At 44.1% G+C, this 144179-nt stretch overlaps 1 protein-coding gene and 1 long non-coding RNA gene across 2 annotated transcripts in view; one reads left to right on the top strand and one right to left on the bottom strand.

Moving 5' to 3' along the window:
• The window catches only part of LOC144300772 (uncharacterized), a 5069-nt gene extending 4841 nt beyond the window's left edge, over positions 1 to 228 (bottom strand). The window contains exon 1 of the long non-coding RNA XR_013367551.1: positions 1 to 228. This exon is cut by the window's left edge and continues 30 nt beyond it. This is a non-coding gene — a long non-coding RNA (uncharacterized LOC144300772).
• A 25067-nt stretch (positions 229 to 25295) lies between these two features.
• On the top strand, positions 25296 to 84323 carry WDR11 (WD repeat domain 11). The gene is made up of 29 exons (XM_077877411.1): positions 25296 to 25453; positions 27194 to 27305; positions 32470 to 32623; positions 33496 to 33669; positions 35698 to 35884; positions 38041 to 38206; positions 38865 to 38979; positions 39833 to 40028; positions 40317 to 40420; positions 43798 to 43974; positions 47140 to 47224; positions 53000 to 53106; positions 55096 to 55171; positions 58939 to 59047; positions 60730 to 60854; positions 61559 to 61706; positions 65919 to 66025; positions 66639 to 66753; positions 67058 to 67229; positions 75039 to 75147; positions 76442 to 76504; positions 77720 to 77785; positions 78579 to 78756; positions 79745 to 79840; positions 80374 to 80539; positions 81053 to 81150; positions 81617 to 81762; positions 82539 to 82619; positions 83378 to 84323. The coding sequence occupies exons 1-29, from the start codon at positions 25368 to 25370 to the stop codon at positions 83532 to 83534; spliced, it is 3675 nt and encodes a 1224-aa protein (XP_077733537.1). The 5' UTR covers positions 25296 to 25367; the 3' UTR covers positions 83535 to 84323.
• The last annotated feature ends 59856 nt before the right edge of the window (positions 84324 to 144179 follow it).

The raw sequence follows: 144179 nt of genomic DNA, 5'->3' as shown, positions 1-144179 counted from the left end.
CAGACTCAGCATCCAGCGGTTGGTACTAAGACCATACTTTGCATCCTTGGCAGATGACATACTGTTTCGGAAGGGAGCAGATTGTATGATTTTTCTATTTTGACTTAGAATTCAATGGTAGCTTATGTAACACAGGGGTTCTCAGCCTCAGCCCTACTGATATCGGGCTGGATAATTCTGTTGTAGGGCCATTCTGTGTGTTGTAAGATGTTTAGCAGCATCCCTGGCCTCTACGAATAGATGCTGGTAGCAACCTCCCCTCTTCCCCGCCCCCATTTGTGACACCCAAAAGCATCTCTGGATGTTGTCAGATGTCTTTTGGGAGGTGAAACCGTCCCTCTTTGAGAAGCACCCGTGTAGTACGTCTTACAGTAAAATTTAGTGTACAAATCTGAGTAGATTCGGCCTGGGACAGTCATGGTAATTTCCTGAATCAGGAAATGAGAAACACTTACCTTTAGGGTTTGGTAGAAGATAATGGTGGTTTTGAGCTCCAGACTTAGAGCCAGACTGATGGGAAGGGGGCTTTGTCACATCCTAACTATGTAGCCTTGTAAGGTGCTCAACCTACTTGAGCCTGTTTTCTCACCTGTAAATGGGTAAAATATATCCCTATCTTCCAAGGCAGTTATGAAAATTAAATGAGACATGATATCCAAAGCATTTAATGCACCTGAGGCACATGATACACACCACTAATAGTGTAACAATGATGGTGCTTGATGTTACTGTTATTAGGCCTAGAGCAGAGTCCCATGATGGTTGAATAGGCTGCTGTAGGGGCACCTGGGTGGCTCAGTGGCTGAGTGTCTACCTCTGGCCCAGGGCGTGATCCTGGGGTCCTGGGATCGAGTCCCTCATCAGGCTCCCTGCAGGGAGCCTGCTTCTCCCTCTGCCTGTGTCTCTGCCTCTCTCTCCCCGTATCTCATGAATAAATAAATACAATCCTAAAAAATAAAGAAAGAATAGGTTGCTATGCTTGGAAGGTACTTTGGGCAAGTCAAGTGTCCTAGGAATGGGCCCTTTAAAAGGATAATAAATACACATTGCCTGCAAATATTTGGGGCTGTCATCTAGTTCTACTGGAAACCTGCTTCCTTGGTACCTGACCTGGCAATCGAGTGGGTACACACTTATCATATTAAAAGACTGTTGAGACCCATGGCATATGGGGTTTCCAAAATATGATATGGCTTGACCTCTGTGGCATAACCCCATCTCTCCCAAAATCTAACCTAAGCCCCAAATGGGGGGCATAGTTGCTGAATAGCCCATGAACCCAGGACTAAAATGCATCAGTCCTTTGCCAGACATGATGCCCATGATTCAGTTGATGCTCCCTTTGTGTCAAAGTCTCCTCCAGACTCTGACTCACCATGAGCCATTCCTGGTCCCGGGATATTCCCTAAAACTCAGTCCTGAGCTTTGCCTCTACCCTGACTGCCCTTAGAAGTCTTAACTCTTGGGGATCACTGGGTGGCTCAGCGGTTTAGCGCCTGCCTTTGGCCCAGGGCATGATTCTGGAGTCCTGGGATCGAGTTCCGCATCGGGCTCCCTGCATGGAGCCTGCTTCTCCCTCTGCCTGTGTCTCTGCCTCTCTCTCTCTCTCTCTCTCTGTGTGCGTGTGTCTCATGAATGAATAAATAAAATCTTAAAAAAAAAAAGTATTAACTCTCTCTGAATGTCAACATCCTCTCCTGTAAGATAGAAACAAAAATTATACCTACTTCTCAGATGACTACAAATATCAAATAAACTATTTAGAGTATTCAGCAGAGTGCCGGGACACCCTGCACATATTTACGTTTGGCCACCTCTCAGATGCTCATAGAATATTAAGGGAAGCAATGCTCAGCAGAGTGCCCACCAAGTCCCAGTAAGCTTCCATGTCCCCTTCCACCCCTTCCCTTTTCTGCCATAATTTAGTTGTTCTTCCTCCAATCACCTCAGTGAAGAGTCTGCTGGGGAGCCCAGGGTTCCTGGGCTGAACTTTCTAGGTGTCCTCCCCCATGGTTGCAAGGGGAACCAGTCCCTGAACTGTTTCCTTGCATCAAACTAAAAACAGGTGGCAAATGGAGACCCATCGTGGCCCAAGCCTGGATGTATTCCAGCACCAGAAGTCAGTTTGTGAGGGACATCTCAGTATTGGGATCCTTGCTTCAGTGATTGGAGAGCCCACCTCACTCAGATATACAGCAGGATGAAAAATATATTGTTTTAGCAGGGCCAGCTTAGGCGGTAAGAACCACAGCACTGGCACCCAGGGGCCATGATACTTTTAGAGACCCATGAACAAGTTTTAATTTCTCTTAAAATCAGAATTTTAAAAAAATGAATATAACCCAGATGGAATTATATTTTTCTTCTACTAATGCAATCACAAATATAACTTTTAATACTTTTTATGGAGGACCCATGAAGGTAAAGCATTTAGGACTGAAGTCATCACGTGACCCTACAGTTAAGTGTTGCATTGGTCTTTGGAAGGGAGCTGTGTTTGTTAGGAGCAAACAGGAACATGTTACCCAGGGAAGAACGGGGGACCCTGAGGTCAGGTGCCTGAGCAACAAAATGGCAGTTAAGCTTTTCTTCATGAGCAGCTGAATTAGTCACTTTGGACTCTGTGGGGGAGGAGCAGGGGATGCTGAGGAACAGAAGGAGGAGAGAGAGAGACAGGGAGAGGAGTGGAGTGTACCTAGGGAGAGGAGTCAGTGGGTGGCATGGGGCTACCCATGTGAAGGGACAACCAGGGTCTGAGGTGGTGGCCATGGTGAGGGCAGAGAAGCTTGCTTTCACTTTGCAGCTGTGTGCGGGGTTGCAACATTCCTTCCCTTATCTACCTCCCTCCCAGCTTATCAGTAAAATTGACTCTGCTAGTAAATTTTGTGCAAATGGAGTTTAAGTGGAAACACAAGTCAACCTGGAGCTGTGTTCTACGTTGACACAGGTGGCACAGACATAGCACAGCCTGAAGCAGGAGCCTCATTATAGGGCCAGTGGCCTGGGGTCCCTGAGGGAAGCATTGATTTCCCTCTTCGTGGTAAATGTTTTGGATTTGGGGATTCAATGACAATCTTATCTAGGCCACAGAGGGCGGCAATGTCCCAGTCGCCATCAGAATCGCATGTCACAGCCACCCCTGTCACCCTACATCTCCTGATGTCACTTTCACAGTTAAGTCTCTGATTCCTAACTTGTTTATATATAACAGAGTGGCCCCCCTAGCATGAGTGATATCCTCAGTGGATGTCCTCAATGATCTTCCTGAGGACCACACTCTCCCAGAGCAGGGACGGAAACAGGGAGATGAAGCCCTGAACCATGAATGAGTGTGATTATGTTTTATTTTGTTTATTTTTTATTTTTTAAAAGATTTTAGTTATTTATTCATGAGATACAGAGAGAGAGCGAGAGGCAGAGACACAGGCAGAGGGAGAAGCAGGCTCCATGCAGGGAGCCCAACATGGGACTCAATCCTGGGTCTCCAGGATCAGGCCCTGGGCTGAAGGTGGCGCTAAACCACTGAGCCACCTGGGCTGCCCCTGATTCTGTTTTAAACCCTGGGGTGACGTGACAAGTATGCAGGCTGCAGAGGGCTGTGGGAGCAGGGATGTGGAATGACTGCCAATGAGTGTCTTTGGGGTTGATGAAAATTTTCTAGCAGTGGTGGTGATGGTTGTACAACCTTTGCAAAGATTTTTAAAACAAAACAAAACACTGAATTAAAAAAAAAAAATTGGGACAAGTCTCACTCCGAAGTAGACCTTGCAAAGGCTGGATGCGGGCCTCACAGACCATCAGGCCAACCTCTCCCCCCCTGCAACTCGGCTTTGCTTGGGGTGGCCCCACCCTCCACACCCTTCTCCACTTGGTGGCTCCTGCAGCTCCATGTCTAATTCCTCCCAGTTTTGAGGAGCTCAAAGGGAAGTTCTCTTTTCTTAATATTGCACAGCAGTTTTCAGCCTGACTCTCCATGGTCAATCTGGAACTGGACATGGTGGCCAGGGTGTGGGGTATGCTGATGGGCCTAGACCTGAATCACTCTGGGGGAAATGGGGGCAGAGGAAGTTGGCAAACCCCAAGCAAACGTAGGCTTGAGAATGGGGGACGGATGGGGGTCTCCCCGAGAATCAATGGAGAACCAGTAGCAGGAATGGGTATTAACCAGGCAAAAACAACAGACGTTGAGTAACTACTGTGACCTTGAGGCAGTCCCTGTCCTTAGTCTCCTCGTCTGCAAAATGAGAATAATGGGGATACCTGCTTTCCCAGGTGGTTGTAAGAACTAAATGAGTTAAATGATAGGAACCACTGAGACAGATCTTGGTGCACACAGTGTTGTGTTAACTACCATTACGATTGTGTGCAATGTCATGTGTTCTTAGACTTCTATAATTAGTCTCAGTTATTTACTTCCTCAATACACTGAGTCTTTCTCTAGTTATCAGCAATTTTTGCGTGCGCTTTAGCAATAGTCAGCTCTTGTTTTTCTGCATAAAATAACTATAAAGCCATTTGCAAATTTCTACAGAAAATTGAGTAATAACAATAACGGCCCCAGTAATTGTGATGAGATTAGCAGGATAGAGCTCTATCTACCTTTCTCCTCAGTTTCAAATCCAGACATTCTTGGTTTTAAAGCGTCCGTACAATCAGAATCTGGAAGCACGTGGAAGAGAATGCTCTAGATCAGGAATCTAAGTGCCTTGACAAAGAGACTGTACAGGCTGGCCATTCCTGCGGTTCCGGGGAGGGAACACAATCTCTATCAGAAAAGTGGCCATTTGTGATTCTCATTGATACCAGAGCCTCTTCCCTCCCACCCACCCCCCACCCCGGGGTGCTCATGCAAGAGAAAAAAGGCAGAACTTCAGGTCTGTACATGTCACATTGTATTAGTGCTTATTTCTGGAGACAAACGGCTCCATTAAACACTGGGAAAGCCTTCTTATACCTGGACAACCAGCTGAAAACATACAAATTGAATTCCACACTCATAGCACAAATCCATCTTTATAACACAATCCCCAAAAGGACTTCAAGTGACTTTGTGTGACTAGTTTCTGAGATACGATTAGAAGATATGATTGCTTTGGGGGAGGGGAAAGCAGGGAGGATTATTTCATTAGCTTTGTCGGCTTTGGCATGAGGTGACCTTAAGAAAGGAATTAGCAAGCCTGGGGACTCTTAAGGGCATAAATATTTTAATATAATTTGTAAGACATCGCAATAAGGCTCAGCAGAGATAATCCACTACTGTCGTTTAGGATATGCTTATGGTTTGAAAGTCAAATATCTGAAAAAAAAAAAAAAGTCCTGGTTATTATTAAAAGAGCAAAAATACGTAGAATTTTCCAAACTATGGTTTTTATGGTGCTGTTGCTCTCAAGTCCCAGGCAGTGTGGTGGGGCTTGGTAGGGTCTTCTTAGGCTGATTTCAGGGCCTGGGGTGGTGGGGTGGGGGGGAGGTGGCTTCCAGGTACCTGGGCAGGGAAAGAGGAAACCTGAGTATCTATCCTCTGACCAGGCCTGCTGTCTTCCCTGGTGGGGCAGGTAGGAAGGACAGGTGGCAACAACTCCTAATCTGTACATATCCCCCAGAGGTGAGTAGGAATCTATCCCAGGGAAGGGAGTATGTCTTCACCACATCAGAGCCAGAATCAATCAGCTCCCTAAGGTCCCATACTTCACGCACAGGGGGCCACGGATAGGATCTCTAACCAATAGCTGGTTATCTGGACAACTCCATCCCTTACTCACTAGAAGGTCTCAGGCAAGTTGCCTTGTTTTACTGATCCTCAGGTTCCTCATCTGTAAAATGGGGATGCCTAGGGATAGTGCACTCTGAGGATTCAATGCCATGACCCACACGAAGCACAGAGCATAGTGTTTATGCAAAAAATCATGCTGTGATACTTCTAGCTTTGTTCTTCTTTCTCAAGGTAGATTGGGCTATCCAGGGTCAGCTCAGAGAGTTGTGCCCCATTCTCTCCACCTTTCTAACATGGACAAAGGAGGGAATTCTCAATTCTTCTTCTCCTTTTTTCTAAGATTTTTTAAGATTTTTCTCCTTAAGATTTCATTTATTGGTTCATGAGAGACACACAGAGAGAGAGAGAAGCAGAGACATAGGCAGAGGGAGAAGCAGGCTCCCTGTGGGGAGCCCGATGTGGAGCTTGATCCCAGGACCCCAGGATCATGACCTGAGCCCAAGACAGAAGCTCCACCACTGAGCCATGCAGGCGTCCCTTAATTCTTCTTTAGACAGCGTTATCTACCATATGCTACAAATCCCTGTTTGTTGTGGGTTTATGAGAAGCTGAGAAGTATCATTCTTTTAAAGAGAATCACGCTCAGTATTTTTTTTTTTTCCACACTCAGTTTTTCTTTCCTCTAATTTTCCCTGGGACTTGGAGAGGACTCCTGGTCATTCTGACCCCTGGTTATCTGGACAACTTAGTCCTCACAGTGGCTTCTCCCCTGTGGTTTGCTGACTCTGATTTCTTAGGTGGCTGAGGCCCTGTAGAGTGGTAAACTTTTCAGGGATTTTTGACTGAATGCCTTCTTTTTTCCATCCACACAGCTCTATGCGTGTTTTTTTTTTTTTTTTTTTTTTTTTTAACACAGTCTGGTTTCCCTGGGCCTTAGACCAAAGTGGGTGAATCAGTGTTCTTCCCCAAGAGTTGTTTTAGAATTGGGGAAGCGATGAGAAACAATGAAATATAGCTCAAAATCTGCTGACAGACATCTTGCCAGCTATTTGGTGGAAAACAGGCTGCAATAAGAGAGAAAAAAGCCAAAACACACAGAGAAGCAGAGAGCAAAGACACAGGGAGAGTCCGATATAGCCAGTACTTGACTTCTAATTCCAATGTCCTAGATGCCCACTGTACCCCTCTCTTCCCTACAGTTTTGGATATTTCCTTCCTTGGATTCTTTCAGTCGGAGAATGTTCTTTTTGTCACTTGCAACCAAAGATCCTGACTTGGAGCATCTTTTTATTTAATCTAAACATTTCACATGTTATTTGGGATGGCACAGTTTTCTTTATTTTGTTTTATTTTATTATGATAAGAACATTTGACATGAGGCCTACCTTTTTTAAAAAAAAAATATCTAAGGGAAAGGCACCTGGGTGGCTCTGTAGGTGAAGGATCTGCCTTCGGCTCAGGTCATGATCTCAGGGTCCTGGGATTGAGTCCCACATCAGGCTTCCTGCTCAGTGGGGAGCCTGCTTCTCCCATTCCTTCTGCTCCTCTCCCCCACCCCCACTCATTTTTTCTCTCTTTCTCCAATAAATAAATAAAATATAAAAAAAAATCTCTAAGCATATAGTATTGTTCACTACAGGCACAGTATTGTTCAGCAGATCTTTGGAACTATTGGTCTTGTACAACCAAAGTTTATGCCCATTGATTGGCAACTCCCTCATTTCCCCCTACCCCCAATCCCTCACAACCATCATTTTATTCTTTGATTCTATGAGTTTGATTATTTTAGCTACCTCATTTAAGTGAAATTGTGCTGTATTTGTTCTTCTGTAAATTCCATGAAGCTGCAGGATACAAAGGCAATATATAAAAATCAGTTCTGGGCAGCCCAGGTGGCTTTAGCGCTGCCTTCGGCCCAGGGCGTGATCCTGGAGTCCCGGGATCGAGTCCCACGTTGGGCTCTCTGCATGGAGCCTGCTTCTCCCTCTGCCTGTGTCTCTGCCTCTCTCTTTCTCTCCTCTCTGTGTTTCTCATGAATAAATAAATAAAACATTTTAAAAAATCGGTTCTGTTTCTAAACAATAGCAAGGAACCACCTAAAAAAGAATTTTAGGAGAACATTTCCTTTAAAATAGCACCAAAAAGAATACAACACTCAGGAATAAATTTAACTGAGGAGATGACAAATGTGTCCACTGCAAACTATGAGACATTGCTGAAAGAAATTAAAGGCACAAACAAATGGAAAGATCTCTTCTGTTTATGGGCTGGAAGAATAATATTGTTAAAATATCCATACCACTCAAAATGATATACAGATTCAGTGCAATCTCTATTAAAATCCCTATGGCATTTTTTTTTCAGAAATAGAAATTCTAAAATTCATATGGAACCACAAAAGACCCTGGATAGCCAAATCTACCTTGAGAAAGAAGAACAAAGCAGGAAATATCACAATTCCTGATTTCAAAGTATATTACACATCCATAGTGAATAAAATAGTATGATTTTGGCATAAACACAGACATATATGCCGGTGGCGCAGAATAGAGAGCCCAGATATAAATCCAAGCATCTATGATCAACAGATCTCTGACAGGGGTGCTAAGAATACACAATGGGAAAAGGAGTCTCTTTAATAGACAGTTCCGGGAAAGCTGGGTATTCTCTTGCAAAGAATGAAATTAGACACTTGTCTTACACCATACATAAAAACCAATTCAAAATTGATTAAAGATTAAATGTAAGGCCTGAAACTTTAAAATTCCTAGAAGAAAGCAGGGTAAAATCTTCATGACTTTGGTCTTGGCAATGATTTCATGGATATGACACCCAAATCATGGGCAGCAAAAGCAAAAATAGTCTCACTTGGGACTACATCAGACCAAAAATGTGCACGGCAAAGAAAGCAACCAACAGAGTAGAAAGGCCACCTATGGGGTGGGAGGAAATATTTGTAAACCATATATCTGATAAAAGGTTAGTTCCCAAAATATGTGAGGAACTCCTCCAAGTCAATAACAGAAAACCTAATAACCCAACCTAACGGTTTGAATAGATATTTCTCCAAACGGGACTTATAAATGGCCAAGTACATGAAAAAACGCTCATCATCAGGGACTTGCAGCTCAAAACCACAACGAGCTATCATTCTCACACCTATTAGGATGGCTGTTACCCAAAAAAACAAAGGACAGCGAATGTTGGTAAGGATGCAGAGAAATTAGAACCCTTGTACACTCTTGGTGGGGTGGCATGGTTTTCCATATTTTATTTAATCTACTGTTATGCTACCCTTGGATTTTGGCTTCTGTTGCAATATGCTCTTACCCCAGGGGAAAACTGGGTGTCCCTCATGGGTACATAAATCCTAACATCTCTGGGCCCAAATCCTCTCTGTGAAGGTCTGAAGAAAAAAAAAAATCAAAGAGCAAGTCACCACCAGCCCAGCAGGTGGAGAGATTGGACTGTCTGGAATTCCTCAGAATTTGCAGCTTTCAGGTACCGTCTGTAAGTGTGGAATTTGTTGCAGAGCAGACCTAACTTTCTGAGAAGAGAGTATGAATTCCTCCTTTAGCCAGTTTGAAAACAGACCAGAGTTAAAAGTCAACAATGACTCTTTGCTCTAGAGTTCTGCATTCTAGCATGGCTGGGCAGGGTTACTCTGGGTGCTCAATTCTTAGATTGAGTGTTTTGTGAAGCATCAAAGACCCAACATTTCTCAAAAAATGCCAGGAAGGCTCTTGTTGCCCAGGCAACAGCTTCTCTATTGCTGTCCTTCAGCTGGCTCTCCACAAATTAATCATGAATATAAATGAAAGTGCTTCTCAAGGTAAGTGACTGCTGCCCTGCTCTGCCTGTTGTGACAGCAGTGGAAAAAGAAAAAGACAACAACAGAATGAAGTTTAAAAAAAATCAACGGTGCAACTCAAAGCTAAGTGTCCAGAGTAGAGCTGAGTGGCTGTAACATTGGTCAAAATAGGGTCTGCTAAACTCAGAAACACATAGTTCAGTGGAGTGCCTTCGCAGGAGTTGTGCTTTCTGATAAGAGGCGGTGTGCTTTCTGCATTGGACGCCATCTAGCACCGAGGGTGGACTGCTCATTTGCTCTTTTCAAAGCATACCTTCAGACACTGCCCGCACCAGTATTTCATGCTATGGTTTCACTTTTGAAGTGTATATTCTTTCCAATGTCAAAATATGTCAATTTGAATGCTTTAGATTGCAGTAACAGAAAATCAACTCAAACTGGATGAAACTAGAAATCCATTGTTTGTGGAAGAGGATGTCCAAAGACAACATGGGCTATGGGTGAGTTGATATCACCAGGCTCATGATATAATTGAGACCCAGGCTGTCTCTGTGATTCTGCTTTGTGGTTCAATGTCAACGGCATCCTAAGGATGGTTTTCCTCATCATCATAGGGTGGCTTCTGGCAGCAACCAGGCTATGTTCTCCCTTGTTCATATCCAGCAGGATAAAGGGAGAGATGCTTCTGGAAGCCTTTCAGAGGAGCAGAGAAGAATGTTATTAAAAATTTCCAGCAAAAACTTAGCATAGTTCATTAACCAGAAGCATATCACATGGCTCTTCCAAACTACCTCCTGGTAAAAAGGAGAAGACTTCACTTAGACCAATCAGGCATGTGCCTAGAGCCACAGGTGGTAAAGTCAGCTTCTCCTGCATCAAATCTGAGCCCTATTAGAAAACATACAGGACAAATACGTGGCTAGGCCATCACATATTTAGCTACTGTTAACCAGCTGAAAGTTGGAAGAGCATACTTTCCTCTCTAGGTTGCAGTTTCAATACAAATGCCCCTTCTTGTTCAATTCTTCAAGTCCTACCTCTGTACTCATTATGGATAGAATGTTTCCATCACCCCAAAATTCACACATTGAAATCCTAACCCCTCGGTGTGGTGGTGTTAGGAGGGGGGGCCTTCGGGAGGTGATTAGGTAATGATGAATGGAATAGCGCCTGTGGAAGACACATGGGAGCCTCTCCCTTCACTAGTTATTTCTAAAGATTTTTTTTAAGATTTTTAAATTTATTATTCCTGAGAGATACACAGAGAGAGCAGGGATATAGGCAGAGGGAGAAGCAGGCTCCCTGAAGGGAGCCCGATGCAGGACTCAATCTCAGGACCTCAGGATCACGCCCTGAGCTGAAGGCAGATGCTCATCCACTGAGTCACCAGGAGTCCCTCTAAAGATATTTTTATACAGGTATCAGAAAGTACAGAGAATAATGCAACAATTGTTTACAAACTAGTGCCTAGAACTTTCTAAATATTAGTTCAAATCTTTTTCTTTAATCAAAAAAGTAAGTGATGATGGATAACACTGAGGCTTCCTTTCCCATTTCTTCTTCCCAGACCAAGGACTACTATGAATTTGGTGTGGGTAATTCCAGTCCATTGCTTGGGATTCATATACAGAGCTGTTTGTTTTTTTAAAAATCACCCTTTGAAGCCCACTGAAGTTCATGTCTTATTTCCTCAGCCAGGCACTGAGGTCTTTAGGCAGTGGGAAAATAATACTTAAAAGCTTAGAATATGCCGGTTACCATCCTAAACCCTTTACATACACTATCCCCTCTACTCCTCATAAGAACCCTATTATTTGGGCACTACCATGATTTCGGTTTTACAGATGAGGAAACAGGCACAGACAAGGTCAAGTAGCTGGTCAGTGACCGAGGAAGCCTATGCTCATGCTCACTATGTTGAATGCCACCCCTCCCTTTGTCCTTCCTGCCTGTTCACACAGCTATAACAAAGACTAGAGACCAAGTGGCTTATAAACAACAGAATGTATTCTCCAGTTCTGGAGGTGGGAACTCTAAGGTCAGGGTGCCAGCTTGGTGAGATGAGGGCCTTCTTTGTAGACCTCTTGCTGTGTGTTCAACGTGGTGGAAGGGGAGGGGCTAGCTTTCTGAGGTCTTTTTTATAAAAGTCTTGATGAAGACTCCACCCTCATGACCAAATCACCTCCCAAAGGATCCACCTACTAATACCACCATATTGGGGGTTAGGTTCTCAACATGTGCATGAGGGGACACACATACAAACAGGCCATAACACTGCCCATCACCCTGAACCAGTAGCCTGTCATGCTAACTTCGGGTCATGATGTTACCTTTGCTCATTCTCTGGGCCTCCGAGGTCTTGATACACTAGCTTGACTCTTTTATCCCCAGAAGGGATGAACTAGAAAAGAAAATCTGAAGAGGATGCTGGTTACTTGAAAGCATCCTTTGTAGATCTTCCTCATTGACAAGGACCACACAGGGGAGATGAGATCCCATGCTAGGCTTTCAGGGTGAGGGGAACTGGGAACAATACAGGTCCTCCAGATTCCTTGCTCCACACCAGGCTGTCTGTAGCTGAGTGCTTGTACCTATGTGTCAAAAAGCATAAGGCAGAAAATAAATCAATTTTGGATACTTCCCATGAGAGTAATATAAATTAACATGTCATTTTAATAATATCAAAACAATGTGATATTATCATTAATATGTACAATACATATGGCTATAGTAATTATATAACAGCTAACATTTTTATAGAGCTTACTATGTGCCAGATGTTCTAAGTATGTATTAACTCATCCAGTTTTCACAATAATCTTATGAGGAAACTGACCTCCATTTTACAGATGAGAAAACTGAAGCACAGACAATTAAGAAATATGTATTGATATTGGGGCATGTGGATGGCTCAGTCGGTTGAGCATCCAACTCTTGGTTTTGGCTCAGGTCATGATCTATGGGTCGTGAGATCAAGCCCCAGATTAGGGGTTCAATAAACACTGCATACTTCCTCTTCTTTCTAAGCCCCAGGCTCTGCAGTTTGCTTTCATGTTTTGTTATAAGGAACCTCCAAACCTGGAGACAGCCCAGCTCTCATCCCTCCAGGAAGAAACCATCCTTTCTTGGAGTCCGGCTACTTCTTGAACATCTGTGTCCAGTCCTGGGAGGGGTCTGAGATATCAGGAAACCTTTTAGGGCCTAGAGCTGAGGTCACTGTTGGGTCTCTGGCACAATTCAACTTCTCTGTCTGCCTCATCCTGCTTCTGCTCACCACCTGACATGGCTGTTGATTTCTGGTGAATCTCTGGTAGGCCAAACCCCATCTTAGCATCTGCTTTAGGAAAACCCAACTTGCAACAAAGATCAGCAGAGGCTTCCTAAAGAAATGTCTCTTCAGGTAAGGGTGGGAAGGCTGATAGAGAGAAATGGGCAGACAAGTGAGGGAAGGAGGCCACAGCATGTGATGGTTAATATAAGTTCAATTCTGGGGTCACCTGGGGCTCCTCTTGCTCTGAGTCGAAGGCTATCTTGCTAGAGTTTGGGAGAAAATGTGGTTCCTTCATGCAGTTAATGAATACTGAGATGATGTCACAGGAGGACTGGGGAGAGATATATGGGTAGACCTCTATGGCTAGACCCAGAATATGAGAGTATTTGTGCCTTGTGAGAGTTGTCATCAGAAATTATCCTCTGTGATAGAGGCTCTCATTGGCAGAAGGAGGCAGTGGGGTAAGGGCCCTAAGGATGTCAGCTGACTTCCTTCCTCAGCCAGCCTGGAGCCTGCTCATGAAGCAAAGGCTCTGTATGGGCTCAACAATGTGAACTTCCTCTCTCTGGAGGTGATTGTGACGCTGCTGTTGCTGCCTGCACAATCTGAGAGCAGCAGCAACCAAACCTAAAAACCCAATGGGGTAAAATAAGCTGGCAGTAGTTTAACTACACCAGACTCATTCCACTATGGAAGAGTAGAGCTTTTTCCTCACTGCAATAGGCCTCTTTCTGAGTTTGGATTTGTGTTTCCTGCCCACGAGTCTTCTGCTGGTACCAACCTCCATGACTTACTGGATGTATCATGGTAGCCTACACAGCATCACTCCTATTCAAGGAACTTTCTTCTTGATGAGAGAAGTGTCCTTGGAAGATACCAGTCTCAGGAATCAGTATCCCATCTAACAACCAAGAGTTCCACTAGTTTGGAGAAATGGGAGCTAAGCATAATGTCAGTCTGAACCATATGAAAATGATCATAGTCAACCATTTTTTTGATTAAGAAGAATGGCAATTTCATATGATTCAGTCCAGAAACGGGAGATTTGGGTGAATCCTTCCTCTGAGTGTACACTGTCATTTTGAGTTAAAAGGAGTGGACCTGCTTGCCAGGAGCCATTATTTATAAGTAGAGGAAGAAGTGCTCACATGTACCTAGAGGAACAGACCATGGTAGATACTTGCTGTTTTTCAGTCTCTAGCACCCAAGCAGACTTTCTGTGTTGTGGGACTACCAAATTCATGACTACGCATGTCCAAGTAGAGGACTGAGAGAATTTTTTCATAGTGGTAGCTGTAAACCAGAGTCTACCATGTGGAGGTGAGTCTTGTAGCAGAGACAGAAATGTCTGGAAGTGGCGGCACCGGTGGCAGTGAGGGGCCAGCTGGGGAGCAGTGCAGTTCTGGGCAGCTTGCTGGAATGGTTTTGGTTATGCTTCTCCTCCTCTACATTCTTAGTCAAACCTCATCTCCCTATCATCTCCTCAGTGTGCTAGTCTTCTAATGCTCTGGGAACAACCCCTTTTCTGGTGAACCACAGAAGGTTCTGTTCTTTGCAACTCGAATGTTAGTAAATATACTATCTTTGGCCATAGGTTTTATAATGGCTGCTGGATAGTGGATTTTATCAATTTCTTAAAAGAATTCAACTGGCAGCTACTCCCAGGTGGAGGAGAGCAGGCTCATTTCTTTGATTCACTTTTTTCTTCTTATTTACCTTTTCTGATTTAAAAAAAGAAATTTACTGTGATGTCAATTTGTATTTTTCAGAAATACCATCGATTTAATTTAGCCTTTCAAGTTGATAATATACACATATGTATGGTACTTAAAGAATTTTAAATGTTTCTATACCTACAGTTCATTCATGTTTCTATTATTATTTGTATTTTTTCCTCATTTTTTTAAAGATTTGCCAAAGGTAATGCATATATTTTTTGGTGTTTTCAAAAGAAGATTGTTTTGATTTATTAATGACACTCTCTTTTTTACTTTCTCTTTTGCCTTTATTATATCCCTCTATTTGGTGGAAGGAATTTTTGTTTCTTTCCTAATGCCCTAAACAAAATGCTTAATTTCTCTCTCTCTCTCTCTCTCTTTCTCTCTCTCTTTCTCTTTCTCTCTCTCTCTCTGCCTCTCCCTTTTGTAGCCATAAGATCATTTAAGTGAATTAATCTGGATCCATTCAATAAACACGTTTTGAGGGCCTATGTGACAGGCTGAGAGCTAGGTAGAGAAAAGCATCAGATGAATAAGACATGAACATATGTCCCCAAAAGGTCTGGGGAAGGGAACAAGCAGTTTAAAAGTTTAAAGAAACTTTTAAAATAACATAAATATAATAGTTATCGTTAGATGGGATTAATACAATTTTTTTCTTTCATGCATTTTTATATTTATCAATATTTCAAGGATACATTTTTAAAAATATACCAACATTTCATTCATGAACACATGACATTTAATATCATCAGAAGAACACAGGAAATACACTTAATATATATATAAACAGTATAAAAATAGTGGCATTAGGCCTTGAATCTGGAGATTTTAGAAAGACCTCCCAGAGAAGAAGATACCCGGTCTGATTCTTAAGAGAGAAGGAAGTGCTAGTCAAAGAAATACAACAGTGTCCCAGACAGAAGAAACATCATGAGCAAAGTTCTGGCAGTGGGGAAAAAAAGAGCATTATCCTGGTTGACAGCGAGGTCCATGCAGCCTGCCACACTGCTGTATCCCCAGCTATCATGGATGGGTAGATGGCCTCCAGCTGGACCCATAGCGCCAGCCCTAATAGGTGCTCTGTGAGCATGTGTGACATTGAATGAGGATGGATGAGGTAGAGTGGGAGAAGAAGGGCAGTAATCAGGGGAGAGCACCATTGCTCCGGGGATAGATTTGATCCAGGAGGGCATTGGGAATGCAGTGTTCAGAACATAAAGGAAATTTTTACTGTACCTGTAATGCTGTTTTAGAAGAATAGGTACTGTTGAGGGATGGAGAATTTTCCCAGTTTAAAAATTGATGTTGTGTTATTATCACTTCCTCGAATCATTAAAGTACATATGAAAGCACCTACTATCTCCTGTTGTAGATTAATGAGCCCTAATGCAAATTCTATAATACCAATATAACGCCGACATGAACATATTACCATGTAAAGACTGTTCTTATGGGCTAAATAAAGCAGAGAAGCGGTGGATTCCTCAATCACAGACACCATAAATGTCTTCCATAATGGCCACTCTCTTCACCCTTTCTGTTTGGGCTCTCAGCAGTAACTCACAGCCCCCACTTCTAGGGCCCCCAGAGAGCACTCAGAGAGGAAAGGCAAGACTTAAAACAAGAACATTTTAATATCACTGCCATTTTCCATATGGCAAATTATGGTAGGAGTTAAAACATTTTATATACATTTTTTATATTTGTGATTTTATACCTATACATATATATAACATATATATAATCAGAAGCACGAATTTCCATTTGCTATACTGCTCCTCAGTAAATACCAGTATTTAGCTCATCAAGTTTTATAGAACACTCCTTTCTACCACTGTGCAAGAATCCTAGTGGCTCTGAAATTTAAGCCTGATCCTACAGAGAATTAACTTTTATAACCACTACATTCTACTACGAGAAGATTAATGACCATATTCCTTCTCCACTTTCTGTTGAAACCGTCATGCAAATGAGACAGATGTGAGGAACTTGACACAGCAGAGTCAGGTCTGACTTTCCTAGTTGATTTGGCTGGAAACCCCTGGGCATTAACTTCACCCTCCAGAGAGCATCCTTCAGAGGTAGAAGCCAGCTTGTCATTAATCAGCTTGTTTGGCAACCACCCAGCTAGATGTGTATCAAGGCAGATGCGTGGGTCTGGTGGCAGTCTCTGGCCACCTGAACCAGCCTCACAGGCGAGGGAGAGGCTGTGAAGCTCAGGATCCCTGCAAGGGTCCATGTGGACAGTGACTACGGATTCTGAGTTACAACTCCTGTTACACTAATGCCCCCAGGGGAGCTTGAATAGGCCAGTGAGAGGGGCAAGGTGAGAGGGGAGGAGGGATAGCACCTCCTACACCTGCCACCTGGCTCGTCACCTGAAAATTTCAAAAATGGCTCTTGTTCATTAGTTTCTGTGACTGACACCTGGCCTAGAGTCAGAAGCACTCTGAACACCGTGTTGTCAAATGGCAGTGGGGCAGTCGAGCATAGAAAGATTTGCTTCATCTGAAAAGGGCATATAATGGGCAGTGTATTTTATTCCATTAAAAAACATTAAACTTCTATATTTCAAAAAATTTCACAAAATAAAAGGCAGATTAAATTAGGCAAATACTTGTAAATTATGGTAGCTGGTTACCTAGTGGAATATGTTTACAAATGATTACATCTGATTGTTGATTGGGAAAGAGGAGAGTAAAAATATTGCTTGTAGTATGATTGCAATTTTATATATATATAAAATGTATGCAATTTAAAAGGAAGACATAATCACTCAAAAGAAGCCAATCTGGGGATCCCTGGGTGGCACAGCGGTTTGGCGCCTGCCTTTGGCCCAGGGCGCTATCCTGGAGACCCGGGATCAAATCCCACGTCGGGCTCCTGGTGCATGGAGCCTGCTTCTCCCTCTGCCTGTGTCTCTGCCTCTCTCTCTCTCTCTCTCTGTGACTATCATAAATAAATAAAAAAATTTAAAAAAAAAGAAGCCAATCTGACCAGTGATTATATAATCAACTTTTGTTGCATTCATGCTTTTCTGAAACTCCCATATTTTCTACAATAAGCACCTATTTGTTTTGTGATTTAGAAATTTTTAGTAAAACAATGATAGTTATGCTCGCTCCTGCAAGTTATTTTAGGGAAACAATAGAATGAAAACCAACTATAGGTATAAAGATATTTACTGCAGCTTTAGCTTTATTACTTAAAAAATTGGAAATAGCTTAAATATTGGGCAATAATGGAGCCTCGGTGTCCATCGAAATATGAACGGATAAAGAAGATGTGGTATTTGTATACAATGGAATATTCCTCAGCCATTAGAAATGACAAATACCCACCATTTGCTTCAATGTGGATGGAACTGGAAGGTATTATGCTGAGTGAAGTAAGTCAATCGGAGAAGGACAAACATTATATGGTCTCACTCATTTGGGGAATATAAAAAATAGTGAAAGGGAATAAAGGGGAAAGGAGAAAAAATGAGTGGGAAATATCAGAAAGGGAGACAGAATATGAGAGACTCCTAACTCTGGGAAACAAACTAGGGGTGGTAGAAAGGGAGGTGGGCGGGGGGTGGGGGTGACTGGGTGACGGGCACTGAGGGGGGCACTTGATGGGATGAGCACTGGGTGTTATTCTATATGTTGGCAAATTGAACACCAATAAAAAATAAATTTATTTAAAAAATAATAAAAAATAAACCATTGACTTGTAATACAAAAAAAAATATTGGGCAATAATGGACTAGTAAAATAAGTCCATTCTACCAAATATTGTGGAATTGTTCAAATGATAATTATGATGACTAACAAATATTATAGGTATGATTTTGCTAGAATGTTCAAAGAAAAAGATCGACAAGATGTATGTGTATTATGCAACTATGTAAAATACATCTTCATTGAACAACTGGGAGGAAATGTGTAAAATATGATAACACATTAGCAAGTATCATTTTAGATATATACATTTCTAAAAATCATATTGTTCTTCACATTTCAAAAGAGTGAAACAAGATGGTTTTGAATAAACACTTTCCATATAGGTCAGGGTGCTAGGAACTCCCTTGGTTTTATGCTGGCATCTGAGCCTCCTAATTCAGTCCATCCATACTCAAGCCCCATTTACAGAGCAGATCTGAATTATAAGTCAATCAGTCATCTACCCTGGGCAGAAATGAAAGTGTAACACTCAGAGATTCTAAGTTAACAGAGGCAAACCGGCATTTATTTTTAATTGCAACAATTAGTGGATCCTGTGAAAGACAATATTATAGAGTCCCTTCAACCTGTTAGAGCGGCTCACAATCTATTTCCACCAAAGTCCAAGCTTGTTAAGAGTAAGAAATCAATAGAATCATTTTTCCCCCCAGAAATCATGGTCATATACCAGACACAATCTTGTTAGGTTAATCTAATTTGTGAAATGATATTCTGTGAGCACATTGTTAAAGCACTGTTTTCTTGGACTAATAAAATTCTGATGAAGACACCAAATGAGAAAGTCCTCTAGTTTATTCTTCCTTTAAAAACAGCCAATAAATGGATAAACATGCAATGACAGGACCTACATGGCCCCAGGATGCTGGCAGGTCAATTTTGTAGACCAGCCAGAAAGACATAAAGGGCCAGAATGAGCTACTGAGAGGCAAAGGATGACCTGGGTCTTTATCCTCACTAGCCAGGACAGCCACTGCATTGGAGAATTTTACATGCAGTATTTTTATCCTCTAACATCACCAAAAGTCACAGAGCTCAGGGTGGCATCTGTCTAACTGCAAAGCCCTCCCCATTCCAAGCAACAACTAACTGCCCCTTTTGTGCTAAGGGTGTAAGAGAAGCACATCCCTCACACTACTTGCTTGGGAGAAGTGCGTTTCACCAGGACTGCTTTTCTCAGAAACGACCTTTCATCTAATAAATTTCTATTACCATGTCACAAAGTACATCAACTAATCCATTGTACTGTCATAAGGACCTGTGGTATGTAGACATGAAAGGCGATCAGTAATGACAGGAGCCAAATGATAAATCAGGCTGACGATCATTCGCAAGGAAGGAAGGGATAGGCAGAAGGTGTTTAAGGAAAAATCCAGGGAGAGACACAGAGATGCCAAGTCTAGGCTGTCATTCCAGTACTCCCCACCATGTGGCCAGTCACCCACTCCCCTTCTAACTTTACCCACATAACTGGGTATGTTTCCTTTGAAATGTTTTCACTGTGTTCAAGTGTGTACTCCCAGTCCCAATTTCATCCCCTATGAGAATTTCACGAATATGCCTATATGTCACGTGGAGCAGCTCTGTAGCCTGGACAGAGCCCTGGCTTCAGAGTGAGAAAACCTGGTGGAGTTTCACCTATGCCACCGGCTAGAAATGGGATCTTAGGTAAGTCAGGTTAAGTTCCTCCATAGAGAACTTGGAGTTGGTGATACCTGCCACTAACGAAACAGGTTGGGTTTGGGATTCAAGAGCTTTTGTTCAAATAATAGAGGATTGATCAATTTAAAAATACAAATATATTAACAAAATAACAAATGTCTTGGCACATATTGATGCCATAGCTGAGTGACCAACGTCCAGAGAAGGTTTTGAGCCTTCACAGCCTGTGTAGGGAGGCTCAAAGGACCCAGGCCTGGAAGCGATATAAGGTAACGTCAGCCTGAAAGGTACTCAGGCTGCAGCCTCCACCCCTTTAAAAGCCAATCCCTGTGACCATGGGAGGCGAGCCCCAAGCAGCATCTGCTGTGAAGCAGGATGTCCCTGTGCATGGCTGCTTGCTAGTGGAGCACAGGTTGGGGCTTGCCTAACAGCTCTAACAGCCCATGTCTTTGCCTGGGTGAGGACAGCTTCACCTTTTAGAAAGTGCTGATCTGGCTCCTCCAGGCCCACTTCATGCAGTGTGCTCTGTCCAGAACTGTAATTTCCAAAAACTGCCTGTTGTGGTTCACTGCTATGACCCCTTCAGCCTTGGTTTTAAAGCTGGTCCCTGTGGTTTTGGCATCCTGATGACTGACAGCACATTCAACTCAACTTTTACCCAAATCCTTATTACGACTTCGCTAGCAGGCTGCCTCACAGAGAGGGAAGGTGTTATAGCTTAGACAGGCCAATGCTGTCAATGAATCAGGAGATCTAGATTTCTTCTCCAACTCTGTCAGCAAATAAGAAGGTGCTTAAGAATCTAAGTGCTATGCTAGGCTCTTAAAATCTACTGTCTAATGTAATGCTTTTAATCATCCAGGGATACTTGCTTCCTCCCTCTAAATAAGAGAAGAAAAAAAAAAGGAGGTTTTAGGTAGTCAAGTAATCTGTCCATCCAAGATCACAAAAAAATACCTTTCTTTTCCTGATGATAACCCTTCATGACTTCCCCCAGAAGAGGGGGGCTAAAAGAAGAAAATCCAGAGCAAGGGTTAAAAGTTTAGCTAACATAGAAAGTCCTTAGCTCCCTGCCTAACACATGGTTAAACCCTCAACAAATGAGACCTAATATTAGTAATAGAAGGCCATCAAAAAGGCCTGTAAAAAAACTGCACACAGTGCATGGTTTCCATGGACTCGTGCACACAGAAGTGCTAGAAGACGTGGTCAAGTGTGAAGATCAGGAATTGAGAAGGACTGCCAACAGCGTGCCTGAAGTCGATCATGATCCTGCCATTTCAAGTCAAATAAATTAAAACAAAAACACAAAGTACAGCTGCATAAATAGTAAAATATAGAAATAAAACATGATCCGCAGATTTTTCTCTTTGCTTAATTTCATTATTCCTGAGAGGGTACCCTGTTCTTATACACAATGTCTTAGCACCAGAATGATGTTCCCTTCCCTTTCCATAATTAGGACAGAACCAGGCCACCGCTATCTTTCTTAGTTTTGGAAATAAGATTTTGACTGCAGTCCTTAAACTTATTGGCAATATTTGCTCAGCCAAGTGGCTCAAAGTCTATGTTGTCACCTACAGAAAGGGAGAAAGTTTCTCAAGTCTAATAAGAGACTATGTATCTAGAGTATAAAAGAACTTTTACAACTCGGTAGTAAAAGGACAACCAAATCTGAAAATGAGCAAAGGATTTGAATAGACATTTCTCTAAAGAAGATATATAAACGGCCAACGAGCACATAAAAAGATGCTCAACATCATTAGCCATCAGGGAAATACAAATCAAAAACATTTCACATCCACTAAAATTGCTATAATAAAAAAAAAAGACAGAGATAAGTAATGTTGGGATATGGAGAAACTGGAATTGATGAGAATATTTCCTCTTTGGAAAAACAGTCGTGCAGTTCCTCAAGAAGTTAAACATAGAGTAACCCTATGAGTCAGTAATTCCATTCCTCAGTATATACCCAAGAGAAATGAAAAGGCACGTTCACACAAAAAAGTTTACAAGAATGTCCATAGCAGCATTGTTTGTAATAACTGGAAAGTAGAAGCAATACAAATGTTCATCAATGGATGAATGGATAAATAAAAGGTTGTATATCCAAACTATGAAATATTATTCAGCAATGAAAAGGAATAAATTACTCATGCATACTTCAACATGAACACAGCTTGAAAATGTTATGCCAAGAGGAAGAAACCAGGTGAAAATGGCCACATGAGGTATGATTCCACTTATATGAAATGTCCAGAAAAGACTTGTGTATGGAGACAGGAGGTCAGTGATTGCCTGAGGATGGGAAGGGGGGCAGGGAAGTTGGGGAGAAATGGGGAGTGACTGTTGAAAGGGATAAAGTTTCTTTATGAAGTGGAGAGAAGATTCTAAAACTGATTAAGGTGATGATTGGAAAACTCTGTGAACTTCACCAAATTGTGCATGTTTAGCAGATGAATTGTAGGGTATATAAATCCTATCTCTATAAATCTGTGTCATTGTTGCATAATCCCATGCTTTCAGGCAGTTGGAATTCACTGCCACTGGGCTGTGAAGTAGGTTGTGGCATGGAGGGTCGCGTGGTGTTGCCAGTAGTTAACAGAATGAATTTTGGAATCAGACTCACCTGGGTTCCAATGCTGGCTCTGCCTTCTGCTGGCTGAATCACTTCAGAAAACTCTGTGAGTCTTAATTTTTGTTGTCTATAGAACACTTGTGATCATGGTCTTGTGACTTTTAGTCAATTTAGTGAGATAATACGGGTAGAGGTAGATCATAGTACCCGACACTTCATGAGTGCTCAGTGATAAGGTATTGACTTCATCATCTTCATCCTCAACCTCTCCATCCATGCTCAAATTTATTTACCTGTGCTCTTTCTGATGTGACCTTGGAAGGTTTATGAAATAAGCGGTTTGTTCAGTTACCTATTATTTCCATCTTCATCCCTGAGCAGAACAGCAATCAGAAATATCACCATTGAGGTGCCTGGGAGGCTCAGTCAGCTAAGCATCTGCCTTCAGCTCAGGTCATAATCCCAGGGTCCTGGGATCGAGCTCTGCCTCAGGCTCCCTGCTCAGCAAGAAGCAAAAGGACAGTCTGCTGTCCTTTTGCAAAAAAGGATAAGTCTGCTTATCTTTCTCTCTCAGCTCCTGCCCCCCTGCCCCTGCTCATGCTCTCTCTTGCTCTCTCTCTCTCTCACACCTTTAAAAAACAAAAGAAATATCATCATTATTCACTTGATCCTTGAACAATGAGGGGCTTGGAGTGCCAACCTCCCCCATGCAGTTGAAAGTCTGCATATAAATTTTGAATCCCCAAAAACTTCACTACGAAATAGCCCACTGTTGACCAGAAACCTTACCAATAACATGAGCAGTTGATTAACACAGATTTGTATGTTATATTGTATTATATATAATATTCTTACAATTAAGTAATCTAGAGAAAAGAAAATATTACTAAAAAAATTATGAGGAAGAGAAAACACATTTACAGTACCATATTTACTGGTAAACATCTGCATATAAGTGGACTTGCCCAGTTCAAACTCATATTGTTCAAGGGTCATCAGTACTCTTATCGCCACCAACTTTACTTTTTTTAAAATTTTTATTTATTTATGATAGTCACAGAGAGAGAGAGAGAGAGAGGGGGCAGAGACACAGGCAGAGGGAGAAGCAGGCTCCATGCAGGGAGCCCGACGTGGGACTTGATCCCGGGCCTCCAGGATCGCGCCCTGGGCCAAAGGCAGGTGCCAAACTGCTGCACCACCCAGGGATCCCCTCGCCACCAACTTTAAAACAAAGAGGGGGAAAAAAAAGTTGTTCTAGTTTAGGGATGCAAATGATATAGCAGTGGATGGATGTGCTGGGCCCCCATTGCCACACTTCAGAGTTGATGTTTTCTGGCATTGGCATGAGGCGAAATAGATTTTCGGGCATGGAAGAGGAGCATAGGTTCTGTCCTATTAAAGAGATCAATAGTCTAGCATATCCAATATTCTGTCTCCACACTGGCCAAGACAGATGCTCCAGAGAAGGCCATAAAAATCCATTAACATATTTAATTCACACTCTTGTACCATGGGAGACATATTCCTGTCCCAGCCCCAGCTGGTCATCCATCCTTGCCCTGAATATTCAACATTCATGTCCTCAAGGTAGCTTACAGACTTAAACTAATTAATCCTCTTCTTCCAAGAGGGTTACTTGCTGCTGTTCTCCATCTGTGAGCACCATCACTGACTCCTCGTTGTCACCCCAAGCCCGATTGACCTTATGCTCGTGGCCATTTAAAACTCCTGCTCCATTAAGAACTGAGGACCGACCGCATGCCGGAGGGAGTGGTTGGCATTGAGGAGACACAAAGATTGGGATTTGGTTCCTTTCCGAAAGGGGTTCTAAGCCTGGTAGAGTGCTATTTTTTTCCTCCTGGATTACAGTTGCCTAAAAATATGTTGGTCTCCCCTGCTAGCCAGGCATATACACACAAATGACACTCACATGGGGGTGTATATACTGAAATAACGCAGTAGGGCACAGAAGAGTGATTTCTCAGAGCCCACTATACAATGGCTCCACTTGCATCACATTGGCCAGAATTTAGTCTTACGGTTTGATCTCGTTGTGAGGCAAGCAGGGACATGTATTCATTTAACGGAGTGACAATGTGCTCAGATGCAAATTGTGCTTCTGTTTCTATGAAAGAAGGGGACCAATTGGCAATTTTTGTCATGGGAAGCATCAAAGATTTTTTTTTTTTTTTTTTTTAGCAAGGGAGTGACCAATTCAAACCGTTGGTTATTGGCATTTCTGGTTGCCCCCAAAAGGCAGCAGTAGGGCAGGACGTAGGGCTGGAAGAAGACCAGCAGCTGCAACAGCTGCCAGAGAACAACCAAGAGACAGATGCATTCGTTGGTTCAACAACTAAGATGGTGTTGGGGGGGGGTGATCTTTGAGAAAGCTGTTTCCCAAGAGTGACAAGGTGCACACCAAACCCCTAAAGGATGGAAAACCACCAATTGCTTCGTTTCTTTTGTTGAACGTGTCGGAGAAGAAATGGACCCGACGCAGGATTCGATCTCAGGACCCCGGGATCACGCACAGGCAGATGCTCAACCCTGAGCCCCCGCCTCGCCCCGGGCGTCCCCGTTCTAGGAACTTCCGGCTCGCTCCCGCCCTGATGCCTACGACAGCGCCCGGCCTTCGGTCCTCGTCCTCAGCGGGCGGGTCAAAGGCGGAAAGGTGACTGGGACTCTCCGCTCCTGCTTCTCAGGATTTCCACGCCCGGGCAGCCCCGGAACCTGCAGAAGGCGGAACCCTGGGACGGGTGGCAGCGCGCCTCCCGCGGAACCAAAAGGCGGCGCTCTCGGAGCCGCCCGGCCCCTGTGGGGTGGGGAGCGGAAGCGCGGCGGCCGCCGCTTCCTGTTGCGGGCGGGCGCCGGGGGCCGGCCGTGGCCGAGGCGATGTTACCCTTCACCGTGAACTTCAAGGTGTCGGCGCGCACCCTCACCGGGGCCCTCAACGCTCACAACAAGGCGGCGGTGGACTGGTGAGGGCGCCGGGCTCGGCCAGGAGCGGGTCGGGGAAGGGGAACCGGCGGTCTCGCCCCCTCGGGACCTTGGCCTCGCCGAGCCTGGGTGCTGCGCTCTCGCTACCGTGACAGGGGTCAGAGCGCGCCTGTGCGAACCCTCCCTGTGCACAGCTGCCAGAGGACAGCTGCTGACGCGCTTCTGTGCGCCCTTTCCCCGACCTCCGTCCCCGTCCCGGCCGCCTGTCTTCACCTCGGCTCCAGGCTCCAGGCTCCGGGCTCCGGGCTGCAACCTCTAGGCTCCGGGCTCTAGGCTCCAGGCTCCAGGTTCCAGGTTCCAGGCTGCAGCCTCCAGGCTGTGGGCTCCCGGCTCTAGGCTCCAGGCTGCAGGCTCCGGGCTCCAGGCTGCAGCCTCTAGGCTCCAGGCTCTGGCCTCCGGGCTCCAGGCTCCAGGCTGCAGCCTCTAGGCTCCGGGCTCTAGGCTCTAGGCTCTAGGTTCCAGGCTGTAGGCTCCCGGCTCTAGGCTCCAGGCTGCAGGCTCCGGGCTCCAGGCTGCAGCCTCTAGGCTCCAGGCTCTGGCCTCCGGGCTCCAGGCTCCAGGCTGCAGCCTCTAGGCTCCGGGCTCTAGGCTCTAGGCTCTAGGTTCCAGGCTGTAGGCTCCCGGCTCTAGGCTCCAGGCTCCAGGTTCCAGGCTGCAGCCTCCAGGCTGTAGGCTCCCAGCTCCAGGCTCCCGGCTGTAGGCTCTAGGCTCCAGGCTGCAGGCTCCGGGCTCTAGGCTCTAGGCTCCAGGCTCGGGGCTCTAGGCTGCAGGCTCCGGGCTCTAGGCTCTGGGCTGCAGGCTACAGGCTCCGGGCTCTAGAGTCTAGGCTGCGGGCTCTAGGCTGCAGCCTCCCGGCTCCAGGCTGCAGGCTCCTGGCTCCAGGCTCCTGGCTGCAGGCTGCAGCTTCCAGGCTCCAGGCTGCAGGCTGCAGCTTCCAGGCTCCAGGCTCCAAGCTGCAGGCTCCAGGCTGCAGCCTCCAGGCTCCAGGCTGCGGCTTCCAGGCTCCAGGCTCCAGACTGCAGGTTCCAGGCTCCAGGCTCTAGGCTGCAGGCTCCAGGCTTGCGTCTCGCTCCTGCCCACTGGCTACCCACTCTGTCTTTTCCTCCTCTCCCTCTCGTATCCCTGTTTCTTACCTTTAGTCTTTGGACGGCTGGCCAGACTGTGCTAGGCACCTGTTCCTCACCTGTCCTCCCACCTTGACCGTTTTCACTGGAAACCCTGCGACTCGGAACTTTCATGCTTAGCTGTAAAGCTGGGGCCGCTCGCTGCGAATAGCTGGCAGGATGGACGAAACCTCTTGTCCTAGTGTTTTGTCTTTTGATCTGGTTGGAAGGACCAGAGTCTCGCGGAAACAATTTGGGCGCTTTGTGGGTGCTCAGGGTTCAAGGTTGAATAAGACAAGGGGGACATGCCCTTAAGGGCAAAGAGATGAAGAGTCCTAATGGCTGTGCATGTGTGTCTCTTAGAAGCCGTTCTCCTTTATATGCACATAATAAACGAATGTCAACTTTTTTTTTTTTTTTAGTTAGGTAGACATTTTATTTAAATGGGATAAGGTAAAACAAAAAAAACCAAAACCCTGGCCTTTATGCTTAAATAATCATTGTATTAGTGGTAGTATGCATTAGTTAGATTTATGATTTATCTTAGCATGGCTCTTGGCAAGAGAGAAGTTACGTCTTTGTTTTGTACTTGACTTCTTAACATCACTGTTTTGTTAGGGGCTGGCAAGGTTTAATTGCTTACGGATGCCACTCGCTTGTGGTAGTGATCGATTCCAATACAGCCCAGACCCTTCAAGTCTTAGAAAAACACAAAGCTGACGTAGTCAAGGTAAGTCAAATCCGGTTTCCACCCTCTAACAGATGGCCTGTTCTGAAATTTCAGGTATCGCTAGATTCTCGTTAGGTCGTACGTGTAAATGTTGAGTAGCTTCTAGAGATGATGATTCATTTGGGGGTAGCCTCACATTTCCATATATATGTGATTTCACAGGCAACCCAGGTTGAGCTATGAAATACTGGCCCTTAGGTGATTTTTTTTTTTTTTTAATTTATTTACGAGAGAGAGACACACACACACACAGAGGGGCAGAGACACAGAGGGAGAAGCAGGCTCCATGCAGGGAGCCCAACATGGGACTCCATCCCCGGTCTCCAGGACCACACCCTGGGCCGAAGGCGGCGCTAAACCGCTGAGCCACCCGGGCTGCCCCCCTTAGGTGATTTTTAAAGCTGATGGATGGCACCAATTCTACTGTTTACCAGATCACTCATTCATTTGTTAGTTTTGAGCACTTAGTATGTGCTAAGGATATAGAGATGAAAGCCCTCAAGCAATTCATTGTCTTATGAGAAACAAAACACACAAATACGCTATGATAAGTGAACGCTGTGGGAAGGCAAAGGAGCTACCTAACACCTAGTTGTGTGTGGGGTGTTACAGAAGTCTTTCCAGTTTAGGGACCACTAAACAGTAGTTAGCCAAGTGAAGAATTGGGGGAAGGAGCACCAAAGGTAAAGAAGACAACCAGACACAAAGGTAAGTAGTTGTGTCTAAAGATGGCTAAAAGGTGGGATGTGCCTAAAGGGTGATTGAGAGGAGGCAGCCAGAGAAACTCCTCCGTCCTGAAAGTGTTAGAAGATTCTGAAGGAATTTGGATTTTTAAGCAGGCAATTGATGAGGTTGTATTTGTATTCGAGAAAAACCTACTCTGGCAGCTGTGGAGGATTTCTTGGAGAAAGGTAAGATGAGGCTGTGAGATCATTTAGGAGACTTTTGAAGAAATTTTGGCAGGGAATTGTAAGGACCTAAAATAAAGCTGAAGAAGGAAGGAGTCCTATTCAGGAGCTGCTGAAGAAGTAAACTTTTAGTAATCAGTTTAAGGACAGTCAGGGACTAGGATGATTCCAACTTCTGTTTGAATAACTGAATGATAGTGTTGCTATGACAAGGGGAGTAGGTGTGAAATCAGTGAGTCTTCAGTTTTCAACATGTAACGTCTGAGACGCCTGGTGTAATTAAATTACAGTGATCTGGTGCTCGCTTTGGCAGCACAGATACTAAGATTACAGTGATCTGAAATTTTAGAGAGGATTAGAGCTTGAGATTTGGGGGTTTGGGTTTGTCTGTTTTAGATAATATCTTTATTGAGATATTCATACCATAAAAACCACCTGTTTATAGTATACAAGTCCATGGTTTTAAATACATTCATAGAATTGTGTAGCCAGCACTGGAATTTCATCACTCTGAGAAGAACCCCTGTACCTGTTAGTAGCTGCTCCCCTAACCCACTATTCCCTTCACCCTTAGGCATCCAGTAAAATACTTGCTATCTCTGGAGAGTCACCTGTTCTCGATATTTCATATAAACAAAATCACATAATACGTGGCCTTTTGTGCCTAGCTGCTTTTCCGCTTCTTTCACTCAAGGTTCATCCATGTTTTAGCAATGTCAGTACTGTTCTTTTTTATTGCTAAATAATATTCCACCCTACAAGTATACCACATTCATGTAGTGATCGACCACTTTTTAGACATTATGAATAATGCTGCTATGAATGTTTATGTACAAGTTTTCATGCAAACATGTTTTCATTTCTCTTGGGTATATACTGAGGAGTGGAATTGCTGAGTCATATGGTGACTGTTTAACTTTTTGAGAAACTTCCAGACTATGTCCAAAGAGGCTACACCATTTTACATTCCTGTTAGCCATATCTGAGGATTCCAGTTTCTCCACATCCTCACCAACGTTTGTTATTGTCTGTCATTTTGATGCCAGCCTTCCTACTGTGTGTAAAGTGGTTTTTATTGTGATTTTGGTTTGCATTTCCCTGGTGGCAAATGATGTTGGGCATCTTTTCATGTGTTAATTGGCCATTGTATATCTTCTTTGAGAAGTGTCTATTCAGTCCTGGCCCATTTTAAAATTGTCTTTTTATTATAGAGTTTTTAGAATTCTTTATGTATTCTTCATAGGCGTCCCTTACCATAAATATGGTTGGGTAAATATTTTCTCTCCTTTTTTTTTTTTTTTTTTTAATTTTTATTTATTTATGATAGGCACACAGTGAGAGAGAGAGAGGCAGAGACACAGGCAGAGGGAGAAGCAGGCTCCATGCACCGGGAGCCTGACGTGGGATTTGATCCTGGGTCTCCAGGATCGCGCCCTGGGCCAAAGGCAGGTGCTAAACCGCTGCGCCACCCAGGGATCCCATTTTCTCTCCTTTTATAAGTTGTCTTATACTTTCTTGATGATATCCAATAAAACATTAAAGTTTTTAATTTTGATATCCAATTTATCTAGTTTTTCTTCTGGTTTCTTTGTTGTTAAGATTTACACCTTTGTTTTCTTCTAAGAATTTTATAGTTTTAGCTTTTACATTTAGGTTCCTGATGCATTTTGAATTAATGTTATATATAATGTAAAGTAGGGAAAATTGCAGTTGATTTTTGTATATTGACCTATATCCTGTGATCTTGCAAAACTCATTAGACCTAGTAACTTTGGAGGGATTTTTTTTTTTTTAAGATTTTATTTATGTATTCAGAGAGGAAAGAGAGAGAGGCAGAGACACAGGCAGAGTGGAGAAGCAGGCTCCATGCAGGGAGCCCGAGACTTGATCCTGGGTCTCCAGGATCATGCCCTGGGCTGAAGGCGGCGCTAAACCGCTGAGCTACCCAGGCTGCCCTTGGAGGGATTTTTTTACATAGGCAGTCATGTTATCTGCAGATAGTGACTGTTTGTTCATTGATAATCTTTATGTCTTCTGGTTTTTTTCTTGTCACATTGCATTGACTGGGACTGCTGCTGTAATGAGTAGGAGCAGTGGGACGATACTCTTGTCTTGTACTTGAGCCTGTGGGGAGGCATTCAGTCTTTCACCATTAAGTGGTGTTAGGTATAAGGTTTTATTTTGAAAAAATATATTCTCTCTCCTACCCATTTCCCTGATCTTTTTGGCATTTCTGGAGTTTTCATTTCTTTGTGTGGATCCAAGTTTCATTCTGGTATTATTATAGTCACTTTCCCTGAAGAATTTTCTTAAAGTTCTTGAGGTGTATATCTAATATAGATTAATTCTCTTGGTTTTTATTTGTCTAGGAAGGTATTCATCAGTTTTTTCTCATAATACTTTAAAGATATTCCACTATCTTCCAACTTGCATAATTTCTGAGAGAAATTATGTCTTTGTTTCTTTACATACAGTGTATGTTTTCTTGTCTAGTTGCCTACAGGATTTTCTCCTTATCCTTAGTTTTCAGCAGTTTGATTATGATGTTATCTAGGTGATTAAAAATATATATATACACATACACACACTGCTTTGGGTTTTAAATGGAATTCAAGCACTTATATACATACAATCAGTTCTTATCCATGGTAGTTTTATTCTGTAAAGTTGCTGCAAACATTAAAATTAGTAAAAACTAAACTGTTGATTGCTCATAGGGGAAATACAAGTTAGGCTCCTGTGAGCCTCTTGTCACAACGTTTTCATCAACTGATTGGTATATAGCCTTGATTTGTATGTGTTTTTGTTGATTCATTAACATTAACCAACAGCACTAAAACTCATGCCTGAACAGAGCTTATCTCATGTTTTTTCCATAAGGAACATCACAACTTCTTGTGCTTAGAACCATTAGACAGCATGTATTAGATATATTAGAACAGAATAAGGCTTATCGACACTGAATTTCAGAAAACTTTTTGTTTCCTTCTTTTTCGTGAATAGTGTAGGAATTGGTTAGCATACCTCCCTGCCTTAGCATTAGAAATTAATGTTGTTGTTGTTTTTTTTTTTAGAAATAAATGTTTTACGTATATATACACACACGTCTATATATATGTATATATTTGAAGATTCTATACTGTTGAGTCCATTTATTAAACACATACTTGTTGAGCACTAGCTTTGGCACTACGTTAAGGTCTGGGAATAGAAATGTGAAGAAAGCCGGGACACCTGGGTGGCTCAGTGATTGAGTGTCTGCCTTTGCCTTCGGTCATGATCCTGGGATTCTGGGATTGAGTCCTGCATTGGGGTCCCTGCAGGAAGCCTGCTTCTCCCTCTGCCTATGTCTGCCTCTCTGTGTCTCCCATGAATAAATAGATTTTAAGAAAGAAAGAAAAAAAGAAACAAAAAAAGAAAAGAGAGAAAAGAGAAAAGAAAAAGAAAAGAAAGAAAAGAAAAGAAAAGAAAGACAGAAAAGGTGAATAAGGCCTGTGTGATCCTGCCCAGTGGAACTTACAGTTCATGGGTTAGTGATAGGTCAAGATGGGGTAAATACAATTACAAATTGTTATTTGGTAAATGCTTTGAAGAAGACAAGCTGGATGCTGAGCTAGAATGGAGGAGAGGTTCTGTGTAGCCACAGAAGGCCATGGCCTAGGGTGAAATGAAGATCTTGTGTTTTATTCAGGACTCTGTCAGTATTTAATGCTCAGGATTAACCTGATTTGTGCTGGAATTCTTACAGTTTTTATTGTAAATATTCCGTCCTTATGTTGTTGCTAGAGGTATGAAGCCTTTTTTTTTTTTTCCAGAAAAAATTAACATTTTTTTCCAGTTTTATGAAAAGGATAGCTAGAGTTATTTTTATTTATTTATTTATTTATTTATTTATTTATTTATTTATTTATTTATTTTTTGCTTGCATTTGTTTTTTTCCCTATTTTTCCCTCTGCAAAGCTTCGGTAGTTCTAAGTTATCTCCTTTTAATTGGGAGAGTGGAGTACAGAAAACCGTTCTGCTTAGCAATTTAGGATTTTAGATGTTTTGTCATGATAGTATTGCAACTTTTAAAAAGTATCACAAATAATAAAAGTCTGACTTTTGAGATAGAAACCAGTTTCCTGTTTATTCTTTCTAAATATTTTTGTAACGTAAGTATAGAATGTAGTTTGGGTTCTGTATGTTTTATGAAAATTGTGTTTAGTTTCATCCAGTGCAAGTATTTACTTGATTTGATTTCTTCTTGATACTAGGTTAAATGGGCCAGGGAAAATTATCACCATAACATTGGCTCACCATATTCCTTGCGCTTAGCTTCTGCTGATGTCAATGGAAAGATCATCGTTTGGGATGTAGCAGCGGGAGTAGCTCAGTGTGAGATCCAAGAGCACGCCAAACCTATTCAGGGTGAGGAAAGTCTGTGCTCTGCTAAGTGTTTATATTAATACACTTACTCTTAGAGTGTTTTTCCCCCTTTTAATATCATCACTTTCCAGTTAGGTCTTGTGTTTAGTATGTTTTATTGATCTGAATCTAGCTTTCTTTTCCTTATCAGTATATTTCTGTGCATATTTCCTCAAATCTCAGCTGATTTGTGCTTTAATAAATTCCATTAATTTTAGCATCAGCCTCAATCAAGCATGAGAAAAATTAAGCTGCTATAAAAATCTTTTAATCTAAGCTACAATAAAGTAAACTTGGCTGAACTGCTATTTTGAATTAGCCCTCAATGCTTACTTTCCATTAATAGAGATGATCCAAATTTTATTTTCATTTTCATATAGAACATTTGTTTATATTACTGACTTAAAACCAATGTATTATTCTTTAGACTCAAGGCTTTGATTGAGTGGCTGTCTTCACTGAGTGAGAGATATTTATTCTGTTTATTATTGTGTAAAAAACATGAAACTGCAAAGTACCGTTAAATAATACCATAAAAATGTTAGGAAAGCCTGACATTGATCATCGCCAGGATAGTCTTTGACACAAAGTTTTAAGTAATGATTAGTGAAAATTGTCTTGTATTTTCTTTGAAGTAATTTGAAAATGTTAATCTTGAGATTCTTATGTCCAGGCAGCTCATTTTAATCTAAAATTGCACTTTTCCTATGCAGTCTTGTCATATATACACACATACATGCAACATAGAAGGAGGGGAAGTTAGGACTTTAAGGATTATGAAAAAAAAAAAAAAAAACCACAACTAAATGTCAGGGACGTATTAACCAAGTGTTCTGAAGTGACTTCTGAATTTTGCCTTTATCTGATCCTTACAGATGTTCAATGGTTGTGGAATCAAGATGCTTCCCGAGATTTACTTCTTGCTATCCATCCACCAAATTATATTGTGCTCTGGAATGCAGATACTGGCACCAAACTGTGGAAGAAGAGCTATGCAGATAACATTCTTTCTTTCTCTTTTGACCCTTTTGATCCCTCACATTTAACTTGTGAGTAATAGTTTCTTGTGGAAAATGAGTTATTTATAATATAGTTAATGTTCCATATATAAGGTACACATAACCCACATCATACATCTATAATGTTAAAACAGCTGAGCCAAGTGGAGAAGTCCATATATCTGCAACATCTAATACAGATACTAAATCATAAGCCCATATCATTTGCAAGTCTTTTGATGGTTAGTAATTTAAATCAACAAACTATACCTTCACTGTGTTGAATTTGTAAATAGATTAGCTGGAGAGAGAGTTGCTGTGCTATTCTAATTCAGGCTTAATTAAATTTGTTTTTCTAGGAACATTTAAAGAACCTGAATCAAGGGTTTCATTTAGTATGTGGCCAAATTCAGTTCTTCCTTTTAAAAAATCATTTAAATTCATGTGTGTGTTTTGAGTGCCATAAACAAACGAATATGAGGAGCAGAATAAGCCCAAGGGAATTTTTTCTTGCAGAGGTTGTTTTTGCCAGTGTGCTTTTGATGTCTCACTGAGCTGCTTGTTCTAAAAATTCGATTTGTTTTTAGACACAATTTTGTGACTGAATGATTTGGGCAATATTCTTTATTCATCTAACAGGTATTTCTTGACTATTACTATATGCCAGGTATAAAGGGAATGAAGGGAAATGATGGATGTATTGGATAAAGTGGTCAGAGTAGGCTTCATTTTGATTTGATCAAAAACTGAAAAGAGGTAGGGGAATTAGCTGTGGGAAAGAATGTTTCCCCTGAATTTGAATGACTCAGAATTCTAACTTTTATCTACCAGCATTTGTTATTACTAGTATATATCTTTGTGCTGAACATGGAAGAGAAGGGTGTACAAGCAGAAACTAAAATGGGAAACGCGGCTGTGCAGCTACAATAGCATGTGGTTAGGCTTTGTATGTATATACATGTATATGGTCTGTGTATATGAACATGTCCGTACGTGCACTCCCTAGTTTGCTATGAAACACAGTGCTGTGGGAACACAGAGGAGGGCCGCTTTAGCTGATCCAGTGATGGAGGGAGGGCCTCACAAAAGAAGAGGAATGAATGAGACCTTGGAAGGTGACTTCTGTCATCTGAAAATCTGAAAAGGAGACAAGGCCTCAGGCTAACTTACTGCATCTCTGTAATTTAGTTGATGAAAGCGCAATATATTTTAAAGCGTCCATTTACCTAACATCTTTGATTTACTCATATTGAATGTGCTAGGGCTGTCATAACTCATGAATACTTCTTTGCTCCCTGTGTTTAAAGCAGCCTCACTAACTGCAGGGAGCCAGGATAGATGAGATTTCTTTGTTTAGATACCCTTATATTATCCCCAGTTTTGAGGAAGATTATTTTTCAGTCATAAAAGGGCGTAATTTGTATTACTAAATGTGGTGCTGCCTTCTTGAATACTTCTGTTTCCTGTACACTTAGTAAGCCAGTGTTGGCACTCTATTTTTACTCTAGTTATAAAGAGAAAAAGAACACTCTTATACTTCCTAAGGTTCAAGCTGATGCTCTAAAAGAAAAATATATATATATTTAGGCTGAGTAACTCATGATCATCATAAAAAAATTAGTATCACATCAAATATTTGAACTTGAAGTGTGATATGCGAAGCCTCTTATATATAAGCCTCTTATATATATTTTTTTTCCTTCTTTGAATTTTATATTCTGAAAAGTCTTTGGGATTTTGAAGTTACGGGGTATAATGAGGAAATGTTTTTAATGAAAGTCTGTGCACTGAATTTATTTGGAAGAACAAACATTTGTTCTTTCTACCAGTAACCTTCTGATATCTTTTTAATATAAAACATTAATTTAGAATGCTGAGCTTGGAGGCCTCTGGTGAATCGTAATGGACCACCTGTTTCACTTCAACTTGGAGAACATTCCAGTTATGTTATGACTACGTTACACTGCCAGTTCTATATTATTAAAATTATCATTACCTTGCTTTCAAAATTGTATTGGAATAAAACTCTGTGCTAAACTTGATTAAACTTTAATCAGAGTTTTGCTTCTCTTAATATAGTACTCACCAGCGAGGGTATTGTGTTCATCTCAGACTTTTCTCCATCCAAGCCTCCCTCGGGCCCTGGGAAAAAAGTTTATATATCTAGCCCACACTCCAGCCCAGCTCATAACAAGCTGGCTGCAGCCACGGGAGCCAAGAAAGCTCTCAATAAAGTAAAAATCTTAATCACTCAGGAGAAACCTAGGTAAGTTATAAGTGTAAAACTAACCACGGTTCATCCATTTATTTATCATCCATTCATGAAATGTCATTTTTGAAGATGTATTGATACTGATTTTCTTCTTTGCCTTACCCTTTCTCATTTCTAGTTTTGAATTTGTGTAAAGGAGAAGAATGTTTTGTCTCTTATCCCAAAGAGGAGATTCCACTTTTGACGTGGTTCCTTTGTTGCCACTCATTGTGCTAACCTCTCCCCCACTGATTTTTGCAGACTTCTGATTTTTCTCTCAGAAAATATAAGATGATTCCACAGTTGGCAGTTGAATACATTCAAAAATTGGGGACAAAAGCTGGATTTTCATTTTTAAATACATTTTCCTGACTTAAGAAGTGCTGTGCAGTCTCCTTAGCTAATAAAATATGGGTGTTTTTCTTTTGCATGTAAACATGTTTCTCATACTGGTTAAAGGCCAGGATTCTAGGGGAAATTACAGTTATGTGACTCAGAAAATTGTTTAATCATGCTCAAATTTCACTCTCCCAATCTCTAAAACAGTGTTTTACAGGATTTTATATGGTTGTTACAAGAATTAATAGATACGGTAGTTTAAGTACTTAATGTGGTTGATGACTTAGTAAACATTTATTTGGTAAATGCTACCTATTGTATATTTCAGAAATCGCAATTAAATAGAATTTTAAGTAACTAATTTTATGCATTAGAAATAGATTTCAGTATTTTTTTTTCTGGAGAGCTATGATTCTTCTATTTTATTGCTTTGGCAGTTTTTTGGCATTCATTTTAAAAAGGCTCTTAATATGCTGAAATTATTCTGTCTAGGTTTTGTGGGTAGTTACCTGAAAAATACATGGTAAAATACAGATTGCTCCACAAATATATTCTGAATTTATATATAAATAATCATATTTATGTATTAAACCATTGACAGGTTAAGTTCACTAATTTATCCCCCACCCTGTGCCCAAATAATTTAAGATTGCTCCTTATGTATCTTGAGAATTTTCTATTTATTTTTCATTGATTCTGTTACAAATTTTTTAAAATCTAAATTGTTTTATATTATGATTTATATATGTTACATCTTCTCATAGGAGTCATACATTCATTTTAAGTTTGGGGGAAACGAGTTATTTAATCCCTTCAAATAGCACTGCTCCAGGTGCCTTTACATGTGTTATCCTACTACAGTTCTGGGCAGTAATACTGTGCCTATCTTGTAAGTGAGGAAATTGAGCTCTAAATAATCCTCAAGCTTACCCAACTAGGAAATGGCAGAGCCAAGATTTTAATGTAATCCATGCCCCCTTTTTTAGTCCTCTAATCTAACTTTTATTTTCAGTAAAAGGGTGTTTTTATTAAAGCATGAGGATAGGACCCATGGGCAGAAAGAGGTGCCTAACTTTTTTTTAATCATTAGGTAAAAAGAAAGTAGCACATAGTTATATATTTATCCCTATTGAAATATGTTTAATATAAAAGGTTATGATTGAATATAAGTGAGTCACAAATTGCTAAAATGATTCTTGAGATTCTTGAACAATCTACAATCTTTGTAGAGTTTTATTAATTGTATTTACATAGAAGAAAATGCTGTGATAAGTGAATAAAATACCCTACTTTGTTTCAAAAAAGATTTAAGACAGCTTAAAAGTGAATGAAGGCAGAGGGGAGGAAGTGACTTATCCAAGGCTATACAGAAGTTCCATTGACTCCTTATCCAAGGGCCCTAATTGCCCACATTTTTACTAAGTCTTGATTTCAGCATCTGCTTGGTACTTCTAATTGCAAAATAAAAATAAAACTATAAAATAAAAGCACTAAAAATATAACTATATAACTAAAAATAAAAAATAAAGGCACTATCTTGTGAATGCTGGTGTAGTTCTGTCACTTACTACGTTATAGACTTACTATTTAAATTTTTCAAAAATGTAGAAAAGTATCTCTATCCAACATATGCAATACTGTTGACATAATTTGGGTTTTGGCACATAGTAGGGATCTGACTTTTAGATGCTATTGGTCTGTTCAGGAAACAATTGTACCTTCTCATCGACCATTATGTGGAAAGGACAGAATTCAGTCCTTTATTAGCTTTTTCTGTTATGAATACAGCCTAATTCATTTCTTGATGCCTAAAATATCTTTACTTTTTTCAGCGCTGAATTTATAACGCTCAATGATTGCCTTCAGTTGGCATATCTGCCTTCCAAAAGAAATCACATGTTGTTACTCTATCCTCGGGAGATTTTAATCCTTGACCTTGAGGTGAATCAAACTGTGGGAGTGATTGCAATAGAACGAACAGGAGTTCCATTTCTGCAGGTATCTGTGATTTATAAATTAAATATCACCCCAGGTTGATTGTGAATGTTATATAGAGAAAAAAACATTATCTTCTAAAAGTCCTTAGTTCTGCTTTTCTCTTTTCATTTAAAAATTAACAATGTTACTGTATATTTCTATTTTTCTGCACTTTGATTAGTTTGATTTACCCTAGAAATTCTTCTGACTGATCTGGAAATATTTATTGAACTATTTAAGTTACCTAGATAAAGACAAATTTTTTTATGATTACAAATGGACAGTTTTTGTTTGTATTTTAGAGATTTGAGAGAGTGTGCCAGTGCATGTGCCAGCAAGCAGGTGGTGGGAGGATGGTAGGGAGGTGCAGAGTGTTTGCTTAGAATCCTGAAGCAAACTCCCTGCTAAGCGCAGAGCCTCATATTAGAGCTGGATCCCAGGACCCTGAGATCATGACCTGAGCAGAAACCAAGAGTCGGCCGCTCAACCAACTGAGCCACCCAGGGGCCCCATAAATGGGAGTTTTTGAATATTCATTTAGTTTTAAAGCTTGCAGACTATGTGTGTGTTTTTGTTTTTGTTTTTTGCCCATATTCTCTAAATACGAGTTTATGAGCTTCCCAGCATATGCTTTTTAATCTTTTGTGTTTTTTAAGATGAATATATTATCTGTTTAAAGGTAATACCCTGCTTTCAGCGTGATGGTTTATTTTGCCTACATGAAAATGGTTGTATAACCTTACGTGTTCGAAGATCTTATAATAGTATTTTTACTACTTCAAATGAGGAACCAGGTGAGTTTATATCTCAGAACAATGTTAATATAATTTTCTTCAGAATTTCATAAACTTTTATGTGGCAAATACCAGCCAAAGCATAGAGTTAATGGTAATCCTGGCCTTGAGAAAGTAGAATATAGTTGTAATATGGGGCATAAAAAAAGCAAAAGCCCAAGGTTAATTTCTTGGTGTTTTAATAGTGCACCTCCTATATGCAGCAAAGAATGTAATATTTTGTAATTCCTTAATTGTATCCATGGGCCAAGTAGATATCTTTGTGAATTTTTCCTCAGCACAAGTAGAACCTTGTAAAATACCTGTATTATTATTCCCCTGACTTCTCTGCTTTAGGAACTTCCATTGTAAAATGACATAGGTTAATAAGTCTTCAGGGTATTCAGTTGTCTGTTTCAGTCTTATCCTGGAGAATAAAAGCTCTGTGTTGTAAAATGATGTACTACATAAAAGCGAAAGTGACTTTCACATCTTTTGTAGAGTACCATTATTTTCAGGCTTATTATAGAGCACTATAAATTACGATGACCTATAGCGTACTGTACATTATTCAGTCATATCACTATTGGTCCTTTTTCAAAGTTATTTTCATTTTTTTAAAAATATTAAAAAACAAGCTGTATTGATTGTAGTTTTTATTTTGGAGCCTAAACTTTGTATAGACAGCCATTAAATTAGTTATATTCTGAAGAAATTAGTAATAATTATAGAAGGAGAAGGCATTTTGGACAAACTTCGCACTAGTGAAGGAATGATGTTCTTTTTAATTGAGGTTTTATTTAAATTAAAGCAAGTAGTAGTGATTTTGCTGTGTTGCTTTCTAATATTTAAAAGAAAACAATGCTATGTTAAGATCCAGATCCTGTGCAGGAGCTTACCTATGATTTGCGAAGCCAGTGTGATGCAATCAGGGTGACAAAAACTGTCCGTCCCTTCAGTATGGTGTGTTGTCCTGTCAATGAAAATGCAGCTGCCCTCATTGTGAGTGATGGCAGAGTCATGATATGGGAACTGAAGTCTGCCATTTGTAATCGAAATTCACGGAACAAGTAAGTGAATCAATAGGATTGTTTTCTGGGTTGCTTTGATTCCTCTTTTTAAAAAATTGCCAGAATCATATGAAAATAGCAGGGACTTTAAAAAAAAATTTAAGTGAGAATTCAAACTTTAGATTATTAGGAAATTATGTAAACCTGCTAGCATAGTATCTATGGGTAAGATTAATAAATAATGTAAAAATGGATAGAATGCCAAGATCTGAAGTTAGTAATTTGGGTTACTAAAATGTGACATAGGTTTTAAATATGTAAAATTATGTAATTATTATGTCTTTGCAGTAGTTCTGGTGTATCACCTTTATATTCACCAGTGTCTTTCTGTGGAATTCCTGTAGGAGTGCTACAGAATAAACTCCCAGACCTCTCCTTAGATAACATGATTGGTAAGCTATTTTTTTCTTCTAACATTTGTTAGGTATTCTTCTTGAAGGGCAAAATTAATAGAAGTAACTGATTTGCAGTTATTATAAAGTCAAAGTTAATACTTGAGAAAACTAAAATATGGGAACATCTTTTCTCAATAAATCAGAGGGTATGAAATATTTAAGCATAAAAGCATAGATTGGCATTAAAGCTATTGGAGTTAGAAAATGTTCATTCATGAGAGACTGATTTAAATGAAGGTGGTGACACTAGGTCTAGCCTACAATGAGCTGTACCCTGCCCCCTCAGGGCCGCCCATGCAGACTGGTCCCTAGGCTAGGAACTGAATACAAACTTCCTCTCTCTCCCTTTCTGCTACTCTAATTTAAAATTCAGCTCAAGTATTGCTTTCTTTAGTGTCCCAAGCCTGACTTAAGTGTTCTTCATTTGCAGTTCCTAATAGTTATCAGTTGATTGAGATTGAGATTTTGTCTGTCTCCTCCAGTAAATTATAAACTCCATGTGGGACATTTGATTCCACTTTGTATCCCTAGGCTCTCAGCAAAGAGCCTTGTACTTTGAAGATGTGCAATAAACATTTATTGAAGGAATAAAGAAACTGAACAGTATTAGAAAAAGTTATTTTAACATTTTGACATACATTTTAAAACTTTCATTTTGGTGATTCTTTCAACAAATATTTATGGATAAAATATTGCTTCAGAGTTATTGAATAATTACAGGGTCAGCATATATTAAAGGAAGAATGGGGATTTGTGACTTAAAATATTGTACAGCTAGGGCACCTGGGTGGCTCAGTGGTTAAGCATCTGCCTTTGGCTTAGGTCGTGATCCTGGGGTCCTGGGATTGAGTCCCACATCAGGTTCCCCAGGGGGAGCCTGCTTCTTCTTCTGCCTATGTCTCTGCCTCTCTCTGTGTCTCTCATGAATAAATAAATAAAATCTTGGAAAAAAATATTTTACAACTGTAAATATGCCAAGCAATTTTGATGTCTTAATTCTTTTAAAATTATGGCTATGGCTTATAAAGGATTTTCTTTGTCATTATTTGTTCTTTCGTAATGTAATTGAAAATATTATTTAGTAAGTTTTTTATTTAAATGCTAAATAGATAATTCTAGGAAAAGCATTACCTTATTAATCTTACTCAGAAGTGACATTTATTGGGTGCTTAGTACAATTAAAATGATTACTTTAATAACCCTACAAGGTAGGTAATACTATTTCTATTTTATAAAAGTGGGAACTGAAATCCAGAGAGATTTTAAAAATTTGCCTCATACCACACAGCCAATAAATGGAAGAGCTAAAATGGGTTCCCAATCACCCCAAGGGTGAACCTCCTTGGCCATGGTCTTTTGTCCTGGCTGCTCCACTGTGATCTTAGGCAAGATCTGACCTTTTCAGGCCTTGGTTTCCTCATGATTTCTTGCCAGTTGTAAAATCCTTCTGCTCAGTGATACTAACTTGTATATTTAAAGTTCTTTCTCTTCACTTTCCAGACATAAGTCTATACTTATAAGTCCAACACATACTTGTTTTGCAAAATTCATTTTATCAGTGACACAGTTTTCTGAGTTAATTGACCTTGTCTCTACTTAATATAAAATATTAAAGTGAAAAAAAAATGAGAAACACTCATGCACAGAACTAATCAGTAATGAAGCCCACAGGAGGTTGAAATTTCATGCTGTTTAGGTGTCTAAGTGAAATGAATTACATTTTCTTAAAAGACAAAAGGATACAGATTGTATACAGTTCCTGACAATGTAGTTGATTTAAAATCATTAAATAAATAATGCTTTGTTATTTGAAAACATTTTAATTAAAACTTTCAATTAAACTTTTAATTTGAAATTCACTGTGGCCTTAATGATAATTGAAAGCAATTCAGTTAAATATAGAGGCCTGATTTATATTCACTGGGTAAAGCCTGCTGCTTTTTAAGGCCTAATCTGCCCTCCCTTGTGAATTGCCTCTTTTTTTTTTTTTTTTAATTTTTTATTCATTTATGATAGTCACAGAGAGAGAGAGAGAGAGAGAGAGGCAGAGACATAGGCAGAGGGAGAAGCAGGCTCCATGCACCGGGAGCCTGATGTGGGATTCGATCCCGGGTCTCCAGGATCGCGCCCTGGGCCAAAGGCAGGCGCCAAACCACGGCGCCACCCAGGGATCCCATAAGAAAAATATGGCCATTCCCAGGCGTCAACTCCAAGCTATGGAGAGTCTGTAAACATGGTACCTCTCAGTTGAAATTCACATTCTTTAGACCTCATCTTTTGTTACCAAAGATTGATATCAATCATATGGTGGATCCTAAGGGATTATCTTATTTGGATTAAATTGATGGTCATATTTTCTGTACATCTTATGAATTTTAAAATAACATTGTTATTAAAACAACTATATAACCTGAGGAGGTTAAGGTATTCATAGTCCCATCACCCATTTATAGTAATTATTTACATTTTTTCCCTTTCATGGGTGTGTGTGTGTGTGCGCGTGCATACACACTTTCATGTATGTTTTATTATATGTTTTGACAACTTTATTCCAGTATTCAAGTGGTTTATAGGTAGGAAATTTGTATACCCTTTTTAGTGAATGGTCTTGATTTTGTTTGTTCACATTTCGTTAGAATGGTTTTACTGAATCCTTTTAGTTTGAGACTTAATAACCTAAGTACAAATACTGTATCTGAAAATAATGCCCATTTAAGATTTAACTATCAACAGTGACAGTTGATATATTCTTATATTATGTATTTGTATATTCTTATATTATTTATATATATACAGTTTATTATATATGATGTATTTATATATTTATATATGAAGTATTTAATTATGAAGCTTAGATTTTGTAATTACATTGACACATTGAGAAGATTTCTGATTAGAAATCTAAATAAGTTCTTTGAACCTGCAGTTCGTGATTACCAACATTATGTATATTTTGTAAAGTACATCACATTGAAAAGCAACCCTTTAGAAAGATAGGCAGTGAGGTGGGAATGTGCGGCAGCACCCTGCTCCACAGAAGCTGGTCTCTGACTCAGGTCCCGTGATTTGCCTTGTTTAGTACATAATACCGGGAAACTTTGGCTAAAACAGTACTCTCTAGATGACAAAAGTTCCTGAATTCTGGACAGCAATAGTCTGGAGTAATCTGTCCTTTGAGATGGCAGACAGTGTGGTTTATGACCCAGAGCCAAGAACAGCGTCATTGCTTAGCTGCAGCCCCTGGAGTGCTTCCTGGTACCTTGTAGGTCTGAAGAGTATTTCTTCTAGACCTGAAGAGTATTTCCACTGAAAAGTTTCTGTAAATTTCAGCATACATTATAAGTAATGTGTTTGTACTTTGGATCATCAATCAGGACAAAGTGCCATTGCTGGGGAGGAGCATCCTAAAGGCCCCATTCTGCAGGAAGTGCACCTCCGATTCCTGCTGACGGGACTGCTTTCAGGGCTACCCTCCCCACAGTTTGCCATCCGTATGTGCCCACCCTTGACCACAAAAAACATCAAGATGTATCAGCCACTGCTTGCTGTTGGTGAGTATTGGAGCTGTCCTTTTTTTAATCCTTCATGCGTACTTTACGTTTTATAAGACATTTAAGTTTGCTAGTTACTAGAAAACCCTTTCTTTGAGGATAAAGAGGAAGAGGCTCAGTGAAATCAAGTATATACTCATCTTAAAATATTTTTCTTCCTTTTTGTTTTTCTGTCCTTTAAATCCACCCATCTTTTTATTCATTTATTTTTAATCCCAGTGTTAACTCATTCACCTGACACTGGATGAGAGAGATCCTGACATAGTGGGTACCTTTCTGAAATGTTAGGAAGGTAATCCTAAATCCAGATTCCTTGTGCCTTTTTTTTTTGGACCACCCCAGGCTTATTCTGTGCCTATCATTTTATATTGGGTTTTTGTTAACTAATGATATGATCATAGTTAGTAGTTTAATAATAACAATGGTTCTTCATTTGCCAAGAATTATGTGAAACATTGTTTAAAGTGGCTATGGTCTCAGTAAACCAAGATTTGCCTTTTGGGTTGAAATTGCATAGTTTTATGTTGTAAATAGAAAATTGGTCTGAGTTTCACCTTGCTGTCACATCAATTTCATAGTAATATGAGTAATCTAATTTCCTTCATAGAAAAAAGAACAGATTTTAATTTGCTATTGTGTATATGAGGTTAAAAGTATTTTTCAATTTCAAAAAGTATATTCGTTTAAAATTGTCAACATTTTTTCTTAAGATGCTATTTGTTGGCTTCTGACTTCCACTCTGGGTCTATAACATGATTTGTGAATTTTTTTTTCCTAATATGAAAACCTGACCCATGTTTATTTTGTTGCTAGTATGTCTCAGTTAGCTAACTGCCTATTCATGAGTACTAAAGGCTCACTTGAGTAATATTTGGCACTATTCTGATTTTCCCATTTTTTCCATTACTGTCTTCTGAAAGTGGTTTGCATTTTAACATTTGGTAGTTTATGTTTACATTTATATAAATGTAAATATTTAGTTTTTGCTTTAGAAACTATTGACTTATATTAAACCTCTTACAGAGATTTTAATTGGAATTTGTCAATGTAAATTATATGTACATGTATATACAGTATCAGTATACCTAGATTGTCAATTTTTTGGAGAAAATTACTTCTTGCCACAGCTAAATAATAGGAGCTAAGTCAGGGTCTGAAATTTTTATTGAGCGTAAGCTGTATTGTACTGGTATGTTGTGATGATCAAGTCATTTATTGAATTTAATATAATCACAAAGTTAAAGGAAAAAATATAAAATAAGTGCTTAAACTTTTACAGTGTCACTAGGGAAAAGAGGCATAGTGGAATTACTTCTTGTGGTGCCTCTAGAGTATTAGATCATAGGTTCAGCATTATTAAAACTTGCAAAATATAGGGACACCAGGGTGGCTCAGTCAGTTAAGCATCCAACTCTTGAGTTTGGCTCAGGTCATGATCTCACTATCATGGAATCAAGCCCTGTGTATGGATGGCTCCAAGCTGGGTGTAAAGCCTGCTTAAGATTCGCTCTCTCCTTCTCCCTCTGCCTATCCCCTCACCCCCGCTCAAGCACACACATGCATGCTCTCTCTCTAAAAACAACAACAAAAGGCTTGCAGAATGTTAAAATATTTTATTATTATGAAGATCTATTAATTGAAAGGTTTTGGTAATTCTTTAGATATTGTCTCAGTACTAGAAGGTACTATTGTGGAATAAATGATAAATGTAAACAAGTAAAATACTGTATTTTTCTAGAATGGTTTTGTAAAATATTTAATGAAGCTTTATTCAGCACTAAGCTAAATTGGAACTTGCCTAGCATTATTTCTATTATTCTATTATTTCTGTTACTTTGCATGAATCCATTCATTTTTTTTAAGTCATGTGCAGTGAGAAAGTGGTTGTCCAACCAATACTGTTCATTTTTCTTGCTTAACTTACAAAAACATTTTAAGGACTGAAACATTACTTTTTTGAGTATAGCCGTGTTTCTTCAAATTAAATTATAGACACACAAGTTACCTAAGACCGTGAAAATTTAGGCATAATAATAACCACAAATCAAAACAACAGCAATAATAGAAATATAGTAATAATCATGTACTTAGTTTGTGTCAGGTACTGTACTAAGTATTTAAAAATGTGTTTTCTGGGCAGCCCAGGTGGCTCAGCAGTTTAGCGCCACCTTCGGCCCAGGGTGTGATCCTGGAGACCCGGGATCAAGTCCGGCGTCGGCCTCCCTGCATGGAGCCTGCTTCTCCCTCTACCTGTGTGTGTCTCTCTCTCTCTCTCTCTCTCTCTCTCTCTCTCTCTGTGTGTGTGTGTCTCTCATGAATAGATAAATAAAATCTTTTTTAAAAAAAATAAAATAAAAATATGTCTTCTCATTTACTCTCCAGCAAGTAGATTTTCTGTTATTCCCATGTTAAAGAAATTAAAAACACAGATTTAATGTGGGCAAGTAATTTTTAAGAGTGTAAGATGGAACCAGAACTTGAACTCAGGCTTGTTTCACTGCAGAGTCCACAGTTAACCATCATACCTGACCATCTCTATGATTGATATAATAGAAAAGACAAAACCAAACCAAAAATCTTTATAAAGAAAAATAGAAAAGATCTGGTTAATGAGTTCTCCTAGGTTGCCTTTTTGAGGACTGGCTAAAGTAAACATTCCAAATCTCAAGAAGTATGAGTTCCCATGTGTAAAAAAGCCTAGCAAAGTGCTTCTTCAAATTTTATGTGTTTATTAAGTTAGATTTTGAAGTCTTTCTGTGAAAACATGTCCCTGGATTTAGAGAAGTTCTCAGAACATATGAGATTAGGCCCATTTTTGCGAAGAGAGAAGACAGAGAAATTCACTCATTCTTAACACATAGCTTGGTTCTCTTTTACAAAAGATAAGTGTTATCAAATGATTAAAATCTTCAGAAAAGACTTGAAAAGGGATCCCTGGGTGGCGCAGCAGTTTGGCGCCTGCCTTTGGCCCAGGGCGCGATCCTGGAGACCGGGATCGAATCCCACATCGGGCTCCTGGTGCATGGAGCCCGCTTCTCCCTCTTCCCCTCTCTCTCTCTCTGTGACTATCATAAATAAATAAAAATTTAAAAAAATTATTTAAAAAAAAAGACTTGGAAAGATCTAGAACTCCAGCTAATTAAGACTATTACATTGTTTTGATAGGTACAAGTAACGGTTCTGTCCTGGTGTACCATCTCACCAGTGGGCTGCTACACAAAGAGTTAAGTGTCCACTCCTGTGAAGTCAGGTGAGTATGTATTGTGACACTGAGATCACAAACAGAAAGCATACTGGGAAGAAGTTTTGGGAGACTTTTCTATATTAAATACTCTGAAGTGATTATTTGCCTGAAAGTTTTGAATAATAAATATTTATGTTTAAGTAATGGTTATGTTAATCAGGTCTGAGCACTAATTGTTCGCTTTGTAAAAGAGTATTATGCAGTGGAAAATTTTTTCTAACTTTTATTGCTGCATCTGATTTCTCCTAAGGTCTAGGATATTTTCTCACTGAATATCACTGTGTTCCCTTGTTCAGATTTGTAGAGTTTGTTTTTCATTTCTTTTTTTCTTTTTAAAGATTTTTATTAATTTATTCATGAGAGACAGAAAGAGAGAGAGAGACAGGCAGAGGGAGAAGCAGGCATTCCGTGCAGGGAACCTGACATGGAACTTGATCCCGGATCTCCAGGATCACACCCTGGGCTGAAGGTGGCGCTAAACCGCTGAGCCACCCGGACTGCCCTGTTTTTCATTTCTATAAAGATACATCAGTAGGATGGATCCTGAAAAGTTTGAATGAAATCATTTTAATTATTAACTAATCTCATTTGTTTTTTTTGCTTAAGCACCATAAGAAAGGGACTAAACTATATAGCATTTCGTCTTTCATTTTGAGATGTGATGTGTTTTATGAGTGCCGTGCTTTCAGAGATACTGAGGGAAGAAGGTTGCTTTGTCTTGAAGACATACATATTTGCTCTATAGCATTATTTTGTTGATGGCATGGCTGCTCTCCTCTTTGCCCAGCAATGATGGGTTATGAAGTTATGCATTTGTAATATAAATTTACATTTCCAGTATTATTTGATCTTTTAACAAACATAAAAGAAAGGCAATTTTCTGTCCTCTGTACATTATATAAATATAGATCTCGTGCATACATTAAAATTCATAGTTAATCCTTCGTGAACACATTATTCTGAGTTACTGCATTTTCTGAATGGGAGAAAGGCTAATCCTTTAAGTATCACAACTCCTGATTGTGATGAAAGTTCCAGAAGTTTACATTGCCTTATTCTTTCAAGTACGTTGCTTGTGGTGCAGCCCTGGTGACTATTGGTCACCAACACCTCATGCTGTGCCCTCCAGTAGCTACCCAAATACCTTTACATGGCATCCTAATATCTTTAGAATCACTAACACCAGAGGTGCATGGGTGGCTCAGTCAGTTGAGCGGCTGCCTTCGATTCAGGTCATGATCCCAGGGTCCTGGGATCAAACCCCATACCAGGCCTCCTGCTCAGCAGGGAGTCAGTCTGCTTCCCCCTCTCCCTCTGCTGCTCCCCCTGCTTGTGCTTGCACATGCTCTCTCCCTTTGTCAAATAAATAAATCTTTAAAAAAAAGAAAGAATCACTTTCTTTCAGTGCACTGTGGGTGCAGTGACACGTCTGTTTACACCATTTCAGACTGTTGTTCATCTTCTCTCTCTTCTTCCAGAAGCCCTTCTGCCACTAGTGTTTCCTTTTATGAATAACACCCACCAGTCAAACTGCATTTAATCAATACTTGTTCTGAAGATGTGTTAAATATTAAAACTTTGCAAGACCATTTCTTTGACGCCCCACCACCACTTTATGTGGTAGGCACTATTTTTATTCCCAATTTATGGAAGAAACTCAGTTTTATAATCTGTGAAATTTAAACTGGGCCTTTCAGGCTTCCAACTTGACCTTTATACTTAGAGTACATGTGCTGTATCTCCAGCTAAAAAAATGCCTGTAGGGCACATTTGGCAAAAAGATGAAAATGTTGACTGAGCCAGGAGTCATGCTAAGAATTTATACTTGCTTCTGGAAAATGAAGTACATCTTCACTTTTTCTGAACACAGATCTTTTAATAAAAACACAATAGCCAGTTTATCAGCAAGCTATTAGATTTAAATAAGATGTTTTCCTAGATCATTCAGATGATAGATGTCACTAAATACATGACTTACACATGCTGTAATAATATTTGTTATTGAGTAATACTTGAAATTACAGTTTTACTTGGGATACCAAATAATGGATATGCTACTCAGGCTGATGTTGTGAGTGATTCACACAAATGTGTTCCATTATTTTATATGAATTTTCCCTCTTAATTGCCATTTTGAAGATAATTCACATTTTATATTCAGTGATGATGCCCAGGAGGATGGTAAAATCCTGATATCTTTGTGTTTCAATTAATGCAATTATAGTATTACAATTAAAAGCCATTATGAAAATTTCACAGATGTGTTGTAAAAATTGCTGAACTTATTAGCAATACACCCAACACATTCTAGATATTCATTGTCAAATGTAAGGCCAACTTTTTAAAGTTATTTTTACTAGATACTAAATGTGTTTTTAAAAAACACTTACTCTAACATACTTGAATTTTATGCATACGCATGGGCAGGAACTGCCTAACTCCAGATAGTTTTGTCTGTGGGTTGTTTTTAAAATCATGATGTTTGAGCCAGTTATGCATTACAGATTCGTATTGAGCATCTTTTGTATTCATGTAAACAAATCCTCTGATGCTTATAATCCAGTGGAAGATACCTAGGAGTAAATGTATATGTAGGTGTTCTTAGATTATTAGATTTTTTTCTAGATAATTAGTTTGTATCTTTGTTCAGTAGGCTAAATTTACAATAATATAGCATGATACTATTTTCAGTGTCAAAACTTAACTATAACAGCAGTTTATGTGGATGTCAGAACATTGGCTCAGTATTGCTTTGAGGAAGTGGAGTGATTTGTGCAAAGTAAAATAATTTCCATTTTGTCTATAAATTGCCAAAAGTTAGTTTCATAGAATTGTAGAACTGCAAAGCCTTCCAAGAGGTGAGCGCTCCTCGTAGCACCCAGGGTTGGAAAGTAGCCTGTGCAGCAGCCCCAGTTGAAGTCAACAGGCCTGACTTGGAAACCTATGGGAGTCAGAACCTCAGACACCTGTTGACAGAGTCTACGGTTACAGTTGTTCATTCATTCAGAACCCAACAGAACAATCCTAGACCAAGTCAGAAAATGAGCTACTGTTCTTAGGAGTTTTTATAAAGAGCTCAGTATGTGGTTGAACCCAGACAATAGCTTTCTAATCCTGAGAGCAGCGTGGTGCTTGCTGAGTTTGACAAGAGGTTTCATTCCTTTCTGTTAAGACATAATCCTATCCTTATCTAATCCTCTTTGAAGTCCCAACTTGATATTTATTTTCTTCATGTTGATCAGTTGGAGTCAGATATAAAAGCAGCTGCTGGAATCAGCTCAAAGGCAACATACTCATAGTGCTACATTACAAATAAGCAGCCATTCCATGTTCTGTTCTGTCCTCAACACTGGGATGTCTTTGTCTTAGAAGCAGTGGGGAAAGGAGGCTGAATGTGTATGACACTAATAACCATATGGAGGAGTGCTAGACTTTCCGTAGACATCATTCTTTTAATCCAACAGCATTTATTGTGGTACCTCCCTTCAAAGAGAGTAGTACAACCCATTGCAGTGTTTCTCAGCCAGTCACAGTTTCCTCTTGTTGTTTAGGCAACCCCTATTTTCCCTTTGGGTCTCAGTGGGCTCTAAAGACCAGATTCTGTGGGACTCTTACAAGCATCTATTGAACTCTGTACCACTGTATTTCGTAATAGGGAGTCCAGAATCCACTTTGTGTAGTGTCTTTTTTCTGTTAAATCATAAGTTCCAGAAGGATAGCAGGCAAACCTCTCATTCACAGTGATACTTCTGCTGCCTAGTGTAGTCACGGGTATACACTGGGTACTTTACAGACACATTTTAAAAATAATGAATGGAGAATGGGTGGACTGGGATTCTTCGTGTCCAGAGATTGTGGCATTACCATACTGGAGCATAGGTGCTCAGATTGCCAGCAACAAGCCTTGGAGAGTATGTCTTTGGTTTCTATGGGTAAACAGATCTGATTGATGCTACCAGACTTATGTAGAATGCACCATAAGTTCAAAGTGATTTTTCACTTTTTTTATTCACTCTGAGTAGAAAACTTAGTACTGTTACATGCTGGGGGAAGGAAAGAGAAACAAGAGACAAAGGGTCTTTTCAGTGAATAATTTTTCATCAGATATATATTGTATTCATTATCGATGTGGTTCGAGTTCAGTAAATGAGGAGGCCTCATTGCAAAAATAGGGCTTGAGTGGGATCTTGAAATTAGAATGATGATGATGATGATAGTAATTGCTAGTACATGCAGCTCTTCCTGTGTGCCAGAATTTCTTTATGTACACAGTGTTACTCCTGCAGCAATAGCAGATAAGGGGACAGATGTAGGGAGAGCGCAGAGCCTGCAACTGCTGGAGCCAGTATATTTGAAGAGGGAAGAAGAGATCACTCCGGACATGGGAATTCTTAAGAGTACTCAGTTTCAAGCAGCCTAATCTGAGTGTTTCAACACAACTTTACACCAAGAGAATTATAATCCTTGATAACTACAGCAATTCCCTTCTCTAACAAATACTATTTTCAGTTCCTTTGGGATCATCTTTGCCCCTCTGAGAAAAGACAAGTAGGCGGGTACACAGGGATAAGTGAGGAAAGTTACTCTAGTATTAATAGTGGACAAGGTTCGGAGGATTAAGAGGTAAATTTGGTTAGGTAGGGTGAGGCAGACAACCGGATGGACTTGAAAGTCACATGTGAGCTTGGATATGATGCAGGAAGCCAGCATATCTTCTTGGGCAAATGAGGGGCATGTGCAGAGCAGTATTTAATGCTCTCTAGCAATAGCTTTTAAATTGAAGTAAATGTGGATAAACTAGGTCAGGGGTTAACAAACATTTTCTGTAAAGGACCAGATAATAAGTATTTTAGACTTTGCAGGCCATAAAATTTCTGTCGCAATTACTCAAATCAGCCATTATGTTATGAAAGTAACCATAGACAATATGTTGTTAAACATGGTTGTTCCATAAAATCTGATGGGCAGTTACATGTAGAGCAAAGGTTTGGACTTTCCCTCTCAACTAGCCTCTATTACCTTGTAAGCAAGGTGGGGCAATAGAATAGTGTTTCTCCTCATGACTGATGGTCCATTTAACCTGTGCTCCCTCTCTGCCACACCCTACCCCCTCCCCCCACCACCACTACTGGCTTCCATTCTCTGCAAGCCATGGTGGTAATACTCTGTTCTTAACGTCAGTGCAAGAAACTGTGGACTCACTTGTTACCAGACCTCATAAAGGAGACTCCCAGGCATTTGGTGGATAAGTTGCTTGGAGTCTTGTCATCATTTTGAGATTTTTCTTTTGTGCTTTTCTCTAATTAATACACCATTTGGAACTGTCAGCCACTTCCAAATCTGGTAGCTCAGTTTGAATTCTTTACTACAGGAATTTCTGCCTCCTAATCAACTAAGAAGTTTGATAAATTCCTCAGTGTACTCAACTTTAAGCAGTCTGGCTCGGAATATTTCCACACCGCTGTTTCTTAAGCGGTGGAATTCTCAGACACTACTGTGTTGTGTGACTCTCCTTTGCCAGATTTTGATAGTCATTTTAATGCTGCTATGAATCCAGGTAACTAAACTATCTCACCATTATATTTGGAGATTAAGTTTTAATTTGAAATAATTTCATATATATATTGAAAATGTATGGTAATTTAGTCTCGAAAGGTCATGTTAATATTCTTAATTAGCTTGTATAATAAAATTAAGGTCTTAGGAAAAACTTATTTTTCAAGTAAGTTGTGCAAACAAAAAAGGTTATTTGACTAAATTTTATTTAATTTCTCATTTTAGGGGTATCGAATGGACAAGTTTGACTGGTTTTCTTTCCTTTGCTACTTCAACACCAAACAATATGGGATTAGTGAGAAATGAACTTCAGCTGGTTGATCTTCCAACAGGTTTGTGTATTTAGACTATTAAAAGTTTGAAAATGAAAAAAAATAAAGTTTGAAAATGGTTTGTCATATTGATCAAAGATGTTGCTATTTATAAACTTTCTTTCAACTTGGGAGTTTTTTCTTATATCCTATTTATACATTCATTTTGTTGTTCTGTAATAATTACCCTGGAAAGGCTCATCGTTGTTGTTGTATGCAAATTGTGTTAATACAAGTATATGGTAAATGGAGTACCATTAGCCTGAACAGACAGATTTATAATTACATATGTTACCAGTTCTACCTTTAAGTACATTGTTAGGTGACCAAAAGTACGGTTTTAAAATAAATCTTTGTAGTAGGCTTTCTTAGATTCTCTTCTAAAACTTTTGGCCTTTACAGGAAAACCTTTATAAATTTATAATTTATTTGTTTTTAAATGTTCAAATTTAAGACTTTTGACAGTCTCAGGCTGACCGAGTAGAGAAATTTGAGAGTTTAAAAAAAAGAAGCATTCCAGTTAAGTAACTTGCTCAGAATTTGTTTAAAAACCTACAACCCAATGAGTTTCAAAATGAAGAACTTAGAATAAGGTGAGAGTTTCAAATTATTTTATGACACATGGATGATTTCAAATAGAATTCTGAACAAAATTATAGTGAGTTTCTTTAAAATGGTCTAGCAATAAGGATATATGTAAACAGTTTGAATTCTAAGATATATATATGTATGTGTGTGCACATGTGGGTAGCAAATCGAGTATATTCTCAATATGTATTTCCATGATAATGGGTGTTTTTACTTCTCTGGGTATGGGTATGTTACTAAACCTCAAGAAATTAGCCGCACTGTCTGTAATCAGTCCACTGTAGTTCTGTTCTCATTGGCAATGACGTGCCCAGTAGCCCCTGCCCCTAGATTGGGGTCTCTCTAATTACATGACAGCCCAGGGGCAAAATGCTGTTTTCTAGTATCATTCACTTAAAAAAAAAAAAAAAAAAAGCCTATCATTTTTTCCAGTTAGCTCAGGACTATTAGATAACTTAAAATCTTTCTCAGACTTATTTTTGAGCAATAAATTTTAAAATTTAAGTCATAGATACTAACTTGCTGAGGTGGGATATTTGAGTTCATAGATAATAGACTTTTCTAGCCTTGTCTTCTAAGAAGAGCAGCAGACCAGACCAGCAGAGTTAGGAAAGGATGTGGGTGTTTGTTTGGCAAATAAGAACAGGAGCCCCATTTGACAGCACTGAGGAGCAGAGGCATGCAGGCACTCAGTTGTCTCTGAATTGAGCGTGCTCTCTTTTGTTTAATGTAAATAAAAATGCGGGAAAAGTTATTAAAATGTATTTGTTCAGACATAGAGTAGAATTTGCATTTTTTAATTACAGAAAACCATTTAGCTTCTCTGACAGTTAACTAATTCTTATCATTCCCCAGTTCCGGTGTGTAAAGAACCTTTCAGTAAGAAACAGGTCAAAGTGTTTTAGTTGAGCATTTTGTACATGGGACAGGAAATCTTAAATACCTGTTTAAAGAGTGTTTTTTCCACTGGTTAGTATTTGTGAACATGGGAGTGTTCATATTACTTTAGATATAATATATCTAAATAATAGATATTATATATAATAGTCTAAATACACAAACCTGTTGTATTTTACAGTAGGCTGTTCCTTTACCATAGATGGATTGAAACTTCGGAAATTGATAATTTTGAATTTCTAAAATATAACTATTTATTTGAAAGAAACCACTGAAAGTATTCAAGAAACTGTAACAAAGGAAAATACTTTTTTATAAGATAGATAATTGAATACAAGTAATATATTCTTGATCTTTAACTTGTAATACTTTTGAAATACATTTTGAATTTAGATTACTTGAAACAGTGTAGAAGTAAGTGGGAGAATAGAGGAAGCACTGATCAGATTCTGTTGGTGTGTATAGCTTTTTGTCTTACCTGTTTCATCTGATATTTCACATTTTCTTTAATATTTTCAATTAAAGGTAGGAGTATTGCTTTTCGCGGTGAACGAGGCAATGATGAGTCACCCATCGAAATGATTAAAGTATCTCATTTAAAGTAAGTGTGAGCCAAAAAAAAAAAAATCTGTGGTGTTATCACAATGGGATCTTAAAGATTTTTTTTTAATCTTTAAGAAAGTGAGAATATGCTGAAATGCATATAGAGTTTCTTAGTGATAGTAAATCAAGCTATGCAGCCATCTCAAGAAAATATTTTGATCACAAAATTAAACTATTGCTTTTAATTTCTACTTAAAAAGATAACTTTTCTATAAATCTTAATATCTCATTTGATTGGTAAAACCAGTAATCCTATTTTTTCTCCTATAGCTATATTGATCTAAATGCCTGTCACCCACAAGGAAAATGTAATTTGTCACCTAATGAAATTCTTATGCATTTCTATCTCAACATGGGTTTCTTGAGTCAAAGAACTGATTTTCTTTGTTTATAATTTAGACCTATTTAAATTTCAGAAAGTTTTGAGTTTTTCATTCCAAGGGAAATACATGTAAAGTAAGACTATTAAACATAGAGACTGAATGAAGACCAATCAGAAGAACAAAGAAAGGAGGAGTAAGCTTTTTAAAATAGTTTTCCAAATTTCTTTAGCTTTTCTGGAATCTTTGTATTTCCACATAAATTTTAGAATCAGCTTATCAGTGTTACCAAAAAAGCTTCCTGGGATTTTGATTGAGATTGCACTTAATCCATAGATCAATGTGGGAAAGAATTGATATCCTAATAAGTTCTGTGATTCATGAACATGGTGTATCTCTCCACTTATTTCTTAGTTGTCATTCTTAAAGTGTTACACATCATTTGCTAATTTTTTTTGTTTTTTTTCTTCAATACTATTATACATGTATTTTTTTCTCTTTTTAATTTCAGTTACCAATTATTCATTACTGGCATAGTGAAATAGTTAATTTTTTAATATTGACTTCGTGACCATGCTAACTTAATTATTATTTCTAGTAGCTTTTTAGTTGGTTCTTTAGTATTTTCTATATAGACATTCCATGTTGTTTGCCAGTAATGACTCAGCTACATCTCTGTTTTCTGGAGTATGGGCTTTTTTTTCCTCCTTGTTTTACTGTAATGAGAAGGACTTCCAGTACAATGTAGAATAGAATGACGAGAGCACACATCTTTGTTCTGTTTCTGGATCTTAAGGCAAAAGTGTTCAGTCTTTCAACATTAAATATGTTAGTTATAGATTTTTTGTAGGTGACCTTTATTACATTGAGGAATTTTTCTATTCCTAGTTTACTAAAACTTTGTATCATTGAGTAGGTGATGGATTTTGTCAGATGATTTTTCTGCATTTAGGGACATCATCATAATGAGGGATTTTGTTTTAAGTCAGCTAATATGGTGAATTACATTGACTGATTTTTTTGTTAAACCAACTTTATATCCCTGGCATAAATTCTTCTTGGTCATGGTATATTACTGGATTTGACTTGCTTAAATTTTATTCATCTGTGCTCATGAAGCATATTGATCTAGTTTTCGTGTAATATCTTTGTCTGGTTTTGGAAATCATAACTACCAATTTCCATAGGATATTTATAGATACATTATTTAATTTCAGAATATTTAGGGGTTCTTCAGATATCTTTCTGTTAATTCATGGTTTCCATTAGAATCAGAGAGCACATTTTATATTGCTTTAGTTCTTTTAAATTTAATATGATTGTTATATGGCCTAGACTACGGTCTTAGTGAATGTTCCATATTGCACTTTTGAAGATTGTGTTTTCTGCTCTCATTGATTAGAATAATCCATAAATGTCAGTTCAGATTGGTTGGTAGTTATTTAGGTCTCATATTCATACTGATTTTCTGCCTGCTTTTCTCTCTATTACTGACAGGTGAGTGTTGAAATAAACATTGTTTTGCATTTATTTCTCTTTTGAAGAGCTCATGTTCTTGCTTTTGGTATTTTAAAGCTCTGTTACTAGTTACATACATATCTGGTATTGTTATCTCCTCTTGACTTATTTCTTTATCATTGTGAAATACCCTCTTTATTTTTGGTACTATTCTTTTATTCAGAAGTAAGTCAGATTTGCCTGATTTATATAGCCACGTAAGCTTTCTTTTGATTAATGTTTGCATAGTGTATCTTTTTCTTACCTTTTACTTGTGTCTTATCTATGTCTTTCTTTATAGTTAAAATTTATATCTTCTAGAAAGCATCTGGTTGGGGCTTCTTTTTCTATTTGGTTATCTATGTTTCAAATTGCAGTGTTTAAATTATTCATATTGAACGTAATTATCATTGTGGCTTATGTTTAAATCTGCCATCTTGCTAGTTATTTTCTGTTTTTAAATTTAAAATGAATTAATAAGGATAGTTTCTAATTTTTTAGACTTAATTTCTAATATGCAAAATGTCAGTTGTTATAAACCACATAAACAAAAGTTCTTTGGGGGAGGTCCTTAATTTTTAAAAATGTAAGAATCCTGAGATTAGAGAGTTTAATTGCTCAGTTGCACTATATGGACTCCAGTCTCTTCTGTTTCCAGTCATTCTTGACTCTCATATGCCTGCTAAAATTAATACATCTAAAACAAATCACATTATCCCCCACTACTTTAAAACCTTCTATGATCCACTATAATCTGTAGAATAAATCTGTATATAACCTAGCATGGCATATTTGGGTATTTTAGGTCTTTAATAATGTGATCCAAAATTCACATTTTGATCTTCTTTCTCATGATGATTGCTCTTGCATGCCCTTCATTTCAGGTAGCATATTCCCTCCACTGTGTCCTTTCTTATCTTGGCCATTTGTCACATTTGTTACACTGCCTAGAATGCCATTGCCTAGTTGTCAAAATAAATCTCCTCTTTCATAGTTAATCTTTGTAGCATTCACCAGATTCTGTCTTATATTAGTTATTTATATATAAGCCAGTAGATGGCTTCATGTTAGATATAATAAAAAATGTAACATATTATATTGCCTTTGTGTAACCCGTAATGGTGTATAAAATCCTTCCATGTGTGCTATCCTCTCTCCCCCCTTTTTAGCATTTAGTGAGGGGGGTAAGACAGATGTTATTAACATCATTATAAAGATAAGTAGAATAAAACTCAAAGAGACCCCTGGGTGACTTAGCGATTGACCATCTGCCTTCAGCCCAGGGTGTGGTCCCGGAGTCCCACATCAGGCTCCCCTCAAGGACTCCCTGTGTCTCTGCTTCTCTCTCTGTGTCTCTCATGAATAAGTAAATAACATCTTAAAATAAATAAATACCTACATACCTACCTACCTACATACATACATACATACATAAATCTCAAAAAGATTACATGGTTTATCTGAGGCTACAAAATTATCAAATGGCAGACTTTGTCCTGAGCAAGAGAACCTAAGTGCTTTGATACTGAGTATAAGGATCTTCCTGCTCTGTGACATTTTCTCAGTGCTAGCATGATAGAAACTTTGTGAAAACCTTTACTTTTTCATTTAATTTTTACCATAACCCTGCATACCAATCCATTGGGATAGGTGGTAATATTCTCATGTCATATATGAGGAAATTAAGCCTTGGGAGAGTTACCATAAATTGGTAAATTGGTAAAATGTGAACTTGTGCCTTTCTTCATTCTTTCTTCTGACCTGGGCTCCTTGCTTAATTATGGCTATGTGGCTATCTAAGGTCATCTTAGGGCTTTACCTTCTTAATAACTATTAATGATGAGAACTAATGTTAATTTAAAGGACTTTTCTGATTTACTCAACCTTTTATTTGTATTACTTATGGTGAAAAGTTTTGCAAAACTTTTAGTAATTTTGTTTATTTTAGGCAGTATTTGGCAGTTGTATTCAAAGATAAACCCCTGGAGTTATGGGATGTTAGGACTTGTACCATTCTTAGAGAAATGTCCAAAAACTTCCCTGCAATAACTGCTTTGGTAAGTTACAATTGAAAATCTAGTTTATCCAGGCATGTTGTGTATGTGGTCAATATTTTTCTTTAGCCTGAATTGAAATCATTACTGTTAATGTATTTTCTTATTAAAAATGTGAGGATGATCTAAGTCCATGGAGATAACTCTTATTTTCTTGGATTGATTAAGCTAATATAGCATTAGTGCAGTTCCAATTAAAGTTTTACTCAGATATTTTGAAGAACATGATAAAGAGATTTGTGAAAGAATAAAAGGTCATAGTAGCTAACTCAGCCTTAAAAAAAGAGGACAGCATTGGGAAAATGGTCTCACTTTATGGAGAAAAATACTGGATCTCTACCTAATACCATATTTAGACGTAGGCTCTATGGGATTAGAGACCTAAATGTAAAAATGTAAATCTGTCAAATTCATAGTCAAAAATAGAAGAATATTTTTCTGTTTTGGGGGCAGAAAAGGACGTCAGGAGCTCAAACCAAAAGGCAAAAAAAGAAAAATGCATTTAATTACATCAAGATTGATGCTCTCTATCCAATGAAGGACACCAGTGTCCAAGTTAAATAGAAAGGACAAGTTGGAAAAAGAAATTTACCAATATCTAAAACCAGCAAAGGACTAACTAATCCTTGTAGAGGGCTAGGCTTACAGGAACTTGAAAAGACAGGAACACCAGTGGAAAGAGGGCCAAAGTAAGTGAGCAGTTCACGAATGGTGGAGAAACCTAAAAGGCCAATAGGCGTATGAAGAAATGTTCAAAGTCATCAGTTTTTAGAGATGGGCAAAATAAACTAACAATGGTATAACTTTTAAACTAACGAAAACTGGGGAGCCAGATAGCATCAGTTGTGGGTGTAGTAGGTTGCAGGAATCCTTACCCACTGCTGGTAGGAATGCAGACCAGTGAGGTACTCTGCAAGCAGACTTTGCAGCCCCTGTTCACAGAGGAGCTTCTGTGAAGATATGGACTGCAGTGTTGTTTGTCAGAGAGGTCAGACGCACTCAGGGTGTTCTCTGCTGGGAGAACAGAGAGACTAAAAGTGGATGGATGCACTCGTGGAGTACTGGGTAGCCTACAGAAACAGCAGAGATGGGACTTATGTTGTACTCAATGAAAAGAGTTTAGGAACAGGGTAGGATGTGATTCCTATTTATGTAAGTTATGAATACACACATGTGAAATAACTATCTGTGAAGAATTGATGCATATGAGAGATTATTGGATTGAATGCATTAAAATAGATGGGAATATAAAAGAATAAATAAGAGATTTGAGGTAGATCTGTTGATGACAATGGACCATATTGGAGGAACATAAGCAACTCACCCTATGTATCTACGGGGGAGGGCTAGAAGTAGGGAAGAGAAGATATCATAATTGTATTTATTATTTTCATTTTGTAAAAAAAGAAGGCATCAGAGTTAGACCTTTTGGAAGTTTGCCATTAAACTCTTCTACCTTAAGCTCTCATTAAAGATTAGAGGTAGAAGGAGGTAGAGGGTAGATTATTAAAATCTGCCTTAAGCACTAATTAGAATGCATTCATTCACCCTTTCTATAAATAGATAATACTTAAGAACAAATTGTGAATTCATGTGCAGTAATAAGTGATGCCCAACTGTTCCAGAAAGATTGTTTGATTGAAGTAAACTGAGCACTTATAGGTGTGTCCGTCTTTGCTTCTCAGGAATGGTCCCCATCTCACAACTTGAAGAGCCTGAGAAAGAAACAGTTGGCTACCCGAGAGGCCATGGCCCGCCAGACCGTGGTCTCAGACACAGAGCTGAGCATTGTGGAGTCATCCGTGATCAGGTGCAGAGTGCTGTTCCCTGCCTGTCATTTGTGATAATCAGTGTCGTGGTAGGGAACTTGACAAGTGTCGTCCAAAGGCATCTATTGTACTCTCTTGTATTTCAGTGCATACTTGGAAGACTGAAGAGTTAATTTTACTATTTCATTGCTTAGTGTAGTCAATAACACATACAGTAGTATCCATATGCCAGTATCCATTAGCGAGTGTGATCATTCTCACTACCCTTCTGTGCCCTAAACTTCAGCTTCTGAAATCCAAATGAATTTAGCATGAACATCCGGATAGTTCATATTGTCATTTATATGCACCAAAGAAAATATATAGAGAATGCTAGATTTAGGGACTGTCCGCATCTCCATCCCCACCAATTTTAGAAATAAAAAAACCTCAGAGAAAATGGTCAAGATAAGGCTTCTTTCTGTAACAGAAACAGTGAACAAATTTCTCGTGTAAAGTCTAGATGACTACATTCCTCTGTATGGGGTAAATAACCTGTTGGGAGTAATTTGTGTTTTCCTCTTATTAACTGAGCAAAGATTAGTGTTAGTGCTTTTTTTTTTTTTTTTTTTTTTTTTTTGGCAGATAGTTTTGGACTTTTGGACTTCCTGTTAATGCATCTGTATATCTGTATTTGGGACAAATTAATGTGTGTGTCACTCTAGGAAAAAGAAATAGCTTTACCTTATTCCTCTCTCTTCCAAAGCTTGTTGCAGGAGGCAGAAAGTAAATCTGAACTCAGTCAGAACATCTCTGCCCGGGAGCATTTTGTGTTTACCGATAACGATGGCCAAGTTTATCATCTCACAGTGGAAGGAAACTCAGTGAAAGATAGTGCTCGGATTCCACCAGATGTGAGTCCAGCTCTTGATTACATCTTCGTGAAGAGTTTATCAGAGGTTTTGTTGATTCCGTATCCACTGAAGCCATAGTTAAGTTGTGAAGCTCTTTCATGAAACTTTAAATAATAAACTTGACTATTTAAGGAGATATTTTCATTGATTAGACTTGTCCCATACTGCTAGAGAATAACATTGTAACTACTTAAATTAAATACTAACTATGTGCTACTTATTTTTTATCCCCTTAATAATCCATGAGGAATTCTTTCCATTTTATCTATGACAAAACCAAGGGAGAATAAGTAACTTTCCTAGTGTTACCCCGCTTAGTGACATGGCAGTTGTAAACTCAGGTCTGTTTGATTCCAGTATCTCTCCTCTTTCCACTTGGAGGATTTGACTTACAGTCTAGCATCATTTTGGGGTAATAGTAATCAGGTTATAAGTGCAATAGCATTATTAATATTTACTAATTTATATGTATCCTCCTAGGGACCTTCTGAAATCCTCTGAGGTTCTATAGTTTGTAATTTGTGTCCATATGCATTTCATAGGTTGTTTTTAAAAGATAGATAAGAAAGTGTTTTTGTTAACTAATACTGCTGTAATGGTTAAGTGGAGGCATGAAATGATTTCATGAAATATATCTATTTACTTAAAATTGTTACATAAAAATAGACTGTTTTAGGGATGTCTGCATGGCTTAGTCAGTTGGGTGTCTGCCTTCTCAGGTCATGATCCTGGAGTCCCCAGATCAATCCCTGCATTGGGCTCCCTGCTTAGTAGGGAGTCTGCTTCTCCCTTTCCCTCTGCTTTTCCCTCTGCTAGTGTGCTCGCTCTCTCGCTCTCTCAACTCTTACTCTCTCTCAAATAAATAAAATCTTTAAAAAATAAATAAAAGTAGACTGTTTTGTTGAATGCCAAGCCCTATATTTTGCAGGTGGCTCAGAGTCTTACAGGTTGCAGTCAGGATGGTGGCTAAGTTAGCCAGGATGGCTAACTCACATGTCCATTGCAAAGTAATGCTGGCTATTGATGACTGGCCTCAGTTCTTTCTCACAGGGACATCTCCCTAGGGCTGTCTGAGTGTCCTCACCCACGCGGCAGCTGGCTCCCTCCAGCACAACTGATCCAAGAGAGAACACAGAGAAAGCTGCGATGTCTTTTAGGACCTAGTTTGAGAAATCACACTGTCATTTCCTCAGTGTGCTGATGGTTCACGAGTCAGTCCTGTTTGTTGTGGGAGGTGACTGCCAGGGCACATAAAAACCACAAGGCAGAATCAGTGGAGTCTCTTAGAGACTGGCTGCTGCCATGTCTTCCTTATAAACAATGTGAGAAGAGGTGAGGCCATCAAACAACCTTCTCTGCTAAAAATGGAAACTAACATGTGAAAGTACTTTTCAAACCAGTTTCATTTTTTCTATTACATAGAACAAGTCATACCTGATACTTAGTAATGTCTGTTTTGGACTTTCTTTAATTGTCACTAGTTTGAAAAGGTTAAAGTAATGCAAATGTGAAAGGTTGGTATTTGATCACAATAGGAAAAGGAACTAAATGTATAGAAAGAAAAAACTAAGCAGACATAGAGTTGCAGTATAATGTAGCTGTCCTTTGGAAAATCAGTTTGCTGTCTTAATAATTCAGAGTTCCTCCTCTAGAACCCCAGATAAGGCCCCTTCTGAACTCTTTTCTTGCCACTCACAGGCAGCTGTCTGTCTCTGATCACTTCACACTTGGGATTAGGATATAGACATAATCCAGTAATTTTTTGAGATGCCAATTCTTCCTTACCCCAGAAAAAGTTTAAAACTTTTGGGCATTAGACCCTAGTTTTCCTTTTTATAAGAGTTTCTTTCAGGATGGCAATTGTGCCTCACAGTTTTTACGATTTTTTTTTCTTTTTATGGAGGTCCGAAGTCTCTACTTGCCTGCCAGATCCTTTTATTCCACAGCTGGAAGGAACTTTCTCAGGGAGAGACCAGCCTGATACAGATCCAGCCTCCAGTGAAATTAGCACATATTTTAGAGCAGATTGGTTTTAGGGAAAGGGATTTGAGCAACTACTGTATAATATGTGAAGAATTGGCTTTGATTCATTGTTTTTATTTTCTGTAACTTAAATATTTTCTAGGGACTGATCTATATAGATACATAGGCATAGGTTTTGTTTGCCTATTTTAATCCAATATTTATCTTACCCTCTTCCCAAATGTAAAGTATTAAACATTTGCTTTGAGTTGAAACTTTCCCTCTCTCGATTTTTGGCCCACAAACTATAGAATGTATAAAAATGGTAAAAAGAAGAGGAAAGTTTGACATATTTTAAGTAGTTGACTGCTTTTATTCAGAAATCTGGAATAGTGGGAGAGAATGAATATTTCTGCTTTGCTGTCAGCCTTACTTCTGATCTTTTGAACATCATATTTTATATACAGGAATGTAACAGTGTCAACAAATAATACTCTATTGAGTTTTAGTCTTGGCTCTCTCCGGATTGTCTGGAGCCACAGAGCAACTTTATGCCACATCCTCTGAAAGCACCTTGGTATCTGCATATGGCCTGTATACCATCAACTCTTAGGTAGAAAGATCTGGATTGCTTAATTACATAGTTGTATGAATATGTCACTTATAATTCTAAGCTGATTTCTGAGCTTATTTAAACTTTAATATTTTGATTTTTAGAAGTTAGAAAGTAAGATTATAAAATGTGAAAGTTTTCAAGACTAGGAAAAGTAAACTTTGAAGGCAAATTTTTAAACATTCTGTTAATGATGTCAGGAAATAAGATCTTGAAGTGTGGCTTCATATCATACAGAATTCTATTTATTTAACATAGCTTTCTAAGATTTTTATCATTGAATTCTTTAAAATACTCATTTTTAATTCAGGTTTTTTTCTTTTATTTCTTGACTACCATTAGGATTTATGCAGTATTTGATGTATGGGCCAGTTTATAATAGTCAGTTTGGCCAACTTTGAGCTTTCCTGCGGTGGGTAGCTTGAGAACTGAGCATGTAAATTTTTATTTTTATTTGGTTCTATAAATGCAAAAAGAAAAAAAAAAGAAAGATTTCTTTTAATAAGTAGAGAAATAATTGAGCAGTGATATTTTTTAATAGCAAACATGTATTGACTACTGTGTAGCCAGCATTGTTTTGAGCCCTTTCCTGTATAATTTTGTTAATACTAATAGGAGCTCCTCAACTTTCATGAGCTTAACATACTTTTTTGATTATAAATCTGAGATGCAGGAATATTAGGTAAATGTGCCACAAGCCACACAACATATGTGATGAAACTCAGATTTGAGCCCTGGCAACTGACTCTAGAGCCTAGGCTCCTAAGGTCTCTGTCACACTACCTCCTTGGGTTTGTTAAAGCTGTAAGCTCCGTTCTCCCCCACCCCTTGGAGTTATTGCAATAGTGTTTCATTCTTACACTGAGGTTTCCCTATGGACCTTCTTTGCAAAGCTTTCTGTGAATTCAGATTGTGTACATGCCTTTATTTCTTTATCTTTTTTAGAGATTTTTATTCATTCATGCGAGACACAGAGGGAGGGAGGCAGAGACAGAGGCAGGCTCCCCACAGGGAGCCCAATGTAGTACTCCATCCCAGGACCGAGGAACACACCCTGAGTCAATGGCAGACAGATGCTCAACCACTGAGCCACCCAGGTGTCCCTGTGCACATGGCTTTAATCTATAGTATCTCTTCACTGTCATTATTCTAGAAGGTTCAGTGAAGCTCTCGATCCTCTTTTCAGTAGAAAAATTGCTGCACAATTAATTATGAAACAGCTCTGAGTTTCTTCTGGGACAGAATGATTTATCCTTTTGCAGCAAGTGAGAAGTTGGAGACAAGAGCCCTCTAGAAAGGGTTTTCTTTCCTTCTCTTTACTTCTTTTAGTTTGCTTTCTTTAAGGTATTTTTTCCTCATACAACACCTCTTCTCTATAAAATCAGTTCAGGTAACTTAATGTCTGTCAAACTGAAATCTTCATCATTGAACTTGATAAGTTAGGTATTTCTTTAGTGTCCAGGGTCTCTTAGTATTTGATGGCATTCATACCAAAGCAAAACCATTTATAGTTAAGTTTTACTAAAATATGTTGACTATTTTATCACATTTATTAAGAAAAACATTTCTCTGCTATGATGTCCTATAAGTAGTAAAAAAATATGTATGTTTGTATATTTATTGCTTTTGTTTTCTAGGGAAGTATGGGTAGTATTACCTGCATCGCTTGGAAAGGTGACACATTAGTTCTTGGAGATATGGATGGAAATTTAAATTTTTGGGATTTGAAAGGCAGAGTATCCAGGTATGATTCAAGAATGCAGTGTTATTTGGGGCACCTAGATGTTTCAGTCAGTTAAACATCTGACTCTTGGCTTCAGCTGAGGTCAATCTCAGGGTCCTGAGAATCTGGAGGAACCTGAGACTCTGCTTTTCTCCCTCTCCCTCTCTCTCCCCACTCATGCTCATGCACTCTCTCTCTAAATAAATAAAATATTTATAAAAAAAAAAAGAATTCACTATTATTTGTTTTTTTAAAAAAGTAACTTCTTGATGGTTCCATTGAAGGCTGTGACCTGCTAAAGTAGAATATTAAACATAACCAAGTATAGCTTGGACCCTTGGGTCTCTTGTCACTGAACTTGGGAGGAAAGGCATTGAGCAGACTCTGGGTCATTCATAGGAGACACTTATCTGCAGGTGGCCCATGCAGAAATGCTGGGACATCATTCCAGTTGTCGTTAAAGGCCAGACCATTTCTGTCAAATGAGACCCTTGTCCCAGAAAGTAAAGTAGTTCTCACGTCACCAGACCTTGTCAAAAGCAGACCTAGAAAGAGTCATTGGACAGACTTTTCAGTGACAAGATATTATCCTACTGTGTATTGATATTTTGTTTTGTTTGTTTACCACCCTCAGAGGAATACCTACACACCGAAGCTGGGTCAGGAAGATTCGTTTTGCTCCTGGTAAAGGAAACCAGAAATTGATAGCAATGTACAATGATGGTGCTGAAGTGTGGGATACTAAAGAGGTAGGCCCAGCTCCCTGATAAGACACTCAAACCAAGCTGCTGGTCACAGGAGCTCTATTTTTTTTCTTCTGTCTGATTTAGAAATGAAGCCTATATGATGGGTTTGACAAGCTTCTTAAAATAATTTTCTTGCTTTTAATGGTATCGTTGTCTTTGGGATCTTTAAAATATATCTGTATGTAGAAGATAGGTTGCCAGAACTGTTCAGTTTTAACTTGCACTGGGTCTATGCCACTGGCATTGTCTCTGATAAACATCTTCCTTTTCTTTCTGAAAATGACCACCACAAAATTCACTTTTGAAGGTTCAGATGGTGAGCAGTTTAAGAAGTGGAAGGAATGTGACCTTTCGGATATTGGATGTGGACTGGTGTACGTCAGATAAAGTGATCCTGGCGTCAGATGATGGGTGTATCAGAGTCTTGGAGATGTCTATGAAGTCCACTTGTTTTAGAATGGATGAACAAGAGTTAACTGGTATGGAATGTCAATGAAAGGATCTGTGACACTTTATTTTGCACAGGCTGCTCTCTTCTGTTTCATTTCAGTCTTTCTAACAATCTGAGTATAAGGAAATGGATTAACTTCAAGCTTGAGTGTTTTTACTGCTAAGATACTGGGCTCTGTTACTGCAAATGTCAATCATTATCTACTCCAGCTTGGCAAGTGCCCCTTCTTTGACCCTTTGCGTGGAGTGCTTTGTGGAAAGATCAGAGATATTTGCATAAAAATGACTCACTTAGAATTTAGGAGAACTCTGGTGCCTGGGTGACTTCCTTGGTTAAGCGTCTGCCTTTAGGTCAGGTCATGATCCCATGGTCCTGGGATTGAGCCCCACATGAGGCTCCCTGCTCTGTGGGGAGAGTGCCTGCCTCTCTCTCCTCTCTCTGCCCCACCCCTCTCCGGATCAGGAGTTCTCTCTCCCTTGCTCTTTCTCTCTCAAATGAATAAATAAACTCTTTAACCAAAAAAATAATAATAATAATAATTTAGAACTCATCAGAGGACATGAATCTAGTGGTAAGGTGCTGCTGGCTTTTTAAGAATGAGCTTTTTATCTTTTGCTAGCATATATCACTGGGGGCGCCTGACTGGCTCAGCCAGAAGAGCGTGCAACTCTCCATCTCAGGGTTGTGCATTAGAGCCCCCCTATTGGTTGTAGAGATTACTTAAAAAAAGAAAAGAAAAGAAAAGGGCAAGCAGATATCATTAAAAAGTCACTTTGGAAAGTGTTCTGGGTATCATGAATTTTGATACCTATTTTAAGACTTCTTAAATGGTCAGTGAAAATAAAATTAGATGATTGTGCTGCTATACCTTTTCTGTAAGTTGTTTTAAGATTTTTTTTTTTTTTACCAGAAAAAAGAATATTTTGGTAACTATAACCTCATACGTGACTTTTTGAAAGCAAATGGGACTGTGAATGTGCCCGTCAATCAGTTTGAAAGGCTGCTTTTGTCTTATGAAATACAGTGTCCTCCATGCCAGACACTTGTGAATGGAGATACATTCTGACCCTAACTGGAGCAAATCAAGCATTCCCCAGGCATCCGTTTGGTGTGCATTCCAGTCTGCTGAAAAATTTCAGAAGAGACTTACTTACTTCCTTACTGGACTTCAGCCTAAAACTGTCCACTCTGGGAACTGGCCATACCTTTGTAGAGTCAATCTTTGGCATATTCAGAGGCAGTAAGATTTTGAAAACCTGTGCTTTCACCTTGTGTTCGTGCTTGAGGCACTCTTAGGTTGTTGTTGATGCTGGCTGGGCTCCCTGGAAGTTATGTTAGGTGTGCGTTTTTTTTTTTTTTATTGTTGCCCCAGCCCTGTCTGGTGGCTTTGGTCCCACCGCTTCATCCTGTGTAACCCTAACTACCATCTCCTGAAGCCAGAAGTTGTATGTGGCTTTCTCATGTGTGTCCTTGAGATGCTCGCCAGCTCTGCATAAGTGGCAGTGTCCCTTCCTTCCATAACAAAGTTATTAAGGAAATCGAGGGAACTTCAAAGCTCATTTCCTTTTAATTTAGCTACTAGATCTAGGTTAAAGAGATGTGTAAATGTAATCAAAATCTTTGAAAAGCTTTCTATCACCTTTAATTTAAAATTTGAGTCTACCAAAGCCCAGATAGCTTTTCTTAAAGTGACTATAGAATTGGAGCCCATCATTAACACCATACTTGAATATCTGACCTACAGATAGATTTTAGGTTACATTTCTTTTAAAGTTTTCCAAATAATAATAATAGTAATTCCTATCTAGTCTCTAGTTCTGCAGCCTCAACCAGAAAGGGAAAATTTTGAAATAGTAACAGGGAAAGGTCAGTATTGACCCTTAAACTCAGAATGTCATTCGATACATGTTAAAGAATAAAAACTGGTGGTAGTGTAACTATGGAGTTGCCAAAAAGATGTCTATATTTTTATCTGTAGTTACATGCAAATTTGGTCTTGGAAAAATACGTTTGATAGATTTTTATTCTGGGGACTTACTGATAGGGGATGAAATCATTTTAGGTCATATGCAGTTATATATTTAATGAATTGTCTTTAATTCCCCTTAATAACAAGTAGAGAGTATCCAATACTGGTTCAAATCTGTCCATTTTCTTAGAATAGCTTAAGTGGCCTACTTTCTGTCCCTATGCCCCATGTTTACATTTGTCTCAACCCTCCACACCTCAGTGAAGGAGGTCAGATAAATGTAGAAGATGAGGATCCCTGTTTTTGAGTTGTTGAACCCTTCTTGTCTGCTGCCTTGTCAGGGTCATAAAACCACATAAAAATACTATAATGCTTTTTTTAGCAGCATCTAGAAGGAGTCCCAAGAGTGTAAGACTTTTTTAATAACATTGCAGTTTGATATGGTTTCCACACACTTTAAATAGTATCAGCAGAGTGTTAGAGAGATTGTCCAGTCTGACTTCCTCCCAGCTGCTCAGGCCACTGCCGAACAACTCGCTTTTCCTAAGGGAGATCACATAGAAGGAAACTTTCTACAATCAAATTACACACAAACCTTGCCTCTTCGTCTGCCTCTGCTTTCTACTCATTTCCAGTGGTTTTCATTTGGGCTGTTTGGAAATGTGTCACAATGTGCAGGTGTGTGTGTGGGGGTGGTGGGAGTGGGGAGTCTAGGGTCCCTAAACAGCATGCAATGCATGGAACAACCTAGATAATGAAGAATGATCCTACCCAAAATGTCAGTAGTGTCCCTTGTCTCCCTTCTTTCCCCCTCATTGCATCACTGTAACAGCATGACCAAAGCAGAGTCCTCTCCTTCCCAGACTGCCTGCTCACCATGCCATGTGCCACCTCCAAGTGGTGGAGGAGCAATTTTCCTACTGCTTTTTTCTTGGCTCTTCAGCTCCTCATTTTCTGCATTGCTGTCCCATAGGTAGCCAGCAGTCTGGGCAAGTTTCTGTTTAGCATCTCAGATAGCTGTAGCCCAGACCAAGCAGAATGTGCGCAAGAGAAGTAGCAGTGATGCCAACTGCCTCTTCATTCTAATTGTAATTTCCAGAAGTGAATGAGCTCTTGCAGGTGAGTTTCTCCAGCTGTGAGATGATCACCTATTCGTTTTTCATGGCTGATTATTTGCCTTTGAGAAGAAAGATCTAAACTCATTTGAAGGAAAAAGAAAAAAACTAATTTGAAGGTAGGGAATAGAGTTCACTTTCAGCTGTTCATGCTCATTGGGATGCTGTCAACAATGTTTTGTTTTGGAGAAAATAACACATTTGTTTATAAAAATCAGATGTTTCCCTCAGTTTACTCTGGCGTGGTGAATGTCTTGCTCATGTTACATAATAACTCTGGAGTGCTGCTCTCTAAGAACATTGTCTTGTGTCTTTTCACTGTTCATTGATTAAGAAACTACACATAGCATGGAAGCTTTCTCTGTCTCTAAGCTTAATCTTTTACTGTTAAGGTTTTATTCCCTTATGTTAGCTATTTCCAAACATTTTTAACCTAATGCTAGCAGCCCCTACTGTCTAAAAGTGTTGAGGACCAGCTTGAGAGCTGGAGAGTCCTGTGGTTGTCGTCTAGCAAGGATGAGGAGAGAGAGCTAAGTAAACCCACCTTTATCCTTTCCAGTGCTGGTTTTAATGGTTCTGTAGGTATGTAAGTGAGTCTCATTCTTCTTCCTTTTTTTTTTTTTAAGATTTTATTTATTTATTTGAGAGTGACAGAACAAGCACAAGCAGGGGGAGGGGGAGAAGCAGGCTCCCCACTGATCAGGAAGCCCAATGTGGGGCTCCATCCTAGGACCCCAGGATCATGACCTGAGCCAAAGGCAGATGCTTAACCAACTGAGCCATGCAGGCACCCCAGTGAGTCTCATTCTTACCAGGTACCATTCCTCCCTTTATAACCTGGCTGTAAAAGATAAATGTGACTGAATGGAAAATTAAAACAAAACAAAACAAAAAAACTTTCATAGCAGCAAAAACTATAAGCAAAGCTAAATACAAATAATAACCTGGGAGAGGTATATACAAGTCTTTAATGGGCTATCCACAGAGAAGAAAAAAATGCATAGTTGGCTCTTAAATATATGAAAAGATGCTTTATTCATAAGAGAAATATAAATTAAAACTACACTAAGAAACTGCTTCTCACCTATCAGATTAATAAAAATTCAGGAGCTTGAAAATATGCTCCTGGAAGTTTGAGGAAATAAGCACTCATGCATTGCTCATGCACAGACCCTATAGGAAGGAATTTGGCAATACTTAACAAAGCTATATGTGTATTTACCTTTTATAATCAGCAGTTCCACTACTAAGAACTTAACTTGACCATCCGTATGTGTGACCATAGCAGAATTGGGGAAAGAATAAGTTTGAAGACAAGAGAATAGTCTACAGTACTAAAGAGAATGAGGAATTTCTCTGTGAGCTGATCTGGAGTGATAGGGTATGTATAGGTGAAAAATCCAGGTGTTAAAGTGTGTATAGTTTGCATATACATTTGTTTATTTTGCAAAAGACAAAAACAAACAAACCTAGAATAATCCAAGAACTAAGGAAAATGATTATTGATAAGAGGTAGAAAAATTGAAAGAACGGGGATTGGGTGAGATGTCTGTGAACATACTAATATTATATAATTTCCACTTCTGAGTCGTTTAAATGTTGTACATATTCAGAAGATACAGGTGTCCCTTGTAACAACATGGGGGTTAGGGCTGTTGACCCCTCACACACTTGAAAATCGGAGTATAACTTTTAACTCCTCAGAAACTTTCCTAATGACCTACTGTTGCTGGAAGCCTTGCTAATGATGTAAATGGTCGATTAACACATATTTTATATGTAATATGTGTTATATGCTGTATTCTTATTAGTTAAGATAGAGAAAAAACGTTACTAAGAAAATCATAAGAGATTTTCATAAGATCGTAATAATTTCATCAGATCATAATAGAAAATACATTTACAGTATGATGCTATATTTATTGAAAAAAAATCATCTGTAAGTAGATCTACACAGTTAAACACATGTTGTCCAAAGATCAACTGTATAACGAAAACAAAAAGGATGAAAGAAAAAACAAACCCTAAAATTGAACAAAGAGACTACTGAACCTAACTATACAACAGATTGGTAAGACTAGTTCACATAACTGAAATATAGAACTCTCACTGTGGCCCTTAGTGGTTCAGACCCTGAGAACAGAAAGAGTCGCAGTGGACTTTTCAGTTAGTTGGCAGTAGCGCTAGTTATTCTAAAACGGTTTTGTGCATGTTATCAACTGTAACAAACTAGTACATAAATTGCAATTTAGGGGAACCAGGGTTCCTAATGAGGGAAGAACGAGGTACAGATGTGGAATGGGGGGTGAGGAGAAAGAACCCTCCAGGATGGATTTGCATTGGAGATAGCAATATAATTAATTCATGACTTTTTTTTTTTAAATCCATTTCCTTATTTCTTGGCCCTATACACTGATTTCAGGCATAGAAGCAATGACGTTTCAATGGCAGTGAGCACTCTTAGCACCCAGATTTGGTTTCTATATTCCATTTCCTGACTAAAAAGAACCGGGGCTCCTTGGGCAGTTTATTCCAGGAGAGAGGCAAGGAAGCTGTAAGATGAGTCTGGGACATGTTGTGGTGCCAGAAACTAAGGAAGGAACTGAAAAATCAATGAGGACTCATCATAAACATACAGAAACTAGCATTTAGGGGCTTCCACTGCCACACGTGGGGCAGTCTGAGCATCATAAAGAAAAACAGTTGTATTGCTATCAGTGTTGGACTCTTTTTAATCCATTATTCCATAGCAATATTTAAAGGGAAAGAAGAAGGGGTCTGGGCAGGAAGGGAAAGCTGTTTACAGAAGAATGCCAGTCGATAAATATAGACAGGGTGATAGAATTAGAAAATCACCAATTCCATTTCTTAATGTAATAGTTGATTCAAGCCAAGATCACTAGTGAGTGTCAGATCACTGATAGAAGGGTGTTTGGGAATAGGAAGTTCGGTCTCAACAGTATCTCGCTGTTACCTATTAATTGAAAAGGGGAGAAAAGTGCCCTGACAATGAGGGAGCCTATGATCAGATTTAGTGTTACCAAGAAGCCAACTAACATGCTCCCTCTGATGCGATGCAGTGAGAAGTACACAACATCCTGTGTCATGTTCTTGCTCACACAGATCACAATGGAGATAATTTCCTAGGACCTTGAATGGACCAGAACTTTTCAAAATTGAAAACATTGTTTAAGACCAGAAACAAAAAGGTTGAGAGGACTGTTCTAGATGAGAGGAGACTCAGGAGGATGAGAAACCAGTGTGGGTAGAATATAGCTGTCAGGATAGGGAGTAACAGAGGACCTCTGAGTATGATTTTAGTGAATCAATATTAAAACTCTTGGGTGTAGGACACCTGACTGGCTCAGTGGTTGAGCGTCTCAGGTTGTGATCCTGGGGTCCTGGGATCGAGTTCTGCTTTGGGCTCTCTACAGGGAACCTGCTTCTCCCTCTGCCTATGTCTCTGTCTCTCTGTCTCTCATGATTAAATAAATAAAATCTAAAAAAAAAAAAAAAAAACTCTTGGGTGTAAAAAAAAAGTAGTCCTAGAAATATTTCTGACCATTTTCCAACTCTGAAAAGTCCACATAAGATATTTTATCCATTATTTAATACTTAGCTAAATACATAGAATGACATTTTGTAAAGCAGTACTGTCTAACAAATGTAATGTGAGCCACATACATTTACATTTTCATATATTACCCATTTTAAAAAATAAAACAGATGAAATTAATAATTTTATTTAACCCAGTATATCTAGCTTTATTTTTTTCAGCATGCAGTTAGTATTAAAAATTACTAATGAGGTATTTCATATTTTTGCATGCTCAGTTTTCAAAGTCCAGGCTGTATTTCACGTTAGAACACGGATCAACTTAGGGGGCATATTTTCAGCAGAAATACTTAAGCCATATTTAGATTTTATAAAATTTACAACTGAAAAAATAGTTACGTATTCCTAAGTAGACTTAAAAGTTCTCCAATGACTGAATCAAGTATTAATTTTTAAATTAAGTTAGTTAAAATTAATTAAGGTTAATTAGTTAAAATTAGTTAAGTCCCAAAGAACTTTTATCAGGTCAGGTGTCTGAGTCGGCCATGTAAGGCAGCCTCAGCACAGTTGCCTGGGCACTGGGACCTTTGGGCCTTCTTTGCATTAGAACGTGTTGAAAAAGAGGCAAATCTTGTGTCTGAAGTAAGCCAACTGCTGCATGTAGGGGATGCTGGGGCCCATAGTCTAGGAATATAATCCTTTTTCTTCAAGGCCTACCCTTGTGAGACCTGAGAATGCCTTTGATCAGAGATGACCTAATCCCTTTAGTGACAAGCTCACTAAAGGTCCGAGTTAGTTTAATAGTCTCAGAAAAGCAAAGATAACAAGTGGTATGATACAGGTAAGTATTATTTTTAGTATTTTAAAATAATGAGTTTTATTAATATCTGTTGAGTTGATGCACTGAATCTTTTATTCACATAGGATCAGTGTTTTTATACCATATAGGACACTTAAATTTTAAAAAGGGGAAGGAAGAGATATTAATCAGTTTGGATGAAGAGAATCGCTCCATTCAGGCTGTTTGTCTTTAAGCAGTGATTACACTGAATATACTCTCTCAGTTGCCACCAGATTTATAATTTATTCTCTGTTGACTTCTCTGTGAACGGCTGTGGCTGAAGCTTCAGAGTAAAACTATAAAATTCTATTTTATTAAAAGAACTAATTTTTTTAAATTCTTTTATTTTTGTCTAGAGCCTGTGTGGTGCCCCTATCTCCTTGTTCCAAGGGCCTCCCTTGCCTTGAAAGCTTTCTTACTACACCAGCCGTGGAATGGACAGTATTCTCTGGACATTTCTCAGGTGTAAGTTTTTACCATTTTTGTTTTCCTTTCTTAACTTGCTTGGGGTTGAAAATCAGTAGGAGCCTATACTCTGGCATTTAAAAGGATTGGAACTATAAAAACAAGCTGAGGCTGAGACAGCAGACACCCTGAAAGAACCCTTCATTTGCCTCTCTGGGGCCTTTGGGAGTGAGCATGTGTTGGGAGCTGGGGCACCTGAGCTGCTTTTGGTAACCTTTGTCTGAACCCAGGATATGACATGATGAGTGTGAAGAAGGCCAGTTAGGCCAAGAGGAATTTGAGGCCAGCCTTCAAATTCTTTTTAAAAACAACAAGAGGGGCCCCAGGGTGGCTCAGTTAGTTAAGCGACCAGCTCTTGATTTCAGCTTAAGTCATGATCCCAAGGTCTTGGTTTCAAGCCCCACGTCAGGCTCCCTCCTCAGTGTGGAGTCTGCTTGTCCCTCTCCCTCTGCTGTTCCACTCCCCCACTCTTTCTCTCTCTCTCAAATAAATAAAATCTTTTTTAAAAAGCAGCAAGAATGGGCTTATTGCAGATATATTTTCTGTTTTATGAAATTTCACTTATTATAAAGACATTGACAGTAACTATTATTAGTAGTTATTAGTTAAATCCACAAGTGTTACTGAACTTATGCCATGTGGAGTGCACAGGTAGGTATGGGTTAAGGAATAAGAAAAATAATGTGATGTCTGTTTTCCAAGAAGCATCTACTTAGAGAAATGAATGTCCATTTTGCAGAGCAGAAAGAACAAGTTCCTTTAGTCATTGCTAGGTTTCTAATTAACATGACTCTTAAGCATGATAGTTTTTAGAGCCCACTGATAAATTTTCTGGTTTCTTGAAAGCCAGAGAGACACTTTAGTTATGTCTTTGTTTTAACTAAATAGGATAAAAGCAGACATGAAAGATGGCTGGTGGGTTCTTGGGTGGTTGCTGTTTGATCTATAACCAGCTTTTTTTTTTTTTTTTTTTTTTTTTTTAAGATTTTATTTATTCATTTGAAAGAGAGAAAGCACAGCTGGCAGGGGGAGAGGCAGAAGGAGAGGGAGAAACCGGCTCCCTGCTGAGCAGGGAGTCTCACGTGGGGCTCTATCCCAGGACTCTGGGATCATGACCCGAGCTGAAGGCAGACACTTAATTTGACTCAGCCACCCAGGCACCCCTATAACCAGCTTTTTAAACCAGGGACTGCAAAGAGGTTATTTCTACATTGGCACAGCTTTTTTTCTGGTGAAGAAATGCTTGATTATAAGTGAAGAGAGAATGAGCTTATTCAAAATCTTTTCTGTATAGTGATTATCCAGAAAATGAAGAAGTAAAGAATCTCCTTCAAGAGCAGCTGAACTCGTTGTCAAAGTAAGCATCCTGGCTATGTTTTATTAGGGATATGACTGTGAGAAAGAAAATAGAATAATTAGGCTTTTTGAAGTTAAAGTAACTTGTGTTTTAGAAAACATCAGTAACCCAAGGAGAGACCATTCTATTCACAAAGGCTCATTTGATCTTTCATATCTTCGTGTTGTAGAAAGTAGTTATTTAATAGTTACAGTGACAGCTCCACCTTCACCAGTTTCCTACGTGTTGGATGGCTGTGGTCCCATGTCAGGAATGGAAGCTGTGCTGTGAGCGTCCTGGTAGCTCAGCCTGCCTCCGTCACAGATGCCCCAGGAAGCCTCAAGTTAGAGGCCATACACAGCACAGTTCTTGTGTGGCAGCTGCCTTTTCTAAAATAAGTTCTCTGTGTCAGGTGCTATGTGTGCACACTTCTGACTAAGAAATTAATAAGTTCCCTAGAGCCAAGAGCATTTAAAAGTACATATTGGGAATAAAGCCAAGGAAGTAGAAAAATATGGGTTCATGGGGAGTTCTTGGTAAAACAGAGTACATTTTTGCAGTCTTAGAATCTGTCACATGTAATTACAATATTTAATAATTTAGCGATATTTTATTGATCCCAAATTCAAAATAATTATTGTTCCTGTATCCAAAAGTTAATATTTGTATTTAAGTGGAAAAGATTTAAAGAACATCTTTCCTCCCCCGATGTATGAATATTCTGTATGTGGCTATTTTAGAAATATCAATTTATAAAAACATGCCTTTCTCCTTAAATATTTTATTTTTTGTAATAGTTTCTGAATTTATCTCTTCTAAAGTATACACTGTTTCTGATCAGTAGCAGAATCATTTTATCAACAGTGACATTCTTGTTCCTATAGTTAGGCAACTGTTCATGTTTTCAAAACCTTGAGTTGAACTATTGCAAGGATGTTATGTAAACCAGAATCAGAGCCTCACCCCCGTGTGGTAGTTGACAGGTACTAGCTCTCTTGGCCTAGATACCCTCAGCCTTTGCATTTATGATTTCAGAGTCCTGGCAAAGTAACTTCCTTTGGAAGTTCTAAGTGTACTAACTAGTTAAAAAAGGAACAAAACATTTCAGGAATAGCAAAACTTTAAGTAGATTAGCAATTTTGAGTGGATTTCCCATTTCAAGAATATATTGATTTATCTCCCTTATTGTTTTATTAAAAAAGTATGCCTTACCTTTGTCTGGATTCCTGTTTGCAGTGACATAAAGAAGCTCTTACTCGATCCAGAATTCAGTCTCTTGCAGAGATGCCTGCTTGTTTCAAGGTAACACTAAGTGTTCTGTGTAAGAAACAGAATGTCAGATGAACTCATTTCTCTTATCAAGGTTTTGTGGTTAAGACCAAATAAACGATTTTGATTTTAGAACAACATATCAGTTCATCCTTTAGATTTGCTTTACAGTTAATTTTGGAACTAGAAAAAAGGAAATAGGAAAAAATAACTACATTTTTAATGTGAGATCTAGACCTTCTCTACTGGAAATGCTGCCTCCTCCAGATAGCTTTTAAAAATATGTATTTTAAAATATCAGCTATAAAAAGCATGTCCTTAAATATACTGATAAGTTATATTTAAAGCAATAATCTGTACTCCCTCTCTGCAAGGTAGAGTTGTCACTTACAAAGAAAGGCATTTCCATCTATTCCCCAGAGAATAAATTGTAGTGACTTCCATATCTTATTTAGCCAGTTTTCCAAGAGGAATTTCTTCCTTAATGTGAAGCTGTGGTCCCGATTGAAAGGTGTGTGTGCTGCTGACAAGCCGGGTAAATCATTGCCCAGGCCTTGGAACCATAGTGTTGCTCTTAACCCAGCACAGAGGGGACTTGGGGGCAAAGGGGCCTTGCCCTTAGGCACCTGTATCATTTGAGACTCGGTAACAGGGCTGGGGAATGTGCTACTTTTTCTTTCACCCCACCAGGCACAGGCGAGTGTCCCAAATGGTCTTTCATGTGACAGCGCTGTGCTCCTGGTACTTGAGGCTTCTATGGGGAGGCCCTGTCCACGCCCAGGTCTGCCATGTGGGGTCAGTGGGATTTTGGTTTCACCTTCCTCAGGCTTTACGGCGATGAGTCGGAGCTGCACTTCTGGACAGTTGCTGCCCACTACCTGCACAGCTTGTCCCAGGAGAAGCCAGCAAGCAGCCCCACCTCTAAAGACACCGAGCCTCGGGACAAAGTGAACAACCCACTAGATATATGTTATGATATACTCTGTGAAAATGCCTATTTTCAGGTATTATGTTTTGTGGATTAAAATCTTGAAAGCTCCCATCTTGTTGACTTATGTCTTTGTAAGTGTCTTAAATTTGGGAAACTTTCCAGCTAAATTAAGGTCCACATAATAGAAATGAGTCCTTCGGCACCTCTGCATTGAAAAGGCCTGACTCAGAACTTGAGAAGCTCATAAATGCTTATTGAGTTTTGTAATACACGAATTTTGTAATTTTATTATTAAGTCTTTATTTTTTTCTTTGTCTTAACAATTGTTAACTTAGAAGATTCATTTTTATTCATTTTCTGTAAAAAAATATTTTTCACTTGATATCTTATATACTTTTCCATGTATAAAAAGGTACTTTCACAGTGTATTCACTGCAGGAAAGAACTTCAGTGCACAGAGGGCTGGCTTCTGGAAGCAGGCAGAGTTGCACACAAATGAGAATTCATTTCGGCACTTTTGTTTGTTTGTTTGTTTGTTTTAAATTTTTACTTATTTATGATAGTCACAGAGAGAGAGAGAGAGAGAGAGGCAGAGACACAGGCAGAGGGAGAAGCAGGCTCCATGCACCGGGAGCCCGACATGGGATTCGATCCCGGGTCTCCAGGATCGCGCCCTGGGCCAAAGGCAGACGCTAAACCGCTGTGCCACCCAGGGATCCCTTGTTTGTTTTTTTGAAGATTTTATTTATTTATTCATGAGAGACACACAGAAAGAGGCAGAGACATAGGCAGAGGGAGAAGTAGGCTCCTTGCAAGGAGTCTGATGCAGGACTCGATCCTCGGACCGGGATCATGACCTGAGCCAAAGACAGGCAGTCAACCGCTGAGCCACTCAGTTGTCCCTCAACACTTTTTTCTAGTCAAATTCTTATTAAATTTTTGGATTTCTGTAAAGTTGATTATCTAATAACCTCAGGAGTCAAAATAATATTCATAAAATGATTTTATTAAATATAGTAAAATTTAAAATCTTAGAATTTTCTTTTCTTTTTCTACTCTAGAAATTTCAGCTGGAAAGGGTTAACCTACAGGAAGTAAAGCGGTCAACTTACGATCATACAAGGAAATGTACAGACCAGCTACTCCTCTTGGGTCAAGTATGTCAATCTTTATGACTCTTTTCACATTTCATGGAGTTGCTCGTTGATGAGTATTTCAGAGCATCATGTAGCTCACACACATGCACACATGCGCGTGCACACACACATACAGACAGATAGGTAAATCAGTATTTTTCTAAAAGTATACATGTAAATTTAGGCTTTCTTTCAAAATAAGACCAACAAACCTTCTGAGAAAGCAAAAAAATCTGTGGTTGACTAGCTTGGATTACATATGTCAAACGAGACCTAACTGGTTTGGTTTGGTTTTGTGTCTCTGAAATGACTGATGCTAGAGTAAGCAGTTTCCTGAGCATCTGTGTAAACCAGATTGTGGTTTTCCCTTTGTTCCAAAGAAGCAGTAGGACACTTTGTTGAATTTTTGTATATATAAGTAAAGCATTGACAAACAAGTTTTAAAAATGAAAGTCTTCTCGAAGCTATAACTTCAGTGTTCCAAATTGCGAGTTCAATAACACTGTGTTGGAAGAAAATGGTCTCATAATTAGAAGAACTGTTTCTCTCATTAGACAGACAGAGCTGTGCAGTTGCTATTGGAAACAAGTGCGGATAACCAGCATTATTATTGTGACTCCCTGAAAGCCTGTTTGGTTACAACTGTCACCTCATCAGGCCCTTCCCAGAGCACCATTAAGCTGGTGGCAACTAACATGATTGCCAACGGCAAGTTGGCAGGTAAGGTGTGCTTTGTGGGTATATTTGTCAGTACTCTGGGAACTCAGGCCCGTTCCCAGCAAAGTATTTGATTATTAAGATAGTTCTTTTCTTTTTTTAATATATGCTGGAGAAAAGTAGGAAGATTGTTGCTAGCCATTAACATGGTGACCATATCACTTAATCATTTGAAGCAGAACACATCTTAAGTGTGAAAGAGGGCAATAGTCATAATTACCAATACAGCAGGCATGAGTTGGATGAACCTGAGCAGGCTGAAACAGTGAACACAGGTGCGCAAGCCCACACTTTCCCAGTTTGCTTCTTGGAATATATTGCTGCTGCTGCCCTCTTGACTCAAGGGTAGCATTGTAAAACTATTTTTGTATTTTGTTTTAAAATTAAAGTCAAGAATGTCTCCAGTAAGTATATAATGCACAAGAGCAGATGACATCAAATAGTGGTTTTTACCTTGTAGTGACCTGTTAGAGAGGGCTGTGGTATCACCTGAGGGGCTGGTGTTCTGTCTTCCAGAGGGTGTGCAGCTGCTTTGCCTGATAGACAAAGCTGCAGATGCCTGCCGCTACCTGCAGACATACGGCGAGTGGAACCGGGCAGCATGGCTTGCAAAAGTAGGTGACTCTGGCAGGTGCTTAGAGCATTTGGGATAGAAAGTTCTTCTTTAAATTTGGACTCCTGGTTTAGAAGCAATTTTTTGGCTGCACAGCTGCTATGCAGATATTTTCTTGCAACTCTAATGCTCTTGTTCTTTATGAATATAAATTGCCTTTCTTCTTATTGAGAAATGGATTGCCTTGGTAGCAATTTAGTGAAGCAGCTGGCCCCTTTCCCTGCTGGGGTGCTGGGGTGTGCCCCAAACCCCAACACCAGCCCAGGAGTTGCTGGTCCCTAATTCCACAGACTTGGGTGGTTATCTCTGCTATTCATGGTAAGCAGCAAAGCTAGGGCAGTGTGCTAGCAAAACCAAGCCTAGCATTTGTTTCACAGGAACAGATCCCATTTTGATTACATTATAATTTTTTTTTTTTTTTTTATAGTGCAGGATGTCTTTGTTTTTAACACAGGTATCTTTCTCAGGTCCGTTTAAGTTCTGAGGAGTGTGCTGATGTTTTAAAGCGGTGGGTTGACCACCTTTGCTCTCCACAAGTCAACCAGAAGTCAAAAGCCCTCCTCGTCCTTCTCTCCCTGGGCTGCTTTTTCAGTGTTGCTGAGACACTTCACAGGTACACCCACAGTGCATCACAGGTGGTCAGGGTGACTAATTCTTCATGCTCTCTTGAGGCTCTGCTGGGCGGATAGAGCACTCACTTTGTGGAGTAAAAGGAAAAGCTTACCTTTTAGGTTTATAAAAAAAAAAAAACAACCCTACAGGGAATGAAATAGTCCATAGTCTTTATTTAATCATCTCCATTTGGTCTAGGAGCTTTATTTTCCTATCAGTATATTTGCCACACATAATAGGTAACCTATTTAAAAAGAATCTAAAAAAAGTCTGTAGAGAATTTAGCTTTGAATAGAGCAACTAAGATGAAGACCAGAGAACAGTAGGAAGGCTGACAGCGTTGTCAGTGTCCCCTCTAAAAATAATACCTATCATTTAGGGGACATTTTATTTATTTAAAACTAAGGGAGGCTGAGGCAAATATGAAAAGACTTCTGGATAAATCTGGACAGTGGGTGTGTGGATACTTGTCCCATCTCTGTAGATTTGTGTATATTTCAACTCTGTCACAGTTTTTGTAAATATGAATTAGTCAGGTTGGGGGGTGATGACCCACCCAGGGGGGCTATGATAACCCCAGGTGGGGGGCTATGATGACCACCCAGTTCTCATAGCCTTTCCTCTATGAGCCAGGGCTTGGAAAAATGCTAATGTAAACTTGTGCTTGGGTTTCTAGGGAGAATGGGTACAAGTCTCTATATGAAAATACACCCTCAGGTGGGTCTGCCCCAAATGCCATAAATCACAAAGCCTAACTCACTTTGTTCTCTTGAGCAGCATGAGATACTTCGATCGAGCTGCCTTGTTTGTGGAAGCTTGTCTCAAGTACGGTGCAGTCGGAATCACTGAGGACACAGATATCCTTTGCTGGGATGATTATGCAGCAGGAGGCTGACGGCATGAGTGGGTTCCTCTTAGTGTACTGCCTGGGCAGGAACTGTGTTAGGGACGATCCACACTCAAATTCACCAAAGTCAGGAAAGAAGGAGAAATGAGAGAGAAAGACAGGAAGAAGATGGTTGCATAGCTGGCATCAGTTCTAAAATGGGTGGGGAGGCAGGAAGGACTGTAAAGGGATGGGACTCCAAATTTTGAACTATATCCAGGCACTGGTGAAGTTGACTCTGGTATAACAGGCTACTTAGAATGTCAGAGCACAGGAAAACAGGGCTGTCTGAAAACCTAAGACCTCAGGGCAGACTTCGTAATCAAAACCTCTGACTAGGCTGTGTCTGCCCCCAAATTGCCTACCACTCAGCCTTTCAGGTGCCAGAGGGTATGTACTTAAGGCTTCTTTCTTTTTCTAGTCTTTAGTGTAGTGTTAGGCTTTGAGACAATCTAAATCTAGGAGGATGTTAACTAGGTCTTCTGGAAGGAAACACTTTGCATTCAGCTCTTGCAGAGGGGAATGGGTGACATTGCAGATTGAGACCTTGCCTCCCCAAGCCAGGAACCCTCCTCCCCCGTGGAAGGGTGTCTGTGTTTTGCTTGGCCCTGGCAGGTCCTTGCATCCCTCCTGATTTGCCCCATAGAGGTGGTTTCTTCCTGCCTGTGGGAACTTGGTAGAGTATAATCACATTTCTTTCTGCCCTTTTTCCCCTTAACTATGGTTTACAGAAACTCATCTCTGCTATATATGCAGATTATGCCCGAAGCTTGAAGAACCTCGGTTTTAAACAGGGTGCAGTTCTTTTTGCTTCAAAAGCTGGAGCAGCTGGCAGAGATTTGTTGAATGAGCTGGAATCCCCCAAACAAGAACGGACTGAAGAGTGACAGGTCGATCTGTGCTGGGGAACCTGGCTTCGCATGCAGGGTAGGGGGTCGGTCTAGTAGTGCTCAGGGTCATGGTCAGGACCACTGAGGATACTGTCCTTCCAGGGTCCCTGTGAGCTGCTCAGCATTTTCCCATGGCTGTGTGTGCACAGCAGCAGATGAGCATTTGCAAAGTTAGGAGCAGATTCCACGGCCTTTGTTTATCTCAGAAAAAAATGCGAATGCTTCAGATTTTGAAAGGGTATAACATTTTATACTTTGGGAGACAGCTTTAAGAGTCCCTGGAAATATTTTAATTTTTTTAATCATAAAATTCAAGTGACTGAATTGCTTTTCTCATTGAGTGGAAAGGTGTTTGAAAAATCTAATTGTAAGAGGAGTTTGTGAGACCTATCCTCAAATATGTACTATGCCTGTGTTTCTCTACAATCATTCAAGAGACAGAGCAGAGAGATTTCAACAGTAAAGATGACTTACCAAAGCATTCCTTGTTTCTTATCTTGAGAATATAGATCTCTTGATTCTCTGTTTTACGCAGTTGCTAAATTTTGTAATTTCAGGCTCATAGAGAAATTTTAAGCTTTATGTTTTATTCTAGTTTGTGGGATCTTGGGTATTTTGAATTTTAACTCTTCTGACGTATTACAGTAACCTCCTTTTTGAACTCTCTGTGCTTTAGTTTTCTGTCTTTGTGTTTGTCCAACAACTGAAATATATGAGATGTGACTATTATAAATTATTGCTGTCTAGAACTTACAGAAATGATAAATAAAAAGGAAATTTCAGCCAGGTGTTTGTGTTTCCTGAGCTGCTGTGCATGAGGTCAGGGGCTGTGCTGGCTTCTCGGGAATCAGTCCAGCTGCTTCCTCCAAAGTCCAGGCCACTTGCTGAGTCCAGAGAAATTGGAATGTAGGAATTCCAGGAGTGTGGGCCCAGGATTGGACCGAACCCTTGTGCCCTGGGCAGATCTGCCTCAGACCTCCCAAAGGAACAGGAGTCAGTGTGCAGCTCTCAGAGGTGAGGTGAGGAAGTGGCATTCCTGTCTCCCCTCCTGCATGTCCAGTGTGGCCCATCTCCTCACATCCACTAGGAGATACGATTTTTAGATAAGAGTCATAGCCTCTACCCTTAGATATCGACAATCCTCTCTGACAAGGAACTGTGATCCATAGAGAGGATGGATTTATCCCAGGAATGCCTGTTCCCTAAACAACACTTTGGCTAAAGTTCTAGAAGAAATCCAGGATGCATTCATTAGTCCTGTAACTGGCTCCCCTTACTTGTCCTTTCTGTGCCAGGCCAGATTACATCAGAATTCCTAAAGGTCATGGGCAAACAGATCTCTCTCTATTGCCTGTGGTTAAATGATCACCCATATATATTTTGTTTATTCAACCATCAGCTAGCTAAAGGAAAAAAGAATGCTGCCCTTAGTAAGCAGAGAGGAAAAAAGATATCTTACTCTGGAGTGGGGCATTTTGAAAATGTAATATGCTTTGAGTTTGAGGCCAACAACTAAGTGATGAGGCCCTGCCTGACTGTGGCAACAGAGGAGAGGACCAGGCCCAGCAGCTTGGAGGGAACCAGCTGAGCGCCTGAGGCCGACGGGCCCAAAGTCTGTCACAGTCCAGCGGGTAGGATGGCGGTCCTTACTCTTCACACAGGACAGTGACCAGGTCTGTCAAGGTACAACTGGGAGTCCCACCCAGACAGAACCTGGGAACCCCTCCTCGTGGTGACCTGGTGGGCCCGAAGCTGAGCCCTAGCTGAGCCTCACCTCTGATGAGCACCCAGAGACAGCAGCGGATGAGGGTGAATCCCATTCACAGCCTGCACTTCCACTTTCTTTTCATGAAGGGTCTTTAGGAACCTCATGTTCCTGATGCGTTAGCTGGGGAGACTTCCCAGGGCGAAACCCACAGCCAGGATGAGACGAGAGTGACCATGACTTCAGGGCTGCAGGGGTCCCCCTGTGCCCATCCCCACAGCCGTGCCATCAGGGCCCTCCCTCGGCAGCCAGGCCAGTGGAGCTGGAAGACCTGGTGTGGGGGACCCCTGTGACCCCTTTCTCCAGGCTGGTCTCTGCAGGGCCGTTCCCTGTCGCTCACTCTTACCTTTTTCCTGCTCTGTTGCTCATGTTCTGCCAACAGTGGCGGCCTCCCCACCATCTTGCTTTAAGTATTTTCAATGCTTTGAAAGTGGTAGCAAGACATTTGGTTCTAAAAGTTATCAGAGCAGCCTCTGTACAAGCCTCATATCCCTCACTGCTGTTTCTGATCGGAGATTTTCCACGGACCAGACTCTGGCATAAAAACAATTCACCTCCCAACTGTTTATTGCCTGGAGACATCCCACCACCTGGCACGAGGACCGTGTTCTGTTTCAGTGACTCCTGAGCTTGGGGATCACCCACCCTATCTCACAGTGCGCAGCAGCGGTACGTGACCTAAGGAGAGTGTCAGGCGCAGACCTGTAGGTTGTGCAGCAGTAAAACCCTGGCAGGCAGAACCACTGCCCAGAGCATATTCTGCTAGCCAGTAGGGCTCTGGTTCCTGTTCTGCTTGGAACTGATTTGACGGATTCCAAACAACTTGTGAAAGAAAGAACTCTTTCCGTTCAAATGAAAAGGCGTTTTGAGTTGATTACACTTTAAGGTGTTGCTTTTTTAAAAGAAGGGCAGGGAAGAAGTTGGGCTTTAGGATCCAGGCTGAGAACTGCTGGAATCCCACTAGACGGAATTGGATCGTCCTGCTGTCTTTTCTGGCCTTAAAGAATCCTTCCATGTGTTTGCTCTTCCAGCCCTGCCTCATCCACTGAAAATAACCCGCCTGAAAGCCCCGCATTTCTCTCACTCAGAATGACCCATGAGTCTGAAGCTCTCAGATGAGTCCCTTCAGGCAGTTTCAAGCCTTTTCTGTCAGCATTTGACTCTCTTGCCTAAAAAGGCCAAATAAACGCCACCACCACCCCTGACTTTTTGGAGTTCACTAAGAAACAAGACATAATCAAGGTAATAGTAACTGTTCTAAATACCAGAGGAGGAGAGACATTCTGGGTCCCACAGGCAATTTGGGTTGGTTTTTAGCTTTCCCTTCTTCCATATTTATGTTTAGCACAGCCAAGTGCAGTTAGGGAAGAGGGTGGTTCCAGACTGGGTGTTGTACTGCTTCAGAAAGACTGGGCGGGACAGAGTAGTTGAAAATTTAAGATCAGATAAGACCTTCCTCAGTCACTACCTTAAAAATGTAGCCGGGGTCCATTTTCTCTGCAGGTACAGTATTTTTTAAAGCTGAGGTGAAGTGGGCTAGTGTGGAGGCAGGGGGAAGAACAGAGCAGCCCAAGAAGGGGCCTCAGCGCTGTGACTGTCCCTCTAGGTTAAGGGTCTGCAAACTAGCCTGCGGAGCTAATCCCGCTCATGGCCTGTTCTGTAAATAAAGTTGTCCTGGAACACAGTTGTGCCCATCTGTTCTTTGTCTGTGGCTGTTTTCATTCAACAGAGACAAGTAGATGCAGCAGAGACCATCTGGCCTGAAAAGTCTAAAATATTTACATGTCTGACTCTACAGGAAAAGGTTTACCTACTCCTCAAGGCCCCCGCGTGCTTCCTTGTGATGAAATTTCAGGTGTCCAGCTGCCCTGTTGGCACAGATTCAGGATGAAGCCCGCTGTGATTCTCCTGTGACCACGTGCACTAGAACCAACCTCTTTCCAGAAAGATGTTTCAGCTTCATCCCATCTGGCTCCTTTACAGGCCCAAGTCCCATGGCCAAGGGTCTGGGGAACTACATACAACGTGAACCACCTGGGGTGACCTCAGGTATATTCCTGACAATTCTGAGATAAAAGGCATCAGTAGTTGATAGAAAAATTTAAATCCAAGAGCTGTTTCATAGTTACATTTTAAAGCAAATCTCAGCTTTACTCCAGACAGCTGCTAACATGTTCTTCTGTGATAAGACCCTCATTGTACTCCAGTCTTTGGACATCCTACCAGCATTTTTAAGGCATAGTACTTCAGGCAGGGTAGTAGATGAAAAATCCTTCTGTCTTAAGCCAGTGATAGGCACTACTCTTGCTGATGTGAATCCATAGGGTGCATACACTTACGACTGTCCCGTGTAGGGAGAGACTCCTGGGTCGGGGGAGCCGCAGTCGCTGATGGCTAGGGCTTCATGTAATCCACGTGGAGGGACTGGGGAATGAAACAGCCGCCAGAAGTGAACGGACGAGTCTGCAATAGAATCAATGGATGAGCTCTGGAGGAAATCAGCAAATGACTAAGCTTGCGCAGACACGTTATGGAAGGGAATGAGGAAAGGAGAAGGCCCAAGAAACAAGATTTCTCAGGCTGATTTGTGGGACATGACCGAGTTCTCTTGATGACTATCTGTCCAACAACATTCAGCTCTACAGATTGTTTGCTTCCTAGAGGTCTTCTAGAATGTGTGTCAGTCGGGAATTTGAACAACAGGCCCTTACTTGTCTTGAATTACTGATCTTTGCCAAGAGGAAGCCAAAGAAAAGACATTGTGTCCTGTCAAGCACTTAGGAAGCTGTCCCAAGAGGATAATGTTCTAGCAACACTCCAAGGCAGGTTAATTCAAGGGGTGGTAAGAATCTGATCCAAAGTCTGTGCTTTGGGAAATACTAATGCACATTGCAGAGGGCCTTCTGGAGCCACACTCTGGCCAACAGAGTAAACTCTACCGCACCTTGGGCTTTGCTTCTTGCCAATGAACCCACTCAGCGGTGCTTGTGAACACCAGTGCCTGAAATGTGGAGGCAAGGGGAGAGCAGAGCGTGGGGCAGCGTCTTCCTGTCATCTGGCTGCCTGGCCTCAACTGTACGAAGGTGGCAATGTTGCCGACCTCAGGGTGGTTGATAGAGGATGACAGATGCAGGGACTTGTCCGTCTAGAGGGTGCTCCAGACCTCAGTCAGGATCCAGAACAGGTGCCATCCATCCACTTCTCCACTTGTGGAGATGAATGAGGTGGTTGCTTTCGCTCACCATCCAGAACCTGCTGCCTGGCACTGCAGGCAGGAGCTGGGATTTGGACTGAAAGAAGGAACGGTAGACTCTTACCTTCTCTAACCTCACCCACGCTGGCATTGTGGAAGACTTGTGAGCAGAAGGAACTTCATCTGGAGCCCAGTGGGTTGCCGTCTATCTCTTGAGGCTTCTCTAGAAACCTGCTCCAGCGGCTTCCAGCGGCTCTGAAAATCTCCCACATGCAGCGGATCTCCTGCCTGAGACTCAGAATCCCCTTCTGAGGATTATATCCAGTCCTTTGTTGCCCTATCCCCTGCCCTGTCGCCACCTGTGGGAACCACCAAACTCCAAGTACTTAGCCACCACCAAGGCACTTCTGGAAAACTAGGTAGGACTGGGGCTGGAAGGGGCAGAGAGGTGAAGAGCAACCCTGTGCACAGGAAGAAGTTCTCCTTGACCAGAGAAGGACCAAACACAATTCATGGGAAGCGATCATAAAAGGACATTCCACATCAATGGGGGAAAGACCAGGGATGGTGCCCCGCAGGTGCAGTGGGTTCAGAAAGGGGTAACAGACCGAGGCCCCGGAAGAGGGCAGAACTAGGGCAGCAAGCGTGAGCCCGGGGTGTCCAGGCAGATAACACAACACAGAAAAAGGCGTGGTCGTGAAAATGGTCCTGGAACCAGCACCAGCAGCTGGTTGTATTTTTCAGGAATGCTGGAACACATCCCCCAGGCTGGGTGGGAGGAGCGGGGGCCCGGCTGCTAGGACGCCTGCGGTGGCTCAGCTGGGGCCCAGTCCTGGGTGCTCTGCTCACCGGAGACGGGCAGTGGTTTCCATCAGGTAAGGGGCGCTGTGCTCTCAGCACAGCATCGCTACCCAGGGTGGGAGGGACAGACGGGCAGAGAGGGCAGCTCCTGACCCTGCTGGGGTCCTCAGGCCACGAGTGGGACCCAGCTTGAAAAGGAAGTTCAGATCTGGAGGCGGGAGACGGGAGACGGCAGCCTTGCTGGCTGCTTCACTGCTAGCCCTGGAGTCTGTTCACAAAGCCACCAGCGACGGTGGTTCAGAAACAGGATTCTCATCATACGCAGCCCTGACCACATCTCTCCAGTGTGTACCCACGGGCAGCAAGCTAAGCCTCTCTGTGCCTCACCTGACTCACCTGCCACATGGGGATCACACAAAGTTCATCCCATGGAGCGGATAAAATAAGCCGTGTGGAGCTCCTACAAGTGCTTGGCCCCTGCTGCTTTTACATGTTTGATGTGATTCTTTTCTAAGTTGACTTAGGACACCCAACTGCTTCATCTTTTCCTGGGATCCTCTGCTCAACATGTACAGGTCTGTGAGTCCAGGGGAGCACCAGGCACCAAGACTCCTGGCTCAGACTCACACTCAGGCAGCCAGCTCCCCAAGGCACGGCCACTGCATCAATAGGACCAGTGAAAGGGCTGGGCAATGGGTGCTGCTCTGGCCACAGTCAGTTCTTTTGCCCAAAGCCCAGGTCCCTAATCCCAACAACTCTCCCTTTGGGATGGTGACCTCTCGGGGGCCCTGTCCTCATTTCCTGCTCACATTAAGACTTCTAGTAACCCCGAACACCACATGGAGGGGTGGTGGGTCTCTGCTTCCCCCGTCTCCGGGGGACTCTGTAGCCAGCAGCGATGGAGAGCATCTCCTAACTCCACCCACCACCTGCTTCCAAGCCTCAGGGCCTGGTGAAGCAACAGTGTTTCCAGCAGCATTCCCCAAGGCCTCGGGGCCACTCCTTCGAGGAAAAAGAGTGCATCCATAAGGTGTATTATGGAGACTCCAATTACCTCCTGAGAAAGAACTAGCTCACAACTTCAAGGACACAGCAGCAGATTAAAAGAGTAAAAAGGGCAAAAGGAAAACTAAAAGTCCCATCTCCACTGGACCCTGCCCCACTCCTCGTGTTTGAACCAAACTTGATTTCCACCAAGATTTTAGCCATTCATGCCTCTGCCTGCTGGGGCCAGGCAGGACATCCTCCATCCCTCTTGCACTTCTTGGACAACAGCCCTGCAGACATCTGAAGGCACTTCCAGTCCCCAGAGACGCGTCAGCAGCTCCCTGCCTGTCCCTCTCTTGGGATTGCACCAGGTGCCAGTGTCCCCATTGGAAGCAGCTAGCTGAGGGCTGGGCATGGCAAAGATCTTAAGCTAAGCAAACGTGGGTCAAAGACGGGAAGTATCTGGGCGGCCCTGGTGAGTCTGCTTTGGTGAGCGGGCGCCCTCCTGGGAGCTCACGCATCTGAGCCCTCAGGAAGCCAAGTTCCCATCTGCAGACACTTGCCCCACCATCCACCATCCAATCCTCTGACTTCATGGTTGACAATCTTGCCCCTTTCACAGAAGAGTAAACTAAGGTTCGGAGATGTTGAGGACGACTGAGATGACCCTCTTCCTTGGACTGTCCCCAAATGAGGAATTTCTTGAGACACTGGATTTGGGATGCTAAGGCCAGGATGGTGTCAGGCAAAACGGGACAGTTGGTCACCCTACTGGTAAGTGACAGACTTGGGATGTACGGAGAAGATTCTAGAGGGGTTCCATCTGCAGCTGAGCCGATATCCTAAGCCCTCTCTTCATCTGAGGGGAGGCTGGGTTCGGTCGGTAAGCGAGGCAGAAGGTGGCCTGGAAATCAGCTGGGGCAAGAATTAAAGAACGGTCTTCCTAGCCATCAGCTGTTGGAAAGAATGTGGTTTCAAAACACCATTTTAAAAACTTTTTTGAATGTTTGGATGCTCCAACTAGATTGATTTGCGACACTGGAGCAGGTTATGCCAGTTTGGTTGGGAGCACTCTCCTTTCAAAAGGAAACTACTGAAGAATGCTGTTGCTTTATTTTCTGGCCTTATTTTTAATGAACAGCAGGTGCCTTGGGGGAACTGACGCGTCACCCGTCGGCTGAAAATCTAAATGTCGGTGCAGCGTGTGGCCCACCCCTCCATCACGGGCTTTGGGACAGACGGTGCTTCTTCCTGCTACCTCTGCGGTGGCTCTGTTTCCAATTGCGATGCAGGCAGAGGAACAGCATTTGGTCCCCGTCCTGGCATGGACAGGGCCTGTGACTGCTGGTCCTTGGAATCCTGGTCTCAGACATTCTCCCGTTCAGGGCAGCTTCTACTGTTTGGCCTACCTGGGAGTCCCGGTGGGGTTAAATTCAATCAGCGAATCTCCAATAGCCTCACGGGCCCGAGCCTTCTGAACCAAGACTACCACCAGGCAGGGCTTCTGCTTTCACGAGTGGGAGGACGCTGCCTGCACCTGCCACGGGAGGGGGAGACCTGAGATACCCTGCTCCCTTCACTTGCATTTCCCTCCGGGCCCACCCTCCCCATACCCTCCCCACGCCCTCCCCCTGCCCCAGCAGCTGCAACTTGGCAGCTGGCCCTGCTGGATGAGAACTGAGCCTAAGGAAGCTGCTGGAAGCCACTAGGACACTAAATGGAGAAGCAAGTCTCTACTAACACAGAGCGGCCGGACCTCACTGCCCTGTTCCCAGAGAGGGGCAAAGGCTGGTCTGAGCGCCCATAAAGACTTAGCTCCCATCCGAAGACGCAGGGTGGGAGCAGCTCACTTCTGCCCTTGGAGAACCAGTGGCACGGAGGGGGGCCGGGGGAGGATGTCCGTTTGTGAGCCTGGGTCTGGTCCGAGCAAATGCTGCTTTGTCCCCTTGATCAGGAGCCTGACCTCGTAGTCCACTGGCCTTGAACTGTCAGTGGTTACGGCAGCTTGATTCTAACACCATGGTTGGGGGGGAGGGAAATCGAAGTGTCACGGTGAGGAGGTGAGTGGCCAGTGGCTTGTCACAAAGGAGTCACCATGCTTGGAGACTCTCAGGGCTGCGTGGGCAGCCTTGCCCCTGATCTCCCAGACCTCCAGGCTGTGACTGAACCCAGTGGATCGCAGCAGAGACTGAGCACACGGCCACCCTCCCACGCCCCGGCCGCACGCACGGCCTGCTGGCTGCCCCCCGCCCCCCACGGGCTGAACAAGGTCTCCCAAAAGTCAGGCCCACCTGGACCTCAGAACGTGCCCTTATTGGGAAATAGGGTTTTTGTAGACCTTGGTGATCGGATCATCACTCCATGTCTAGAGTCTATGAGAAGAGGAGAGGCACAGAGAGGTGCAGAGAACGTGGCCCTGGGAAGAGACTGGACTGACGGAGCGGGGCCGAAGCCACCGGAGGCCAGGGAGCCTCCAGAACGGGGAGAGACCACGTTTCTGCTGCCTTCAGCCACCGAGAGTGTGGTAATTTGTTACGGGGATCCTAGGACACAGATATGCTGCCACTGACCAGAAACCGAGGACCCCGGATTCCTCAGGGACCTCACACGGTCGGGCTGGCACCCCTCCTTCCAGAACAGTCAGAATTCTGACTCCACGGTCCTGGCGGACTGCCTTTAGCTCCCATTTGTTTCTCTCAGGGTCTGCTTTCCAAAAAGGAAAGAAAGGCTTTCAGTTGTACCTCTGGACCTCGGAATTCCCTTTTCAGCCAGATTTACCGAGCCAGGCTCCCTGCCTCCTGCGTCCCCCCCTGGCCTCAGCAGCTCTCCGCACGCCCGGCTGGCGTTTCTTTCTGCTGCCCGCTGCTGATCGGCGGGATCTGCGGGCACCAGCAATGCCTAGGCCCACACACAGCCCAGGAGGGTCCTGCTTGGCTGTCGAAACCATCCAGACCCATGACTGTGGCTTGGGGAAGATTCCAGAGGTGGGACACTGCGGTTTTAGCTTTCCAGGCTTCCGAAGCCAAGAATTTTTTTCCCCCCCAATAATCCCAATCTGTGTTCCTTGGAACTGTAACATCCTGCAAAATATTAATAAACATTTTTAAAAGCGTCATAATCAAACAAGTCCGGGAAATGCCAAAATAAGTATAGTTTTAAATAAGTTCTTTGTATCGCAGACCTTCTCAAGGCCTTTAATATGCCAGATGCACATCGTGCCCCTCCACGCAAAGGATTATGGGATTTGGGATTCCTAAACCTATTTGATCACGGTTCTTACCGGGTCGTGCCTGGCCCTGGCTGACGTGCTCTTCTGCACCCCGGCGCTGAGGATGTCCCTCCCTCCCTTCCTTCCTGCCAGAGCTTTCTCTTCCAAGTGCCAGAAAACCACCCTGCCCCTCAGTCTCACCCCCCCAAAATCAGCGTAGTGTGCCGGTCTCCAGCCCAGAACCCTTCCGAAGTCTCTCCCCCGCACACTGTTCACTTTCAAGTGACCTAAAAGGTCCTCCGTGAACCGGGGCTCAGCCCCCTCTCCCACTCGGCTCCTGCATCTCCCACGCCCCTCCTGCCTCACCTGCCCCCCCTCCTCCCCAACTCCCGGCTCTGAGCTCGCCACAAGGCCCAGACCTCTGGTCCGTGATGCACGTTCCTCAGCGTCTCCTCCACTGGGCTGGAGGCCCTGGGAAGGCAGGACGGGTCTCCCCCAGGCAGCATCTCCAGCATTTTCTACAGTGACAGGCCCCTCCAGGTGTCCGTACACCTGCCGCTTCATGACGAGGTCAGGGTCCAGACAGCCAACAGGCCATGTGTTCCTAGAGCGTGAGGTTCCTGCCCTGGCAGGCTGTGGGGTCCATACCCCACGGTCCCCGGGGGGCTCGTCGCTTCTCACCTCGCAGGCCACGGTGCACAGCCACGTTGCTTTTCCCTTCCTTGTGCCCGTTGCTTTATGCTTAGCTTTCCACGTCCCCACATGCATAGGGCGTCCTGTCCCTTCTAAGCGCCACGTAACTTGGGTTTTTGGTTTTGATTTGCTCTCTCGGTTGGAGACCTAGACCGCGTACACACAAAGGCGTGACTTACTGTGATGCCGTGGAAATCTGCTGTCTTTACGTCGTCTTCAACTTTCCCCACTCGTTTTACATCCTTCCCCCCCAACCCCGCACCCTGGTCTTTCGGGTTAGTATTTTTTAATATTGCATTTCCCCACTATTATCTTGTTACTTATATATTCTGTGCTATTCATTTCATAATTACCTGGGGGATTACAACATTCATCCTGACTCATTATTAAAGTCTAACATAAATTAGTACTTTTGTCACTTTCCGGACAGTGAAAAGGACGTGAGAACACGCTAATTCTGTTTATCCCTCTTCTGGCTCGTGAGCTATTGTTATCATGTATTTTAATTCTATGTATATTTCAAGCCTCCTCAAGACATAATTATTATTTTACGCGGTCACTATCCATTTAGACTTGCCCACCTGAGTACGGGTCCTTCCTGTCTTTCCAAACTGCCACCTGGGACCCTTCTCCGTCGGCCTGAAGAACACCTTCCAGTGGGGTCTTTACTCTGTGTCCACTGGTGATGAATTCTCTCTGCTTTTGCTTGTCTTCACTGTTTCTATTTTGCCTTCATTCCTTTTATGGGAAATTTCAAGCCTACAAAAGCAGAGAAAATAATGTAATGAACCTCCATGTACCCGTAACCCAGGGTAAACAATCATCTCTCAGCTCCATTGTCCTAAAAATATGTTCACCACAGAGTCAAGCCTGGCAATTATTTTCTTTCTGAAGACACTCCATCATCGTCTTCCCGCTGCCGCTGCTTCTACAGAGAAGCCAGTTGTCTTATGGATGCTTCTTTGAATATGCCTGACAATTTTTGATTGTCAGACATTCTATATATATAAAAAAAAAAACTTAGATATAATTTGAAGTTTGGGATGGGGCTGTCTTCCTCCGGAGGCTGTTTACTTTTGCCTTTTGCGGGCAGCCCAGTGAGGTGCTCTAGCAATCCCAGGTTGTCTTGACCCAACTGGGACCTGGGATGATCCCAAATGGGTCCTGATGCTTGGGAGGGCTGGCCTATTTCCAGTTGATTCTTATTTTTAGAGTGTAGTGAGCCTTTCAGGCATCCCAATCCCACTCTCCTCACTGAAACCTCCATTTAGATTCACAACCTCTCCATCACCTCTTTTACACACAGGAAAAAAAAAAAAACATTTTGGACACTTCCTGAAGAAGGTGGTAAGTCAGCGGCCCTGGTGCCTCCACTGAGTGGGCCACAGGCCACCGCCAGCCTGGCGGTAACTGCCAGATGGGGCGCCTTCCTCCCGTGCAGCAGAGAAAGCATGTGGCGATCAGATCTGTCACTGGTTCCACGATGCTCACCTTCTGCTCCTGAGCAAAGCGACAAGCCCGGTGTCTAACAGACCACTCGGAAATGACCAATAATGTCGAGGCCCACAGCCTTTTTTCTAGATTTATTTGTGGTTATTCGTATTTAAAAGAGGAAAACATACAGTGTCACTGGCTCAGAGGTGGAATGAAGTGCACACACACATTTATTTCCAGCGTTGCACAGAGCCCACGAGGAGCTCGGTTTGCGTTGCTTGCTTTTAATACGGACAAAGTTCAGATGCGCCAAAACTTTTTATTTTACAGATAACGGGGACCCACAGGCCCTAGGACAAACCGGAGAGTCAGATGCTGCCCCAGGGGTGGGGGCAGTCGTGTGAGACAGGCAGGCTGCAGTGCTCCCACCCGCCCTGTGTGGGGGGGGCCCTGGGCCACAGGCTCAGGAAGGAAAAGCAGAACAGCGGCCACCCAGCGCGAGCTGCCTGTTGGCGCAGGAGAACGGAGGCCCTGAGTGTCAGAACCGATGTTTCAGAGGAAGCTGAAGGTCCAAATAACTTCACAGGATATTCAGCTCTTTAAATGTTGGCTTGATTTAAAAACAAAAAACAGAAACAAAACAAAATCCAGTGCAAGCCAAACAAAATACGCCTCTCGTCCAAAATCCGCTCTCGTGCTGTTTGTGCTTTTCATAATCATAATCATAAAAAGCACCAGCATCATGTTTTATTTTGTGGCCTCACTACATTCATAAGCCAAGAGCTAGAAGATGCACAACTCTTGGGAGCACCTTGGTCCTACTGCTCTACTCTGCCCCCCTGCACCTGTCACCCCATGCCGCCCGGCACACTTGGGCTGCCAGCGTGCGTCCCACGTGTCTCTGCCTCATTCCTGGCCACCTGAATTGTAGGTGCCAATTTAAAAATACATGTGACCCCACAGCCTCATGCGATTAGAGGACCAAGGGGTGGGGTCTGAGCATCTGAGGTTGGCACGGGGCCCAAACTATTTCAAGGTGCAGTCGGGGGTGCGTTTACTGTGCTTACTGTCTCCTCCCCTGCTGTCGGAGTGACGGTGGCCGACAGCTGATGTGCCCATGACGGCCACCCCCTTCCTCAGAAGCCCCGATCCCAGCAGAGGGGTCCCTCCGCCTCTCCACAGACTCCTTGGCCCCTTCTGCAGACCCATCACAGGGACGGGGAAGAGCATGAGATGCGGCATCGGGACCCTCAGGGTGGCTTCCCTCCTGTCACTCGTCGGCTCATCCAGCATCTTGCTCCGCACTCTGGATTTCCCCACTTTCAACATTTTGGTGAAGCTCATGCTGATGAAATGCAGATTTCTGCAGGCAGCTAGTGAGCTGCGGGGTGCAGCGCGGACCCTACGCTGGCTTGCAGTGTTCTCCTGCGCCCAGACCTTTCCGTGTGTCCGGCTCTGCGCGCCTTCCAGCAGGCCCTTGCACTGGGGGCGACCTCCACCCTCCCTCGCTCCTGCCCGCTTGTCACCAGAGCCTCGGGCGAAGGCCAGGTCTGGTCCAGGGCGCACGACTGGCACGTGGCTTCACCGGTGACCCGCACAGCCTGTGGAAAGGACGCTTTGGTCCTTGTCACCGATGTCGACGCCTTACCAGCCCTCAGAGAAGTCAGTGTGCGGTGAACACCGAGCCCCACCTCTCTGCCCACCTCCCAGGCTCCGGCCGCTCTGGCTCTCCCACTGTGACCCCCTCTCCCTGTCCCTCCTCTCCCAGTCTCTGCCCTCCTCTTGCCCGGACCTCTTGGAGCCCGATTCTATGCTCTCCTGCCCTTGGGGCGTTGTTATCTCTGAAAGCATATGATCATCGCCACGCAAGAGCCCCAGCACACAACCACTGTCTTCTTAAAGTCCACATACTTTCAATCAGAAACATCCCTGCAGTGCAGGCTACACTGGGGAGCAGGGGGCGGGGACAACCGGGCAGGTGTCGGAGTGAAGTGAGCACTGCAGGCACCTGGCACGGCCGGGCACTACGCACTGGTACTCACAGGGGACTAGAGGGCAGAAGCAAGAAGGCCCGGCCACACTGTTCACTTAAAAAGCAAATGACTGGGGTGCCTGGGCTGCCCCATAGGTTGAGCAGCCAACTCTTGGTTTTGGCTCAGGTCATGATCTCAGGGTCATGAGATCAAGCCCTGCGTTGGGCTCTGGACTGAGTATGGAGCCTGCTTAACACACTCTCTCCCTCTCTCCTTCTCCTTCTGCTTCTCCCTCCCCTTGTAAAATTAATATAATGTAACGTAACATCACATATACTGACATAAAAAAAAAATCAAGCCTCCACAACAAACACTTGCTGATGGTATGTCTACACAGTAGGATGACAGGTGGTTTAAAATGTGCACTTTATCTGCATTATCTACATTTTCTAAATTTCTAACAATAAAAATTGTCCCACAATAAGTGATAATTCATTGTTCCGTTCTGATGACTCAGCCCACCAAGCCCCAACTTCTGCGATGTGTTTTCTCGGGGCTCCCCCTGCAGCCCACCAGGGAAGGTGGAGTCTGCTGTGTCCCAGGCTCCGCCATGGCACCGGGACCACGTCCCTCAGAGGATGTGCCATCACAGGGCTTTATGATCGTCCCTGGGGCCCGGCGCGGCCCTCCTGCCTACCCGCACCGCGTACGACAGCTGGGACCAATTCGTGTCCGCTGAGTCATCATCTTTAGGTGCGATTTCTGGCCGACCACCTGTCTTCCCCACTGTGCTGCATCTACAGGGGGAGGAATCAAATGGCCCACGGCTAGCTCAGTCTTTAGAATGCGTGGGGACTGCTCGATCAACAGTCCCTAAGTGAGTAGATGAGTGCATTCCAGTCGGAATTTCTCTGAGAGTCCAAAACCTTTCTCCGATGATGCGGGCTGTCAGGTGCGTCTTGCTGAAATGCAGAAATTCTGCTGGACAGCGGGGGCTCTTTGTCACTCTGAGCGGCACAGCCATCACCCAGGTCAGAGAAAACATTCTACGTGTTTGTCCCTGAGGAGTCTTGCTCTCCGACAAGCTCGAACTGAGCCCACCCTGTGTGATGTGAGGCCCCCGATGTTCTCAGAGCACCGGCCTCTGACAAACTAGTCAAACTCCTACATTTTGTTCACGTCTTATTTCAAATTTGGAGATGCACAATACAATTAAAAATATAGAGAGAGGGGATCCCTGGGTGGCTCAGCGGTTTAGTGCTTGCCTTTGGTCCAGGGCATGATCCTGGAGACGGAGGATCGAGTCCCGCATGGGGCTCCCTGCATGGAGCCTGCTTCTCCTTCTGCCCGTGTCTCTGCCTCTCTCTCTCTCTGTGTCTCTCATGAATAAATAAATTCAATCTTTAAAATATATATTATACATATATACATACATGTATGTACATGTATATATGTGTGTATACACGTGTGTGTGTGCATATACTCCAGGCTTGTGTTCCCAAAGAGAGAGCAAAGGGTCTCCGCCACCGTGTGCATCCGAGTCACCTGGAGGGCTCGCATGCTGAGCCTTGAGCCCCATCCACAGTGTCTGACCTCGAGGCCTGTTCCCCGGGAGGCCTGAAAAGCTGCCTCTGCAGCCCGGTCCCCGTCCCGGGGGAGGCTGATGCTGCGGGTCCCCGCACCGCCCGCGAAGCATCCATCCATGAGCCCGAGGACTCTGCCCGGCTGGCGGGGAGGCAGCAGCCCTGCTTCCCCGTGCTGTGTGGCCTGGAGGAAACCCCTGCCCCTTCCGAGAAGCCCTTGGGTGGCCTGTGGTGCCCCCGCCTTGTCAGCACGTCCCATCCGGCCCTGGACAGCAGAGGGCAGCAGAGATTGGGAGATGGAGCCGCGTGCGACCCAGCCCTGCCGGGACTCTGCGGGGCACCGCTGTCTTCTGTGGGACCACTTGCCTGGCAGCTGGGCGCCCCAAGGGCCATTAATTAGGCAAAGGAATAACAACAACAAAAATGTCCTGATCCATGTGTGCTCTTTTGGGACTCGGAGCAGTAAGTTGATGCTTTACATGGAAGCTGATTTATTAGTCCCGCACGCAGGGACACTGAGGCCTGGATGGAGAGAAAGGCCCCACGGCCACGCGCTGCGGCAGGCTCAGGATAACGCCCAGGCCTAGCGCTCCGTCCCGTTGTGAGTTTTACGTTCCCTCCCAGGAGAGAACCAGGCCAGGTGGCCTTGGAAGCTAGCTTTCTATGAGCCTCCTGGGGTGGGGGTGAGGGGGGTCTGGGAGAGGCCCAGGGACTATGGGCACGGGATGCTGTGAGTGGTTTGCGTTGGGCCCCGTGAATTTAAAGCCTCTTCCTTGTGCAGCTGGAAAAGGGAGTTGCCTACAAGTATTTGCCCCGGGGCCCCCCCACATCTATTCAGAGACAGCGGATGATCCCGGTCTGGCGCCCCTCCCGCTGGTCTTCCCGCAGGGCGCCCCGTGCTCCTTCTCCAAGCGTGGATGTGTCGGTGTGGGCCCACGGGGGGGCAGTGGTTCTCCCATCCCCCGGTGACCCTGAGCCACCTGACCCCACTCACCAGGTCTGGGGAGGGGGGCGCCTGGGACCTGCATGTTAAACAGGCTTACTCGAGACTCAGGAGGATCTCCCGCAACTACCCCTGGAGAGTCACCGCGTGGAGGTGAAGCCTGGGTGCAGGGGGGACTAGAGGCCTGGCCGGCTCTGGAAAACTCCTGTCTCCATCCTCAGAATCTGCCACATCCGTGAGGAGCATTGCCTGGTGCCGGGAACTTCCTCCAACTGTCTCCGAGCTTCCTGATGTTTCGGTTGCCCAGGACAAGAGCAAGAGGGGAGGCCCCATGAGTGTGCCCATTACTAGAAAGTCATAAATCAAGACAACAAGCTGTTAGATAAGACACGTGTTATTTTTCTACCTTGATAAATATATCTTCCTCATCATCGGGAAGGCCAGGTTTGAATTTAGAAATTCCAGGAGTGGCTACTGGAAGCTGTAGTGCAAGAGTGGGGCTTCGGCCCACCCCTTTGAGGTCTACCCCCCTAGCTCTTTGTTGGGGCACAAAGGGCCAGGAGAACAGGTGTGAGCGCTCACCTGTGTGCACCCACAGCCCCGCATGTCCAGGTCCTGTCCGTGACCCCATCCCCACCACCCACACATCCAGCCGTGCTGGTACCCACAGGAGAAGGGACCCAGAGAGAGAGGTCCACACAGACCTGGAGCCGGCCCGGAGCTCCAGGTACCCGAGATGAACTCTGGAAGGTCAGGATGAAGCGCCCAGGGAGGCACATCCCGGTCCTGGGACACATTGGCCCGTGGCCATGCTGGCTCCTTCTGCAGTGCTCAGTCCCTATCACCACACCCCACTCCTGGAAGGGCCAGCCGATCCCCTGCCCCCCGCCCCCCAGGGCCCCTTAGTCTGGGCGTGTCCTCATCAGACCCTGAGTTCCCAACTGCTACCCTAACTCCCACAGGGGGGCTTCTCAGTTCTTTCTCAGAGAAAACAGATGTGGGGTCCAGGGAGCTCTGGGGACCTCGCAGGGCTTGAAGGAGTCTAGCCTAGGAGGGGTGGTGGCTGGACAGGACAAGTGAGTGGCCCCCCCCAACTCCGCCCCCAACCCTAGGAGGCTTTCCGAGACCCCCTGGAGCAGAGGGCCAGATCCACTGGCCACTTCCAAGGCGTCATCTGGGGCTACAAGCCTTGGGTGTGCTCAGACGTCACAGCCATGCTGAGGCTGGGGTGCTGCGGGCAGGGGAGGAGGTGAAGGGCCGGGGTTATGAACAGCTCCCAGGCCAGGCCTGCGGAAGCCACGCCGGCTTCGGGCACCCACAGCCGCGCAGGGGCCTTCTCGAATCTCAGGGAGCCCGAGGGGCCAGAGACGGTAGCAATTCATCCAATCACCGGGTATTTACCCAGGGTTCCCTCCCTTGAAGGAACAGCCAGCTCTCCCCAGGCGGGTTCCCTCCCTCCTGGCGTCGCCACTGCAGCTTCACCCCGTCAGCGGCGCCCCTTCCAAAACGGCTGCCACGTCCAGGCCCTCTCCACCGTGTCCCCTCCTTTAGCTCCTCCTCGGCCTGCACCGCAGGCCCCAGCTAGCTCGCTTGTGGGGTCCTTTTACTCATTGCTGCATGTCCCTCTCTGGAACCTAGGCCCCCCTCGTGCAGGGGCCTGATGTACCGAGATCACCCCTCTCTCCCCGGGGTGGCTGGCGCCCAACAGGCTCCCTGGATATGATGAAGGGGGCCACCGGGCCTCGGGGAATCCCTGTCACTCCCTGTAAGGAGACAATGGGACGGGCGTCTGGGGCACAAAGAGGCCGTTTGAAATGAGGAGAGGTGTAGGTGGTGGAGGCCTGGAGTCCTGAAGACCCGGCGTGGCCGGCCGCCAGTCCCGCTCTGGGGGTGCGCTCATGAAAGGCAGAGAGGAAGAGAGACCAAGACAGGGGGCGTCCCCCCTCGTGAGGAAGGATTCAGGGCTCAACACGCTTCCTGGGGTCGGGTCTGTGCACGTAGGAGGAAGAGGCCCCAGTCGGCTCCCAGGCTGGGCCCGCCCCAGGCCTGGCGGGAACCTTCCCTTCAGACCTGCTTGTGCGGACTTGCTCTCCTAGCACACCTTGAATCGGTTTTTGGCTGCCTTCTTAGGAGATTAAGCTTTCTTTTAAAAAGATGAAGAAGAAGAAAAAGAACCTCCAGCCAAGGCTTGACTAGAGCTGACCCCTGAGGAGGCGGTGGCAGTAACTGATGGCGCTACATTTGTCTAATTAATCTTCTTGTCAACAAAGTTGTTCTTTGCGGGTGCCAGCCCCTGACATCACCCCGCAAGGCTGCCACACGGGTTCGTACCCAACTACAGAGGCCGCCTCGGACCCAGCCCCAAGTCACCGGCCACCGCCAGCACGCTGCTGGACGGGACACCCAGGGGGGAGAGCTGGATTCCGTACCCGCTAGCTTCCGGGGGGCCCTGAGGAGTCACAAACCCGAAAGGCTCAGGGGGACCTCAAACCGTCAGGAGCCTGGCTTCCCAGTAAAACTCAGGGATCCCCAACTTCGGGTTAAATTCCAACAGGTTCAATCCCGTAGGGCGGATGGCGGCTGCCAGGACCGGGCGGTCCCGGTGGGAAAGCTGCAAAATCAAGGGACTTCAAGGCCCAGGCAGGGCTGTAAGTGACTCTGACCCGGGCCTTAGGAACTTCGGGCGCTGAGGTCAAAAGGTGGACACAGGTTCTGGGGTCGGGAGTCCAGTCTGCAGACTGCGCAGGTGATGGGCTTCCCTGCGCCCCCTGGTGGCCACCTGCTGCCACTGGTAGAGCCTCTTCACATGACATGTCTCCTCGCCCAGGCCTTTTGGACCGACTGACCAGCGCCCTCTGCTTTTATTTATTTTGTTTTATTTTGTTAATTGTTTTTTAATTAATTAATTAATTAATATTTTACTTTTAAAGAATTATATATATACACACACATATTTTTTTTAATTGAAGTTCAATTTGCCAACATATAATATAGCACCCAGTGCTCATCCCTCACCCTCTGCTTTTATAGTCAGGATCCCCCTACTGATCTCCCGCAAAGCATTCAGCACCAGCCGTGCAAACCCTGTTTATTTACCTGTTAATAGAGCTGCTCACCCACCTGCTTCTTAACCAAGTCGTCCGTGGATGAAATCCAGGAGCTCCATGACCTTGGCGAGGAAGCGTTTCCGTCATTCCTTTTGCCAAACTCCAACATTTTCTTCAATTGTGAATATAGGCAATCCGTCACATTGTGACTTTGTCGCTAACGGAAATCATAGCCGTTTGCGTATCACACTGCAGTTGGTGCACCGGTCTCGAAATGTCATTTGTGCACATCGCAGTATGAAATGACAGTACTTAGCAGACTGGTCTGTAGATCTAGATCTTGCTACATCATATATTAACCAAGAACATGACTATTTCACAATTTTAAAAATTCTTTGGGGACTGTGGTTTAGGAAAATTGGCTGCTTTGTAATTCTCTGTACTTTATTTTACATGTTTTCCAAAGTTTTGGAAAGAAAACTTTGTTCCAAAGAAGAAGCCCGGGGGGCCCTCCCTGGAACACTAAAGGGCCCACCACATTTTAAGCCATCCCTTCAGTCCTCTTTCGTTTTTTTGTTTTGTTTTGCTTTTTAGATTTTATTTATTTATTCATGAGACACACACAGAGAGAGGCAGAGACACAGGCAGAGGGAGAAGCAGGCCTCCTGCAAGGAGCGAGACGAGGGACTCGATCCCAGGACCCTGGGATCAGGACCCGAGCCAAAGGCAGCTGCTCAACCACCGAGCTCCCCAGGAGTCCTGGGTCCTTTTTCATCTCATCAGCTTGCACCTGAGGTCCCGCCACATGGGAGGTGCTCGTTACATTTTTGCTGGCTTCACTGAATGAACCATAAAAACCAATGAATGAATAGTGGTGAGAGTCTCGATATGACCTTGCGTGGGTTCAGGGACCCATGCATCTCCGAGGAAGCGGAAGGTCCTCGGGATCCTTCGCCACCTGTGCTCCTTTTTCAGGAGATAGAAATCCATTGCCCCACCTGGAGACGTGGGGGGCCTTGCTTCCTCCACGGAAGCCTTCGGGACTCACCCCGCCGGGCCATGCCCCTGCCGTTGCAGCCGCACGGGCCGCTTGAGCCCAGAGCTGGAGATCAGGGATGTTCCCCAAAGGCCGACGCCCTCCTGCTCCGCCAGCCGGCATCACCCGGGCATCACCCGGGCATCACCCGGGCATCACCGATGACTCGCGGGCCTGGAGCAGGTGGGAGCCCGCGGCCCCCGCTGCGCTGCCCGCTCCGGCCACGCGATGGCGCTGTGCGCCCGGCCGCGGAGCCTTCGCGCGTCCAGGCCCGGAGCGCTGGCGGGGGACTCCGGCCCCGGCTTCCCGGCTTCCCGGCTTCCCGGCTTCCCGGCTTCCCGGCTTCCCGGCTTCCCGGCTTCCCGGCTGGGCTCCCGCCTCCGGCCCGGGCCGGGGAAGGGCGCTCGCCAAGCCTCGCTCAGGTGCAGCAGCAGCCGGTCCGCTCCCCGTCGTGATGCATCAGTGCCCGCCAGCTACCATCCGCAGGGCCGGGGGCCCGGGACCTGGGGGCAGCGGCCCGGCCCGGAGGGAGGGGCTGAGACCGGGCGGCCGGGCTTGGAGAGCCTCTGCGGTGGGAGCAGGGTGGGCTTGAGTTCCAATTCCGTCTCCGCCTCTGCTGCCCTTTCCCCTTTTGCAAAGTGAGAATAATAAGGGTCTCCACCAGTTGGCAGGGGAAGAGGATGCTGGAAAAGACTGACCTGGCATAGCCCTGTGCTGGAGTACAACTTGGGGGCCGGTAGCCCTCTGTGGCCTGGCAGGCCTCGGGTCGTCACCCCAAAGAGGTAGAGCCACCCTGGACTGTTGTGGGATTGGGGGAAATGCATGCAGAGCTGGCTCAGTGGCAATCAGACAGTTAACCCTTACGTACTGTGCCCGGTAGGCAGACACCAAGAGGACCAAGACGGTCCTCTTCCCCCTGCTAGCACGGCCCCCGGGCCCTAGAAGTTGATGCCAGGGAGATGGGGTGCAGACTGCACCAGGCTCTCCCGCTTCGAAAGAGAACTGGGGCAGTGGGGATTGCTGCTCAGAAAACTCCAGACGGTGGCAAACACCCACTGCCGAGACCTTTATCAACCGGGAGGTTTATTCTTGGCGAACTGGTTTCTGGTCAGAGGCTCAGCACACACCCAGCCGAGCTGTTGCAGGGAAGCAGTGACCGACCCGGACGGGTCCTGCGGCCCGTTGTCGCGGGCAGTGTCCCCAGCACGCAGCAGCCCCTGGCCTGGCCCTGTGTGTGCGGTCACCCGGGCGTGCAGGCCCCAGCCCGGCCCTCCCCGAGCCAGCCAGGGCCCAGGGTGTCCGTAATTAAGAGACACACGTCAAGAATGTAAATTCCTGCGGTTCCCAGCCTAGAAAGGGTTCATTTGGCGCCTCAGGACAATCACAGCCTGAGAGAGTCTGAAAGAGCCAGTGTTACTGTTTAAAGTGTTATCAGTTTAATGAACTGCTTATGAACTGTTAACGCATGCAAGCGTAAACACGGCATCTGGGCTTGTGTTTTATTTGTAGACTTCAAACCCGGTGCTTGGGTATTTTGAAAATGCCAATTAACGGTATAAAATCAGAATTTCTAATAGGGAAGAAGGAGATTCTTTTGTGGTGTCTCCCCAAACTATCTCAAAGCAGATCTGATCACATACGATACGTACGCACACTCAGATATTCACAACACACCCCCCCACACACAAACAGTATGGACACAAAGACCCAAAAGATTTTATTTACTTATTTATTTTTAATTGAAGAAGCAGGAATTTGCCACGCTGTTCTGTGCTGTTTGCACAATTTGGTGTATTTTTGCTGGAGGAAAGAATGAAGAATTTAAAATCAGCGGTACCATCAACACAAATTTCCCAAAAGTTATCCTAGGAAATCTGTCATTTCTACCCATTTCTTCCAGGCCAGAAAACAGACAGTCGACAGTAATATTTACTGCGCTTTCATGAGAAGAATTTCCAGGCGACCCCTTGCAGCAATGAAGTTGGATTCGGAGCAAATGGAAACATTTCGAAATTGCTTGTTTTCTTCCAAAATGTGTATTTTTCTTCCTTCTTTCCTGTTAAATCAGTGCCACTCATTAGCAACCATATTTTTACATTATATACTCAGCAGAATTTTCTCTCCATGACTGAATTCCAAATTAAACTTGTAATTTTCCAGGAAAAGTGTAACAAATGTTTGAATCATTCAGAAGCTACACTAATGAGAGATTGAGAGAGAAACAGACACACGACTTTCTTCTTCTCTTGGAGGGCTGTGTTCCTTTTTAGCTGCTTCCCACTTTGGGGGTGCTTTTATCCCGGGGATCTTGAAAGGACTGTTCTCAAAGCAAGAAGGCTCCAGAAAATGTGAAGATGATGTCCAAACTCAGAGCTGTCGATAAGTTCTGACAGATGCCGGCTTCAGGGAAACCAAGGCAAGATTCAGAGGGGGGCTGCCTACAACCGGTTGCCCTGCATTCGAGGTGGAAGGGAGTCCAGTCTGGAAGCCTCATGTTACAGATGGTGCAGCAGAGTTCCAGAGTGTGACAGCAGTGTGCCCAAGGTCACCTCGCGATAAAGTTACAAGTAGACCCCATACCCTAGGCGGAATGTTCTTTGATGAGCAGCCACTCGTCTCACTTTTGGGGTCTCTCTCTGCCAGGACGTGGTGGAGACATAGCTAAATGCAAGATGTTGCTTTCCAGCAACGACAGACAAATGGCCTTTCGTAAGAAGGAGGTGACGACACAAACTAATTTCATGTCGCGGTGGCCTCCTAAGGCCCAAGCTCTGTCTTCACTCGCTCTTGTTTGTTTCTCTAGCCCAAAGCCAAAGGCCAGGATGAGCAGGGAAAAATTAAGAGTGGTTTCCTGGGAGAAAGTTGTAGACTTGCTCAGGTCAACAAGAGTTGTATTCGGAGGAGCTCGGCGGTAAGAAATTTTAGGGGCTTGATTCAGACTATTTTGATAAGGAAAGTGTATTAAAAGTATCAGGTTGTTGAGGGAAAAGAAGAAAAACACAGACATTATACAATGGCAATAGCCAGATCAAATCAGCAGCAGATGGAAGAGGAGAAGAGAGTCTCAAACACACCCCCTAATGGAAACACTATAGATAAAAAATTAGTACACGGTTAAGATCTGTGAGGAATGGGAAGTCAGTCAACAAGTGATGTGAGGACCAACCATGTGGGGAAGATTAAAGACAATCCCTGGTTCTCCCCACATATCAAAATTAAGTCCACAGCCCTTTAACAGCTGTATGCAAAAATAACATAAGCATAGAAGACAAACCTCCGATCTCGAGAGAAGGGCTTTGTAGACATAAAATTCTTAGATGTGAGTTAAAAAGTTAAGAGATGATTGCACGTGACCACAGAATCTGGAACTCGTATGGCTCTCAGTAATGCCGGGAAGATGTCTGTGCTAAATATCACAAAGAATTTTATGTTGATGTGGAAGGCTATTGCAAAACATCACCAAAGTGCTGAGATGTCTGCAAGAAGATGGTCAAAGAGCACAAGTCCACGGCAAAAACACACACGCTCAGCAAATGCGTGCAGTGGTTCCACGCAGTCATCAAAATGGCAATCAAACCAGTCATGGCAAATTCACGTTGCCCCTTACGCTGCCGTAGGAGGTGCACTGGTCCGCCTTCCCGGTGGGAGCTCACGCTGAGAGCAGCTTTCTGTAGGACAGTGATGTTCATCAAGAGCCTCAGCAATGCCCCTGTCATTCCATGATGTTTTCCTGTTGCTACAAGCACTCTAGAGTCCGATAAGAACACGAAGATTGACTTGCACCTTTTTCCATCATGGAAAAGCAGAGTTAGCCTAGATAGCCAGTGATCCGAGTTGTTTTCTTCCAAATGATGGAGTATTATGCACCCATTATTATTTTTAAAGTTATTTATTTGAGAGAGAGAGAAAGAGAGAGAGGACAGTAGGGGCAGGAATACAGGGAAAAGGATAAGCCGACTCCCCACTGAGCGCAGAGCCCAATGTGGAGCTCAATCCCATGGTCCTGAGGTCATGACCTGAGCTGCAACCAAGAGTTGGATGGTCAACCCATTGAGCCACCCAAGTGCCCCACACCCGTTATTATTTTTTAAGATTTAAGACTATGGGGAGATGACCAGGATGTAATGCTAAGGGAAAGACTTTGAGTGTAAAACCTGAATAGACTGTATATTCTAAAAGACTAAACAAAGCCAGAGTTTTCAATGGAGAGAGTGGAAGATGAGGTACAATTTTTAGTTCTCCTTTTATATGTTTTTTTCCCCCAAATACAATATGTTAATTTAAGATAGAAACCAAGTCATTGCAAATAGCATGGCCTTCTCTGTCTGGCCCCCTCACGCAGACTCTGGTGTTGTTTGGGGGGTGGGTATTTTCCCAGGTGCTGGGGTGCCAGTACGTTCTCTCACTAGAAACAGGGCCACACTCTCACAGAATGGGCCCAGCCCTCCCACGGCTTCCTGTGTACCAGTTTGCTCCCCTCAGCCAAATTCCTCAGGGCAGGTTTTCCCAGCCTTGTCAGGGAGGCAGGGCCTTCAAAGCCCCCGAAGAGCTAATGGTTGAACCTGTCCACAGCCATCTGCGTATCTACCCCTCAGGAGGTGAGGGCGTGCTCCACTGCATTCTTCTGTATCATGGCAGGATACTGCCAAATTAGGTGTCCTTTGGGGTCACTTAGGGGTTTCAGTTCTGTTTGCCCACCATGAAGCCAGAAGGGTCTCATTACTATCTTGGCCAGAGGCAAACACAGATAATCTCCCCACATTTCTGTGTTTCCTGGCCCCGAGCTCCATCCCTTAAATGGGAAGGAACTTTGGAACACATTCAGGAGCTCCTGTTGGCCGTGCAAAGCTGACCTGTTGTAGGGTCAGCTCCAGTTCTATGGATGGTGTGTGCTGGAGCCAGCGTGCCCATTGTGTGCATCACTTTTCAACTCTACATTCACCACCTTGGCCATTGTGCGAGTATTTACACGACGGAAATGATCAGAGTGCTTACGTGGTGAGTCAGGACTCTGGTGAGAGTGTTCGACTCACATGACGAATCGAATTATCTTTTATGACCTTACACTGAAGTCCAGCAGCATCACTTCCCTGCATTGTTGGTTACAAGTGAGTCAGAAACTCATCTCCTTTCAAGTGGAAGGGGACTGGAGTCCACCTCTTGGTGGATGAGTGTCAAGTTTCTTGGAAAGTATATAGGATGAGAAATATGATGAGAGATATTGCATTTGGAAAATATAATTTACCATAGAGGTTTGGAATCTACTTAGGGATGTGCCTTCGGAGGCTACAGCACATTTTTCTAGATATTCTGTAGGCATGGTTACTCTTCCACTGTGGAGCTTGTATTTGATTTCTGAGAATATACAAAAGGTATTGAAAGCCAGCTCTAGTAAACTATCTAGTAGATAACGCTGCTGGATAACAATAGTACCAGAAAAGGAGACATTACAATGGTAATGGGGTCAGCTTTCAGATGCGTCCTTACTGAGAGCCTGAAGATATTTCCGAAAGAGGATGCCAAGACCCTTCTTAGCTACATCTCAGAGATAAGGGTGCAGGGGCATCTGGGTCACTCACTCGGTTGAGCATCCAACTCTTGATTTCAGCTCAAGTCATGGTCTCAGGGTCGTGAGATCGAGCCCCATGTCTGAGTCCACACTGAGCATGGAGCCAGTTTAAGATTCCCTCTTTCTCCCTCTTCCTCTACCCCTCCACCCCTCAAATAAATAAATAAAATCTTTAATAAGACTTCTAACTTTTAAAACAATCTCTTTGAAGGGCGAGTTCTCCTGGGCTATGTGTAAATATTACAAAAGTGGCGTGTTTCACTACAAAATCTGCCTCGTTGTCTTGTAACGCACTGTACTTGAATTTTGCAAACATCAAAGTATTAGCATTGTACCAGGCACATGGTAGGGACAAAATAAATACCTGAGTGGTAGATTGCCATCCTGACCAAACACAAGCCAGCCTCTGGTTCAACTAGGTCCTTAGGTACTCATTGGAATTGGCCAACCATAAAAAAAGAGAAGCTGAACATTCCTCTTCAAACCTGTAAATGAAATCTAATGTGTTTAGATTGGAGCACTCAGGATATAAATAATAATGCACATTTCTCTTGATACATAGGCTTGAATTCATCTCTTTCCAAAGTCCATAAATTGTGCGTGTATTTCCCCTCAAACTTATGGGAGGACCAGAGTGGGTAGAGGAATGGGTGGGCATCATAGGGGCTGCTCCAAGTTTCCTTGTGGCCTGGAAGGCAGAGACAGATGGACCAATTGGCTTATTTCTCCTCAGGCCACTAAGTATCCTCTTTTAATTCACAGGCACCACTTGACTAATTGGTCCTCAACCATCAGATATTAAAATATTAAAATCTTAACCCATCCTGTCACTGGGACAGAGATGCCCTTGGAAGTCCTTATGCATCTGTCCTTTTCCATTAATTGGAGCTTAGAAATTTCCACGTGTCCTCACCAAAAACTAAGAACTCAGAATATGTTTTAGCTCATGATTGTAGACATGTTGATGCCTACATGAGATGGCAGAGACACTTCCAGCTCACCATATACCTATCATGTGCCTCCTCCAGGCTCCTTGGAGATAGGTGGGGTCATGTGAACAGTTCTAACCCAATGGGTTATGAGAGGAAGTGACCTGTTACTTCTGAGTTGAAGCGTAAAACAGAGGGGGTGGGATATCTAAGTGCTCTCTTCCCTTTCCATGGTAATCATGGAGATTCTATGCTCCAGAGAGTATAACTGTAGGATATGGGGACCACCATTAGCCTGAGTCTTTATGTGACTATGTGGAGTACTAGCTCCCTTGAATATTTCTTGGCCTCTGGCTGCCCCACACTGGGAGAAGATTAAACCTTTGTTAAGGCACTAAACATTTAGGGTTAATTAGTTATTGTAGTATGGCCTAGCCTAACCTAATACAATGATCTGCCACAAAAGAATAGGACTGGGAGCTAGCCAGGTTTTCACAAAAGGCTAGCTGAGTGGTCCTTTTTAAGCAGGACGCCACAGAGTGGGGGTTGTGGGGAGGGGTGAGAAGCTGTTCTGCTGGAGGGAAAAAGTGCCACCTAACTTTTGATTTAGGGAAACTAAAAATGGGACTGCCACTGGCTGCTAAAGGATGTTTTCTTTGGGTACAGTAGAAGTGCAATAAATAGATTTTATACTTGACATGATTGGTTATTATAGGACATATTTGTGGGCTTAGGATCATGATCAGTGTGTAGAGAGTCTAAAAGCCAATATCTGATGAGCTAGGAGGACACCGAGCATTCCACTCTGAGATGGATATCAGTGTTTGCATATATACGTACGTGTGTGTGCATGTGTGCCTATACACCTATCAGCTCACACGAGTTGAGAATATAATAAATAGAGGTGTCATTGCCCTATTTTGTAATTGGCAACCCAGTGGCTCTGCTCCAGAAGCTAGTATCAAATACTAGCAGATTTTTATAAACAGTAAATGAAGGAAACCAGAAAACCAACCTCTAAAGGAAGAAGGCCAGTCATTTATTGAAATAGTGGGGAGCAAAGTATAGTTGTTAAAAGCCCCAGGATTGGAATTCTGACTGCCTGGGCCAGAATCTCTGTTTCAGCCTTTTTTGAGTAGATGGCCTTGGGTTCATTATATAATCTCTATCTGCCTCAACTGGAAAGTGTTGATGTCATACTTTTGTTATAAGGATTAAAACTAATGACCCTCAAAGGTCTGTATTATGATTATATTTAATCGTAACAGAAAGCAGTGGCTTAAACCAAAGGAAAGATGGTTATTTCCTTCAAAAGACCACAGCCGGCAGTCCAGGCTGGTGTGTTGCTGAGTGTCAGGGACCTGAACTCCTTCTCACTTGTTGCTCTACCTTCTTCAACAAGTGGCTTCCACCATGTGGCTCAAGATGGTTGTTGGTGCGTCAGTCATCGGATCCTCACTTTGACCAGCAGGAAAGAACAAGAGAGAATCCAGAGGTACAGGGCTCAGTCTGTACATCTCATTGACCAAGACTTAGTCCTGCGGCCACGCCTGGATAGGAGGGAGGCTTGCAGACCTTGTCTCTATACTGGGAAGCCATATGCCTCACTTAAAACCGTGGCTTCCAGGATTAAAGGAAGGGGGAAAGCGATTTCAAGGTGTACAGTTTGCAGTCTCAAGGATCTGAAGCGCTTGAAACAGGGCTTGGTCCTTAGCGAGTGGACAGTACCTCTAGACTCATGCTCTCGTCCAAATCCCACTGCCCTGGAAGAAGCAAATCATGCTTCACAGAGGTCACCTTCATGCTCAGAACACTTTACTTTTGGCCATTCTTCTGTCTTCACAGAGTTGTAACAGCAATTTAAAAATGAAAAAAGCAAAAGCAAGCAGGAGAATAGACTGAGTCTCATGTTCTGCATGAGAGAAAATAGGATTACGAAAGCACTGGTGCAGCGGGCAGCTAGGGGAGCCCCGAGAAAGGACCAGAGATGCAAGCTCCAGGGAAGTGGCTCCTCCAGCTGAAGGAAGGATCTCAGACAGACATGTCCATGGGAAATGCAAATGGGAACTTCCCTGGTCCTTCCTGAAGATACACTGGGCGACGTGTCACCTGGCTTCTCTCCCCTCAGCTCATAGAGAGGGTGGAAGGGAGAAGAAATAGGGAGGAAGATGGAGGAGGCTTCTGGAAAGGCTGAGACCAGGGAAGGAAGAGTTGCCACCTCCGGAGCCCCACCTGCTTCTCTAATAGCTTTGGCTGCTGGGGCTGCAAATGAATGGCTGGCCCCACCCCAAGTTTGCGGGACAAGTGAGCGGATGGCCTGGGTTGTCCTAACCTCCTCCATCTCTGAGACTTTGGTTACCTTGTTGGAAGTGGGGGCAAAGGTGGTCCTCTTGGCTCCAGCTCAGTCGGCCCTCATTCAGAGACTTCACCCTGCAAACTGTTATATACATGCCCTTGTGTTTCTAAACTAGTGGTTCTCAAAGTGTGGCCCAGGGACCCACGGGGTTCCCCCAGGAAACTTTCAGAGGATCCACTATGTCAAAACTATTTTTATATTACTACTAAGATAGTATTTGTCTTGTTCGCCCTCATGGTGTTTTCCAGAGGCCTTGTCATGTGTAATGTTGGAACAGAGTGAACACAGAAACGATGAGAATCTCCCTGTCTTCTATTAACCCAGATTTTAAAGAGATTTGCAAATACATAAAAACTATGCCACTCTCCTCCACTGACATTTTTGTTTTGAAAATATAGGTTTTTTTCTCCCATAAAAATGTGTTACGCATGTTAATATGTAGTGGAATTGTGTTATTTTGAGTGAACTAATAAACTTTTAAGTGTTTCATAGATTTAATTTCAAATACGGCAACTATCAATAGATACAACCCACATTAAGCAAAAGCTCTTTTAGGTCTTCAAGATGGAAAAGGGTTCTGAGGCCAAGTAGTTGGAGGACCACTATTCTCAACAGGAGAATTTTTCACAAGTGTCTGTGTGCACACACAGGTGCACTTAAAAGAATGTTGTGACCAAGTATCCTTTTCTACTTCCTTCTAGAAGTTGGTGAACTTTCCCATAAGGGCCGGAGAGTAAGTATTTTTGGGCTTGTGGGCTGACAGCCCTTCTCCAAAACAACCAGTCCAGTCCATGGTAATACAGCAGAATCAGCCATAACTGATCGGTAACAAATGGGCGTGGCTGTGTTCCAACAAAATTTTTTATGGACACTGAAATTTGAACTCTGCATAATCTTCACATGTCACAAAATATTATTCTTCTGCAAATATTTTTCTTCTTCCACATAAATAGATTTATAAATCAGATAACGTCCTCATTTCCTACTTTTTAGTTGGGAAAATATGATTTTCCATGCTACATCACCACTTTTCTCAATGCCATTGGTGGCCTTCACATTTAATGAGCGGTAAAAGATCAAGGGTGACATCTGGAGTTTGCTTTTCTGTGAGGGGTGCTTGTGCCTCAGAGAAACGCTTATAAGAACCAGCTAAAGGCAGGACAGGGAAAGATCCTGGTTAAAAAACAAAAAAGAAGGGATGCCTGGGTGGTTCAGTGGTTTGGCACCTGCCTTCCGCCCAGGGCATGATCCTGGAGTCCCGGGATCGAGTCCCACATCGGGCTCCCTGCGTGGAGCCTGCTTCTCCCTCTGCCTGTGTCTCTGCCTCTCTGTGTCTCTCATGAATAAATAAATAAAATCTTAAAAGAAAAAAAAAAAAAAAGAAGAAGAAACAGAAAATACAATATCCTGTATTGTATAACCACCTCTGACTTTTTCCCATTCATTCAACACACACTGCATTTATTGAGTGCTTACTATGTACTAGGGGTATCACAAGTGAAAAGATAAAAAATTTGAATCGCCTTTTCTATAGAGATTTTGTGGACTAATTCTTGTGAATCCATGAATAGTGAGGATCAATGCATGTCAGTGTGCTGTTGAAACCCATAAAGATGTTGGGAAGAAAACCGGTGTGTTCATTCTGGAGGAGAGTTGGGCCCTGCGATCCTAAAAGCTTTAACCCCGAGAATTCCAATTCTGAGAATTTTCCAGAGAAAACGATCAGGCAAGTGGGTGAAGGGTGTGCGAGCGTGTGCGCCGATGTGCAAGGACGCTTGGCAGAAAGCTATTATTACAGCATGCCCTGTAGTTGTGAAAAATAATGAATTAGGTGAGTACTCGTTAACGTGAAGAGAATTTTAGGAAATGCTGTGTAATGAAACTATAGTCAAACAATACGTATGCCTCGATCTCATTTTTGTGAATAAATATATGCCATTTATGATGTGTGACATCGTCATACCCAGTTTATATTATAGGTATATTGAGTTTATGGGCAGAAAAATTTTTGGAAGGGTATCAATCCACAAGGCGTCATGCCCGGAAGTTTGGATTATAGATGAATTTAATTATGTGCTTTGTACTTCTTGGGGTTTTACAAATTTGTTTATAACAGGGGAGCTACCTGTATAACTCGAGATGTATTCTTTTGATAATGACTACTTTCGGGATGCTTACTCTATGCGGGGCACCGGGCGCTGTTCCTCAGCTCTTCAATCCTTATTAAAACTTGATGAAGGGGCCCCTGGGTGGCTCAGCAGCTGAGCATCTGCTTTTGGCCTAGGGCGTGATCCTGGGGTCCTGGGTTCGAGTCCCACATCAGGCTTCCTGCCTGGAGCCTGCTTCTCCCTCTGCCTGTGTCTCTGCCTCTCTCTGTGTGTCTCATGAATAAATACATAAAATCTTTAAAAAGGAAACCTTGATGAAAAATTAGTCATGTCTACTTTATGATTTGGAGTGATAGTGGAAACAGACACCGGAGCCCTGAGCCCCGAGATTTGGAAGGCTCTTGAGGGCCGGCTCCCACCGACGGGCCTTGCTGCCACTCTGGGAACCAGAATCATGGGAGGAGATTCTGGCCCGAGTCCCCGATGCTCAGGAAAGTGCTGAGGTCTGAGTCTTCCCCGCCAGGGAGGAATTCCTGGGGCTTGGCCACACGGGCGGGGGGTGCGGGGGGGCACGGATTCAGGCAGGAATTCTGTCTCCTTCTTTGTTTTTAAAAGAAATAGCCACTGCCTAAACCGGGTTGAGCCCAGTATTACCTGGTTTTCTTCAAAGGCTGAGCGCAGATGAGTTGCTGCTACTTAGTTACGTGGGACTGTCTGGAATCGGGGTTTCGAGGGGAGCGCGGGCTGGGCGCGGGCCCGGGTCGGTTGTCACCAGGACCCGTCACTGCAGCAGGGTTCACTGGGCACGGGGCTGGCCAGACGCAGGTGCATCGGCGGCCTGCGCGTTCCTGCTTGTGATCTACCCTCCGGAACGAGCCTATATCCCCAACCTGCATTTTTTCGAGCAGTCAACAAATCAAAAAAGTGACCAAGGGTGATAACGGGAAGGGACATCAGGCTCCAGCCTTTTGTGCGTGGCGCCCTTCCCCACTACCAGCCTCGGCAGCCCGATGCCTGACAGGTACTCTGCCTTCCAGCTTCGGCCTTTTAGTCAATTTTTTAGAAAGTGCAGAGTCTGCTGGACTTGAAGCCAGGCTTGGCTGCAGGTCCCGCTCTGCCACATTTCTAGAAGCCCGTGTGATCTAGAATGAAGTCCCCGGCCCTTTCTGGCTCTCAGGGTACCCACTTGAAAAATTAGACCTAGTAGGTCACGTTTTGACTTGTTGGCTGTAAAAAAAAAAAAAAAAAAAAAAGACAGGTTGGGATCTAGCGATGAGGGCCCATCCTTGAGATTGGGTTCTTCTCCTTCCCACGGAGGTGCAGCGTCTGGGGAGGCAAGCGCAGTGTTCGGATTTGGGGGATGCTAAAAGCACCGGAGTCAAAGAGCTACCCGATTTTCAGCACCAGTGCGCGGAGCTGGGGTATTTCCGTGGGCAGGAGCCAGGGAGGGGGGCTTCCAAAATCACGGCACACAGGGGTTCCCTGACCTACATAGAACAAGTCAGTACCCCCTGGGGGGCCACCGGTCTGGAGCGCCTCACATCCTGCGGCAGAATTAGGCACGCTTTATGGTTCTTTTCAGGGAGCAGATTCTCCAAGAATGGGGTAAATGTCAGTTTCGTGAAAATCCATTCGAAAAGCCCCGATGAACTTCTCAATCATCTGCTCCCCCCCCAACCCCCCAGCTCTCCCAGGACGCCCGGGCGCTTCTGAGATCAGAGAGCGTAATTACAAATGCACCGGGGGCTCCGGGGATGCTTTACAGCTTAATTAGCTCCCGTCCCGCGCCCCTCGCTGTCTGCTGCTCGGCCTCCTCGGCAGAGCCCCGACTGCCAAAGATTGAGAGCCTGAGCCTCCTGGCTGTTAACACGCTCTCCCGGGCCCTCCTGACGCTCGCATCCAGGTTGCAATTAGGCCCCGAGAGGAGAGGCCTCTGTTTGGGCATCCGGAGCCGGGGGAGGACGGGGCGGGGTGGGGGGTGCTGCTTGTCTGAGCCAGCCCGGAGGTGAGGCTCGGTGGAATGCAGAGTGGCGGCGGCTCTGCAGGAGTGTGTGCACCTGCCGGGCCCAGCCCAGGTCAGGAGGCTGCAGGCTGCAGGTGTGCTTCCTGGGGCGCCTGGCAGGGGCCGGGCACTGAAGACACCTGGGGTTAGAGGGGCGCATACCCTTGGGCCAGGAGGGAGGGATGGCTCCTGGGCGGGAGCACCCTGGGCAGCACCAGCCAGGCCCCTGGAAAGGGGCTTCGTTCTGTGTCACAGCGACAAGCCACTACCGTGGCACCTGGAGGGCCCCTCTCGAAGGAAGGTGCAAACCAGAAGTTGATTTCTTGGTCCTCCTGGCTTCCTGGTGGCTGTCACTGAGGTCCTGGCTTGAGCTCAGCTACTCTACCCTGAAGGGAGCTCACTTCCTTCCCTCCTGGAGAGGAGGGAGCCGGAGAAAGGATGGGGGGCACGGGGCAAGGGGGTGCAGAAAAGGGAAGCCCTTAGCTGGGCACCGCTGCCTATCCAAGGAGACAAGAGGAGAAGAGAAAAGTGTTGCCTTCCTGCCCTGGAGCCCCAGCCTGAGCCCCCCGGAGCCCCGAGCACCTTCGCCCAGCCCCGATCCCCAGTTTGGGTGTGTCTGCAGGGGCTCAGAGGCCCTGGGCTTTCTTAAGACCCAGACCCGATGGAACGACTTAAGTCACACCTCTCCTTCAAAGAGAGGGAGTGAAAAACAAAAACTAAAATGAATGCATGTGGAATTTAACGCCTACACAACCTATCCCATCTAGAGTCGACCCTCACTCCACTTCAGTATTTATACAAAGATGTGTTCGACTATTAGCAGAGATGTAGTTTAACCTGTTGGACATTCCCGGGGAAGGTCTGCCCTCACTTTGTGAAGGGAGCCCTCAGCGCTCCCCCCATCAGGTGTCCACAAACCTGCTGGTCCCAGGGGCCTGCCCCGCAGACATGGGGCTTCCTCCTTCAGGAGAGAAGATGGGGGTGGCGGGGTGTTGGAGTGAGCGAGAGAGCTTTATATCCAACTCCTCCCTGGGCAGTAATTCTCCACCCCGCTTGCACTCCTGCCCTGAGAATGCCCTTTATGCCTCCTCCAGCTCTGAACCAGGCTGCATTTCCCTTTCTTGTTAGGGAGAGATGGCTTCTGTGCACACGGGGAAGCCGGAGTGACTAGATGCTCGCAGGATTTATGCTGTAAGCAGGCACTGCCTGGATGCCGACCACATGCCTGACAGGTGCTATTTTTGAGGTACTTGGAGGCTGGAGGGGAGATAAAATGACAGCACAACAAAGAAAGCTCCAGATCAGACGGGGGTCCAAGGTGTTCCAAGGCCTGGAGAGCACGAGACTCATTCTGGCCGAAGTTGGGGAGACCACACACAGAGGAAGTGTCTGTGGCTGGGGCTCTGAGATGATGGGGTGTCCCTGGGCTCAGGCCTGGGAGAGAGTGGGATGCAGGCCAGGGGTTCAGGCTGGAGAGGTGGCCTGATGGAGGACCCCCAGTGTCACTCGAGGAACGGGGCAGGGATCGCCTAGTGTATGGGAGCTACAGATGGATCCAACGAGGGAACAGGCTTTGATTTCCATGCTGCAGAGTAGAGGCTGGGAGGGAGGGGGGAGAAGACGGAGGCTGCCTCCACTGACCGCTTTTTGGCAACATCATCGCTACCTGTGAGCCACAGCCACGTGGGGCATCCTTCCACGGCACTCCGGGGCTCCCTTTGTACCCTCCCACCTAGACACTAGAGATGTCTCCACAGAAGCTCCAGCTGGGTTTGGGCCTAGCTCCAGAGCCGCTCAGAACCCCCCAGGCCTTGCTGCCCAAAGTGTGGTCCCGAGGCCAGCAGCAGCAGCAGCCCCGCCGAGCTCGTTAGGAACACAGAACCTCAGGCCCAGCCCCAGACCCACGGGATCCGATGGCTCTGGCTCACCAGAGGGATGTGACTTCCTGAGGGCTTCCAGACCAAGGGCGGGGGTCACTGTCTGGGGCAATGTGACCTCAAGGAGGGACCCTCCCACCCCAAGCCCAGGCTCAGGCCACAGAGGACAGAGCACGGGCCAAACCAGGAATTGTCTCCAGGTGCTAAGCAAGCCTCGAGCTTAGGCTTTCCAATATTCCAGGCAGGAGGCCAGCCAGAAGGGGCTCGGTCACTCGCAGGCACACGGCGTCAGGCGTGCAGTCAAGACACACATCAGCCCAGGAATGCAGGTGAGCTCATGCCGCCGAGCAGCAGTAACTCATGCTCCGACAAGTTACACGGGCTTCACTGAGGAGGCGACCTGTACAGGTGGAGTCATGCGCCCGTACCTGTCAGCACTTACATTATCCACGATTATCTGGATTTTCTTTCCATTTGGCCCCAGAGAAGGAGCCGCCACACAAAGAGTGTAGCAGGGTGAAGTCACTGGCTTCGCACTGGATAGAACAGTATCCACGGATGCAGAGGAGAACCAGCTGAACGTGTGTGTGTGCAGGGCAGGGGCGTGCGTGTGTGTCGGGGTGAGGCTGCTGAAATATGACGCACCTGGTCAAAGGGAAGCTCGCGGGGGGAGGCTGCTTTTCTGCAGGTCAGAGCATGAGGAAAGCCGCTCGTCACATTCGGGGCCTTGAGCATTTGAAAATAATAAAAAGGAAAAGTTTTGAATTAAAATTTATGGTTGAGCCTGCCTGTCTGGGAGGAGCTGGCTTCGTGGGCAAACTGACGCCAGCCAGGCTGCAGGGGCTGGGAGAAATTGGACACCGACGTCCCTGGGCCCCGAGAGGGACGATTCTCCTGCTGCCCGGGGGGTGGCCGCTCTTGGCCAGCGGCTCCCAGCGCTTCCCAGCTCTGGTCCCGGCCGCTCCTGCGGGAGTGTTTCCAAGACCCTGGTGGCCAGGCCGCCCCGCAGACCGAGCCAGTCTGAATCCCTGGGGTGGGGGTGGGGGGCACTTGCTGGAAGGCCTTCAAAGCCCTCCATGTGATTTCAGTGTGACCACAGGGTTGAGAACCATGGGCCGAGGTCAAGGACCCCAGGGTTGGAGCTCCTCGTGTCTGTCCCGTGGCCTCCCCCTCTGCTGGGGACGAACGTACCTGCCTCAGTGGGTGCAGGAGGGGTGACTTTGAGCATCTAGGTCTTTGAGAGTTTTCTCCACCTGGAGAGGGCCCCAAACAAACAGGGGCGGTCAGTGTGACAAATTCATCTGCAGGGATGCGGTCTCAATTCAGCAGACGTCTCCACCCCTCCTGGCCTCTGAGCAACAGGGACTCTTCCAATTTCCGTCTAGATGGCACTTTTCAAAGAACTCGTACATCCACGATCTTGGAACCCAGGTACTAGTTTTCTATTGATGATGTAACAAAACCTCACACGCGTCCTGGCTTGAAACAGCACAAACCCATGTTACAGGCGTGTGGGCCTGAAGTGCAACCCAGGCATCAGGCGAAACGTGAGGTGGTGCAGGGCGACACGCCTTCTGGAAGCTCTAGGGAGGAATACGTAGAGGCCTCAGCTCTTCCTTTCACCACCCCTCACCCCCTCCCCAGAAGGAGAGGGCTGTTTCGACACTCATCAATGATGCCCTCACCCAGGGCTCAGAAAATTGTAACTACCCTGTGCTTCTCAAGAGAGTGTAGGTCCCGCACCCTATCTTCAATCCATAGGTTCAAAGACGACCAATTTCAATTGTTAGACTACCCTAGCGAAATGAAGACAATTACTTTTTCCTGCTTTTGCTTACATATTTTTAGATTTTAAGATCAAATAATAGCGTGCCAAGCCAAAGCTTTGGGTGTGTTTTGGACCGGCCTGAGCCCTGTTGGCTGCTGCTGCACGCCAACTGGAGCCAATGGACAGGAAGGAGCCCACACATGGAGGCGTTCGGGCTCCTCTGGAGGCGATCACCGCCATCACTGGTGTTGGGGGGAGATTTCTTTTTCTTGCTAGTCTCTGGGTACCTCTGAGGTGGCGGGTGGGGCTGGGACTGCCATTATTATCTACAGAAGGTCTGAAATATGGGAACAGGCCTTGCCTCTTTCCTCAGAGCTTTAGAAAGTTATTTACAAAGCCCTCCAGTTCCTAGGTCAAAAGTGCTCACCACAAGACCTCAGATCTCCTCAAAACAATCCAGGCCCCAGTCAATATTTATAACCCGGGACTTTGGCTCAGGTGGCTTCAGGAGACTGTTTGAGCTCCCCACTTAACTTCTGTACATTGATCATCTGCAGGAGACCTTTCACCCGCTGGCCCCCCTCTCTTTATTATACTGCGCAACTGGGAATACACTTGACTTTCAAAGGCTCAACTTGTGCCATTCAAAGGAAAAATACCCACCTCATTTTTAAGCCCTATCTGGTTCCCCTGCAGTCTGAATAAACATTACTCAATAGCCAAAGTTACTTAAGCATCAATCACTTCCACTTCAAGGAGAAGGTAAAGGGAACAAAGATGTAACAGCACAAAAAGATTGAAATTTAACCACTGCTGGGTGCTTTCCAAGCTTGTCCAGATTAGTTCTTCAAAAAGAAGCCCCAGAGAACTGGTTACCTCAAGTTCACTGAAATTCTCTTCCTCTCAAGGATTACACTTGAGTGTGTGAAGCAAGTCATCCCGGAAGCCCCGGGCAGGTGGCAAACTGGGCCAGTGTGTATTTGCTTTCTCTCTCTTTCTCTCTCTCTCTCACTTCTGGAGAAATTTCCACACACCTTTGACATTCCTTTACTCTTTGAAGTGCTCCCCCTTGAATGGACCGCTGACCTGGCCCCCCACCGCATCTCCCTCTGATACATGTCCAGGTCCATGAGCTTCCATGTCTCTTTCTCCTTCCTTCCTTTCCCTCTACTCACCCACTTGCTCGTATTTCACCGACTAACGACCTGTTAGCTGTGAGATGCAGAAGTCCTACCTGGTAGAGCCAGGGACAGTGGTTTTCCAGATGTGGCCACAGACCTCTGACACTCCACTCATCTGGATCTTGTCAAGCACGAACACTCCCGACCTCACCACCTCTACTCGCCTGGACTCCGGGGATGCCACGCAATCTGTATGTGTAACAAGCTCACTGGTGACCCTTCCACCCAGTTGGGGATCCATTTTTACTGAGAGGGGGTATGGTTTTGAAGTCAGAACAACCCTGGTGGGATTCTGTGTTTTGCTCTTTACTAGTGGCATGATTTAAAACAAAACAAAACAAAACAGCTTTATTGAGATATATATATACCTAGCATTCTGCCCATAGACTTTGTATATAGCAATTCATAGGTTTCTAGTATATTCGCAGATCATCCCTATGATCAATTTTAGAACATTTTGATTACCCCATGTAAAAAACACCTGTGCCCGCTAGCAGTCACTGTCCATTTACCCTTAACCCCTCAGCCCTCAGCAACCACTAATCCACCTTCCATCTCTATGGACTTGCCTGCGTTAGGTATTTCATATCGATGGAATCACACAACAGGTGGCCATTTGTGTCTGGGTTCTCTCACTCAGCGTAATGTTTTCAAGGCTCATCTATGTTGTCGTGTGTCGCTGCTTCATTCTTTTTTTATGGCTGAGTAATATTCCATTGTGTGGAAATATCTTTTATTTACCCATTTACTTATTGATGGACATGTGGGTTGTTTCCATTTTTTAGCTATTACGAATAAGGCTGCTGAAGACATTGGTGAGCCACTTTTGGCACAGATGCATGCTTACCTATTCCTTGTCCCTGGGAGTGGAATTGCTGGGTCGTGTGGTGACTCTACATGTATGCCATTTTGAGGAACTGCCAGATTGCTTTCCAAACTGGCAGCCCCACTTTACATTCCCACCAGCAGTGCATGAAGCTTGCAATTTCTCTACAGCCTTTCTAATACATGTTATGTCTTTTTTTAAAAAAATTATTATAACTATCCTAGTGGGTGTGAAGAGGCCTCTCACTGTGTTTTTGGTTTGCATATCTCTAATGGATCATTGCATTGAGCATCTTCTTATGCACCTATTGGCCATTTGTGTGTCTTCTTTGGAGTAGCTACATGTTTTGGGAAGGTATGTAATCCTGAGCTTTAGTTTCCTTGCCTGTGAAGTAGACATAACTGCAAGGTGATTGAAGGAGGTAATAAGTAGTAAGCACTTAACAAATGCTTACTCTTCCACACCATTGATTTGAAACATATTAACCCAGTTAGGCTCAATCATGAGTCCCAGAATTCCCCTTCCTGTATGATTCTGGGCTCTGGTTGACCACAGGACACACCTGTGGCAAATTTGGAAGACACAATGGTACAGTGGACATTCTATGCTCTCGAGGGTTGGTATAGGCACTTTGTTGGCCTGGGGCAGCCTTGTCAGTGCCCTCTGGGTCTCCTCTTCAACATCTCCAAGTCCTGGGCTGGGTGCCCATGACTTCTGTGGCTCAGGGCACAGTCCCTATGGCAGGTCACTGTCATCAAAGCTGCATGGGAGATAGTTTGGGTTCCGGCCCACTCCCCACCCCTCCCCATTGGTGGATTCCAACGGATCCCTGCTCTCCTGCACTCCACATCATCTTTCCTTCCTCACTGCCAGTCTGGCTGACCTAATCAACTTCAGACTCAACATTAGAGGCCACAGTCTTGCACAGAACTTTCCACCAGATTCCAGTATTGCATAAAACCCAATTCCTGGAATAAATCCCCGATTCCCCATCCCTCAGCGTGAATCTACTCCTCTGAGTGAATCCTGCATAATACAATCACCTCCTCCTCTAGAGAAAGCAGTGACCAAGACTCGTGAAATGGGGTCTTCCCACAGCAAGTAAATATGGTCACCTGCAGTTCTTCTAGGACTAGTAACCCCAGGTCTCCCCAGGCAGAAGGAGGCAGAGGGAACTGCCACCTGTCCCTCTTGTGTTAGTTATTACTGCTATAAGAAATTACTACAAACATAATGGCTTAAATCAACACAAATTTATTATCGTGCAGTTTTAGAGGTCCTAAGTCCAAAGCAGGTTTCATTGGGTTAAAATTATGGACTCCTCAGGGCCACGTTCCTTCTGGAGGCTCTAGGGAAGAATCTTGTTTCTTCGCTTTTTTTTAGCCTCTAAAGGCCACTCGCACTCTCTGGCTCGTGGTGTTTCTCTCCATCTTCAAAGCAGTAGCATTTTCAAACTCTCACAATGACCTTCTTGCCTTCCCCTTATAAGGACTCTCGTAATCATATTATGCCAAAGCATATCAGCCAGGACAATCTGCTCCTCTCAAGGTCCTTAACCACAGCAGCAATGTATTCAGATTGTGAGGATTAAGACCAGCAGATCTTTGGGGGCTATTATCCTGCTGGCCACACCCCCAGATTTACACTCCGCACCTCCTCCAAGTTGCTCAGTGCCCCAGGAGACGGACCTGGAGCAATTGCATCTAGTGGTTCCCCTGTCCTCTCATTTCGGGTGGGACTCAGCCAATGGAAGCATCAGCAAAGATCAGAAAACAGAGGAGATCCCCCAGCTTCTCTCCGTGTGGGTTGTGGATGGGTGCATCCCTCCCCCAAAGTACACCACACCAGGTAGTCAGTCCCTTCCCCTTCCACCCAGCTGCGGCCTTGATTCCACCTGTTCCTCTCTCTCTTCCGTCTCCAGGCTTATGGGTGCTAACAGCACCCCTGCCTGCCTTGCCCCTAGGTTCTGCACCATTTCTTATTGGTCCTCTTTTACTCTTCACACCTCTTGAAAATGTTCCTGTTAGACATAAATATTGCTGCTAAAACTATAAAACTCTTAGAACATATGGGTAAGTCTTCATGACCTTGGATTTATCAATAGATTCTTAGATAGGACCAAAAAAAAAAAAGGGGGTACAAACAACAAAAGAAAAAAATAATAGGATTTCATCAAAATTAGAAACTTTGGTCCACCAACGAACACTAGCAAGAAAGTGAAAAGACAACCTTTAGAGTGGGAGAAAGCACTTGCAAGTCAGATATCTAAGAAGAGTCTAATATCCAGAACATATAAAAAATGGTTACAACTCAATAATAAAAAGACAATCCAATTAATAAATGGGTCAAAGGTCTGAGTAGGCATCTCTCCAGAGAAAATATGGCCAGCAGGCACATGAAAAGATGCTTAATATCCTTATCAACAGGGAGATGCAAATCAAAACACAGCAAAATATCATTTCACATACACTAGGATAGTTATCCGAGAAATAAAAGAGAAAAACCAAGTATGGGTGCGGCTGTAGAGAAAGTGGAACCCTCATACCTCGCTGGTGGGAATGTAAAATGGAATAGCCACTGTGAGGAACGGTCTAGTAGTTCCTCAATAAGTTAAACATAGATTTACCATATGATCCAACAATTGTATTCCCACGTATATACCAAAAAGAATTAGAAAAAAAGGGGTTCAAATAAAAATTAGTATGAACGTTCAGCGGAAGCATTATTCACAATAGCCAAAAGGTGGTAGCAACTCAAATGTACATCAGTAGATGAATGGATGAACAAAATGTGTGATATCTATACAGTGGGATATTATTCAGCAACCGAAAGGCATGATGTCTTGATAAATGCTATGAAATAGATGAGCCCTGAAAAGGGGTGCTAAGTAAAAAAAGCCAGACCAAAGTGGCCATATATTATTATATGATTTCACCTATATGATTTCATCTATTATATGATTTCACATATATTATTATAGGATTTCAGACAACTTGCCTATTTGCCAGGATAGGCAAATCCATAGAGCCAGGAAGCTGATGGGGGGAGATGAAAATGGGAGTGATTGCTTAACACATACATGGTTTCCTTTTGGGGGGATGAAAATGTTCTGGAATGGTAATGGTTGTACAACGTTGTGAATGTACTAAATACCAATGAATCATACACTTTAAAATAGGTTAAATGGTAGTTTCGTGGCATGTGTACAAAAATTCCTTTCTAAATTACTTTAAATGTGCCATGTGACTCCTGCCAGGACTAAGCCCCCAGACTCTGGAGATCCCGCCAAGGTGACATCACTGCTGCGGCTGGACTCTACCTCAGCTGATCCTACCCATTATGGGGACCACTGCTGTTTGCTTCTGGGAGGATCCTTTCGGTAAAAGCATGTCTTCTTCTGGAAATGTAAATAAATCCTCTGCAGAAGGTCAGTTCTTCTCAGCAGCCTTTACTGACTAGAGCATGGCATGGAGAACAGAGCAGCTGGTTTGAGGCACATAGTCCAGAAACATCTTGAGTAATATTGGGAACATGCTTGAGGCCACCCTGGGCACTTCTGACATCTCCATCGGGGAGATGAGGACAATCTGTTCTGTATTCTCCTTCGGGGTCAAGGGTGAGTAACCAAGTGATCTCACACTACCCCAGACAAGCTGCCCAGAGGAAAGACTGTTTTGCTAGCGATGTGACCTGGGCGGAAGGTAGGAGGCATCCCCTGGCTCAGAGGCCAGCTTAATGGACAGCTCTTGTCTTCTAAGTCCTATGGGATTCCTTGGCCAGGGAAGTCTTCCCTCACTCTCTCTCTACCCCTCAAGGACACCAGGCCCTTCTCAGCTGGGTATTCAGGTGGAGGCCCTGGCTCTAGCCTGACGTGGCTCCATGGGCAGGATCTTCTCTGTTACCTCTCCTTCCTGATTCACTTACTTGGAATCTCTAGAAATACTCTCCCCTCCCAGGCTCAGCTTAGGCCAATCTTTCCTAGTTTATAACATTCACCTCCTGCCCTTCACCCCATTCTGGCCCCATCTGTCTCCCTCACTGTCATTTCTGACCTGTAGTCAACCATATTTCTATTTCCTTGCTCCTTGGCAAAGAGGGCCAACCCTGCTCTTCATCACCCATGCGTCCTCTCAACCAGCTCCGTCATGGGAGCAGAAAACACCTGCTCTTAGATGCTCTCACACTAGATAATTGCCTGTGTACTACAAAAGAGCCGATGCACAGAGCCTACAGAGTGGAGACCTGTCCACTGTCCGGGGCTGTTTATCACAACGTGACACAGAGTTCAAGGCTTCTGCCAGCTGGGCTACTCCCCATTGGGCTGGAGGGGGGTGCACTTCAATGCCTAAAGAGACCTCCAATTTATGGGGGTAAGATCAAAACAATATCAGAGGGAAATTGGATGACCCCCTGTGAATCCAAACTGATTTACACTAAAATAGGTAGAGGGGAGGGAGAATCACAGAAAAGGGTATTTCCAATTCAGTGTCTGATGTTCCATCTCCCCCAAACAGGCAACTTCCTGGGCTCTAGTCTTGGCTTTTTCTTTGCATTGTCTCTCTTGGAGCTCATGGCGCAGATGTTTCTATACTAAATTTCTACCTGACTGCTGCAAAGCCTCTATTCAGAGGCATAGCACACTTCAAATGCACTGTATCCCTAACTGAATTCATTCATTCATTCATTCATTCATTCATTCATTCATTCTGCTTCATTCATCATTTCCAAAATCTCTGCATCCTAATTTCTCCAGCGGACCACCCCTCCCCCCCAACTGCCAGCCAATGCCAAAGGATCTCTGCATCCTGGTTCCCCCTGCTCCAGTCTACCCTAAGCCCAAAGTCCAATGGCTCTGGGCTGTCTGTCCCTGCTACCAGTCTTCAGTTCATTACCATGAAACATCCATTTCATTCATTCTACATCTGATATTTCTTAAATATCTATCATGTGCTGGAGCATCACATTAGGAGCTAGGATCAGAATGGTGACCAAGACTCTGAAGGCTCATGATCCAATGGGGCAGACAAACAGGAAGCTCTACTACAGGGTGAAGAGTTTTGTAATAGGGAGGGAAGGAGAGAATACGCTAGGGCCACAAATAAGGATGCAGACCCCAGACTCGGTGGGTCAGGAAAGGCCCCACTACTCACAGGACTAAGTCCAGTTTCCTCAGCAAGTGAGAAAGGTGGTCCATACCTGGCCTGAGATCCCTTTCCTATCCTCTAGACTCCTCACATGTTCCAGGAAAAAGCACCTATAAAGAGCTCCTGCCTCCTTCCAAACAGGCCAACCTTCCTACTTTGAAACTTTTTTTTTTTCATTTTTCTTTCTCCCTGGGTTATCCTTGCTTCCTCACCTCTACGTGCAAGTCACCACTGAGTCTTCAAGAACTGTAGAAACACCCACCTGCTCCGTGCAGCTTCCCCCAGTTTCTGGATTCACACATATTCTCTCTCTTTACTGCCCTTACCTGTTTCTTTGAGGTCTACTGGAGTGCTCTGTGCATTTCCTTGTGCTGCTGAACTCAGGCCAGGACCACATTTTGTTCATTTTTGAGAGTCCCAGAGGACCTACCTACCATAATTCCCTGCACTAAGGTGAAGGTGAAGACAAATTAAGGAAGAAACCCAACAGTATTTTGGTCGCAGCCCCACTGAAACATGAACGAGCCACACACGGTCGATCTGGACTGTTCTGCATGTGCTGCTTACTTGTACCGAAACCCTCTGCCCACTCATCCGCTACAGCATGAGTTTGGGAAAATATTAAGGACAAGTCACACGCATCTGTGTGTTCAGAGGGAGGTTGCACTCAGCCTGCACTTTGCAGGCCCACAGGAAACCTTTCCTGACCACGACAAATAGTAGATACTTTTTGACTTTGGTCTGTCATTTCACCACCCGCCATCTCTAATGTCCCATGCGGAGACAAAGTTAAAGCTCGTGTAAAAAAATAAAATAAAAAAAATAAAAAAAATAAAAAGCTCGTGTAAATACAGGCACACCTTTCTCTCTCACACGTATGGTGAAGGAGATCTTGATTGTATCCTGGGCTCCTTGCTCTCTGTCATCCCTTTAATTTCTCCTTCCCTGCTTCTCCCACACTGGCAAATCTTCCCTCCTAACCTAGTTTAAATAGAACTGGCCACAGCCCAGTCCATGCAACCTTCCTCCCCTCCCCGCCTCCTGCACTTGGGCACCTCACCCTGGCTTTGCTTTGGAGAGAGTTTAAAAGGCTAATTTCCTCCATCCCCTTTCATTATATTTGGCTATTCCGATCAGCATTTTTATTTTGTATTAAGCGTCCTGCCTTGAGTTCTGACTTCTCTGGGGGAGGGGGGAGGGCTGGAAAGAGAACTGCTGGTGATGGCTATATTTTATTATGTGTGATGGTCATGGGTTAGACATGCAGTTCATCAAGCTGGGGGCGGGGGTGGGAGGGGAGAGAGGGGCACGAAATGCCATAAAGTCCCAGTGCAAAATATTTTTCAAGGAGACATCAAAGCCTTTTTCCATGGTGCCTTGCCTTGACCCCATTTCACACTGGCAAAACACAAACTCAAGTTAAAATAAAAATACCAGGCTGGCTCCGTTTCGCCAGTTGGGCTGTTGGGCTAAGTGACCGATTTTATTAAAGTCACCAAACGCAAACATTCCAAGATTTATTTTCCTTGCTTATAATTTTTCTGCCTTTCCACTGGTGGGCTGTTTATTTCTAATAATTTGGTAGGAAAAAACATGCGCTCATACCATTGGAGGTCTTATATGCCAAGCTGCAAACCAGAGCACATTTTATTGTGGAATAAAACCCTTGGAAAACAGGCTCCAGGGGGGCCTGCTGACGGCAAGTTTACAAGCATAGTACAATTGACGCCATTATAATTAGTTCCCCCCAAAAGTCTTATTTTTTAAGGCAGAGATCTGAATCTTTCTCTTTGCACATGAATATCTCCCGACTAGAGCAAAAACATTAAAGCGAGTGAGTCATAGACCAGCTTTGGGCTTTAAAGACTAACGCAGATCCTATAAATCTAACCCACATTCTTTTACTGGGAATGACTGACTTTTATGAAAACCGAGGATTGTAAATCAGAAACCTAAATAGCTTACTTTGCAGCAGATAAACACAGATTTATGTAGTGGCTGAGTCCTAATTTAACCCTTTTGTGGCACCACAGAGGACCTGGGGGTACGTGTGCAGCGGGGGTTGCTCACACCTAGCACTTCCTTTTCTGCCCGAAAGCTGGAGTAGGGAGATGAGAGGTCTCAACAGTCTCCAGCAGTTGCAAGTGGGTGCCATGAAGAGCATGTCTTTCTGTGACCAAGTGTGCTTTCGATTGACCCATCTCAACCAGATACACCCCAAGCCACCAGGAGTTGGCCTCTGATTGTTCCAAAGGACAGTCCCCAACTTGCTGTGTGGCACACACACCAAGAAGCTAACCTAGGAGGGGTTTCTGTGTGGGTGCTCGTATTCGAGGCTGTCCCAGCCTGGGCTTCTCATCCCTCCACATGTGACTTTTGGCAAGACACCAAATCTCCCTGAACCTCACTCCCTCCACCTTGGCATCCACAAAATGGTGTATCTGGCATGTTGCACGGATTAAAAAGAATAATTATACAAAGTGCTTAGAATGATGCTGCTCCTAATAGGCACTCAACACACCTTCCCCAGGACTGTTACTCTTACTACGAGAACCACTGGTTAGGTAGGTAGGTAGGTAGGCCGTGCTCCCCGGCAGTGGCGTCCACAGGAGTCACCTGGCAATCCCAGGGAAGCTCAGGTTCTGACTCCGCGCCCGGAGATCCCACATTTCTAACAAGTTTCTAACAAGCTCACAGGCGATGCCGGTGCTGCTGGTCCCCGCTCCCCGCTCAGAGCCGGTGGGCGCAGAATTCAGAATTCACCAGCGGCGCCTACATCCTCTCCCATTCGGTGGCCTTGCTAGTGCACAGGTCAAGCTTTCTCCCCATGGTCCGTGTCACTGTGATCGCCACCACCTCTTGGCTGAGAAGCAGGCCTGCCCTGAGCGCAGCGCCGTGGGCTCCTGGCTGCCCAGGCCCCGGGCCACCAGCCACCGGCCACCGCTTGCTGCTCCTCATGTCCCCTGACCCATGCGGCCCTGGTTGCCTGGAGCTTCTGTGCTTAAGGGTGGGGGGCGCACCCGACTTCAACTTTAAAGGGAAAGAGGGCCTGCCAATCCGGGAGGGAGGAAGAGAGCATGGCCCTGGTTGCCTGGAGCTTCTGTGCTTAAGGGTGGGGGGCGCACCCGACTTCAACTTTAAAGGGAAAGAGGGCCTGCCAATCCGGGAGGGAGGAAGAGAGCATCTATCATTTTTACGTGGCATTTCAAAGGAGGAGGCTCCTAGGCGGCCTGGGGACAGAGGCTGGCGCGGGTTAATGGAGAACCCCGGATTTAATCATTAACGCTTAATACTAAAGCAGCCCCAGGAGGCCCGCCCAAGTGGGGGCGGAGGGCGCCCTGGCTGCTCTGGCTCAGCGCTCCGGGTGGGGGCCCTGTGGGGCTCCCGCGGTGGCCCGGGGATGGGGCGCCCTGCTGATGCAGAGGGTGGGCAGGTGTGTCCTTTAGGTTCCAGGCACCTGAGAACCTGGATGTGAAGGGGGGGCACGGAGGTGTTGCCAACCTGGGAAACTGGACCCCTTCCGCCGGCTGGCCCAGGCCTGGGAGGGTGGAGGCATTAGCCCACTTCTTAGGCCAGATAAGAGATATGGGTGCAGGTGACACTGGGGAGGCTCCAAAGCCAACCTGGGGCACCGCCCTCCTGCTCTTCCCAGCCCTCCACCCCACTTGGCCCCTGGCACTGCAGCTTCAGCTCTGACGACCGCTGGTCCCCCAGCCCCCGGCCTGCCGCCTGCCACCTGCCACCTGCCCCCTGCACGCCTGCCTCCCGCTGCGCAGAGTCCCCAGCTCTCCACCCGGACCTCGGACCCCGCTGCAGGCATTTACCTGGAGCAGCAAGTGGCCTGCCGCTGCCTCCTTCTGTGACTTCCCAGGTGCTGGGACTCGAGATCTCTCCGTGAGCAAGCCATGTCCTCCCTAGTCCTCCTCCGAACCTTCTGAGGAGGAGGAGCAGACCCTTGACTCCTCTTCTCTGTGGCAGGGAGCCCTGCTCAGGCTCAGAGCCCTTAGCCCAGCATGGTCTCCCCCTAGGATTTAACAAGCACCCACGCTGGTTCCCTGGGTTTCCCTGGTTTTTAACTTTTTAAAAATATTGAAGTTGAGCACCTCAAGTGGTGTTCAACTGGGTTAATTATCACAGAGTGTATGATCTGAGAAACCAGCGGCCAGATAATTCTGAATTCAGAAAACAAAATGTTCTGGGAGCCGGGGCGCCCTGGGCCTCATCCCTCTGGTGTCACCATCTCCCTCCCCAAAGGGTGACCACTCTCCTGGCTCTTGAGAGCACAGGTTACATCTGCCTGTGTGTCACATCATTCATACGAATGGACTCACCCGGGCCCAGCTCCTTTCCTGAAGCTTCCGGGTTACTGTGTGTATCTGGAGATTGTTCATTCTCATTGCTGAGCGGTGTTCATCGCACTTATTTTTATGGTGACTCTCTGTGTATGATACATGGATACTGGTACAGGTTTGTCCCTTGACCTCCACTGATACTTTTAAAAATTACCAAGGAATAAGATAATCGACTTAATTAAAAATGGAAACAACCACACTAGGGGAACACAGAAGTGACAGAAATAGTGTATGTAGTGTGTGAATTGAGAGGAGGTGGCATTTCAGACCCACTACTCTAGGGTGACGGAGTGTCTCATCCCGCACCCATGTTCAAGGTTGAGCCAATTTTAAGCGTCGTCAAATAAGAGCTTAATAACACCTGATAATGATTTTCTTTTTTTTTCTTACATATTTTTTTATTGGAGTTCAATTTGCCAACATATAGCATAACACGCAGTGCTCATCCCATCAAGTGCCCCCCTCAGTGCCCGTCACCCAGTCACCCCCACCCCCCGCCCACCTCCCTTTCCACCACCCCTTTTTCATTTCCCAGAGTTAGGCGACAATGATTTTCCCCTGTCTTGCGGGCCAGGTGCCGTGTTGCTACCGCCCACTCCGAGCTCGCTGGTGTGTCTTAGGAGGACACAGGGGCGCGCGGTGTACCCATGCCTAGGACGTAGGCCCTTTGCAGCAAAAGGCACTGAGCCTACCCCCAGGCCCCCAGGCCATCCACACAGCTGACCTTTCCCACATCCCCATGGGATCATTCCCCAGGAGGAGATAAGATCCGCATAGTTAGGGCCGTGCAGGGGGCCTCCTGCCCTGGGAGCAAGATAGAGGGAAACAGTTCAGATCTGGTTTAAGCCAAGTGCCCCCAGGGCTCTCTCCCTCTGAAGTTGCTGTCAATCTGTTCTAGTTTCCCTGCTGGAGGTGGTGGTGGGGGGTGGGGGGGGACCCTCCTGAGAATAGCACCCAACCAGGACCCCCAGGGGTTTGGAAGCAAGTGGGCCCCAGGAGAAACCTGAGCCCTTGCGTTGGGCTCAATTAGGTATAGATTTCCACCTTTCTCTCCGGAGGGAGGAAAAGTCACTCACAAACCCTAAGCTGGAGGCGATACTGACTTGTTTACCTCCACATAGGGCTTTGAGAGTCCCAATGACTCATTAATCTTGGAGACCTGATCACCCAGAGGTTGATGGCTCACACTTAGGAAGCTGAGAAGAAACCCCCCCTCAGGTTCTCTCCCTACAAACCCAAATTAGAATCCCATCTCCCCTGTCCCTTCTGCTGCGTGACCTTTTGCTAGTCCCTTAACCCCTCCCAACCTTAATTTCCTGGTCTGTAATGTGGAGGTAATAATACACTCAACTCCTCACAGGGCAGTGGTGAGAATTACACGGGCCAGTGCCAGCCAAGCCTTTAGCAGAGAAATTCAGCAAGCCAGTGAGCGGTGCTGGTCTCCGTCCGGGGAAAGAGGGATGGGGAAACGGCTGAGGCCAGAGCCTGAGCTGCCTTTTTTTTTTTTTAATTGAGGTGCGAGTGACATACGACATTACCTTAGTTTCAGGCATGCAACATAGTGATTCAATATTTGTATATATTGTGAGATGATCACAGTAAGTCTACTTAACATTTGCCACCACACACACAGAATTCTGTTTTTCTTGTGATGAAAACTTTGAAGATTTACTCTATTAGTAACTTCCAAATACGCAATACCGTATTATTTAACTGTGGGCACCATGCTGTACGTCACATCCCCATAACTTATGTATTTTATAACTGGAAGTTTCTACCATTTGACCTCCTTCACCCATTTCTCCCACCCTCCCCCTTCAGCCTCCACCTCTGGAAACCACCAATCTCTTCTGTTTATCTATGAGCTTGGTTTATTTTTATTTTATTTTTATTTTTTTTAAAGGTTTTATTTATTTATTCATGAGAATACACAGAAAGGAGAGAGAGAGAGAGAGAGGCAGAGACACAGGCAGAGGGAGAAGCAGGCTCCATGCAGGGAGCCCGATGTGGGACTCGATCCCGGATCTCCAGGATCAGACCCTGGGCGATGCTAAACTGCTGAGCCACCCGGGCTGCCCTATTTTTATTTTTTTAATTTTTGTTTTTTTAGATTTCACAGACCGTGAGATTATACAGTATATATATCTTTATCTTATTTCAATCAACATAATGGCCTCACAGTCCATCCATGTCTTTGCAGATGGCAAAATTTTATTCTTTTTTATGGCTGAATGGTATTCCATTGTGTGTGTGTGTGCGTGTGTGTGTGTGTGTGTGTGTGTGATCTTCTTTATCCATTCACCTACCGATGGACACTTAGGTTGTTTGTATAAATCTTGGCTATTGTAAATAATGTTGCAGTAAATGTAAGGGTGTAAGGGTGCATCGATCTTTTCGAATAAATGTTCTCATTTCCTGTGGGCAAATACCCAGAAGTGGAATTGCTGGATCATATGCTATTTCTATTTTTTATTTTTTTTAAGAACCTCTGTACTATTTTCCATAGTGGCTGCACCAGTTTGCATTCCCACTAATAGTGTGAAAGGGCCCTCTTTTCTCTACATTCTTGCCAACACTTGTTATTTCTTGTCTTTTTGATACTAGCCATTCTAACAGGTGTGTGGTGATATCTCATTGTGGTTTTGATTTGCGTTTCCCTGATGATTAGTGATGTCGAACATCTTTTCATGTGTCTGTTGGCCATCTGGATGTCTTCTTTGGAAAAGAAGCCAGTTGCTTTATTTTTAACCCCAATTCTGGGCATTTCTTCACTCAGATTCAGTTTTTCCTTTGAACAGAAGAGAAATGAAAGAGGTGGAGCTCCACCTGTCATGACAAGGGTGTCTCTGGTTGGTTTAGGATCTCAGGCTCTCCCCACAGCAGGATCCTCTGAGGGCTTATTTCTTTCCAGTGCAGTGTCTCCAGAAGGAGCTGGGGTGCTTCCCAAGGGCTGTCTTAGCATCCTCAGCAAAGGCCCCAAAGCAGGAATCTAGCAAAAGCTTGCTGAAGAGGAGAGCCGTTGCTACTCAGGAAACCCTACTCTCTACTCACTAAGAGCCTCCTTTGTACTCTGTGACTTGTAAACAAACATGATTTAACCCTTCAAATGCTTTTTTTAAAAAAGTACACCCATGTTGATGTATGTTGGTGGCAGCATTTTTCCTAAAAGCCAAGAGGTGGAAGCAACCCAAGTGTCCACTGACAGATGAATGGATAAACAACATGTGGTCTATCCCTACGGTGGGGTATTATTCAGCCTTAAAAAGAAATGAAGTTCTAACACATACAGATGACACACTGATGACATTTGAAAGTATTATGCGAAGTCACAAAGAGACAGATACTGTATAATTCCACTAATACGAGGTACCAATAGTTGTCAAATTCATATAAGTAGAATGGTGATTGCCAGGGGATGGGCGGGGGGAGCTGTTTTGGTTTAAAACTGAAAGTTCGGGGCAGCCCCGGTGGCCCAGCAGTTTGGCGCTGCCTTCAGCCCCGGGGTGTGATCCTGCAGACCTGAGATCGAATCCCACATCGGGCTCCCTGCATGGAGCCTGCTTCTCCCCCTGCCTTTGTCTCTGCCTCTCTCTCTCTCTCTGTGTGTGTATCTGTCATGAATAAACATATAAATAAATCTTAAAAAAAAAAAAAAAAACCCTGCAAGTTTGCATCCTGGAAACCCTCCCAGCCTTGGATAAACAGGGGACTGGCCACCCTAGCAGAACTGCTTTATCATCTTCTGCTCTAGTTACGGCCCACCTGCCCCTAATCGACAAGTATGTTCCTGAGTAGAGGTTGTGCTGAGCACACATTCTAAACCACTTCCCTTGATTTCTCCAATGATCCAATGAGGTATTACTATTACTGACACCAACATACTTTACTGTTGCTGTGCTAAAAAAAAATACTGGGACAAAGCATGCTTTCTGGGTTTCCTGCTGACATAAAACTGGACCATGCAAAATAATTTAGCTGCATGCTCCATGAAATACTTGCTGCTGGCAATAGGCTGCAGACTGATTTCTCTGCTTCTTTCTTTTAGAATTTATTATTTATTTATTTATTTATTTATTTATTTATTTATTTATTTTTGAGAGAAAGAACATGAGCAAGGGGAGGGGCAGAGGGAGAGGGAGAAGCAGACTCCCTGCTGAGCAAGGACCCTGCCATCAGGAGCTGGGTTGAAGGCAGATGCTTTACTGACTGAGTGACCCAGTTGCCTCCAGGCTGATTTTCTTATCTAGACCACATGCTTGCTCATGGATACTCAAGACCCTCACCTCATGACGCTCATCAATCAAGAAGTATTACATCATAATTTCTGCCCAATGTTTCCAGTCCTTCCAGAACTGCCTTAAAATCACCCTGAACTGGGCAACCTGGGTGGCTCAGCGGTTTAGCGCCACCTTCAGCCCAGGGCCTGATCCTGGAGACCAGGGACCGAGTCCCACATCAGGCTCCTTACATGGAGCCTGCTTCTCCCTCTGCCTGTCTCTACCTCTGTCTCTCATGAATAAATACATAAAATCTTTAAAAAAGAAAAATCCACCCTGAACTTCAAACCCTATCACTTTGCTCCCCCAACTCCTCCCCTTTGGAGACACTGTTAAGACTGTCGATGTGGCGTGCTCTCTAAAAAGTTCGCCTGATGTTTGTTTTGAGAAATTTGACAGCTGGCATTGTTTTTCCTGTTGTAGAGGTGAGGCATCTGAAGCTCAGAGAGATTGTTTCTTTTCTTTTCTCTTTTCTTTTCTTTTCTTTTCTTTTCTTTTCTTTTCTTTTCTTTTCTTTTCTTTTCTTTTTATATATCTCTTTTCTGATGAGCACTGAGTATTTACTCTTGAGGACCTGCAGGGTGCTGGATAATATGAATAGCTTACATGGTATTTCATTTGATGGTGACAAGAATTCTGAGAGTTCCAAGTGTTAATCCCTATTTTGTAAATGAGGCTATTAAGGACCAGAGAGGCTAAGCAACTCGCTGAAGTTAAAGCAGCCAGTAAGTGATAGAGCAGGATATAGAAACCTCCATCCAACTGGCTCGAAAGCCTCTCCAAATACCCCCAGTGGCTCCCTAGAGGCTTCTTGACCACCTGTGCCTCATCCACAGCCCAGTGTCCCTGAGGGTGGCTCACAGGTTAGCTATGAAACCTGGGTCAGTCCCTTCCTATCTCTGAACCTCAGTTTCTCATCTGTGAAATGGGCATGATGATATCACCTCGCGAATCAATCGTGAGACCCTGCCAGGTGATGTCTGTGAAAATACTTTCAATTCTGATGGACATTTTGATGAGGTTTCTCCCTCACAGCAACACCCCACAAGGATGGGACAGCCTTATGGCTTGTCTACTCCCCCAAACTCCTTAGAGAAAACTCTGGCCCCTCCAGGTCAGGGCTCTCTCAAACTCCTGTGTGGTCAGCTCAGGTGTGAGGCGGGGGGCAGTGGGAAAAGCTGTGCGTTGTCCCTTAAGACAGGACGAGCGAGCGCTAACACCTGACTGAGTACTGGGGGCTTACTGTTGTTAGTAGGCCTTTTATTCTGTATTTTTCATGGTTTGACATATTGCGGCCTTGCTGACCCTGGAGGACCGCCCCTCCCAGGGCTTGCCAATTCTTAGAGATTGCAAACAACCCGCCCCTGAGTCAGTTTTTCAAACCATTTCAATGTCCACGTGCCCCACAGCTCCTTTATTGAGCTCCACACTCAGCCCACCTGCCCCTGCGCTAATCACCCAGGGCCAGCGACCTTACAACAAAGAGAGCCCCTGTGCCCTAGAGCCCACTGAAATTATTCCAACTACTGGTTCTAAGCTGCTTACCTTTTGTCACCTGTTCTTTTTCATGGAAACTGCAATAAAGACACTTGCCTGCATCTTATCCCCCCACCACTGCTTCTGCAGCCAGAGCAGTGCCCCCTGGGACACAGCTGGGCTGAGCCCAACCGGGCCAGGGGGCCAGGCCAAGTGGGGTCTGCAGGAGTACCCCTCCCTGCAGAACCAAGCACTCCAGGAGGGCTGGGAGCTTCTGCCCATAAAGGCCAAAGTCAAAGGGCACTTCTCAATCCCATGCCCCGCTGATGAGCACTAAACCCTGCTCTGACCCCGGCACACCTGACTCAGTTCCTCCCTCTGGGGACCACCAATCATAGGGACCCCAGGCAGCAGCATCACCCCCATGGTTTCCGTGTCTCTCTTGGGCTCCAGCGAGCTGTCATGTCTGGATTGAGTATGAATGAGAATGGCCTGAGTTTACACTTCCGATTGCTCAGCCACCAACCCTGAGGATGGTTCCTGAACCTCTACTTTGTTTCCACATCTGTAAAATGAGGCATCTCAGGGGCACCTGGGGGGCTCAGTGGTTGAGCGTCTGCCTTTGGCGGACGGGGCCCTGGGATCCTGGGATCAAGTCCCACATTGCACTCCCCACGGAAAGCTTGCCTCTCTCTGTGTCTCTCATGAATAAATAAAATCTAAAAAAAAAAAAAAAAAAAAAAAAGAGGCACCTCTACTCAGTGCCTTGCCTGATGGGATTATAGATCATCAAAGACAGAATGTGCAGAAAAGGCCTTATAGGTGGAGGAGCCCGAGACAGGAAGGGGCTGGTATCAACCTTACAGTCAAGTTGCTTGAAACTGGCCTTGCAGGTTTTGTGGGGTTTTATTGTTTGTTTGTTTGATTTTAACTGTAGCTGCATTTTTATTCACTTAAACCCTGTATGTATTTCCACATGGTTAAATACACTTTTTAAAAAAATGTTAAGATATATATATATATTTTTATTATTATTATTCATGAGAGACACAGTGAGAGAGGCAGAGATATAAAAGGAGAAGCAAGCTCCCTGCAGGGAGCCCGATGCAGGACTCGACCCCAGGACCCTGGGATCACGCCCTGAGCTGAAGGCAGATGCTCAGCCACTGAGCCACCCAGGTGCCCCTTAATACACTTTTTGAGTGTACACGCAGTCGTGTTGTCACTGTCAAGACACAGAACACTTGCTCCATCCTGAAAGACTCCTTATCCTGCTCTGCTCTCAAACCCCTCTCCCCACTCTGGACCACTGATCTGTGTTCTGTTCCTATAATTCCTTTTCCTCCATGTTATGCCCGTAGAATCATAGAGCATGACTAAACATGATACAAATGAAATGTAAACGGGTGGTTTATAGACGGAATCACATCGTATATGCAGCCTTTGGAGACTGGCTTCTTCCCCTTAGCATCATGCATCTGAGGCCCGGCCCAGTGACTGTGGCTCAATAGGCTGCTCCCCTTTCCTACTGCACCGCAAATAAGGTTTGGCCCAGGTGAAGGCTGTTTGGGTTATTTCCAAGGTGAGATGGTGATGAATCAGGCTGCTCTACACACTTCTGTTTGGGGTTTTGTGCGAGCATAGATTTCCTTTATCTTGGGTAGACACCTGGAGGTAGCACTGGTGGGTCACTCAAGTATATTGACTTTATAAGGACCTGCCCAAAGTGGTTGCATCATTGTGCGTTCCCCCTGCCACCTCCACAATGTGTGAGAATTCTAGTTGCTCTGCGTCCTTCTCAATGCTTGGTAATGTATTCTTCCCTCCTTCCCTCCTTTCTTTTTCCTTCCTAGCCATTTTTTTTTTTTTGAGAGAGAGAGAGAGAAAGAGAGAGAGAAGAGAGGGTGGGGAAGGAGAGGCAGAAGGAGAGAGAGAATCTTTTTTTTTGAGAGAGAGAATCTTAAGCAGACCCCACACCCAGCGTAGAGTCTGATGTGAGCTCCATCTCATGACCCTGAGATCATGACCTGAACCAAAAATAAGAGTCAGATGCTTATGGACGCCTAAGTGGCTCAGTCATTGAGTATCTGCCTTCAGCTCGGGTCATGATCTCAGAGTCCTGGGATCGAGCCCCACATCGGCTCCCAGCTGGGTGGGGAGTCTGCTTCTCCCTCTTCCTCTACCATCCCCCCTGCTTCTGCACTCTCTCAAATAAATAAATCTTTTTTTTTTTAAAGACATTTAACCAACTGAGCCACCCAGGTGCCCCCGTTCCTAGCCATTCTAATAGGTGCATATGGCCTTGTAACCTAAGATTGGGGCGCAGCATTAGTTTGCTAGGGTTGCCATAACGAAATATGTCACATTGCGTGGTTTAGGAACAACAGATTTATTTTCTCACTGTTTTAGAGCCTGGAGATCTGAAATCAGGGTGTCAAGAGGTTTGATTTCTTCTGAGGACTTTCTCCTTGGCTTGGAAATAGCCACCTTCTCACTCACTGTGTCTTCACATAGCCCCTCTCCGCATGTGCACGTTTCTGGTATCCACCCTGTGTCCACCTTTCTTCTTTTTAGGACACCATCATACGGCAATAAGACCCAGCCTAAAAACCTTATTTTAAAGTAATGGCCCCTTTTAAGACCATTACATTCTGCAACACCCAGAGTTAGGAGTTCAACATGGGAATTGGAGATGGACATAAATCAGCCCAGAACAAGCAGCGTAAATTCATCTCAGCCCAGGCACACGGAATGGGAACACTAGTGAGCAAGAGGCCTTTATGGGGGAAAGGAGAAAAACTTCCTTAAGCCCAACTGGCTCAGAGTGGGATCCATCGCCTTGGGACAACATGCTGGAAGCTTCCTTCCATTGGGAATGTGAGCAAAGCCTCAGCTCTAGAATCAAGCCCCAGGTCTGGTCTCAGCTTTGCTGCTTCCTGGCCACACTGACCCCTCCTGCCCTGGAGCAGGCCACCTGGTCTTAGGCACACTTTCATCATCTGTAGCAGCAGAGAGATGACCTGGTGGGGAAGAGGCACTTCCACCAGCTGAGCTGTATGGAAACTGCAATTTGCTTTATTATTATTATTCGAATTCATTTTTGCTTCTCTTTAGCTGAGCTGTAGGGAAACTTTTGGCATTTTCTCTGCCTCCTGGGGTTTGTGTCAGGGTCCAAGTGCTTAATAAGTGTCAGCAGTTGGATTTAAAGATTTGGTAAAATTGGCTACCGGAGACTCACAATGTGCTCACACATTCGTACGTGATTAGAAATCTGTCGAGCCCTCTAGAAAGCTAGCCCTCGGGATAATTTGCCAAAGGTCTAAGATGTCTCCACCTCCCTGCCTCTTCCCGTGGCCTAAGTTCCCCTCTCCACCTGCATTTCTCAAGGAAATAGGCACATGCTCAGTGAAAATGCGTGAGATCCATCCATGTCCCTAAGGGGCTTGATAGGCTAGGGGAGGGAGGCTGGACAAAGCCAGGATAGAACATGCCAGCGCCTCCTCCCCCTTGCTGGGCAGGGACTGGCCACTGCAGAAAGCAGGTCCTTCCTCCATCCCCACATAGATCCTGCTGCCGCCCAAGCTTGGAGGCTTGGGGCCAGCTCCAGGATTCACCAGCATGCCAGGAGTTCACAGCCGAGGACATGGTCTCCTCACGATGAGACCGAAGCTTCTCTGTGTTCTCCAAGCCAAATCGGAGCGTGTTTTCTTTTTTAAAGCCTCAGGATCAAGAAACATGGAATTAAAGCCAAGAGCTCAGCCCTGATCACACAATCTGATTGTCTGTCCCCTGACTCAGCACGCAGGCCTCCTTACCTTGCTCGCCCCGGGGCCTGCCAAAGCTGTATCCTGAGCCCCTGGAGTTATCGGCCCAAGGTGGCAAAATAAATGTGCATGTGTCTGCCTGGGGCATTCGGGCCCCAATTTTATTTGAAGAAATGAAGGAGAAGCCAAGGCACTTTCCCCAGAGTTCCTGCAAGCGTAGCATCCACGGCTGAGAGGCCCCAAGATGGGGCCAAGCCACTTCTCCAGGGCCACCGGCCACCATGCTCCTGTAGGGACTTCTTAGCTCCACGAAAAGCGGGCACTGTGACCCCCTGCAAGCCTGGCCGTCTCCCTCCTTTGCAGCTCTGCTCACCCATTCCCCTCCATGCAGCTCAACAAATGTCCCTTAAACACTTGGGATCTTCCTAACCCAGGCTGGGCAATGGGGATGCGGAGGGGGACTAGAATCAGCGACAGCACTCCTAGACCTTACAGTCCAGGGGAGGAGGAGGAGGAGGCCGGGGTTTATACAGACCAATACAGCTCAACGCCCTGAGGACCAGAGGGCAGGGCGCAGGCACTGTGAGAAAGCAAGGCCCCACCCAGCCTGGAGGGGGAAGCAATCAGGGGAGGCTCCCTGAAGGAGGAGAGTTCTGAGCAGGATAGGAGGCCAACCAAACAGAGGGAGTTGAAGGCCTTATAGACAGAGGGGGTGAGGGAGGGGTTGGCCTTCTCCACCTCAAGGCGACCACTCTTCCCTGGATCTTCTTACTTCAGTGCAGCCCGAATCTCTGACTACCCACGGCTCTGTGGAGCAGTGTGTTCACCCAAGACTGTTGTGTGTGTGAGTGTGTGTGTGCGTGTCAGCAGATCTGTAGTCCCTTTAAGCCTCCCTGCCACCCCCACTGAATCTGGCTGAGCGAATATAAATCACTGTGTCTGCAGGGTGGCCCTCAAGCCTCTGGCCCCAGCCCTGCAGGCTCTGCGCACCCCCCCCCCCACCTGCTGTGTTTCTTCCACTGTAACAAGGATAATCATGGCATCGTCCTCAAGGGGCCCTGGGGCGACGGGGTAACATGATGGGTACGTACAGAGCATTTAGCAAGCGCCTGGCACACAGAAAGTGCTAAATACATGGCAGCTGTTACTCTGGGTGGTACCTAGGGTTTCTGGAGCCCCCGCACCGGGGCACTGGCTGCCACTCCGGAGGCCCCAGGGCACAGCGAGAACAGCTCACGTTGGAGGGCCAGGTGCTGGGGTGAGCCCGGCCCTCGCTCTGCCCCTGAGGACTGGCACCCAGGACCTCTGCCTTCCAGGGCCGCCCAGCCCGGTGCTCTCAGAGCTTCCCCAGAGCAGCGAGCCATCTCACTGCCCCTCTCCCCAGCACCCATCGGGTCCCCCATCGGCCCCCTGCTTTGGAGTCACCGAGGCTGGCCCAGGGCACCTGACTTGCGTGCTGGGAGCCTCCCAGCCTCTTCCACAGGCCCACCTCCAGCCTAGCAGCAGCTGCCTTAGAATTTCCCTCTAAGGGGGGGACACCCCTGCTGCTGGCACTGCTCCGGGGGAGCACTCGGCTGCCTCCCACCTGGCTGCCCAGCACCTCTGCAAAACCTGCAGGGCTGAGAAGCTGCGAGTCCTCCAGGAGAGGCTGCGGCAGGTGGTCCCCGGGGAGGGGCACACGCTCCTGGGCCCAGGCAGGCAGAGTCCACACCCCAGCTCTGCCCTTACGAGTCAGGAGACCACACACAAGTCCCTCCTAATGAGGGTAAAATTGGGAAAATAATGGTGCTGCCCCCCGGGGCTGGTGCATGTGAGATTTTCGTGGTGCCTGCCAGCGTCTGGCCTGTGTCGGGGAGCAATGATTAGTCTTCTTCAAAAGGACATGTGATTAGACCAAAGCCACCCCTGAAGGGCCAGGAGCCAAAGGCCCTCAGGACAGGCCATCTCCTGAACCAGAACTCACGGCTGTCCCCACAGCTTCATGCGGGGACCAGAGCAGAGGCAATGTGAGCTGGGTCTGGAGACGAGGAGACGCATTTTTTACCTGAACGACAAGGTGGGGGTAAAGCTGGTCTGTGGGAAGCTTGGGAACCACTGGCCAGAAGCCAGGTTCATACGGGATACACCGCGGGCTTGAGCAGCAACACGGTTGGACAGTTCGAAGGACCTGCTGTGTTCCTGCATTTGGTGCCACTGGGGAGAGGGGACAGGTGCTCTGTGTTTGCCATCCAGGCAGGGAGACGAGGGCTCAGGCGCTCTAGGACTGGGACAAGGATGAGACCCGAGGACAGCGTTGCCCATGCCCTCTGAGCACCGGGCAGGTGGGGAGCTCCTACTCCCCCAGCCCAGG

The sequence above is a fragment of the Canis aureus genome, chromosome 29, assembly GCF_053574225.1.
Source record: "Canis aureus isolate CA01 chromosome 29, VMU_Caureus_v.1.0, whole genome shotgun sequence".
NCBI lineage: Eukaryota > Metazoa > Chordata > Mammalia > Carnivora > Canidae > Canis > Canis aureus.
Note: the sequence above shows the minus strand (reverse complement) of the source record. Positions and strands in the feature narration are given on the sequence as shown.

What these genes read in the sequence shown, in the direction of transcription:
- WDR11 (XM_077877411.1), top strand. Translation starts at nt 25,368, where the DNA reads ATGTTACCCTTCACCGTGAACTTCAAGGTGTCGGCGCGCACCCTCACC. An exon ending in GTCCACTCCTGTGAAGTCAG is followed by an intron (nt 47,225 to 52,999) that starts GTGAGTATGTAT and finishes TTCTCATTTTAG; the next exon opens with GGGTATCGAATGGACAAGTT. An exon ending in TTGAAAGGCAGAGTATCCAG is followed by an intron (nt 66,026 to 66,638) that starts GTATGATTCAAG and finishes TACCACCCTCAG; the next exon opens with AGGAATACCTACACACCGAA.